The sequence below is a fragment of the Eublepharis macularius genome, chromosome 1, assembly GCF_028583425.1.
Source record: "Eublepharis macularius isolate TG4126 chromosome 1, MPM_Emac_v1.0, whole genome shotgun sequence".
Classification (NCBI taxonomy): Eukaryota; Metazoa; Chordata; class Lepidosauria; order Squamata; family Eublepharidae; genus Eublepharis; species Eublepharis macularius.
The window spans coordinates 38,124,491-38,234,077 of NC_072790.1; the positions used below are offsets into that span (position 1 = coordinate 38,124,491).

A 109,587-nucleotide genomic window follows, 5' to 3' on the forward strand; every position below is an offset into this window, starting at 1 on the left:
TAATGGGGGCGGGTGGGGGAGGGGGAATGTTGTACATGAATCATGTCAAAAGTTTATGGCTATCAGGATGGCTGCTCAGTAATAAAACAACTCTACATTTGAGCTTTGTTTCCTGCCTTAATTATTTTAGTTTCCCAAAGCAGTTCATTAATTTGGACAGAATTCAGTGCATGGTAAATTGTAGCCAGGTTTGTTAAGCACTTCAATTACCCCCCCCCCCAAAAAAAAGCTTGTTTGCATTAAGAATCGCATCTAACTGTCTTATGCTTATCAGGTTTGCCACCACACAAAACGCTGCCTTAGTAACTCTGTAATCAGCATCTCTTTTTATCACTATCCCACTGTGATATTAAGCGATGTTCTGGTAGAGCTGTTAAATGAGTGAAAATGTTTCAGAAGTCACAGCAGATGATAGATACTGTTTATTTTTAACATTTTAATCTTTATTTAAATGAAGTGAATATGAAAACACATAAATTTAATTATTTTCTGCTTTCTTTGATATTTTAATTTTGTTTTTCATACTGCCCCAAAAAGTACTCTTGGTTTTTTCGTCCACATTTTACTTGTTTGCCTAGTTTACCAGCGGGACAAAAGTCTGAAAAGTCCCATTTGTTCATAGTTGGATCATGCTTCCATTAACCTCCACAGTTTTTGGGGTAGTATAAACTTTACAATGCAATACCAAGTTCAGTTATGCCTTTCTAAGCCCATTGACTGCACTTAAAAGGGTGTAACTCTGTTTAAGATTGCACTCTCTGAAGTATGCTTCTGCATCTTTAGTTATGCGATTTCCAAAACTTAGAACTGAAGTTCATATTAATTTACATAGACACATCTTCCTACATTCCTGAACAATGCACCAGTTTTGCAGAAAAATCTAAAATCCAAGAAAACTCCAAAACATGCTTTTTTTAAACAAGTGCACACACACACACACACAAAATGATAAAAAGAGCACCTGTAGCTTTAACCAGATGCCGTCAGTGGCTGTTGCTAGGCAATCATAACAGTTTAGCCAGTGTTCCAGACTTCATTTCTGTTACTAAATGGCAGGTGGAGGCCCTTTCCAGGACTGTTTTGGTCTTGGGAGTGGACTTTTTGGGCCAAGACCACCTGCAACCACCGTGCAACTTGATACTACCTTAAGTTGCTTGACTCACCCAGGCTGCTTGCTATTGTTCAATGGTGCCCCACCCTCCCCCAAGCCATTGTAGTATTGTTTCAGAGTAGAATCTGGAGACTTAAGTTTGAATCACCATTCTGCTGTGGAAACTCACTGGGTGACGTTGATCTAGTCACACATTCTCAGCCTAACCTACCTCTCAGGATTGCTGTGAGATTAGAATGGAGGCAAGAAGAATGATGTAAGCTGCTTTGGGTCCCCATTGTGGAAAAAGTCACTTTATGAGTGAAGTAAAAATATAGGTGATGGGGGGCAGAGAAAAGGTAAGTGGGTTCGAAGGAGAGAAGGGTGTAGGGAAAGGTGGCATATGGAGGCTGCCAGGAAGAGGGAAAGAAGAAATAGTGTGGGGGAAAGGATATGGGGAAAGTGAAGCACCCCCAGCAAGTCCTTGCATGTTCCCCACCACGCAACTGGACTGAGTTTAGCCAGTACCATATAACTGGGATATAGGGGGAGGCTGCGGGGTGGGGAAGGGAAAACTGAAGATGGGGCAGAGAAAGGTGGGTGGGAAGGAAAGGAGGAAGCAGGAAAAGGGGGACGGCTATGGGGGCGGCCAGGGAAGGGAAAGAGGACATGGTAGGGGAGGGGAAAGGAGATGCCCCCCACAAGTCCTTGCTGGTCCTCCACTTGTTTGTTATAATTGTCAGGCAAATCTCTCTCCTAGCTTGGTTTATCACCTGTTTGACCTAATGATAGTGCTGCAGCTACTCTAAATTTAAGTTCTCAAACTCCCTTATCTAACCTTGGGAATTAGGGGCTGAGCTTCCTTCCTGGGTCAAACCTGTTAATCTCCGTTGAGAAGACTCCACCCCTCATTGAATCATAGATTTGTGGAGAGGTTAGGATTATAGTTGTGGGTTTCTATTCTATGTATAAGAGCTACAGGGGAGAAAGAAACCCACACATTCTTAAGGGAATTAAAACGTGGAGCCAGGTGATGTCCACACTGTAAAGACATACAAGAGAATTTGAGTTACTGTGTTCAGAATTCCAGGTCTGAATGGGAATTCTCATGTCAATTAAAGAAAAGTCACCTAGATCTGCCCATTCGTTCTTTTGGTCCACATCCAGATCGGGCAATGCTGTTAAAGACTTTGGCAAGAATTGTATTGAAAACTGAGAGCAGTCATGGCATAATGGTTAGAATGTCAAGAGTCAACTGGGTTCAAATCCCTGCTCTGCCATGGAAGCCCACTGGGTGATTCCAACCCTAATCTCAGCCTAATCTACCTCACCAGATATTTGTTATGAGGATAGAGCAGAGGAGAGGGGAATGATGAGACAAACTATTTTGGGACCAGGTTAGTGAGAAAAGTGGAATATAAATATATGGATGAATGAATGGAACCCGGCCCTCAAGCCATAGTTGACTTGTGACGACCCCTGGTGGGGTTTTCATGGCAAGAGACTAACAGAGGTGGTTTGCCATTGCCTGCCTCTGCAACCCTGGTCTTCTTTGGAGGTCTCCCATCCAATTAATGACCAAAGCCAACCCTGCTTAGTTTCTGAGGTCTGACGAGATCAGGCTGTCCTGGGCTATATACGGAGTTTTTAAAAACTGCAGGAAACCTTCATTACTGGACATCCATCTAGAAGCAAAAACGTGCCAAAACCCACATGTCTCCCTTGCTGGGATGGTGTCTTGGTTTTTGGTATGAATCGTTCCTCCCAGTAAGCAGGTTCTATTTTAAGTTCCATCTGCAATGCAGCTGCAAATCGAAAAAGCAGAGTGGGTAAGAGAGAACCTCTCTGATAAAGAGTTGGCTTATTAAATACATACTGTCACTGATCTTATAAAAAGAATAGAGACAATTTAATTATAGTGATTATAAAAGATACGTGCTGTGGGGGGCTGCCAACTTCATGCGCCTGCTTTCTCTTCTCCCCCTTTGCTTTTGTACAATAGTAGAGTTATGGGGGTGGAGAGAAAAAGACTTGTGACTGCACCATTCGGTTGTGTTAAAACTGACAGTGCTCCTCGCTTCCTGATTCCAAACAATCATACATTCAATGCCAGAAGATGTCTAAAGGTTATCGTCTCCCCCTCAAAACACACACACTAATCAGTTTACACAATGCAGGCCACAGGATACCACAACCGGAGACCATGTCAACAGCAAGAAGCTGCTTGCTGTGCAAATCTCTCTAGATAACTCAAGGAGGTAAGCCAAAGGCCATGCTTCAAGAGAAGACAAGTTCCTTCTGCTTGCTAGCCGGTGTATCCTGGGAAAGATTTTCTCATCCTATAGTCCTGAGCAGAGCTTTTTTTCTGGGAAAAGAGGTGGTGGAACTCAGTGGTAGAACTCAAGACCGCACAATGATGTCACTTTGGATCAGCTGGAACAAGGGGGGAGTTTTTTAAAGTTTAAATTGCCCTCAGTGAAAATGGTCACATGGCCGGTGGCCCCACCCCCTGATCTGCCCTCTGTCTGGAGATCAGGGGGCAGGGCCACCGGCCATGTGATCATTTTTAAGAGGCGCCAGAACTCCGTTCCACTGCATTCCCACTGAAAAAAAGCCCTGGTCCTGAGCCCTCGCCAAAACCTATTCTCCAAGCAATCTTAATGGCAAATATATTGGCTATGTGCCACTTTTTATCTCAATTTGTGGAAGTCCTTGAAGTTCCAGAATTACTATGGTGGACTTTAGAGAATGGTCCTTTTCCAACCCCAGTGGACAATACTGAAGGAATCTGGAACTGTAGCATCCTACGGCTGTTTTAAATTATCTAGAAGGTGCAGTGCTATTTCCAGAGAATCACAGGCTGAAAAGCGAGAGGAACATGTTTTGAATGTGCGGAAATGTGCTTATAAAGACATTGACAGTAGGGTTGCTTTCTCCTTGGCTTGTAAATGAAAGAAATGAATAGAGATTTTTCTTATTTTTCTATTCAGGTTCTTTCTGAGGTAAAGTGAATTTAAATTGCTATTTATTTGACATGTTGATTTGATTAAGTTGGAGGGGAGTCAAGTACCTTCCCAGAATTAACAGTATATTATGTGACAAGCAGTGACAGAATGTTTTTATTCTAAACAATCTATTCTCCCATCTCCCACAGTCTAATATTTCTGGAGCCGAAACAGTAAAATATACAAGAAGGAATAGCTCAGTATTCATACACAGAGAGTTATCCTAGAAGTTTTATTAGGTCTCTAGGGAGATCAGTTAAAGTGCATCAGAAGGCCTTTCCAGAAGGACTCTGGATTAAAACCCTGACATTCCTACCATCCATGCAGTAACATCTTGAAGGCTGTGGTGAATATGTTTGAAGGAAATAAAATATGAACTTGGGGACCAGCATGGCTTGCTAAAGTTCTAATAATTGGAACTAATCCTTCAATAGTATAATTTCCTCTTACAACATGTCACAATCATGCACCTGTCACCCATGTACACACACACACCTTCAAACCAGTTCAAAGTGGAGAAAAATGGCATTCATAGAAGCAAAGAAAAAAATTCAGGGTGAGATTGTCCTGAAAACACAGGGAGGACCTAAAGGTGCTGTTGGTACTTTCATTACTTACTTCATTTATAGTCCACTTTTCTTACTGTGCCCACCGTTGCCCTATCGTTGGGTCAGCTGGAACACAGGGAGGGTTTTTTAAAGTTTAAATAGCGCTCAGTGAAAATGGTCACATGGCTGGTGGCCCCGCCCCCTGATCTCCAGACAGAGGGGAGTTTAGATTGCCCTCTGCGGAGGGCAATCTAAACTCCCCTCTGTCTGGAGATCAGGGGGTGGGGCCACCAGCCATGTGACCATTTTCAAGAGGTGCTGGAACTCTGTTCCACCGTGTTCCGGCTGAAAAAAAGCCCTGATTATGATGTTTATTCTTTCAGCAGCTTTTAAGGTAAGAACAACTATTCCGCTTGAATCATTCTCCATTTTTAATCTGGGAACAGCATCCAAACCCAGCCTGTAAAAATCAATCACTACAGTTCCTACAGGACTCCTCGTCTAGTCTAGGATACCTCCTGTCTCTTCTCCCTCCAAACCCCAGCTGTCTCCCTTTTTCTGCATTGGCTGTTAACAGTTAAACTGTCCAGCCCCTCCCCAACTTCAAAGTTCCATCAGCTTTTTTAATCCAATTGGTCTGCTCTGACCAGGGAGAACAGAGGGCAAAACTTTCTCCTGTCTGTCACATCCTCCTTTGTAGCAAAACTAATCTTTCTTCCCATGGGTCGGGCAGTGCTTGAAGTCTAGCTATCGGTCATCATGATCAGGCCTCCAAGCAAGTAGCTCTAAGTCTGACTTGGTGAAGGACTAACAGAACGTTCCTAAGTGGCTCAAGAGTTTCTCCTAGCGATGATTCTCTCGGTAAGAAGTTGCCAATTCTCTACCCTTTGTATATTTGCATTTGGAATGTTACTGAGGCTCCACGGAGATGGAATGCCTCAGTAACATTCCCTTCTGAAGAGGAATCTATTCCTTGGCTGTGGGGGAAATCTGTTTTTATTTTTGTGTGAGGGTGTTAGCAGGAAATGGATAGTATCCTTTATGTGATACCTAAGAAAGGTAGGAATTGATCCCCCCCTAGGCTTTCCATAGGGTGGTCTTAGCCCCAGGGAATACAGCGCAGCTTCCCTCAGTCCTGCACTGACTGGGTCCCCCTGTGCAGAAGAGAACCTGACTACCCCTGAACATCCAGCTGTTACATCACTGCTGCTGCTGGCTTTTCTACAGATACTTAGGAGGTAGCAGCTTCAGGGCAGCAGCCCACTGTTTGGTGTCCTCCAGACTGATTGCTCAGCCGCCACACTCAATGATCAGGACAGAAGTAACTCTGGGAAGGCTGCTGAACAGGATATGGTTGAAATGCTCCATAAACCCATTTGGTTGGGGATGGTAGACTGCAGCAGCAGCAGTCTGGCCTTCAGGCCATCTGCATTTGAGTCAATACAGTGTTTATGTTGAAGCCCTTGATCTGTGCTGCCATGTGGCAAGGTGGTTATGCGCATGCTTCTGTTCTCATTTTTCTTTAGCACACCATTGCTAGATAGGCCTTGCGGCAGCATGGTGAAAATTGAACATATCCAGGATTCTGCCTGTGGTAAGGGCCTTTGTGTAGTGCTAGCAGCAGGAAGACAATGTGTGCCGCGTCTATCACATCACAGGTGTTTGGAAGAATTGGCCCTCTGTTTCATAACTTGACACATGGAGAAAGGGATTTTTTTTTTGTACACTGCAGTTTTCCTTGCTGCTAAGCTCCATCTTGAGCAATGTGCTCCCTGAGCAAATTAACTTTATTCTCTCTCTCGTGGGCAGACCATGTGTGTATGCGTGCGTGTGTTTGCTTCAGCCTGCAAGTGTAATTATAATAAAGCAAGCAACACAAAAATGTTGAACGGTTCAGTTGAGTGATGGGAATGAGCTGGCAATTTAACTTAATGTCTATGTGTAAAGACAATGAGGCACAGTGGAGTGCATATCCCTAAGAACACATGATGATTTAAGAAGTATGTACACGGTGCATGCTAGTGAATGGAAGGATGGATAAGAGAAAGGGGATTGAACACTGTAGACATCAGTCACTGATAGTGCTAAAAATCTGGTTGTGCATGTGTGACCTCCTTTAGCTTTTCCAGATGCTCCCTCTGGCATGTCTCCTGTCATAATCACAATTCTTAATATTAAAAAAAAAATTCATGATGACATACAGTGATGTGAGTTGTTTGGTTAGGGCTTTTTTTCAGCTGGAACGTGGTGGAACGGAGTTCTGGCACCTCTTGAAAATGGTCACATGGCTGGTGGCCCTGCCCCCTGATCTCCAGACAGAGGGGAGTTTAGATTGCCCTCCACGCTGTGTGCGGAGGGCAATCTCAACTCCCCTCTGTCTGGAGATCAGGGGGCAGGGCCACCGGCCATGTGACCATTTTCGCAGAGGGCAATTTAAACTTTAAAAAACTCCCCCCCCCTGTTCCAGCTGACCCAAAGTGATGTCATTGTGCGGTCCTGAGTTCCACCAGTTGTTTCTGAGCATGTGTTATCATACTAAACGCTGCTAGCGGCCTTAAGAGCAGGGCACAGGCACAGGTGTGCATTTAAATTGCATTCCTGACTGCCCAGGTGGAAAGAGGTGGTCAAACTGAAAATGACCTGTGCTCAAAAAGGATGCCACTTGAATGGCACAACCATGCCTCTGGAAGAGAAGGGGCGTTGACCATGATCAAGATGCTTCTCTATGCTTTTTGTGCAAAACAGAATGAAAACTGCCTGCATCTGTTTTGAAAACAGTGACATCAGAAATCGCACAGAAAAGCCACCAGCATTAAGTGAGTGGGGCGTTATTTTTAGGATGTGTGGAAACAGCCGTAGTTTATTAAGGCACAACCCACCCCACGATAGGCATCATGGGCCACCTAAGGGTGTCCTTGGGGGAGAACAATGGACTGCTGTGACTTATAGGCAGAGCATCAGTGGCACACAGCAATGCCTTTGCACAGAGCCAGTCCCAGAGAATAAAGGACACCCCCCCCCAATAAATTGGTACATCAGCTGTATTGATCAGTACACAGCAATGTCTTTGTGTTGCCATCTTTTACAGTGTGACTCCCAAATATTGCTAGTTATATCTTGCTGCTTTTTTTAAAAAAAAATTGCTTCAGAAAGCAGACCAGCCCCAACCAACAGACATTTCAGGTTAACAGTGAGGGATTTCCCAAATCGCTTTGGAAACCTAAAGTCACATGGCACGGCGGCACACTGGTATTTATGGCACCACACTGTGCATCCAAATACTTGCCCAAACCTCAAACCCATCTCTCATTGGTGGCAGTCAAGTCAGCAGAGCACCAGCTCCTAAAAAACTTTCCTTTCCTGCCACAATTCAGCAGAAAGTTTTCTGATGCACTTAAATAGTTGCTTTACACCCATGCTGTGACTCTCTTTCTGGTTGTAGTTAATTCCACCTGCCTTTTTCTTTCTCCAGGTGTAGGCAAATGGCAGCGAAACTCTTGCCATGGCGGGGGAGGAGTGAAATGTTGATACTTTTGTACAAAGTGAAATATCTTTTAAAATTCAGAATATCTTTTCAGCGCTTTTTGCATAATACTTCCAGGGGTTCCTTTACTGCCCTCTGGTGGCACGGTGAATGCATGCAGTTAGCTGAATGTGGGAGTGCAGGAAATGAAAGCTCTCATTGATACAACAGAGGCTGGGATGTCTGTTTGGAATCTGAGCATCACGCGCAGCAAGTGGTCCACAAAGTGAAGGCATCACAAAGAAGGAATGTTTAAGCCTCGTCTTCCCTCATTGCTGACAGCAACCTGGAAGCAAAGACAAGCCCCAGACTGCTTGGTGTTTATCTGACACTTTTGTCGAAGACTTGCTGCCGTTTCTCCTTCCAGATCTTCTTTTGGCAGGTGAGTAGGGAATAGTGTTTGAAAGTATTTGCAGCAATGAGAAAGCAGCTGGGTGGCTGGCAAGTTCAGGAGAGCCAAGGAGACGGTGTATTATTTTTAACTGTCGGAGGGGGGAAGTAAGTGGTTGCAGAGTCAGTCCCAGAGAATAAAGGATACCTCCCCTCAGATTGGTAGATCAGTTGCATTGATGCAAAGAAGCAAAGGCTTTGAGGTTACAGAGAGCTTTTTATTAGGTGAAATGGAATTCTCAGCAAGCAATGCCTCAAAATTTCGTACAGTGCAATCCTAAACAGAGTGGTACCCTTCTAAGCCCATTGACTCGAGTGGACATAGAAGGGGGTAACTCTCCTTAGGGGGGGGCACTGTTAGACCACTGCTTCATGTGACTCTAGCAAGCTGAGCCGCTAGATTTGCACCATCTTTGCACTCCCTGCAAAGATTCATTTTTCCAGGGTAAAGAGTGCATATACGGTGTGGCCAATTGCTTGGCCCGAAGAAGCCACACTTATTATTCTGGCAATCATCATTTCCCACCAGGTGGTCTCTTTAAAATCATGGTGTAGCAGCCTCTGTGGACATCTCTGCTGTTGTCATCTGTTTGCAGTCACTAAAAGGTGGAACATTCTAGCCAAATTATACTCGGTTTTCGAGAAAGCCTATCTTGTCTGGGAGTTCCTGGGAAAGGCTGTGGGCTTATCGGTAGAGCATCTGCTTGGCATGTAGAAGGTCCCAGCTTCAATCTCGGGCATCTCCAGTTTAAAGGGACAGGCAGGAGGTGATTTGAAAGACCTCCACCTGAGACCCTGGAGAGCAGCTGCCAGTCAGAGCAGACAATACTGACCTTGATGAACAGACGGTCTGATTCAGTATAAGGCAGCTTAACGTGTTCATGCGTTCCTAGGGAGTAAATAAGAGCAAGATCCGAGTCCCAGTAATCCTGGGTAAGAGTGCCAGCAGACATCATTACGAGAGGGAGCCATTTCAGTTTAATTCTACTCAGGGTTTTTTTTCAGCAGGAACGTGGTGGAACGGAGTTCTGGAACCTCTTGAAAATGGTCACATGGGCGGTGGCCCCACCCCCTGATCTCCAGACAGAGGGGAGCTTAGATGGCCCTCTGCGCCACCGAGCGGCGCAGAGGGCCATCTAAGCTCCCCTCTGTCTGGAGATTAGGGGGCGGGGCCACCAGCCATGTGACCATTTTCTTCAAGGGCAACCCACTGAGTTCCACCACCTCTCTTCCCAGAAAAAAGCCCTGATTCTATTAAGTTCTCGTGGCTTCAAGGACCAATTTCCTCAATACAGCATAGGATCAAAAAAAGACATTAAATTTTGCCACAAACAACTGTATCTGGTGTGAGTTTAGTGAGCAAAGAAAAAAGGCTGTTCCTGAATATAATGATACTATTTCAGAGTGACGGGTTTCTTTCCTCTAAGAACTTTAGATTGAATTCCCTATGAAGTTTTCATACCTAGTTTACAAAGATGGTTAGGAATAAACAATGAACCATGCTAAAGAGCTCCTGGAGTTCTGTGGGTCAGGTGGTTCCCTCAGCTCTAGTGACACATTGGGGCAGGGGTCATTTTGTAGAAAAAGAGCTGGAGGAACTCATTAGCATAACTCATTAGCATATGCCACGCCTCTTGCCATCGCTGGAAGTGTGTCATTAGTATAAATGATTTGCATATGCCACACTCCCTGACATCACCTTTTCTGGCTGTTTTGGACCTAATCCTGGCCATTCAGGGCTGAAATTGGGCCCAAAATGGCAAAAAGGGGCTGAAGATGGCTGAAAAGGGGCCCAAAATGGTCAGGATCAGGCTGCTGATGAGTGGGAGAGTGATCCACCACCCGTCAGAGGCCCGATCCGGGCTGTTTTGGCCCCAATCCAAGCTGAAACAGGCCCAAAATGGCCAAGTCAGGTGGGCGGGGCTACCTGACATGTGACCTTTCGGGGGAACTGCCAGAACTGCGTTCCTGTGCGTTCCCCCTTGAAATGAGCCCTGTATTGGGGACTGGCCAGGATGCAAGCTGGCTGGGTAAGGCATGCCTGTTTATATTGTATTGTATTCATTGGATTTCTATTCCATCCTCCCCAACAAGCGGGCTCAGGGCGGATTACATCATTTAAAAACACAATAGCATAATTTCATACAATTTCCATAATCATTTAAAAACATTGTAAAATCTCAGTCCATTATAATATAAAATATAATAAATAATTTCCAGATGGCAGCAATCTTTGCTTAGCAAATTTAAAACCTGAAGCCATTGGGCCTGCTGTTTCTTAGTAACAATGGATAGATGTTGTTCAAAATGTTAAATCTATACCCCAAGGGTTTGTTTGTTTGCTTTTGAGGGGAGGAGAGAGATGCAAACAGACTAGACTACAATAAGTAAACAGGACGGAGGCATCTTATTCCACTTCAACAAGCCAGCTTTTTAAACATGGATCTTTCATGACACTGATGAGAGAAAATCATGCTGGCCACGTATCAGAAACAGGACTTCCCTTTTCAGTATGGAAGCCTGACCTGTTTTATTTATTTATTTATTTCATATCTACTCTGCCTTTCTAAATGGGGACCTGACCCGGCTTACATTGTTCTCCATTTTATCCTCACAACAGCCCCATGAGGTAGGTTAGACTGAGTGTGTGTGACTGGCCCAAGGTCACCCAGCGATAGGGTTGCCAGCTCTGTGTTGAGACATTCGTGGAGATTTGGAGGGTGAAACCTGGAGAAACCTGGAGAAAGTGGGGTTTGGGGAGGGAAAGGACCTTGGCATGGCATAATTCCATAGAGTCCACCCCCCAAAGTAGCCATTTTCTCCAGGTGAACTGATCGCTGTGGCCTGGAGACCAGTTGTAATTCCGGCAGGTCTCCAGCCACTACCTGGAGGCTGGCAACCCTACCCAGCGAGCTTCTATGGCAAAGTGGGGATTTGAACCTGAGTCTCCAAGATCATAGTCCAACACTCTCACCATACACCACACTGGCTGTCTCTGTTTTGATTTATCTAAATAGTGATAAAACCTGCCTTACTGTGCGATCCCAAGCCAGGTTGCACCCTGCTAAGTCCACTGAAGTCAATGGGTTTAGAAGGGTGCTTAGGATGGTCAGTTAGCCATTAAGCTAGAGTATCGCACTTTTGTGCAGTCCCATTTTCAATGCAAGTACTGTGTTATTTCTTTTAAAATAGCATGTGAACCTGTTGAGCCTGCGACTATAGAGCTATTTGGTTTCATGATTTACGAGGAGCTGCTAACAGTGCCATCCTATTCAGAGTTATACCTTTCAAAGCTCATGGAAGCCCTGGATTGTCCACCAGTTCGGCGAAGCTCTGTCTAGTAAAGAAGCACTTTGAAAGCGTTTTCTTCTTTGGTTCATTTTCTGCAACTCAGGGAGAACAGACTATTGAATTGAAAACGCTGCCCTCCCTCCCGCCCACCGACCTGCTTCCACGAGGACTACAGAACCCGGTGACTGACAATGACGGCAGGCCTGGAGAAAGCATGTCACCGGTGCATCTCGAAAATTGCCAGCAATGGTAGGTGATGGTAGTGGGAGCAACGGGGAGGGGGCCACATGGCGTAATCAGCAGTACGAAAAGCACATGTTCTATTTAGAGTGTTTAGCTGCTTTTGTTGCTTGAGAAAACAATAGAAATGTGTGGGTAGTTAATACCTGTGAATGGATTAGAAATGTGGGGTGGATGTGGGCAGGAAGGAAAGTCTACCCTGGATTGAGCAAACGATGGGCTGGATCCAACCAGCTTCTTTACTGGTAAAAACGGGGAGTAGAGGGTCCACCAAAAAAGCTATGCTGAGGATCCTGGGACTTGCATGGACAAAAGCCAGGTGGGCTGGGAGCTGTAGTAAGCAGAGGAATTAGGTAAGATTGAGCTACATCCAACCTAGTACTTGTGTCCATCCCTATACGCACATGCAATTGCCTCCCAGCCAACATAAGAAAGAGCAATTCAGTTCGCTTTTCTATTGCCACAAGCCCTGTGATGCAACCTCCCTTTTCCTTACAGCTTGCCTCATTTTTGGACTCCTTGCTTTCCTGGCATTACCGCTGTCTATGGCTTTTGTCGGTAAGTTGCCTTGCAAAGGAAATTTGTTTTTAGCACTGACAAGATCGCAAACTGAAACCTTTCTGTCTCTCTGTGATCTTGGCAAACTTAGAAGCCAGGTTGGTGTAAACGCACAGGGTACTCATTACAGTTGGTGATAAATGAAAGATCAAGTTAAACTACAAAACATGTACATTTGCAGAAAATCAGGGTTCAGTTTTACCCACCAAATTAAGTAAACCGAACCCCAAGGGAAAAAAATGAGGTAAATGTAGACCGCTGCCATCGAGACCTCTGTAGCAATTGGCTATTAGCTGCTCAGAAGTTTAAAAACCTATCAGTGCATTGAACCCAAGATCAGATGGGGCTGTGTTGATGGACTCCTCTTTACACCAAAGAAAGGGGTAGGCAACCCTATCAAAGTATTAGTCAAACTTTAGCTCAGTGTCTTGGAGTGAATAGTGTCTTTGAACAATACAAAAAGAGGGAACTGGCAAGGAGAAGATACTAGCAGTGTTAGCACATTGATGCGAGTCCCTGTTTATCTTATGTACTAATAGTGAAGTGGCCCTGAACTGCGGATACTTAAATCTGGCAACTGGAGCCATGAACAGACCAGACAGATCTTCCTACTCACCTGAAAAATGCTCCAGGGTTGCAGAAAAATCTGAAATCTAAAAAACCCCAAAACACTGGGGGTTAAAAAAATAGTAGACTTGGTAGTCCATGTATTCAACAGTGTTTGAGACAAATATAAACTCATGCACAAGGTAAAAATTCATTTGAAGCCAAATTGGGTAGGTAGTATTTCTGGCAGGGGAATTTTATCAGGGTGTGTGTGTGTTTTGCCAGGGGAATTTTGAAGCATTTTGAACTTTTGATATAAACACACATCTATTTTTTAAAAAAAATGGTTTCAGACTTTATACTACTGATTCATAATGCAACCAGTACCAAAGAAATAGATATAAAAGAGTTATGCCGGTTGCTGTTGATGTTAAAAGAACAGGGGGACCTCCTAGAACAATGATAGGAGTCTTGAGTGTAGACAGTTGGCTATGTGTAGTTTGCAACTGTGGTCGAATCCACATTCACCCATTACCCGCATGTTTATCAGATATCTTCCGTTTGCCTCCAATCCGCGATTTTTTCCTCTTCGTTCACATTCCTGCTTCCAATCCGTCTTTCTCGCGCGTCCCTCCGGTCACACGGCCGCTCGAAAACCGCTTTTTTGGGTGGGACCTTTTTTTCCCGCCCATTTTTAAAAAAATTTTTTTAGTGCACTTTTCCATTATTCCGATCTTGCCTTATAAAGAAACATCATTGAAGATAATGATGCCTCTCTTTCCCCCACTGACAGCACTGATGGCTCTCTCCCATTTCTTTTTTGGAAATTTGGAAGCATGTGGGAAGCTTTCGTGGGCATTTCCTATGCAGGACAGTTCAGTGCCTGAATTTTACTGAAGTTTCACTTCCTTGGAGTGTCATTATTTCGATATTTCGTAATTTCGATATTACAGTAATATAAAATAAAAAAAATAAAAACCAGTTAAAAAGGAAGTTTCGTGAGTCTGTTCTGAGGATGGATTCACCCCAAAATGATTTTTCAAACTACCAAATTTGATTCAGAAACAGCACAATCAATAAATCCAATGCTATGAAGTCAAAAACAGTCTTTTGCAGACTACGGAGCACTTGCAAGTTGAATCAGCCAATAGGAACTCTCAGAACGGCCAGAGAGACAGGAAGGGGGGGTGGTTTTTAAAAAAACCACGTAAATTGCGCATTGGCCCATTCACGGCCACCGTGAAACTCCCGTTGAAAACCTGTGACCACATATTCAGGAGAAATGCGAATGAAATGCGTCTGTTTAATGAGGTAATGTGACCGGCACTCGGGATTGCATGGGGAATGTGGGGAACATGCAACTTAGAATGAGTAATGTGGATTCGACCTGTATTTGAAGCCAGGTGGATCACATGAGTCCTCGTAGTTTGGTTACATAGGATGTATACTGAAACCTTGACCTACATGGACAACATATTACTAGAATTTTGCTGGCGAGTGTTGAGTGGGGGAGAAGAGTGGGGAGGGGGCACGGTGACAAAAACCACACGGACACAATGCTGGAGGTAAAGAGGCCACAACTTTATTGAGATTACAGCTAGGGAGCAAAGGCGTGCATAGGGCATGGATCCGAACATCGGCTGACCCACCTACCAAGCTGATGATCCACACACCCCCTCAGACCCCTGCTGAGGGGGGGAACCATGGGATGACAGTCAGTGGGATGCCACGTGGGTATACACCCCTGTGTGAATCATCCCCTGCCACCTGGGAGTGAGGCGGACTGACAACCCCCAACTGGGCATGCACCGGCCATTCCTCACTCCCCAGTCCCCTTATGGGGATCCCCATAATAGGGAAACTGAGCCTGAGGGCTCTGTTTCCCCCAAACGGATCGGTGCCCAATGCCCCAATCCACTACCTACTCGCTCCAAAGTTGTGACAAAAGGGAGGGCTGGGTGGGATGCAGCCACGAGCCAAGTGCCAAGGGGCGTGGGCCAGCTTCTCAGACCAGGGGCCTGCATCGGATCTGCCTGGGCATGCTCACCTGGCCCCTGGTCACTCCCCACCCCTCCACAACATGGCGGCCACCATGCCATCTCCCCACTCGCCTCCCCTGGATCGCCCGCAACTTGAGCTCCCAGATGAGTCTGGGAGCTGTCATTTCTCGTGTTAGATGTCGTTGAAACAAAGCCCTTGAAACTGAGCAGGAATTCTTGAGTTAACTAGAGAATTAACTAGAGTTCTGAGTTCCAATGCTGAATTCACATGGCATCTATTCAGTCTTGTTTACTTTACTGTTCCTGCCTCATTGCCAATGGGACTTTCGGGTAGGATTTTCAGTGAACGCCTCTTGGCAGGCTTTCCATGCTGTTATGTGACACACACACGCTATTAAAAATGAAGTTTTCCCTTCTTCTATTCATCCCCAAGTCACAAAACTGTTTCACCTGCTAATTACCTGAATGTCTAACAGCCTTTAAAAGTCACGGCAGAGCTTCCAGACAGAAAGCGACAATGCTATTTTCAGAAGGCCTTGTAAGTTTTATAGAGCATTAGGATCATGGCATCTCTACACCTTTAACATTACCTAAAATAACCTCTCTCTCTCTCTCTCTCTCTCTCTCGTTCCTCAGGAATGAAGTTTTTAGATGACTGTCCAGTCCAGCCACTGATTCCCTTGTATCTGCTTGTGGGTGGTGTAGTTGGCAGCTTGAAGGTACTCCTGTTCCTCGACCACATTTTCTGTGAGAAGCTCTGGGTGTGGTTAACAGTGCAATCCTAAGAAGGGTTACTCCAGTCTAAGAGCCAAGCTACAAGTGACGCCTTACACAGGTTGGACACTTGTCAGCTTCCCTCAAGTTTTGATGGGAAATGTAGGCGTCCTGGTTTTACAGCTTGGCTCTCCATTACAGCTGCAAGACCAGGATGCCTACATTTCCCATCAAAACTTGAGGGAAGATGACAAGTGTCCAACCTGTGTCAGGTGTCACTTGTAGCTTAGCTCTAAGCCCTTTGATTTCACTGTATGCTTGGAGTGAACTTTGACAGTTAGGGCTAAAGCAATGAAACCATTATCTCAGGGAAGTATTTTTTGGCTGAATCCAAGCTATGGGAGGAAAGTTACAGCACGCTGGGACAAACTTTCTCTCTGTTTGAGAGACCTGACAGTTTGGAACAAATGGATGCCTTCCTGTCTCACTTCCCTCCCATTGTTACTGCCTTCACGCTCCTCACAGACTGGATATGGAGTTCTCTGTTTACATTCCCCTTTTCTTTTATGTGTTTATTGTAGTGTACTTCTTTGTGTTTCCGTAGTCATTCCCCTATTTGTCTGTTTGATGGGGGGGGACACCTTATTATAGCACACAACTGTTGTTTGTCATTTTCCAATATTGAGTAAAAGTCCCCTGCCATAAAACTTGCTTCGTAGCCTATGGGATGCTGGTATATATAAGGAAAGATGTCAAGTGTAAATGTTAACTCTTATGGTGCTGTTCTGCATTCTGGAAATGCTCAGGGGACACTCCTGAGGCCAGAAGACATGTGTAGCCATTCAGGTAACAGCTGGGTGCTTGCTTTGTGTCCATTTTGTCAAGGTGGTTTAAGATGGGCTGCGTCCACACACATTGAATAATGCACTTTCAATGCTCTTTAATGGTCATTTGGAACTGGGTTTTCATGGCCGTTTCCACACACGTTGAATAATGCACTTTCAATGCACTTTAGTTATCCTTTAGAAGTGAATTTTTTGTTCCACACATGGAAAATCAGTTATAAATGTTCACTAAAGCGTATTGAAAGTGGATTATCCAACGTGTGTGGAAGCAGCCCATGTGTAAAACACAAAATCCACTTCTAAAGGATTGCTAAAGTGCATTGAAAGTGCATTATTCAACGTATGTGGAAATGGCCATGGTCATCTTCTGCTTGAGAAGGGGCTCCTGGAATCAATGGGTGGGAGATCTGTCTAATCTATCAATCATGATATATCCGGCCCTTCCTTCAAGAAACTCGAAGTGGCAGATGTCGTTCTCGTCCATTTTAATCCTCACAATAATCCAGTGAAGCAGGCCACCCCATGGGCTTCCTAGCTGAGAAGGGATTTAAACCCCACCGTTACAACACTCCCAACTACTATACCACACTGGCAGCCAGGCTGCAGCATCACAATTTTTAAAAAAATCTTAAGAAATGTTTCCCTCCTGCACACAGGAGCCCTATTCAAGAGGGCAGCTGGCAACTCTTTCGAGTTTCTTATCATGGAGGCTTTGTCTAGAATCCTAAAATGGAAGTACTGGTTAATTATGGAGGTTGGTTTAATTGAACTTGCTGTCATAACTGGAAAAAGTACCAGCTCATTTGGGATTTGGAAGTTTTTCCTCTGACAAATCGGACTGGCCATTGCTTATGAGGGTTTTCAACTTCACTCATAACAAAGGTTGCCAGTTCTCTTTTTCAGGCAGGGCTGCTGTGCTTTTAGCAACTATGCAATGGACAGAAATCTATAATTCATTCATTTATTTGTTTCTTCCCAAGGGGGACCCAAAGCAGATCATTCCTCTGTTCCTGCAACAATCCTGTGAAGTAGGTTAGGCTAATGGTGTATGACTGGCCCAAAGTTAACCAGCAAACTTTTATGGCAGAGTGGGGATTCGAACCTGGATCTCTCAAAGCCTACTCCACCACACTAACCAATATACCATGCTAACTCTCCTAATAATGCCTCTAATAGGTGATGCTTTCCTTGCATGGTGGTGGTGGAGAGTGCTGTCAAAGTCATTACTGACTTATGGAGACCCCTAGTGGGATTTTCATGGCAAGAGACTAACAGAGGTGGTTTGCCATTGCCTGCCTCTGCAACCCTGGTCTTCGTTGGAGGTCTCCCATCCACTTACTAACCAAGGCTGACCCTGCTTAGCTTCTGAGATCTGATGAGGTCACTATCCAAATCAGGGCTCCTTGCAATGGACAGTCAGTGAGTAACAGGGAGCTCTTTCATCTACTCAATTTCTACATATTAGATAAACATTAAATGAATGACTCCCGCACAACAGAGGTGATATTTCAGTGACTCAGACATGTGGGCAGGGACTGATTTGTATGGGCCCCAATCATGGAACAAGGAGAAAAGATTTTCATGATTAGCCTTGGCCTGTGTGGTCTTTCGTTTATGTATTACGCCAACCGCATGAGAGCTGCTAATGGAAAAACATCTGCTGTGCGGCTTAGGTAGTTAGAAGGGCATTGGAAGATCATGCGGTGTCTGTATAATTTTATTCTGCCAGTCCTTCCTGTTTGCTCCTGGTCTTTGCCTTGGCGCACAGAAATAAGATGCAATTAAAATACAGGCTGCAGTTGGTATTCAGAAGGCATACCTGTAATTTGCTCACCCTGTCATCTTTGTTCTTGTTTCTGTAATGCACAGGTGGCTCTTCTGCTCTTTGACTCTACCCGGATGAGACAGCTCCTTTCTAAATCCGTCGTGATTGATGATGACGACGATGACGAATATCCGTGGAGGCAGAACGCACACAGATATTACATTCACCTGACCCTCAGCCTCTTCCTCTTCCTCTGGTTCATTTTGGGAAACTACTGGGTGTTTTCCTCCTACCTGCCTAATTTCATTCCGCCTTTCCATCACCCTCAAGATTACTGTGACAAAACCCTGTACATTTTTGCGGTTGGGGTCCTCCTCCTCAGCCACACGACGCTGGTTTTGCTGATCTTCTGTAGCTGCTGCATTTATTGCTTTTCCAACCAAAGATATGCTGCAGAGGAGGATTAAACTTATTCGAAAGGTGGGACAGGATAGCAACAGGCAACGATGGGGCTTGCTGGTTATTCAGTGCGTGTGCCAAGAATTTATAATTAGCAAATGCCATTGAAGGAATTATGGGTGCTGTTTCACGTGCTGCTTTTTCTGACACAGAAAAATATGGATTTGGGGGTGGGGGGAAATGTGAACAGAATATTGTTTGGCAGTACCAAAGGACTGCGCTCCTGTCACATGCCACATTGCATCAGCTTCCTAGCACATGCATTATTACCGTTCACCCTTTTAAATTCTCAAACACACCTATTGATTTCCCTGTCAGCAAGGGGAAAATGCGAAGCAGAGGAAAAATGAGGTTCACCTCATCTTGCCTGAGTAACAGTTTGTGATATAAAAAGAGCGGTGATGCAAAAATTCCAGGTCTTGTCACTTAAAATGTTGCTGATGTATTTTGCTTCAAAGGATCCTTTCTCTGAGTAGTATTTAATGACTAAGGCCCTTTTTTGGTCTTTGTCCTGGCTCACAGCCTTCTGTATCCATCCCAGCAGCTAGTTATTTGCGTTGTTTAGAGAACAGTGCTCGCCAGATCTTAGACATACTTCTCTGCAGTGTCTTCAAGGAAAAACCCAGTTTAAACTGATGCTCAAGCAGTCTGTGGACATGAAAACCTGCTTATGAAACAGCCTTGACTCCTGCAAGACTCTGGCCTTGAGCTCCTGTTTACAGTACAGCGTTTCAGTCGCTGAAAGATCACTCCTACCTATAGGGGGAGCTAGAGTCACAAGGCAAGGGGAAGTCTGCTCTTTCATTGTGCCACATATTTAGGAGGACTAAAATTAGAACGGAATACTTCAGGTAATTGGGAGATGTGATGATTTCACTTTTTAATCACTGCAAGAGGCATGATTTTACCACTCGTGTATGAGGGTTTTTTAGTCTGAAATGGCATCAATGACATTTTCAGGACTTCAGCCTGTGTTCCAGAAGGCTGCATGTTGTTTGTTTCATCTTCTTTTGTGGATCGATGCGACGACCCTGCTTCATTTCAAGACCGCAGAAAGGACAACTTCTGAAGTCTGGGGTTGCTGAAAGCAGCATTCAATATTTTGCTGCTCTGCTTCTGTGAATTATGCCTCATCATTAAGCACTCCTTTGCGAACAGAAAAAAACATTTACAAAGCCTTTTATGATTTATATATAGTACTTTAAATGTACAACGTGCTTAAAGAAATGTAGTCTTGTTTGAGGTAGGTCATGAATATTACTTCCAGTATACAGATAGCTAAAGCTGCGTGTCTCACTCAGAACCAACTTTAGCTTTCTAGCTTGAAGCTCAATGGTGGTATGGCGAACTACAGATGCCCAGCCGTTATTTCCCAATGCCTTTTGTATTAAGTTCATACACGAAGATTCGTCATTCGTAATAGATATGGAAAGGCAGAGCATAGAGAACAGGAACCAATGTTCATACTGAACAATGGCATTGCTTATTGGAATTGGAATAGACAAGGGGATGCTGCCTACTTATCTATGGCAAGCACAACTACCCCCCCTTTTATTTACTGGTGCACCCAGGCCTCCCTACTCGCCATTCTGATGGCATATACTAATTCTGCTTGAGAAAATATACTTTTGGCACCTTATAGATGAACAGATTTACTGAGGTAGAAACATTTCTGGCCCACTTGACATTCATACAGTGCTCTATGGGCGTTCATCCTCAATAGCCTAGGATTGTTTTGTAGAGGATCATATTAAAGTAATATAGAGGAGTCAATGCATTTCATATGCAATTCTCTGTAGTACATCACCAGGAGACATGGCTGCAAAGAGGACAGGGTCGGGGGAAACTCCCATCCTTGACAAAGGATGGTCTTCTATGGGCCAAGCTACAAGTGACGAATGACACTTGAACAGCAAGTGTATTTCTCCCTGTTCACTTGCCCTCCCCTTGCGCTCCACTCAGAGCCAAACTACAAGTGATGCCTTACGCAGGTTGGACACTTGTCAGCTTCCCTCAAGTTTTGATGGGAAATGTAGGCATCTTGGTCTTGCAGCTGTAATGGAGAGCCAAGCTGTAAAACCAGGATGCCTACATTTCCCATCAAAACTTGAGGGAAGCTGACAAGTGTCCAACCTGTGTAAGGCATCACTTGTAGCTTGGCTCTCAATCCACTTGCTGTTCAAGTGTCATTCGTCACTTGTAGCTTGGCCCTATGACTGCAGAATCCATTCTGAATAGACATCATTATAATTGGCGGTTGGACTTTATAGTCTCTTAATAAAAGGAGGAATTACTTGACAATAGAGGCAATTTTTGCAAGATATTAAAATATTATTTTCTGCCCTCCCACAGCGTTTTGGAGTCTGACAAGTGTATGAATATTTTATGTTGTGTAGTGTTAGGTATATTTTTTTCATTTACCAAAAGAGAGAGAGAGAGAGAGAGAGAGAGAGAGAGAGAATGAACAAACAAACAAACAAAAAAGATGTGGCTGGAAAAAAGCTGTACAAAAATATGCTTTTGAATGTAAATTGTAATATATACGATGTAAACTTGTCTATTTTATAAATTTCTATTTTATTGTTGACGAGTCATGAAAATAAAATTCAGAAACAAGGACAAAATGGATATTGTCTTCCATGTTATAGGTGCTTATCTTTACCAAAAAAATGTTTCTAGGGCAAAATTAGCAAGGAGGTAAAAATGCTGGAAGATGAGCCTTGGTTTAAATCATTATTTTTACCAAAATACAGCTCAATCTGTTTTCCCTCTTGGTATTTGATTCTGGTTCTTTATGCTTGTAAAATCTTATGTAAAAGTTAGAATGATTTAATATGCAAGATGGAGGTGGGGAATTCTTTTTGTAGCCTACCTTAGTTCACCACACATGTTCAAACATCACTGAGGTCTCACAAACTGCCCATTGCTTGTACATTGTGGTGGTGGACAGTGCCCTCAAATCATAGCTGTAGCTCTGCAAAAAAGGAATCTTGTGGCATGCTAAAGATGACTGTTTTATTGAGGCATAAATGTGTGTGTTTACAGCCCACTTGGTCAGATCAGTGTTGAACAGCTGACTATAGGATTGGTGAGGGGAGAGGATTGTGAACATTGGTTAAAAGGCTAGGAACAGCAGGCCTCATCATTTATTAAACAGAAGTCTGTTGGCAACACACGAACTTTTGGGAGCCACAACTCACTTCTTCAGACAGGTGGAGATCAAACTGGGAATTCTTTATATGGAGACGATTACGGGGGGTGGGATTAAGGCACAGGTTGGTGTGGATTCTGTCGTGAGTCTTTCAAGTCTTAATTCTCTGGAGGTGGAAAGGAGGCAAGGGGGTTAGGTGGTAACATTTCTGTGAAAAGCTCAGAAGTATACAGTGACAGTCCCAACAGCTGGAATCCTTGAGAACTCGGACTACTTCAATAGGCTCGATTGAAAACTAGCAACATCTTTCTAAACTGCTGTTAAATGGCTTACCACAGACTACAAAGCTGTTATATATTTTTGAGTCTATGTAATTTTGCTGACTAAAACATTAGCCGAGAAAACCTTATACTGCAGTGGGTCCGTCTTTAAGTGGCTGGAAGCCACTGAGATGACAGCCAGCTCAAGTTGCGGGCAGAATAATGCTGCAATGCTAGAAGCTGCACGGCTATCTAAAAGCGCATGCCTTGGGGATGTTTACTGAAAAACCTCCCTGAGAGTTGTTTTTGTGGAAGTGGGCAACGTGGTGGAACACGGTGGAACGGAGTTCTGGAAGCTCTTGAAAATGGTCACATAGCTGGTGGCCATTTTCTCTGAGGGCAACCCACTGAGTTTCACCACCTCTTTTCCCAGAAAAAAAGCCCTGCTCAGAAGTATCAGCATTTAGTGCTGCCTCACTCCTCTTTGAGGAAGAATAGGGCTGCAGGTCTTGTCTGCTTTTCTCTCACACATTTTCTGCCCATTGAGGCTGAAGTAGAAATCTAAACACCACTCATGATCTACCTTTAGGCAAAGGAACATGAGGGGCAAAGTGAAGAGATTTTCTTCATGTTTCTCTGCTGTTGCAACTAAGCATGGCAGCAGAGGAAGAGCGACACTCCGCTTACTGAACGGAGCACTTAATCCACTTAGTGAATCTGCAGACCCGGGACCCACATGAGGAGCGGTGAAGGTGGCAACAGTGAGAGGAGCGAGAAATTTTTCTTGCCACCCTCAGTTGGTTCTGGAAGGGCAAGTGCTGCCACCATATTCTCATACAGGAATTGTGCTGTTCCTGAAGGGGCTGCTTCAGGTGGAAGACTAGAGGTTGTCCATAAACGAACTGTGCAAAACTGAATGAGGGTAAAAGGGGGACCCCCTTCTTCCTTTCCACAACGGCAGTGTATTTAAACATGAAGACAAATTCTAGTAGTACAACAGAAATAAAAGAGAGCATTGAGACTTCTTAAAACTAACACATTTATTGTGGCAGCAGAATGCATACATATAGTGTACCCTGAGGAAGGCTGGTTCAGCCCTTGAAAGATAATGTGCTTTGTTTGCTCTGAAGTGCCACCCAGGCGAGTAAAAAATACATTCATTCCCACTGAGTCCAATACGATGGTTTGAGGTGTTATAAACAACATTCTTTTCCTTATAGATCAAGACGGGTAGCTATATTAGTCTGTCTGAAGCAGTAGAAAAGAGCAAGAGTCTGCTAGCACCTGAGGCCAAGGCAGCTTCAGGGCTGTAGCCACCCCCCCCACACACACACAGACTGCATGGTAGAGCATGCCGCTGCGAGCCAGCCTCATTGGAGCGGCAGGCAGCTGGGATGGCGCACAGGTGGCCTCCCAGCCCTCCTACTCAGTTGTCCCCCGCCGCCCTGGCCGCCTGCTGCGTTTGGCCCGCAGCTGTGTGGTGGCGGCAGCAGTGGCATGGGACAACTGAGCGGGAGGGCTGGGAGGCTGCAGCAGCTGTGGGTGAGGCACGACAGGCTGCCAGGGGCCGGCTTCCCAGCCCTCCCACTCAGCCACTAGTGCTGCTGCCACCAGCTCCATGGCATGTGCCCCCCAGCACCCCCTCCAGCGCCTGAGCACTCAAGGCAGCTGCTGGTACCGTCTCAATGGACGCTCCAGCCCTAACAAAATTTGTGATATGGTATGAGCTTTCGTGAGTCACTGCTCACTTTTTCAGATATAGCTAGATGGACTGTCATACTCATATCATACCACAAATTTTGTTAGTCTTATAGGTGCTACTGGTCTCTTATTTTTTTCCTTGTAGATCCACAATGCAGGCCCTGAAATGAACCAATTAAATGAGCTTTAAAAGGATTTCACAACGAACACAGTAGTAAGTAGGTGAGTTGCTAGGGAGATGGTGGAGAGTGTTGTTAATGTCTCAAACGTGCATGTTGGCATCTGAAAATGCAGGAGACTCAGTATGGATAGGCAGAAAGGAAGCTCTTCTAATACCTTAAGAGCAAGTGACCTTGAATTTCTCCAATTAAAAAAGCAATACTTTCACCACCCATATTATTTATTCTCAGTAATAGCTGCCCACAATGCATATTGATTTTACAAACATCAACCTGCTCTTAAGAGAAAAAAATAGGCGCACAGAGATAAAATATTGATGGAAATTATTTCCGGCAAGCTACTGCTAGACATTGTAAAGAGGGGGAGCTGCTTCTGGGAGTCTTCCACAAAATAACTAAATCTATTTTGCAAGAATGTAAAATCCCCCCACCCCATTTTAAATACTTGTTCCTGCATGAGTGAATTGTGAGATCCTGGAAATAGGGTTAGCAGGGCTTTTTTTCTGGGAAAAGAGGTGGTGGAACTCAGGACTGCACAATGACGTCACTTTGGGTCAGCTAGAACAAGGGAGGAGTTTTTTAAAGTTTAGACAGCCCTCGGTGAAAATGGTCACATGGCCGGTGGCCCCGCCCCGATTTCCAGACAGAGGGGAGTTTAGATTGCATGGCGTGGAGGGCAATCTAAACTCCCCTCTGTCTGGAGATCAGGGGGCGGGGCCACCAGCCATGTGACCATTTTCAAGAGGTGCCGGAACTTTGTTCCATTGCGTTCCAGCTGAAAAAAAGCCCTGAGGGTTAGGAGACATTCATAAGATTTTTTTTTCTTTTTTCCTCAACAAGTGAGGCATATACTCAGCTACCACAAAGTCCAAACAGATGGAGCAGAGCAATTGAAGTGACTGCTGGTTTCCTGCCAGGAGGAGGAAGATTAACAGGCTAAAAAATATATACAACTTGATCTCTTAACCCTATGAAAGCAGCCTGCAACAATTAGACTGCTGACTGACTAAACATGAATGCTTTTGAGTGACATTTGGACCTTCTTGGACTGTATTTTTTCATTAGGCAATTCTCCATCGTTTGCTTCTTCCCAGACTGCAAACGCTGAAATCTTAACACCTACAGCAACTAAATTGTGAGTCTCTCAGCATCTAACACTAAAGGGTGACAAGAAGTCAGGGTGTTAAGAACTTTTTTATCATTTACCCCGCATGAAGAAGTCTGATGAGCTCAAAAGCTTGCACAAGGTTTTATGTTGATTGGGTTAGCCTTAATAAAAGATATTACATGGATTTCATTAATATGTAGTAATTAGAAATTTTAAATCTTTCCTGTGACAGAAAACTGCCGTTGGCTCTAAAAAGTCCTCCCAGACTTAGGGGAAGAGAAGGTTGCAAGTCACTGGCATGGTCCGAAGAAAAATCCAAACACAAAATCCATATAATGGAAAAGACAAATCAGCTAACTCTAAACAGTGCTAGTGATATTTTGTTAATCAGTTTTGGAATAAAGTTAATGTACAAATGGATTTAAGTACTGGTTGTAAAATGGATGGATCCATCTGTATTATTATTAGAAAAAATGATAGCCAATTAGTTTCAAAATTGAAGTTGGAACTCTCTTGTTACTATCAGCATCTAAATATTTAATAGCCTTGGACTGGAAGAAGCTCACTTTGTGTTTGTGTAAAGTGCTGTCAAGTCACAACTGACTTATAATGGCCCCAGCAAGGGGCTTTCAAGGTGAGACACAGAAGTGGTTTGCTATTGCCTTCCTCTGTAAAGACTTCCTTGGTGGTCCCCCATCCAAGTGCCAACCTTGTTTAGCTTCAGAGATCTGATGAGATTAGGCTATGCTGCCTTCCCTCCCGTTCAAAATCCATTTTACATGCCATTTAAAATAGTATGGCAAAAGTTGGGAACATCTTAATTTTAGATAAAATTTCTTCACAATTGAAAGCAATAAACCCATTCAACATTTTCAACAGAATTTTTGAAAAGAGGGAGGACACTCGTAGATTACACAAAAGAGTCATACATTGTTTATTAAATATTTATTAAATATTAACATTAAATAAAATTAGGAATTATTAAATTTTAAAATATTTGCGCACACTTAGTACCTTTCACCCTTTGCAACCTAGAGTTCGAGCAACTTACTTACCACAACCCAAATGTTAATGTATAGTAAATCATTGTTTATATAAATGGCTTTTGGAATACTTCTATGTAGACTAAATCTGTGATCTGTTTATACTGTGTTTAATGTTCTTAATGTTCCTGTCATCCAAAAAACAAAACAATGAGGTTTTTAAAAAACCCATGTAACCAACTAAACAGAACCGTGTGCAAGCTTTCAGGGTGCCAAGAACTTTTCATCAGAACGGATTTTAAAGAGAGTTGAGTTTATTGGTACTTCAGGTCATGATTTTAAAGCAAAGCTCCGCTGGCTCTTAGCCGATAAAAACCACATGATCACATGACAAGTAGCTAGATTCTGTACATTAATTTTTAAAAGGCGTGAAATGTATTTTAAAAGTTCTTTAAAAAACGGATGGTTTTCTTTTTATTGATAAGTGGTTTGGTAACATCATTTTTGTATATTGGTCTTGGTACTGTAATAATAGATGACGACGACGACGACAATCTTAAGGCCAGCTGTCTGGGTATCACATGAAAACTCCTGACTAAGAAGATGGGGAAGTGTAGTGTGGAGTTGGTATGAGGCTTTGTGGGAAAATGACAGTGAGAATAACAGCCTCTTTTGTGAGTGTGAAAACCAGTGAAGAATCGCATGTATCTAAAACCCAACAGCATACACAGTCCCTTTAAAAGGCTGAGAACAGAGGGGAAATGTGGTTGTCCTTTTATTAACATCATTGGAGAGAAAAGTATTTACAGTATGTTGCATTCCCTGGCTTTCCTTATAGTGCTCTTACAACTTATGCAGGAAAAAAAGAACACCCTAGACACAACTAAATGCAGCCCAACTTAGAATCATAGGGTTGGAAGGGACCTCTAGGGTAATCTAGTCCAATCCCCTGCACAATGCAGGAAATTCAGAAGTACCTCCCCCTCTCCCCAAACACCCAGTGACCCTTACTTCATGCCCAGAAGATGGGCAACACTTGTGTAAATCCTGTTATTTTACTTCCCCTTGATAATGGAGGGAAACAAAATGCAAAGTGTTCATATGGGGCTAAATCCCACAGAAAATTTCCAATTGGGGTGGAACTAGAGTAATTTTTCACTTCCTATGGCAGACCTCCAACTGCACCTCATACTGTTCTGGGAGGGTGGAGGGGTGCCTGTCACTCAGGAGCAGCATTTCACGTACTTTGAACTGCAGTCAGCAGTTTTTTGTGTGAGATTCAACACATGGCCTTTTGATGGTGTGTTGAGGGTAGAGGAGGAAGATGGACACTATAAAGCTTGGTGTATACTGTGGTTGAGGTTTACCTCAGGTTATCTAAAATAGCTGTGCAGAGGGAGTGCAAGACTCAGTGATTTACAGACTGAAAGAGGGAATGGGCTGTTTCCACCCTACCAAAATTTGGCAACATGAACCACACTGAAGATTAAAGGTGAATTTTGTAATAGTGGTTTGAGACGACTGCATTCCTCCTCTTAGAGCCAAGACTGCGTCTGTGACAGTAGACCTACTTCCTGAAGTGTAGGATAATCCCCAAAGTCTTAGGGAAGTTCCAAAACAACAGCTCAGTTCTTTTGGGGGACGGAGGCTTGATAAAGAGGAGGGGGGACACTGAGGCACACTTCAGCTCACCAATACAAATATCTTTCTTCTGTATCGCCCTCAGAGCATTATCCCACCATTTGTTAATAAACAACATACTCTTGAATTCTCTACATTGACCAAGATTTTGTAATTGTGTTATGTGAATCTTATTTTTATTCCAGCTAACTATTCAGACCAAGAGTTTGAGATACTAGCATTGTTCTCCTTATCTCTTAGTAACTGTGAGCAATACCCACTGCAGCCAACATGATACAAGGACACCATTATTTTCCTTGCAAAGAATAATCTGTACAACCACAGTCCAGTTGGATACATTTAGAAGAATTTCTTAGTATTAAGTGATAGCTTTAAATTTACTACACTATCAATTCAAACTGTGCTATCAAGTCCCAGGTGTTGAGCCTAGATTCTTTTACATAGCTAAGAAACAGGGCAGAATTTCCTGAAGCATCCAATGTATATATACAAATTTATGATTCACTAGGGGCATAAACAAACATAAAACTAGCCAAGTTTCTCAAGGGATTTTACTCCAGTCTCAGTTTTGACAGAATAATTTATACTGTATTGACAAACAGCTGCCTCCAGTTGACAGCAAGTAAATCCATACTCTCATCTTTGAACACTTCATTACTTTTAGTTTTTAGAGTGACAGAGAGGTGGTATAAGAAATGGGAGCTAAAACAAGTAGAAATGTAGCCATGTGCATGCCACATTGTACAGTACACAAGTGCAAATTGTTCTGTGGAAAAAGTACTCTGTTACTTAAGTTATTAGGTGCAAGAAAAAAGGAGAAGCTTGCAGCAACAGGCGTAAGAGGAAGAGTGGTCAATTTAATTTAATTTAATTTATTAGATTTGTATTCCGCCCTCCCCATGCTAGCAGGCTCAGGGCGGATCACAATTTGCATGCAAAGTTAAAATTACATCAGATACCATTTAAAACCATAAATTAAAAACATCACAGCGGCACGGTAAAATATACTATACATAGGCCCAGGGCGTAACCCTTTAGTCAGCACCAGAGCATTTGGAAGTATTCAACAGATGGGGATGTCACCAGTGGGGAGGGCACAGTCCATACTCAACCAGATAGGGGGGCTCTGCCTAGCATCAACCATACGCCTGGCGGAACAGCTCCATCTTACAGGACTGGTGGAAAGATAAGTCCTGCTAGGCCCTGGTCTCATTAGACAGAGTGTTCCACCAGGCTGGGGCCAGGACCGAAAAAGCTCTGGCCCTGGTCAATGCCAGGTGGGCCTCCCTAGGGCCAGGGACCTTCAACAGATGTTTACCATTGGAGCGAAGAGTCCTCTGGGGTTCATATGGGGAGAGGCAGTCCTGCAGATACGCCGGTCCCAGTCCGCACAAGGCTTTATAGGTTAATACCAAAACCTTGAACCTGATTCGGTACTCCACTTGTAACCAGTGCAGCTGGTGCAATACCGGTATTATGTGCGCATACCTTGATGACCCGCGCCACTGCATTCTGCACCAGCTGTAATTGCCGGATCAGGTTCAAGGGAAGCCCAGCGTAGGGCGTGTTACAGTAGTCTAACCTAGAGGTGACCATTGCCTGGACCACTGTAGTCAAGTCGCAGGGCGAAAGATAAAGGGCAAGCTGCCTGGTCTGTCGAAGGTAGAAAAAGGAAGACCTGGCAACTGCAGCGACCTGGGCCTCCATGGTCAGGGAGGCATCCAAGATCACCCCCAGGCTCCTAACTCTCGGGGCCAGTGTAAGCACTGCCCCATCGAGTATAGGAAGCTGAGGTCCCGAATCTATGTTTCTGAGACTCAAGTACAGGATCTCTGTCTTCACAGGGTTTAACTTCAGCCGACTTTGCCTCAACTATCCAGCCACGGCTTCAAAAGCACACTCCAGGACATCCGGGGCCAATCCAGGCTGGCCATCCATCAACAGATATAGCTGGGTGTCATCCGCATATTGGTGACATCCAAGCCCGAAACTTCGCACCAACTGGGCGAGGGGACATATATAGATGTTGAACAATAATGGGGAGAGTATCGCCCCTTGTGGCACACCACATATTAGTGGCCTATGGGACGATAACTTCTCCCCCAGCACCACCGTCACCAGCCGTGAAGAAAGGAGACTAGCCACTGAGCTGAGCTGGATCAAACCAACAGTCCGTTTAGTCCAGAATCTTGTTACATAATGACCAACCAGATGCCTCTGGAAAGGACTATTAAGTGGGGCACATATGCCAAAGCCTTCCCATGTTGGGAAGACTGGAAGAAGACTTTGAGGGCACATCAACTAATGAAAACCTCCAATTAATGCAACACCCATATACAATTATAATATGAAGAAATATTATTTTTCTGTGTTGACTAAGGATTACGCTTTGTCTATGCTGAAAATTTAAAATAAAGCCAGTGTATGACAGTGGCCCTGTGATACATGAAGTCGTTTCTTCCAACTGTGTATACATGTGGGAAACAGCCACACAAGTCTCTTTTCACAACAAATCAGATGCAAACAGTTATGTGGGCACTAGACTGAAAGCACCTGCTAGGACTGAATTTAGGTTTCCTGAAACAGGGTCCCCTATTAATTGCTTGGTTGAACTGCATCTCTTAATACGTGGTTCCTCAATAAGGTGCCCTCAGGCACTATGGTGCCTACCAATACCTGCCCTGGTGCCTGCCAAGCTTTTCAGAAAGTGGGCGGGGACACTGCAAAGACAGGCTTGTTACTGGCTGCCCTTCATTCCAATTAAAGGGATTTCTATAGCTGCAAATGCAGCCGCACTCACAGGAGGATCAGGAGGCAAGGCTTTCCTTATTTGGTATGTGGTTCCACTCCCCCTTTTCTTCCCGGGTTCAGTAAAGTTGCCATGCAATTCTTTTACAAAGCAAATAGGGGGCTATTGTGTTTGGTTCCGCCTCCTGCAGCAGCCATTTTGGATTTGGTCCGCCTCCCATAACACCATTTTGGTGGTGGTGCTCACCATCTCCTATCAAAATTCCAAAAATGCCTACAGGCTCAGAAAGGTTGGGGACCTGTGTCTTATTAAATGCCCAAGATCAACATGCTTGGAGGAAGGCATCCCATCAGGAATCATTTAAAAGACCGTTTAAAAAAAAACAACACACACACACACACAGAGAGGATTTACAATCAACTGACCTAGACGATTTGAAAGAGACAGTTTTTGTTTCAGTATTTTTATTTTTTAAAAAGGTACTCCCTAATAAAAGTAGCAGAACAAGATGTTAAATTCAGCCATATTCAGCCTGGGGAATTACATTGAGAATTAAAAACAGTTACAACGACCAGCCATTAAAAACACACACACACGTCCTGCTCGAGAGGCAACAGGAACGGAACAGTTAAAGTCTTAAACCATGCCCGAGCACACCAATCCCAGCAAAATCCCCACAGGCGGTGCGCCAGCCATTGGTGGCCCAGCTGAAAACTGAATGCCGCTTCCACGCTGGTAAACGACCTGCGGCTGTTTAAAATCATCCTATCTGTGGCCTTGCTTTGAACTGGATTCTATTCTCACGGGCAATGCTTTGGGCTAGAAAGCTACTTTAGCCATGTTGAAATTGGTTGCTCAAATAAGTATCAATCTTGACTTCATGACAGAAAATACTGGACTTTGTCTACATCTCTTCCCTTTCTTCCCTCCAGTACCACTTACAAGAATGCAGTAACAAATTATGGGTTTTTTTTGGTTAAATAACAGCTGTAGCCGCCCAGATCTTTCATCGCAGAGCCTGCAAATTCAAGTTCCTGTTCAACAGCATTCCACCACAAAATGCAGGAAAGAGGAATTCTTTGCTTTCCGTCCCATCTCAGAAGAGCAGATAAAGCCTCTTCAAGCGAAGATTGCAGAAGGTGGCTCCCGTCTCGCAACGGATTCCTCCACACCAGACCTCATGCGTCGACGTAAAACACGAAGACTACAAAACTGCACCACACACGTTTTCCAGACAAATTCCAAAAGGCCGATCTGAGCCAGATTGTACATGTTTTAAAAAAAATACCTTTTGTAGTTTGAGAACAAAGAGAAGTAGAGTATCTTGGTGCAAGAGTTCATGCTGGTTCCAGAAGATCACTTGGAAAACCGTCCAGAGGTATTCAACGTTCTCCCTTATCAGTTATCCCAGAGAACTGCACTATCTTCCGCAGGACAGTCTGTATTAGTTATCCCTTCTCTTCCGTACACACAGTTCACTAACATATCAAGATACCACAGGTGTCATATCCCACAACTGTCAAGAGAAAAATATAGGTAAGAAAAAATGATTTATTAAATTTTTATGTAGTAACTGTTCCCCACCATATGACCTGTTGCTGACAATGGTCCCTTCCCCTCATCAATGAGGGGAAAAAGGGACTTTCCAGCAGGGAAAAAACCAAGACGGACTTTCAAATGGGTTGAATATAATATACCTGTGAATCCTCTCTCAAACTCTTACCTTAATAATCCTGTCTGTCCCAGAGGTCAGCAACCACACTCGGGTTACATCGAAGTGTACATAGGTGACGTTGTGTTTGCTGTCATGGAAAGTAGCCGTGGGAGCACGCCTGAAGGTGAAGCAAGCGTTAGGATTTCTGGATTTCTTACATCTAAAGGGCTTTAAAGGGTGCAACTTGGGTTGGTCTTAGTGATTCTGGGGCCCCGGGTGAAAATCCAGGACGGGGCCCCAGAAACACTGCTAGCCCCGCTTCCCCATCCTGGGCAAAGCAAGGGATGGCCCTCTCCCCATGCCAGGCAGATGGAAGCAGTTGCTGAGAGCTGTTGACAGACGCCAACTGGCTGAGCCCTGGGAGGAAGCAGCTGCTGCTGAGCCGGCTGCCTGAGCTGCAGAAGGAGCAGGCAAGAGTGGCAGTCGCCACGAGTGGGAAGGCCAAGCCCTGAACCAGGCTGCGGCCAAGTGGTAGCAGCGGGGAGTCTGCTCTTTCATGACATGGGGTGTAGCCACAGGCAATTCCCTCCCCCACCCCCACCCAGCATGGGGCCCAGGGCAGCTGCCTGCGTTGTCCATTGGCTAAGACTACTCCTGGACACACACTGCAACAATTAAACAAAGAACCTGCCAGGAGGGTTTTCAGATTTTAGTATCTTGTAATTTTTGGGTTTTCCTCAGAGACTGGAATCTTTTGGGGGAGGGTGGGGTAGAAACAAGCAGTAAACAAAGCAGGTGGGCAGAGATAAAGACCGAGAGCGCAGGACAATGACTTACTCTTCATCTGTTATTGATTCGTAACAACTGTCACAGACTCTCACTTCAAATTCAAAGCCCATGAGGGGTATAGAAGAACGCTTCGAACTGCATTTGCCACAGACTGCTTTCCCGCACTTTCGGCAATGATGCTGAAGTTAAAAGCACAGATGGATCAGTTGGAGCCAATAGCTGAGTATCTGTTTATATTTTACAGCCGGCCCTACTTAAGGAATCAAGAGTGCAACATTAACATTTCTACAGTATTTCCTCCTCAAAACTCAGCCGATGTAGATCAATGAAGAACTAGAAACCTATTCAAGAAAAAGGAGGGAAAGCAACGGAAGAGGGAAGTGTTTCTGACTGGAGAAAACAGTTGATCCAGCAAAATGAAAGCTTATGTCAGTCTTCTAAAAACTGAAATCAGCGGCATGGCTTCAATTCAACTAAACAGCTTTTCTATTTGGAGAAGAAGAGGGGATATTTTGGCTAATTTCCCCCTCCTATTGCAGACTCCCAATATGCCTCTCCATACTCTTCCTGTGTTTCAACCGACCTGAAGGAGCATGAATTTGGGGGGCAAAGGAAGCTTCAGTAAGGGGGGGAAGGCAGATGTTGTCTTTTTCTAGCACACTCTTTAGGATATAAGCCATAATAATTAAAATTTTGGTCCTTCATACACATTCTTTTATATGATAGGCTAACTGCCACTTAATAGGCAAGCTTATTATGGACGTAGTATGTTTAACGGCAAGTTATTTTACTGCCTCGGCTGTTTGTCTATCTGAGACGGTTTCCATATTTTTCATATAGGGCAATTGATAAAGAACTTGTTCAAGGTTAGCCGACTAATGTGAAATTACTGCACTATGTTCAAAAGGACTCATTATTTTAAGGGAGGGAAAAATCACTGCCTGGCTAAGGCAAGCCTCCTTTTTGTCTATCCATCCATAAAACAGTTCCATGACAACCAACCTAGAACTGTCAAAATAAGCTCCTCATGAAACAAGATGATGTTCAAAAATTAGTTCACGGAAATCAGAAGGCGTGTTAAGACACTACGTCAAGTGGAATCAATCATCTAAGAGCAGAATGTCACAAACCTGTCTGAGGCCTATTTTCTTGCTATCCCACATTTGTTTGAAGTTCCAGAAGAACGGCTGGTCGCACTTTTGACAGGAGTCACTGTCTAACCATTCAGGTGTCTAAATGTAAAAATGGACAAAAAGCAAATCCTTGAGCAGAAATCTGACTCCAGGGAGACATGCAGGACAAAAACAGCCAGTTCAATTCTGCTTTCGCGAATGATGAGCTTCATCTCATTATTACTGTCCAATCGACACCGGCTCCCAATTTGCTTCCGGGCTCAATTCAAGGTGCTGGTAAACCTGATACGGCTTGGGACTAGAATACCTTAAGTCCACCTTCTCCCGTATGAACCTACATGTCCACTCTGGCCATCACTGGAGGTCCAACTTCAGGGGTTCCTGTCATCTGAGGCTAGCTGGGTGGCGATCCGAGACAGGGCCTTTTGGGTTGTGGCACCGGAATTTTGAAACTTCCCTCCCCAAGGAGATTTGCCTGTCTCCTTGATTGTCTTCCACTAGTGGGTGAAGACTTTTTTAAAATTGGCTCTCCTTTTTAATTGGCTATATGTTTTTATTGTATTATATATTTTATCCCTGACCTGGAGAGCCCAGGAGAGCCTGAACTCATCAGATCTCAGAAGCTAAGCAGGGTTGACCTTGATTAGTAATTGGATGGGAGACCTCCAACGAAGACCAAGATTGCAGAGGCAGGCAATGGCAAACCACCTCTGTTACAGTCTCTTGCCATGAAAACTCCACCAGGCGTTGCCAAAAGTCATTTCATATATACAACTTATGTGTTATTTTAATGTTTTAAAGATTTTAACATTTGTTGTTTGCTGCCTTGTGGACCCTATTCTGGGTGGAAAGGTAGCATATAAATGGGGGGTCGTCACATCAGGACGTTTTCTTGGCAGACTGTTTGTTACAGGATGGTTTGCCATTGCCTTCCCCAGTCATCTACACTTTAACCCCAGGAAACTGGGTACTCATTTTACTGACCTCAGAAGGATGGAAGGCTGAGTCAACCTTGAGCTGGCTACCTGAACCCAGCTTCCGCTACGATCGATCTCAAGTCGTGTGAGCAGAGCTTGGGCTGCAGTACCGCAGCTGACCACTCTGCGCCACGGGGCTCAAAAATCTGTATTCTATCTATATTACTGCACTTTCAGCAACACATGAAGTTGCCTTATACTGAATCATACCTTTGATGCATCAGACAGTATTGTCTATTCAGATTGGCAGCAGCTCACCAGTGTCTAAACTGGAGGATTTTCACATCACCTGCCACCTGAGACTTTTAATTAGAGATACTGGGGATTGAACCTAGAACCCTCTGCATGCCAAGCAGATGCACTACCACTGAGCAACACCCCATCCCTCTATTAGAGCTCACTTATTTATAGGCAAGGCAAACACAGGGTCCCCCGAGCCTTGCTTTTACCTCTTTAGGCTACCCTCTACTTTGCAGAGGAGAATCTGAGGACAAGAAAGGGAAGAGAATAACAGTTCCCCTACCTGTCAATTTTCCCTCTCTATTCTCTCCGTTCAGCACTCTCTGGGATTGGAAATAGACATGAGGTAGGGAGGGGCTGGAGAAGAAAATTGGCAGAAGGGGAAGGCACTTCCTTCACACCTGGCGATACTTAGCTCTCCAATCTCTATTCTGTTATAATAGTAAGTACGTGTTTGGGAACATTCATTTGTTCACAAAAGAGGTAGCCTTATCCCGTGCTTTAGCAGACTTGTTAGGAATGAATGAATGAATGACTTGTTTGTGGATAGAGCTGTCCTTAAATTAAACTGCATAGCGGCTGTTTATTAACTGATCATTATTTAAACTCATTTATATATTGCCAAAGCACAATCAATTTCCCTTCTAGAGATTCTGAAAGGATCTCTTCAGAGGAAGAGAGAGAACTTTGCAAGTTAACAAAAGCTACATTCTCTTAAGAGAAAAAAATGTCCATGACAATGGCAAACTATTTTAAAAGACTATGTTTTTCTGGTTTGTATCCAAAGTCAACATAAACACTATAGAGCTATCTGCACCATAGCAGATTTGTCACAATGGAGCCTCTATTTGAGCCTCACTAGTCAGGGAGGAAATTTTAGTCTGATTAAAGTTTAATAGGCAGCAGCTTTGTTATGGGTCCTTAATTGGAGAGAGGCGAGCTAGAAAGGTCCTAAATAAATAATGGGTAAATTAGGAGTAACAGGAATGCATGGCTATAACAACATCAAGGGCATGCTCAGAGACAGACACTGGAGACATTTGCAGCTGCTGTCTGCACATTTTTAAGAACAATCATGAGAACTAGAAACTTACCAAAAAACCCACTACAAAATTAAAATTTCTGAGAATCTCTTTGACAAGTGTAAGACTCCAAGCACATTTAATGAAAGGACTTCAGCAAAACTATATATACCATTCCAAGGCTATGTGTAATGAACATGTATATATAATCAATATAGTTATATCATCATAGCTTCTCCTTCTGCTATTCTAGCCTGGTTGCAACAATGAGCATTAAAGACTAACATTTTTATTCTAGCATAGCTTTTGCGAATTTGTCCACAATAACCACATGCCTAAACTCAGCTATAATCCATAGAAGTTTCTGCTAGAATGAAAAAAAAAGTTTTCAAAGTGTTATGAAACTTCTGTTTGTTTTTCCCTCAAAAGACTAACATCCATCTTCCTCAATAATAAGCACAGTGTGTACCTAGAATGGAAGCTAGAAATGTGTAAGAAAGAGATCAAAGGCAAACAGAACAATACGGTGCACAAGATATCCAATGCAAGGCTTTGTATCTCTCACAACAATGGTCGCAATCTCAATGGTTAGGAATTAGCCGTCAAGTGCTCCACCCCACCCCCAATTTTCCATCCAAAGAACAACTGTGACCTGCCCAAGTGAATAATTCAAGTAGGCAGAGGTAGATGTGGTAGATGTGAAAAGAAAATAATTTTCCAGTGGATGTTTGCTACGAATTGTTCCAGGTTAACAAATTGATCGAGAGCACTTGTATTTAATTTGTGGAAACACTGTTATGTCGTATACAGCCACAAACAGTTCAGTCACCTGCCTGACCACTCACTTCCAAGCAGTAACATTTTCTATGTATTGTCGAAGGCTTTCACGGCCGGAGAACGATGGTTGTTGGGGGTTTTCCGGGCTGTATTGCCGTGGTCTTGGCATTGTAGTTCCTGACGTTTCGCCAGCAGCTGTGGCTGGCATCTTCAGAGGTGTAGCACCAAAAGACAGAGATCTCTCAGTGTCACAGTGTGGAAAAGATGTAGGTCATTTGTATCTACTCAGGAGGGGTGGGGTTGAGCTGAGTCATTCTATAATACTGGACAACACTTCCAACTACTTTGTCAGACTGCACAGGGAAGCCATTGAAATTCACAAGCATAAGCAAAACTTCAACAGGAAAGAAGAAACCTTAAGAATGAACAGAGCATGGGCTCCAGTTCTGAAAAACACCAGGCCAACAAAAACACTCCACACCCGACAATAGCCCTGCAGAGAAGATTAGCACATCAAGCACCAATCCATATGCAAAAGAACCTCCTCAGGATACAGTGAAGCCTCCCGCCATTAGCATTCCACACCCTGGGAAACTCTTACAGAATGACTCAGCTCAACCCCACCCCTCCTGAGTAGATACAAATGACCTACATCTTTTCCACACTGTGACACTGAGAGATCTCTGTCTTTTGGTGCTACACCTCTGAAGATGCCAGCCACAGCTGCTGGCGAAACGTCAGGAACTACAATGCCAAGACCACGGCAATACAGCCCGGAAAACCCCCAACAACCATCAGTAACATTTTCTGTTTGCACAGCAGGGTGGCATTGTCAATGTAAGGCTTAATTTCCCAGGAGGCATAGAAGACTGCAGTTTCCTTGGATCTTTCCTTAGAGCATCTTAGGCGTACAACATTGTTAGAGTCATGCTTTGGTCCCCCTCTGCCATCAACCCCAAAGCCAGAGTTGATTTACAGTAAACTGAACAAGGGACCCTCTACTAATCTGTTCCAGGCTACATCCTAACCACTGAGCAGTTCTAAGCATATGTCAACATGCCTTTCTCTTCCTAGGAAATGCTTGCTTTATTATAGACATTATATCAGCATTTCCCAGGGAGAAAGAGAGATACACTGCAAGCTACCTGCCATGTAAATTCCCTTCTCAAAATCTCTTGCAATGCAGTGCTAGAGGTTTATAAAATTATGCCTGGTATAGAGAAAGCAAAAAGGGGAAAAAATCTCCCTCTCCCCCTTGTAACACCTGGATTTCATGAAGCTGATTAGGACGGGGGTGGGGGGTGGGGGGTGGGGTTTCATCCACATGTATAGTTAGTTCATGGGATTTGCTGTTATAATGTGCGATGGAGGTTCAAAGGGGATTAAAGGGGATTTAGAGAAATGGCTGCTAGCTGCAATAGACAAACAGAACCTCAGTGCTGGGAGGCAGCCCATCACAACTTTCAGATTCTGGTTGTGGGATTCACAGAGATGTCTGGCTGGAAATAGGATGCAATCTTCGGTAAGTCTAATCTGGCAGGGCTTTTAGAAGTGGACCTGTGGAGTTTCTTCCCTTGTTAACGCTGAACAGGCACTATATTTTTGGCACAGCTTAGGAAAAACCAGTCACCTGATCACTTCCTTGCTCATGATGATTTATCTGGATGTCATAAGCAGCCACTGCAATCCCATTAGAAAAGGAGACATACAATTAGCCAAGTCTGCAGAGAAGGATGGCTGAAGTGATGCTTGGAAGGTAAAATTCTCCGCCAAAACAGATCTTCAGGACATTTAAAAAAAAACTCTGGGGGAAAGTCTAAGTGAAAAGTTCAGGATTTTGCCTGGAATTTCTCCTCAGTGTCGTATTGTAAGGAGTTCTGTTGTTATCTAATAGTCTACCTCTCCAACCAGTACTGAAACTGCAGAGGATAAGCAGAGGAGCCCCCAAGACGTAAACATAACATACAAACCCAAGATGTGACCGAGTTCTAAAACAGCCCTTTGAGAAGCCTGGTCTTTAATGAAACCTTTAAAGATTTAAAACCAAGTAAGTTGCCATTTCCCTGACCAGATAAAGGAGAAGAACGGAAGACGCACCTCCTGCCTCTCAACATCCATATTCCAGACAACGATCCCTCCGTCTGCTCCACAAGAGATGAGCTGGCGTGAGTGATGGGCATAGGAGAGTGACTGAATTTTATCACTGCAGAAGACAAACCAAATAAATAAAGCTGAGTAACATCAATAACTAGGAACAGCAATTTGAACTTTTCGATTCTCTTCCCTTTCAGAAAAGGTATCCATACAGCATCTCTTGAAAGGAGCTGAATTCTGCAGTGGAGAAAGCCATGATCTATAGGTTTACCAAAAGCACAAAGTTATACACACCGCTGTAATCTGCCAACAGTACCACTAAGCACTAACACAGCTGAATGTCCCATATGGTGAAAAGTCAGTGCTGAGAACATTTGAGAATCCAGACTTCTACTACAACATTTCCCAACCTGTGGGTCCAGACCCCAAAGTGGGTTGCAAAGCCTGTGAAAATGGGTCCCAGTATTTTGCAGTTGTATTGATTTGGGCATGCTCTGTTTTTTCAAATGGGTCATTACACTAAATAAATTTGGACTTGTGGGTCACAGTATCAAAACGTTTGGGAATGTTGCTGAGCTACCCAACTGCTCTACACGGATTAAAACCAATGTTAGAGAATCTGCAAAGAGTAAGAACGGGGCAGAAAATCGTCTCAAAATTCAATTCTATTTTATTAAAAATAAATTCCCTCAGTGAGATTCTTGGCCTTCAGAACAAAAAATGTATTTCATATTTTATCCCATGTCACCACATAAACTTCATTAAGATTATTATACTTTGCTTTCAAAACTATCTCAAGAGGTAACTTATGTTTGATTAATATTGACTAAATGTTTCATAATGAATGGAAATCTGGATTCTGGTCTCTCTAGTCCAAATCCATTCCAATCCACTATTGCTCAATGGGAGGCATTTTGCTTTTACCCAAACAAAACCAAAAAAGATTTAGGGAGAGCCATGACAACTTGTCAGCCCTGAGGGACAGGGTGAGCCAATGTTTCAGAAAATGAAACTGGACTCTTCTCCTTAAACCCTACATGCTAGACTCCAGTTTCTCACAGAGTATCTTGATTTAGGGATTGTTTCATAAATTCATTTTGAAAAATTCAGTGTAGCCCCAATGCTGCTCCCCGAACAAAACAAACAATGCTGCTCCATTAAACAAAATAAGAATCTCTTGTGGGTTGGATTTGTGAGGAGATTTTTTTAAATACTTGCATTTTAAGCTGACTCAAGCATACGGTTTTTCTAAATAAACAGTAAATCAATAAATACAAGTAGTGAAGTGTTTAATTAGCATATCGTACTTGTGACCTTGCAGTTCTATGGCTGTTCCTTTTCTTCCTCCAATGTCCCACATAATAATCGAATGGTCAGAACTGCCTGAAAATAAGACACGTTGCACAGGGTCCCAACAGAGGGCAGTGATTCCACCTAAATATTTGAGGGCAGAGAAGTAGTAGTAGAGGAAGAAAGTTTACTGTTAAAACGTAACAGATTACATACACTGAAAATTACATAAACTGGACAAGGAGGATTTCAATCTTGGCTTTGGGAATATACGCTTGCTATGAATCTTATCCCATCTCAACCTTTGCTTTTTCTCCCTCACCCAACCTGGAATGGCACCATGAACTTTCTACAGCTTTTCCCTGTTGTTCATCCTTTGAAAAAGATTCCTAAGCCCAAACTCCAGTTTGAAAAGTTTTACTTTTCCAAGTCTATACGGAAGGGACTCCATATAGATTTATGTTAGTGATGACAGAAAATGGAGCCTAGTTTCTGCTTCTGACACATGTGGTGTAGTCAGGGGTCATTACATAGAAAAAGAGCTGCAGGAACTCATTAGCAAAACTCATTAGCATGTGCCACACCCCTCGACATCACCAGAAGTGTGTCATTAGCATAACTGATTTGCATATGCCACACTCCCTGACATCACATATCCTGGCTGTTTTGGACCCAATCCCGGCCATTCAGGGCTGAAATTGGGCCCAAAATAACAAAAAAGGGGCTGAAAATGGCCGAAAAGAGGCCCAAAATGGTCAGAATTGGGCCGCTGCTGAGTGGGAGAGTGATCCACCACCCATCAGAGGCCAAATCCTGGCTATTTTGGGACCAATTCTGGCTGTTTTAGGCCTGATCCTGGACATTTTGGGCCAAAAATCAGGTGGGCAGGGCCACCTGACATGTGACCTCTTTGGAGAACTACCGGAACTGCGTTCCTGCGCATTCCCCCTCAAAATGAGCCCTGGGTTCATTAGAATGACAGATCAGGATCTGGGAGAACTAGGTTCGAATTCCCACTCTGCCATGGCAGCTTGCTGGGTGACTGTGGGCCAGTCATACACTCTCAGTCTAACCGACCTCACAAGCTTGTTGTGAGGATAAAATGGTGAGGAGAATGATGTCAGCTGCTTTGGGTCTCCATTGGGGAGAATGGCAGGGTATAAATGAAGTAAATGAATAAAGGGAATATATCCTGCCTATAAATAAGAGATCAATCTGTAGATAACATAAAAAAAAGAATTTATGATGATAAGAAGAGCTGGCTAGTAACATCTCCCAGTTCAGACTCCAAGAGCAGAAGGAGACAATATTTATAAAATGTTTGTAGTCTGCCCTTCTCTCACCACCATGCTGAGGCACAAGATGGGTAACAGAATAAATTCATAATAACTTACAAACCACTTTCCCATATTAAGAATCATTGCTTCATGCCAAGTCATAAAAAAGCACTCTAACAGCTAGCTTCCATCCATCCATCCATCCATCCATCCATCCATCCATCCATCCATCCATCCATCCATCCATCCATCCATCCATCCATCCGGTCCTGCTCATATTGCTATCACCTTAAGCAGAAATTAAAATGGGAAAACCCTTACTTATTATTTCTCTGATATTTAATCATTGCCCCTATATATTTTTCCCATGGAAAGGGCAACCGAATAATTTATATCCAATAATAACCACGTCACCTGGGCTCTTACTAACTTTTTTCTGCATCACAGTCACCAGAAGTTTTCGTACACTGGCCTCTTTTGACAGCATTCCTTCCCACATCCTTTCACACTCAACAGCTTGTTGGTTCTATAAGTCAATCCTGAGGAGACAACTTGATCCAAACGTACCTGTATGTCCCCTAAATGTTGTTATTAGATTACAGTTTTCTTGCTCCAGTTTAAGGATGGTCACCTGTCCGGAATGATCACCAATAAAAACATGCCGGGTGTCCACATCAAATCTGGTAGAAAAGGGCTCAGGAATTTTAGTGTTCCAAAAACTGGGTTCCCGTGCCTAAAATGTATATTGTTTCCTTTGATTTCCCCCACTGCTTTTACCCGCTCTGCATAAAACAAAGCCCATTATATGTACTTCTTTGAACAAACAACATTTCAAGAATAGGAAAATCTCTTTCTGTGTGTTTCACACACAACCGGGACAGCAGGGGACAGAGAGGATGAAAAGATGGGGAGGACTTTTTGACTATGTAGCTCTAGTTCTTCCCAGAACAGAAAAGTTGTATCAACTATAGCTTCCCCTCTGGCATCCTCGAACTCTTTGGCAAGTCAGCTTTAGGCAGGGAATTGTGATACCCTGGCATGATCCACTATGGTTTGGTTAAAAGGGAAACAAAACTAACTGAGCTACAGGTGTACCACCTCTGTTCCCTCTCCACCGGGCTGCCCCAAGCTTGAAAAATGAGAAAGACCACTTCGGGGTTTTATCTGCATGCCTTAAGAACGAAGCATTTAGGAGGCTGTGGTTCATTCAAACACACATTTCTCTGTTCCATAGATAACACTTTTTGTTAGTGACCCCAAAACAATGTTTATCAGTCCCCCCCCAAAAAAGCATCTGTGTTAATTTAAAGCCATTTGTTCACATGCTTAAACCTCAATATGTATGTAAGCCATAAGCACCACAAATCAGACTACAATTATTTTTTATAAATATGATTCTATTACTAAACCAAATGATTATGTGATCAGAATGAAAAGGTTTTATAAAATGTCGAAGAACCAAATGGCACAGTACGATTTCTGTAAAGGATACTGTAGCCCACAGGCGCCAGCACTAATACGGTAGGATCCAAGCCGCTGTCCGTTTTCTGAGCAATGCCACGTGAATTGTTTATCCTGACCTATGCTCAGCACCCATTCCATTTCCAAAACAAACAGTACCATCATAACCCTGCTCTGGTGAGCTGGAAAAAGAAAAAAAAACCCAAAGCTATTAACATACATATTAACAGTTTTCACTCTCCTTTTTTCATCCTTCACTTGGATTCCCCCTAGGAGAAATAAAACACTCATCACTTTCACTTTCTGCAAAATGGGACGCTTTCATGTATTTTTTTTTAACCAACATGGGCCAAATTATTTCAGTGGGAAACCAGAATTAAAGTCTGCAGGATCAAGCCCAATCCAAGCAAGGAGTGGCAAAGTGGAGAGAGAAGGGAAGAGTGCACGTAGGTAAATAAAATCGCCATTCAGTGCAGCATGGGGCAGAATTCAAAGAGGAATGAAATCTCAAACTGAAGTATTCTCCACGGTCCTTTCTGAATACTAAAACATTTGTTGTCTCTGGAGCTGTCCATCATATTCAGCCAGTTTGGTGTAGTGGTTAAGAGCTCTAATCTGGAGAACCAGGTTTGATTCCTCATTCCTCCACTTGAAACCAGCTGGGTGACCTTGGGTCGGTCACAGCTTCTAGGAGCTCTCTCAGCCCCACCCACTTCACAGGATGATTGTTGTGGGGATAATAATGGCATAGTTTGTAAACCACTCTGAGTGGGTGTTAAATCATCCTGAAGGGCAGTATATAAATTGAATGCTGTTGTTCTTGTTATTATTATTCCTCTAACTGAGTTGTTGGAATAAGGAATGTATACTTAACAGATTGAGCTGTTAAGTATACATTCCTTATTTTTGTATCTTCAGGATGTGAATAAATATCTGGAATGTCTTATACCGAGTCAGATCTCCTAGCTCAATGTTGTCTCCTTTGATTGGCAACAGCTCTCCAGGGCCCAAGGCAAAGGAAGTCCCTCCCACCTACCCTCATACCTGTCATGTGATATCTCTCTAACTGAGATTGAACCTCAGACCTTCTGCATGCAAAAAAGGCTCTGTAAAACAGAGTAGGGGCCTTCCCAAAATAACTTATAACAGAGTTATACCACTGGCCCACCTACCCATTTACAGTTTACTCTGACAGTTACCAGGTTCTTTGAGGTCTCTGGCAGGGGTGTTTGCCAGTTCTGTTACCAGTGGTGCCTCCAGACACCCTGCCTAAAAAATTCTCTGTCACTAAGAACCAAGCTACAAGTGACGCCTGACACAGGTTGGACACTTGTCAGCTTCCCTCAAGTTTTGATGGGAAATGTAGGCATCCTGGTCTTGCAGCTGTAATGGACAGCCAAGCTGTAAAACCAGGACGCCTACATTTCCCATCAAAATTTGAGGGAAGCTGACAAGTGTCCAACCTGTGTCAGGCTTCACTTGTAGCTTGGCTCTAAGCTATGACTCGTCTTTTTCATGTTTCTTACCGTTCCAAATCTGGAGAAACCCATTTGTTAAGTGTGATACATTATCAACCAATTACAACTTTGAATTATGACTTACCCTTACTACTCTATCACTTCAACTAATAGCAGCACATCTAGCCTTGTGAAAATACAGACTGACCCAGCCACTGCAATTGGTGGAGGGAAGCTTTGATCTGATCATAGTGAACAGTCCCCCCCCCCCAAAAAAACAGTTCCGAATCTCAAGTCTTGCAGTAGTAAGACTCTGGTGGAAGGTTTCACTTTTCATTATAAACAAACTTCCAGACAAAAGCTAGAGTCAGGGGAGTAATAAAACTTATCTAACACGCTCAATTTAATCAAATTGCATGCTTGAACAAACAATCAAGTTCCGCTATAAAAAGTAATGAAGCTTCTTTGTGCCAATTGCCAGAATAGTAGCCAATTTTATAATACACGTCCCATAACTTAGGAGTGGAAGGGGAAATTCTGGTATTTCCAAAAACGTTTAAAAATATCCTGCCAGCAAACATTTGAACTATAAAGAGCAGGTCTGTGAGTAATCTCTGTTTTTACTTCTAAAGGCCTATGTGGTAAGAGAACAAGATCTAAAGTAAAACTTTTTGTCTACAAATATGGACTACATTTCTTACCCTGGTAACTTTTAACTGGTGTCATCTTGTTGTAATCTTCTGATAAAATAAATTCCTGGAAAATAACAAAGTAGCCACTTTAGAAATATGAAGTATGAAATATTTGAGAATTGGTGCGCAATGTAATATATGTTCTTGTTAAAATCCAAGAATTTATCATTGTACTGGATTTCAAGTCTCCACGTTTTAGGTCTCTGCTCATCACCTCTGGTTGTCTAGTAAACCATAATGAAGGGCTGAATGAGGGAGGCATTAAGCCTGTCATTTTTTTCTGTAGTTTTTCCACTCTGCCTGCCTTTATTTTTTCATTTTCACAAACCAACCTGCTTTTCTGAACAACTTTTGCAAAAGGTTTCCCAACCCCTCCCCATGAAACAGCAGTTGAGTAACTAATGTACATTATACTGGATGGTCAACACGTGTGCTGATGAGTTGTGCTAGTTATAGAGGTGGGTGTGCACTGGAATACATTCCACTGACAGTAACACAATGCTGAACACACACGCATACATGTATGTGAATGCTGGAAATGACATGACTTTCTAGGAAATGGCTGAAACTCTATGGTAAAACCATAGTTTTCAGCAATTCCTAGACAGGACCAATATAACTTCTAGGTTTATCTATTTAGAATAGGTCTATACTGCTTCTTTACAATCCTGCACAAGGCACCTTACAATAAAAAAAAATGAAAACACAAGCCATTCTGTTTTTTTCTCAGAAGTGACATTAGCCTTCTCTAGGAATCACTGAAAAGTATGGTTTTACTACAGAGGATCCACCAATTTCTAAAAAGGTGAGACATCAGTTCTGGGTTTTTCAGAAGTGACTTCACGCCGATGCCCCCCCCCCCAATATCCCTTCCCTCTGTCTCCCACTAGTTGCCAGACTGGGTAACCCTATTCCAGGGTCTCAGGCAGAGGTCTTACATACCACCTGCTGCCTGATGCTTTTAATGCCAGGGACTGAATCTGGGATCTTCTGCAAGCCAAGCAGATGCTCTATCACTGAGCCAAGGTCCTTCCCCATAACAACATTGACACTCAAATGCACGTACAGTTTCCTACATCCCCTCTTCCTTTGCCTATCATGTACAGCATACATAAAATTAGTATTATTGGCTGATAGGGACAAATCCACCACTCTCCAAATGGCAAGGTTTTCTGGCACCGCCATAAAGGTAAAAAAGACAATGAGGCATGTTGATGCAAGCACAGTTGACCTGTATGCTATATGCTCATTAGCCTTCGGATTGTACAGTGTTTTTATTATGAGATACTTTACATGTTTATTACATATTTTAATCGTTCCTATGAAAACGTTCAGAAATTATTTTATTTTGATGGATGTTTGATTTTATCTTGTACTGTTGCTATGGCTTATCTGTGAATGCAATAAAGATAGACTGATGACGGCTACTACTAGCCAGTATAGTGTAGAGACTAGAATGTCAGACTAGGATCGAAGAGACCCAGGTTTGAATCCCCGTTCTGCCATAGAAGTTCACGAGATGACCTTGGGCGAGTCACTCACACAGAATCCTCATGGGGGGTTTTGTGAGGATAAAATGGGATATAAATGAACTTAATTAATACTTCATTCTGACTTCAAGTAGTACTTTAACGTGGGGATTGGGGCATCAGGTCTCTGGAGCGTTTGGATAACATGCCAACAACAGCATTCTCTTCCTTATGTTTTTATTGAATTATATATATTTTACTCTAAATGTTGAAATGTTTTAATGTTCATCACCTTGGAAACCCTATTGGAGTGAAAGGAGGCATAGAAAGCTTTCACACAAATAAAATAAATAGGCATAATAGTAAAAGAAATTTAAAAAATAGAATGAGGCCAAATTTAATGCCTCTGCAACTCTTGCTCAAGCAAAATGCACTTTTCTGAAAATACTAGTTTTCACTATCCTTTTTCTGAATTACTTAAACTATTAGCTACTCCATGAAGGTTTCGTCTATGCAGGGGATGGCAAATTTACCTCACTTTAAATGTTACCAGGATGTACCAAAACCTCACACACATCAGTGAACGACGTCATCCTGGTGTGATCTCACCACTGGGAAGTAGGTGTGTGAGAGAATTAATATCAAAACCATGTAGGTAGTGGACCAGTTTAACACACTTTTTCCTTACTTAACGGCAGATTCAGTAGAATACTTATTTAGTTGTGGAGTTTGTGCCATGGGAAGCAGTTCATGTGTGCACTGCTGAGAGGAAGGAGGATCCTGCCTTCATCACTCATATTTATATTATCTATGTTACATCCAATTGTCATGCAGGCCAATCAACAGCCACATCCTCTCCTCGTGTAGCCCAATCAGATCCTATGCCTACTCCAAGGGCATATAAAACAAGAATCAGGTGATACATTAAAGACTAGCAGAATTTATTTTAGCATAAACTTCATCAGATGCAAAGCCTAGCCGCAGACAAAGCAAAAATACAAAAATTGCATCAGGAGAGTCTAGTGGGATGAGGAGAAAATGGAAGTCAGCCATCTTAAATAACAGTTCGTTCTGGACAAAACTGTATTAGTAACAGGATGCCTAGGGCATCATACCAAATAATGAGTGTTGTTGCTTAAGATTCAGAGACATTTATGGGCACGAGAGAATTACAAACCCTGCCCAAGACATTTTCATGGCAGCAAGTCCTCTGTCAAAGAGGCAAACCGCTAATCAGCGGGCATGTACTTTGGAAGAGGAAATGGATGCTGCAAAACACAAATAAAGATTGCTTTGCTGCATGCAAATACCTTTCTCAGCCAAGAATGTTTTCCCCAGCTCCTAATCAGTCACTGTGCTAAAATCTGACAATCAGGCAGTTTTTCCCAAGCAGTGTTTATTTACAAGTCCATAAATGAAAACATATGTCTAGGGTTGATCCTTGGGGCTCTGCTAAAATGCTGATTGTTTGAAGGAAAAAACTCCTGCGATCAAAGCCCAGTATGCTCTCACATCACCTTATTGCACAACGGAAATAAACAGATGTCTTCTTTTGGGGAAAATGCTAATTACAAACAGTCCCTGGAATCATGCCAATCTAATGGAACCTACTCTGCATGTAAAGGACTTCATTATCAGTACATATCAATAGTCAACTTTGACTTCTGCAGAAATACCCTCACGGATCTTAGCTATTCTACTTGCTTGTTTCTCAATTGTACTTCATTTGTTCCATCTCTTCCATCACACCCAGGTGCCAACTTCTATCTACAGACTGATGAATACAGATTACTTCTCTGCACTGCAGTTTAGGTTTGCAAGAAGATTGGTAATATGGCCGGAGAAGCATCTCCAATAGCCTTGGTTTCTACATTCTTACCTTAATTGCCCCAGAGTTTTCCATGCTGCAATTTTTAAAAAACAATTTAGTAAAATCTCATCCTCTGTTGGGGGGGAGGGAGCGCACAAATTGATTTCAGGATTAGAAGAGGATAAAGGTTTTAAATAGAAACAGCTTATTAACTAATATATATGAAGCAGTCAGTTTCAGATTAAAAGAGGGATATCCACATTTTAAGGTCAGGTTGCTAGAGGTAGATACTAGATAAGCCTAATTTTTCTTTGTCAATTTAAGAAATCCAGGGCTTTCTAAATGAGCAACAAAGAGCACCAAAAAAAGAACGAGGTGGAAGGAAAACCAAGAGGGGAAAAATTATTCGATGCATTACAATTCCACAGCACATTTTAAAATGCTTTTATGACTTTGTAAATCTTTGCTGTCCTGTGATTATATTTTAACTGATGTAATCCGTCCTGAGCCCATTTGCAGGGAGGGCGGAATAGAAATGTAATGAAATATGGTTGTTGTGGGTTTTCCGGGCTGTATTGCCATGGTCTTGGCATTGTAGTTCCTGACGTTTTGCCAGCAGCTGTGGCTGGCATCTTCAGAGGTGTAGCACCAAAAGACAGAGATCTCTCAGTCACAGACAGAGTCACTGAGAGATCTCTGTCTTTTGGTGCTACACCTCTGAAGATGCCAGCCACAGCTGCTGGCAAAACGTCAGGAACTACAATGCCAAGACCACGGCAATACAGCCCGGAAAACCCACAACAACCATCGTTCTCCGGCCGTGAAAGCCTTCGACAATACATGTAATGAAATAAATAAATAATAAATGTCACAGTTTTATGTCACGCTAAACAATCTTATGGTGACTTGCATCTTTTACAGGTATTAATAATTGGAATGAGAGACAGAATATGAATTGAAGGGAGTAAAGACTGAAGATATGCATATAATATCTATCAATCTCTACCTATAGATCTCTATCTATAGATCTCTATATATATATTATAAAAGTTAGAAAGGTCTCAGTGGGACCAGTTCAGCCTTTCTGTTTCAACGAGATTCCCAGTCAACATTCAGAACCAAAAAAGGGAATCAAGTAGTTCTTTAGAGTAGTCTGTAGGGGGTTTTCTAACTCATCTCTCAGACTCTACCACCTCTTCAATGTTTAACCTAAATCCAAGCAAGGAAAAAAACTACCTTATTATCGAAAGGAAGACGACCCTAAAGGTAAGATGACCCCCTTAAAAATGTTACACACAAAGAAGTTTATTGGACATAACTTTAACTTGTATTAAGTTGAACCCCTGGGGGTTTTGGGGTGGGGGGAGGCATACCTGTGGAAAAAACCTAGTCTGGCATTTGAGTAAATCCAACTTTCCCTCAAAATAAAATTAGGTGCTAAATGACCAACCAAAATGCCACATCCCTCTTCCCAACTGACTGCTGGTCTATTTATTGTTCCCTTTCACATGGTGGAAATCCATTTTATAGCACTTCCTGACAGGGCGTGCAATTTTCTTTTCATGTATTAAAAATAAAGATGGTTCCATGTGAGATTATATCAGAAGTCTCTCTGAAATCTAGGGCCCAGGGCTATTAACTATACTCTTCCCTTGGCTTTCTTGACAAGTCACTGGACTGTAGCTCATGAAAGTTTATGTCACAATAAATACGTCAGTCTTTAAGGACTCCACAAGACTCCTTTTTTGTTTTATGAAAGGGCTCTACTGATCTGGAATAGTTTCTTCTTTATAATGCTTTATCAATGGAGTGATTTTCCTCTGGATTTTTAAAAATTATCTTTTAATATTTGCACTAGTATCTTCCCAGATAGAGGTCAAACAAGCAAGCATTCTATTCCTCAGACTGGATTTCATCTCTTTAAAAGATACTTAGGATGTAGGCCTTTGTCCAGTTTTCTGGGACAATAGTTTTCTATTATTGTTATTTAGAAAATTTATATGCTACTACCTCAGCGACCTGCTTGAAGCAGCTCACAAGGTAAAAAACCCACACACAATAAAATCTTAAGTGCAACAGTGATAAAATTATCAATATTACAACAAGCCATAAACAACATCCAACATCTTAAAACAATAGCCATAAAACAGCTCTCAGATTAGATGACCTACAAACAATTTAAAGGAATGGAACACAATCATTAAAAGCTTGAGTAAAGAGAAATATTTTGGATTGGTGCCTAAAGGGCAGTAAAGTAAGTGGCAGGTGAACCTAATGGGAAAGGCGCCACTACAGAAAGAACTCCAGCTCTGGTTGCCACACATATGCAGCTTGAAGCACAGACGGCAGAACTTGGGAAGAGGATCTTAATAAGTAAACCTGAATAGGACAGGAAAAAGGGGTTCTTCAAGTGCCCCAACCCCAAATGACTTAGGAAAATAAGAACCAGCACTGGAGGTGTGCGCTTCAGGTTCCTGGTTTGGGGGGAAAAACCAAACCGGACCCGATTCGGAAAGATTCAGTATTTCCGAATCAGGGCCATTATAATGGCCCTGATTCGGAAATACTGATTCAAAGCTTCCCGAAGCAATTTGGATTGCTTCGGGACCTTTTGAAAGGGTGCCCTGCCCTCCCACCACCACCTCACTTAGCTGGTGGCGGTGGAAGCAGCAGCCTTCCCTGCCGCCTTGCTGGCTGATGCAGAGGTCGAAGCATCAGCATAGGCAGTGGAGGTACTGGCTGCAGCCTTCCTTGCTGGCCGCCGCGGAGGCCGAAGTGGCGACGTGAATGGTGCTGGTGCCCGCTGCTGCCCTGCTGGCCACCATGGAGGCCGAAGCAGCAGCACGGGCGACACAGCCTCTGGTACTGGCATTTGCTGCCGCCCTGCCAGCCACCACGGAGGTCGAAGTGGTGGTATGGGCAGTGCAGGCACTGGCTGCAGCCTTCCCTGTCGCCCTGCTGGCTGCTCCAGCCTTCGGGAAACGTAAGTGGCGCTGGGGGGGGGGGATCACTTCGGTATGCTCCAAATCATTATGAAGCATACTGAAGCGATTCTGATAACCCGAACCTGAAGTGGCTTGCTTCAGGTTTTGGGTTATTCTGAATCATTTTCCTGGTTCGGGTAAACTTGAAGCGAGAAAACCAAGTATTTCCCCGCTGCACACCCCAAACCAGCATTATGAAATGTGCCCAGAAACAAATGTATAAAAAGCTACTGCTCTTAATATTAAGCCGTCTCACTTCTACAATTATTTCTGTGTGAGCATCATGCTGCACTGATGAGAATTCAGGCTGATCAAGGTGAGGGTTCTTTTAGGGAAGCTGAACGTTGCTCCTTTGTGGTCTTGATCTCCAACTATTCCTTCTTATTTTCATCAGCTTTGGTAAATATCTCATCACAGTTTGAACTCTTTGTGAAGACAGCAGCAAATCGTGTAACCGAGTATCTTTTTGGCCTGCACCTGGCATATCAGCTCAGTCTGACTTGTGCAGAGGAAGGGACTATATTGAAGCTGGCTTATCTAGTTGGCAGCCATTTTTAGGCAAACCTGCTCATGCTTTCAACTAACATGCCATAGCTCCATGAACTACAAACACTGCCAATACAAGCACATGAACAAGATCACAGACAGAGGCTCATCTCAAAAGGACAAATAGCTACTCCGAAGTTAGCTATCAAAATGAGGAAACCAAATCTCTTAAATTTTACTTGTCACAAAACCTCAGAGACACGTTATCACCATCTTTACCTCCTTGCATCAATAGCAGACCTCAAGCAATTCCTCCATAAACTTCTAAGAAATTAATGAATTGATTAATTTTAATGAAAGCTGTACACTGCCAACTCTCTTGCCAGGAAAAATCCGCTTGGCGCCATGACAACAAGATTTGCCTCTATAACATGTGCTGTCAAGAGAAAGAGGAGGCCATCTTAAATTCATATATACAAGCTACAGTTATGTGCAATAATTTTTTAAAAACACCCTTTTTGTATATAATGTTGTTTAGGAGGATGGTCTTCGATCATTTTATTTCAGGTAAATACAATACTGAAGTATTAGAATACACGTACCAAGTCAGAAAGTTTTTATTTGTTCTCTTACGGAGTTTGAAGTTATAATTTCAGGTGCTAAGCTAGAATAAAAAGAAATGAAGCATTTCTTTCTAGCTGGACAGCATGCAAATTAATTTGGTGTCATATTTTTGGACTTCGTACACCTGGCGATCAAAGAGATGTGTTATAAATGGAAATGCCTGCCCAACCCTGCACTACAGTCACTTGATTCACTGAATAAATTCAGCCAGGATGCTACTGAGGAGTTCTATATCTGCAACAATGGAACTCTAGAGGGCCCCGTCTCTGTACAGGAAACCCAAGAGGTCTGTGTGGTGCACTTTACCTCTGCCTTGATGCTGTTTAGAGATATGGACTGAATAATAAACAATGCAGCCACGCTATTTCTGACAAGATCTGTCTAGTGCAGGGTTTGGAAGAGACTTGGACATATGAAATGCCTATTCTGAGAGTGGAACTACAAGTGACAAAAGGCACAGGTTGGACACTTGTCAGCTTCCCTCAAGTTTTGATGGGAAATGTAGGCATCCTAGTCTTGCAGATTGGCTCTCTGACTGCTGTCCAATGGACTTTTCAACTGTCACTTGTCCAACATTCCGCCAAGCTGCCTACATTTCCCATCAAAACTTGAGGGAAGCTGACAAGTGTCCAACCTGCGTCAGGCGTCACTTGTAGTTTGGCTCTCAGGAACCACTATCTAAGACAAGCATAAAACAAATGGCATCATGGTTCACACAGAATTAAGCTCACCATTTTATCAGGCTCATTTAAATGTGCCAATTCTTGTCTTTTACAACCCAGATAAGAAGGATCAGATCTGGAGCGAATATTTTCAGCAAGGGTTTTTTCAGCAGTACTGCTTTGGTTTATCCCCTAAATCCTGCACACATTTTTTTTTGCTTTAATTTCCGCATTGGCTTTTTGGTTTTTTTGTTCCTGTTTTTTTCCTGGTTCTTTTAAGACCACTTTAACCTCCATTTTTTAAAAGCTGATTCTGAGTCACTCTGGTTCCTTTCGGTTTTGTTTCACCCCCCTCCAATCTACTTTTTGATGATTAGATGTTTGTTACTGTCAAATCATTCCCCCTTCCATCTTCCTTTACCCCCCCTAGTTTTTTTAATCTTTTTTCTGAATCATCTCGTTCATACTGCTATATCAATATACCATTGTAATAACAGATGCAGCAAATTCTCTGAATTTCCAGCTTTCATTTACTATTTTTTATTTGATTTTGCTTCATTTATACTCCACCTATCTCCTCCATGGGACCCAAAGCAGCTTTCATCATTCTTCTCCTCTCCTCCTTTTTCTCCTCACAACAACCCTGTGAGGAAGATCAGGTTGAGAGTGATGACTGGCCCAAACTACAAGTGACAAAAGGCACAGGTTGGACACTTGTCAGCTTCCCTCAAGTTTTGATGGGAAATGTAGGCATCCTAGTCTTGCAGCTCGGCTCTCTGACTGCTGTCCAATGGACTTTTCAACTGTCACTTGTCCAACATTCCGCCAAGCTGCCTACATTTCCCATCAAAACTTGAGGGAAGCTGACAAGTGTCCAACCTGTGCCTTTTGTCACTTGTAGTTTCACTCTTAGTCAGACCTTTGGGACATATAGCTCAGTGTTGTCTATGCTGACCAGGAGCTACCCTTCATGAAATCAGGCACAATCTTCTCACGTCTGCTACTTGAGACCTTTTAGTTGGAGAAGATGGAGAATGAACCTGGGACCTCCTGGCTGCAAAACAGACTTCCTCAGAAGGTGGTGGGCTCTCTTTCTTTGGAGGTTTTTAAGCAGAGGCTAGATGGCCATCTGACAGCAATGCTGATTCTGTGAACCTAAGCAGATCACGAGGGGGAGGGCAGGAAGGGTTACATTGGTGCTTAGTTCTCATGGCTCCTTCTTCTATGCCCAGGGTAAGGCCAATCGCAACCTTGGGATCAGGTAGCAATTTTCCCCAGGCTTGTTTGGCTAGGGATCCTGAAGGTGTTCTGCCATCTTCTGAGCATGGAACAGAGGTCACTGGAGGTGTGTGGGGAGGAGGCATTGTGCAGGGGACTGGACTAGGGGGTCCCTTCCAATTCTATGATTCTATATGTTCAACCTCTGAGTGATGGTTTTTCCAAAACTTGTCTGGTGACGGCCCTTTTTGTCCTAAGGACAGGAAAATGGAAAGGGAAAGCTGCTATACAAGAATCAGTGTGGTCTCACGGTTACAGTGTCTGCCTAGGACCTGAAAGACCCAGGCTTGAATCCTCTGCCATGGTCACTGGGTAACCCTGGGCTAGTCACACACTCTCAGCCCTGACCTACCTCACAGGGAGGTGGTTGTGACGATAACACTGAGGTGAGGAGAATGGTGTTGGAAGCTGCTTTGGATCCCACTCTGGAGAAAAAGCAGGGATACAAATCTCTATATAACAGGGATTCTGGACATACCTTAAGGTTTCCCCAAGAAAACTGCCAAACAGAAGTAAATAGCTTTGATATATTGGCAGCCAGTACCACCTCCTTCAGTGGAATTGGAAAAGAAAAGTGGCATCCAATATCCACGACTGGGAAAAGGACAGAGGAGCTTCTGCCTATCCTGGCAAAATATCAACACAGCCCATAAGTAGCATGGGAACCATCAAGGCTTGTGCCACCTCTCAAAATGGTAGCGCTAGCAAGAGCTGCGCCATAGTTACAAATTATTGCCTGCAGGGATGACTCACAATTCTTCCTGTACTCTCAGCACTTTGGGTACCATATAAATTCATGTCTGAATCAGGCAAAAAGAGTATCAACAAGGCGTTGCCCCAGAACCCACCTTAAATGAGCAAAGTTTGGGACAACTCAAAAACATCTCTATGGAGCCTGCAATCCCAAACACGGTTCCATAGAAGCAAGTCTCATCAAAACGTCTAAGACTGATTTCTGAGTAGCATACGGTTAGGATTAGGCTGTAAGGCAATATATTAAGATTTCTGCTGCTTTACAGCGTAGAAGATGGGGTACAAAATACCTGCCGGCTGCTGCTGCCCAAGGGACTAACTACATGGTAGACTTTTCCGGGATTTGTCTCCCCATCAAAAATGAGGTCTGGGAGTTACATTTTTGGGACCCAATTTGGATTGGGACTGCATCGTATGTGGAGTGGGGATGGGGACATAGTCCCAGAGAGCTTTGCTCCATTAAGGAAACTTAATGAAATGATGAGCTGAACATGGAACACAGGTAAAACGTCTCCAACAGGACAACTAGTAGCACTCTAGGGCCATTTCAAGTCCGGAAAATGGTGCAGGATGGATAGTTAAGTTGCTTATCTCTGGGCACTGCAGATCCAATCCAAATTGGGGCCTCATGTACCTGGAAATTTGGAAACTGAGTTCCAAGCCTGGAATAAATAGATCTTGCCTGGAGATGGACCCAGGAAAAGTATACCATGTACTTAAGCCGCAGTAGTTTGCTAGAGTCACACGTCTCCAATCCTCTCTTTCTGCATCAAGCATATTCAGTGGTTGAGTATGTTTTATTTGTATTAAGCATGCAGGCTAACAAGAAACCACAAGCAAAACCTACGGTCTGGTCTGTAGGCCTCACTTAAATTCTTTAAGCAAGTTTTTCATTTCCCACTTTGAAACGGTCTCTACTTATTCTGAATTGCAAGGAACACAAAACATTTAATTTCTGTGGGCAGATGCCCCTAAAGCCCTATAATACTTGGGCTGCTGTTAATGCAAATACTGATGGGGATTTACCCTGCAGCTTTCACTTTCAATTGTTTGTCATCAGGGCTTTTTTCTGGGGAAAGAGGTGGTGGAACTCAGTGAGTTGCCCTCAGAGAAAATGGTCACATGGCTGGTGGCCCTGCCCCCTGATCTCCAGACAGAGGGGAGTTGAGATTGCCTTCCGCGCCGCTCAGCGGCGCGGAAGGCAATCTAAACTCCCCTCTGTCTGGAGATCAGGGGGCAGGGCCACCAGCCATGTGACCATTTTCAAGAAGTTCTGGAACTCCGTTCCACTGCGTTCCTGCTGAAAAAAAGCCCTGTTTGTCATTCAAGTACAAATCACATTATGGTGTAGAAGATCTGTGACCTTTATCTTCCAACATGTAGTTTTCACATAAAAGCTGCTCAGGTGGGCAAAATCTAGATTTGGAAAATAACATAGACTAAAGGGGTTAAACACTCCCTCTGATACAATTATCAGCAATAAAAGACTGCTTTTAAGCAAAACAAGAAGCTAAAAGACCTTCTTCATACATCTGGAGATACACTCAAGAATCTCCTGGATTGCATCTGTTTTTGACCTCTGTTCAGTGCGGTTAAAGAATCCTCAAAACACTGCAAGAAAAATTAAGTCAGCCAGAAATCTTCGTACTTACTGAAATTGTACCGTTGTCTAGACCTACGGACAGCCTTCTTGTTTCCGGATTAACACACATACATGAACATGGAGCTGGAAAACAAAAACAAACATGCTGATAAAGTTAAACGACACGCTGATTGCACTTGAAAGCCATCTATGCCAGTTTTATACCTGCCTGGGGAGGAGAATCTAGTATGCGGTATCCTTTGCCCTAAAACCAGCGGCAGGCAACACACAGCATATGCACTGAATGGTGGCACACCAGGCCATTTTGTTCAGCATGGCAGCTCCTTTGCTCCATTCCAAAAGCAGGCATGGGCTCCTGCACAGGTCCAAGATTTGGGGGGGCGGGGGGGGGGCGGTAGGGGACATGGAGCTCAACCAACTATCCTTCTGGTTCTCTCCCCGGAAGAAGTGCCCATCAGCCCTACACCAGCAGTTACTGCAGTTATTTTTTTTAATTTTAACTTTTATTTAATACAACCGAATATAGTTACTGCAGTTATTATACTGTGCAGGGGGAAAGCATTATTTCTACATTTTGAAAATAGTCAGTGTGGTGTAGTCAGCCAGAGTCCTTAACATTATGACCCGAAAAGGCTTTTTTCTTCTTTCCCCTTTTCCTACCTCTTAAAAATCAGCCTGATGAAGAGTTCTGGGGAACTAAAAAAATCTGCACACCATTTTGAATAGCCACTAATAACAGGTTCTATAGCATTTTTTTAGATTTTTTTTGCAAACCGTTATCAACCTATTAACGCGTTCATTCATAGTTCAAAGTGATAAATCATAACTAGAAAATGTCCTCTAGCTGTGTAACCTCTAGACTGCATCCTAGCAACAGATTTTATGACAAGGTCCTACAGTTCTCTTTAATCTTGTTTCACTGAAAAACCACAGAGAATTAGCTGTACTACGGCAGTAAATCAATATACCCTAAATTATAGTTCAATAGGCTGTGTGTATACCCTTTGCAAGAGCAGATAAAACATACCTTGCCATTTAGTTACCGTCACCCCTGGGCTGTTTCTAGAGAAATAATAGGCTAATTTCGCTTTTTAGTCTGCACGTGTCAATCAATTTAAATTGGTAACTTTAAAGATTCATAGATCCAGAGGAGTTAGCCGTGTTAGTCTGTAGTAGCAAAATAGAAGAGTCCAGTAGCACCTTTAAGACTAACCAACTTTACTGTAGCAGAAGCTTTCAAGAACCACAGTTCTTCGTCAGATGCATGGAGGGTATGAAGAAACTGGTCAGATATACAGAGAGAACTGTGGTTCTCGAAAGCTTATGCTACAGTAAAGTTGGTTAGTCTTAAAGGTGCTACTGGAATCTTTTCGATTTTAAAGATTCAGTTGATTAATCAATGGGAGTCAGTTTTCAACAGTGGGTAAAGGCACAGTTTTAAGGGTATTTGGTTCTGGCTTACTACTGTAGTAAAAATAAACAGATTAAAGGTGGCCTTTTAATAACGTTGCAGCTTCCGATTATTTTTCTGCAAGTGAGTTAACATAAGGTACCTATACTGCTATTTTTATAATAAGAAAGTTTAGACATAATTTGATGGACTAGGCATCTACTTTTGTTAAATCAACCAACTAGATATTCTGTCCTCCTTACTTACTTTGTCATCCTTACTTTTACTTCCTGGGTTGGCTGTGAGAATCAAAATGAAAACCCAAGTTTCACTATCATTATGGAGGTAAAGAAAACTTGTTATTTTGGACACAAAAGCTAGTGTGGGTCTATCAATGAATAACAATAACAGTGGTCTAAAATAACCTGTCTTTAAAATGAGCTTAACACTGCCGGGAATCTGCCTCTAAAGAATTAGCCACTTTCTACTAAGAATATTTAACTTGTTTTTATCGAATTTACTCAAATGTTTTAGTTCACTCAATATAACAGTCCTGCAAAAGTACTCTCTTGAAAGCCAAAATCAATCCAAGAATTCTATTTTTATGCCCCCACAAATGTAAATGGTCTCAGCTTCAACAATAAAAGAGTAAAAAACTCTCCATAAAACTCCCTCACGGGAGATGTGTTGCTACATAAATAGCAAGCTACAATCTGTCTGGCGCATTTTCGGGAAATAGCTGCATCATGGCTCACATCTCAGTATTGATACAGGGATAACAACTTACATAATTTATTTCTGCATGTACTACAGGAAAAATATGCTTCTCCCGGTGGCTTTTACCAACATCTGTTGTGGGATCAGTGTACAAAAACAAACATGTATCCCACAACAAGCCACCCACAGTGGAAGCCCCGCTGCCTCCAGTACATACACAGAATGTCTTAGATCAACAGAAACTGTGCTCCATTGCAAAGTAACCCCATCTTCAGCAAGAAATAAAAAATTCCCTTCATAATTAAACTAACGCTAGAGTGGAGTTTCTTCCTTAACAAATCAAGCCAATTTGTTGATAAATACCTTTCCAACACAGATATCTGTCACATTTTTATCCCATCTCTAAGGATCTGAGTGTTCGGTAGGTCCTCACGGCAGGGGTCTCTAACCTTTTTGAGCCTGTGGGCACATTTGGAATTCTGACACAGTGTTGTAGGGTTGCCAGATCCAGGTTGAGAAATTCCTGGATATTTGGGAGGCTGGAGCAGGCGAGGTTTGGGGAGGAAACAGGGCTCAGCAGGAAATACTGCCATAGAATTCACCCTCCAAAGTAGCTATTTTCTCCAGGGGAACTGATCTCTGTGGTCTGGAGATCAGCTGAAATTCCAGGATATCTCCAGCCACCACCTGGAGGCTGGTAACCCTAACAGTGTGGTGGGCACAGCAACAAAATGGCTGCCACAGAATGGCTACTGAAGGAGACGGAACCAACCACAAAATAATGGCTACAGCTTACTTTCTAAAAATACTTGGCAGGCACCAGGGAAGGTGTCAGCAGGTGCAACTGTTGGGGACCTCTGCCTTATGGCCATGTGTGACTTGCCATGCTGTATTTAAAGATACTTGGAGAACATGGATAAAAAGAACACTAGGTGTTTCAATTTTTGAGTGAGGGTAGCAGCCAGGGCAAGGTAGCACTGCCACCTCTGAAAATCTGGCTATGGCTACCTCTAGTATAAATCATTTTGCTTGGAACCAGAACAAGATTTTCGGAACTTCCCAACATTTTGAAAGACACGCTATTTGACAAGATCCTCTGACTCACAGACAGTGACATTCAATACAACTCACACTTGCAGTGAAGGTGCTAGCCAAGTGTGTGGGGACTGTACCATGAGAGACAAAATAATGTCTTTCCAGTGCCAGGGAAACGTGATTTCCATGCAATATGCAGCATGCCTTGGAATTGGGACTACTGGATATCACACATGTAAGTAACCGTGAAACATCTGAGAAGTAAAATCAGAAAGTGTCCCTTAAGGTGTGCCTGCACAGGAACTTTCTGAAGTATAACAAATCACAGATTGCAGAAATTGGGCAAAGCACTTTTTCATGCATTCTCCACACTAGTCTCCTGTCCAAGAGTAAGGCCAAACTCCCGGGACCAGACAGTGCAAATCTGAACATTATACTGGATATGCATCCCATGCTGTTAAAACTGTTACATATTAATATAGTATAGGCCATGTAGCATCTTTTCAAAAAGAAATTAACATCCTCAAATTCAGCTGAAGAGTAGTTTTAGGATACAAGAATACTGAAGAGGAAATAATTTCTCCCTAATTTTTCTTTTACAGCAGTTATCAGATTATCGTAATTTTAAGTTATTTCCATACACAGCGTACCAGGTAAGTGCTACAAGTGCTGCAGGAGAAGGGTTAATCTGGGCTTTTAAATCACCTCACAGTGGGTGACAGAACCGGAGCAACAAGTGTTGTAAACGTGCTGACAATACACCAAGGTCAGCATAGTCCTTGAGAAGTCCCAGTGTGTTGCCCCTTCTAAAGTGGACGTGTTGCTATATAGTCTATATATTTTGTTTATGTCATTTACATATACGATACTAGTCAACTTGGATTCATTTTTATTTCCAGCCTCACAAAAAGTATGAAAGTTAACTTTTTCAGGATAATGTGTTTTCCTCGATGCCGCCACCAACTGCCATTGTTCCCTACAATGTATTACTCACTTCAAAAAAAATCCAGCTGGCACATCTGAAGATGAAATAAACTCTCTAAGGAGCGATCTTTGCCAGCTCTAGAGAGGTAAAACTGACAGAGCCTTCCCATCCTGTCTTTTTAACTACCCTTCCCAGCTAACATTGCGTCTCCCTTCACTTGAGCATCCACACGTAATTCGTCTCACGTACAGAAAACCTTAGTCACCTTGGCTAGTAGACACTGATCGACCAATCCTCCATGAATCTGTCTTTTAAAGCAGTAGAAAAGAGCAAGAGTCCAGTAGCACTTATAAGATTAACAACATTTGTTGTTAAATGAGTCAGAGCTCACTCTGTCTACCCTCTTGATCTGTCTTTTAAAGCCATCTATGTTCACAGGCAGTGAATTCCACAGTTCAATAACTCATTAGGAAGCGCTTCCTTTTGTGGTGACAGGGCACACAACTGACACCCCCAAATGTTCCAGCCTATTTTACATGCTGCAAAACGGGACATGGAGCAGCCAGCGGGGTTACCTGATGGAATGTGGGATATGTCGCTTGGGGAACACAGCCCAGTCCTGCTTTAGGATTGTCTTTTTTGATTACAAGGGCTAAATGCCAACCCTGGCTCTTAAAGCAGCACTGCCAGCATCCCTGGGGAGCTGCATTCGCACAACTGCTTTGCTATCAAGCACACGGTTATGTCAGAAATGCTGCATCAACTGGCACTCGCATCTGAAACTCTGTTTCTAAGAACCAAGTCACACATCATCATATGCAGCAATACAGATGAATACATAAAAATCTGCTCATGATTAAGGCCTGTAAGTAAGAGAAGGGGCTTCCACTGATCAATCGTTTGGATTCCCATAGATTCTATTTAACTATAACTTGAAATGAAATCCCACCCTCGAGTTATAGTTTACTTAGGGCGACTGCTGGTGGGATTTTCATGGCAAGAGACTAGCAGAAGTGTTTTACCATTGCCTGCCTCTGCAACCCTGGTCTTCATTGGAGGTCTCCCATGTAACCAAAACATCTGTGCGTTTTTAAAAAGCATCGTCTGAACAGACTAACTCAAAATTTGACACTGTTAAGAACTAGCATTAATGTGTCATAGAATCTCTAGCACAGAATATTCCATAGTCTATTAACATCCTACATCAAAAATCATTTCAAAACATGAAGAAATTAAAATTCCATCAACATGATGCAGCACTCACATTTAAATTATGGACTGACATGGTGAATTTCAGTGGAGTGGTTTTTTAACTGCCTTTTCTAGAAGGAAAGTTATGGGGGGGGGGAGGGTTGCCCTGAAGCAAACTATAATCTGCTACCATCTTTACATTTTCATCAAATCAACACAAACAGAAGTGAGCACAGACATTCAGAAATGTACCCTCAGGGTCATCCCAATTAGTATCTCCCCTCTGATTACAAACTAAAGCTTTAATTATTTTAACTAGTATATTGACTTATCGCCCTACAATGTCTGCATAATAGTGTATTTTGGCCCAGATGCACATCCTGGGAACCTGATGAAAGCCAGAACTTCCTACTGATATACAGATCACGCTCACTCAGTCCAAGTTGCTCTTGCAGTATGCAACACGTAGCCTTTAATACATAACCTTGAACTCAAATATAAGAGGGTGAGAGAGCCATGGGACAACTATTTAATACTCTTCAGTGTGGGAGGCACTTCTAACCATGGTCCATATCACACAAACACCCCCTTCTTTTGAAAAGGTGGAGACAGCAAGACTGCTAAACAATTTCTACACCCCTTTTCCTCTGCATGTCTTCCTTCGGAGTAGGATACAGAGACTATGGACTATATTTTAAGAGATGATTAACAAATGGTATGCCTCTTCCCCTTGCGTATAACCAATTCTACAATTTCCTCATACAACGTTTAAAAAATCCCTACCCTGTTTATTCACTGAAAACACCACACCTAAATACCAAGTCCCATTTTTCTTGCCACATGCTAAGAAAGCTCAAATTTTGCGAGTTCTATTCAATTTGCATTTCTTATTCAGGGTACGATCACATATTATCTTTTCCCTGGGGACATCTATGGGATGGGTGGAGAGGCATGTTCTGAGGTTCTGTGCTTCCCAGGTATGCAGTGCCCCAGATGTGGACTGCTTGTGGAGAGAAGGGGATTAGACCTTCCACCAAGCAGCTATTCCTGACCTGACATGGCGCTGAAGGTAGCATTTCCTCAGCCGTGGAAATCTAGCATGTGATTCATCAGGACACATGCAGCAGCTAGTAGAGCAAACAGCACAATCTCAAGGCCATTTCAGGGAAAGAAAATGTCATGGGGGAAGAGCTAAGCCCCACTCCTAACTGAGTCTACATGCACCTGAGAAATATGGAACTTCCCTGGGTATGTCCCCAGAGAAAAGATTACATGCAATTAGGCCATGGGATTTATTTATTTTGAAAGAGTTCATGCCACCTCTACAGGGAACCTGCCTGAGGTGGCTTACAGTTTTTTTTTAAAAAAAGCATTAAAAGCTGTTAATTAAAACCCAGCATTAAAAAAAAAGCAGCTAGAGCCTAAAAACACATGCTTAGATCTCAGGAATCCAACGGGTTTTCTACCCCCCGCACCCTCTTTCTGCTTTTAAACTACTGAGAGCCTGAGCATGGAATTAAATTCTTGATTAAGGCCTGTTTAGCAACTGGAAAGGGTTAATAACCTTTTAACTTTAACTTGCCACTACCAAGTTGTCAAGCGCCACCCGGACTCTCCCCAATAAAAACGAGCCGTGGTGAAGAAGGAATACCCCGTCCGGTCCTACCAAGGCTCAGTGTTCCCCTTGCAAAGCTTGGCGACGTGCACTCAAAACTGGCCCAAGGATTTCTGGCACCCTAGGCAAATGACTTCATCGCTGCTGCCTTGCTCCCTCCCAGTCTGCCCGTGGCCCTTCCCCCGGATGGAGAGGGGGAGAGAAAGAGAGCCTGTTCTCTCCTCTCCCATGGAGGGAGGGAAGGAGCAAGCTCACTACTGCCATCCACTGGGGCCAGGGGTGCCAGTTGGAGCCACCAGTTGCCATGGACAGATGAGCGGGCTGATTTGGGTGCCCTAGGCAATCACCTAGGTGCCCCTAACGGGTGGGCTGGCCCTGGAAGTGCTTGGCAAGAAGCTAAACGGGAGCAGCACGCAACATGCCTACTGACTTCACTTCGTATGCTAAGCTCTGATCTCCCGACAAATAACTGCAAAAAGAGGCAGTGAAGACCAAGAACAAAGAAGGTGGTAGATCATGCCTACATCTAATATTAAACTGGCTGGCCCTCATTTGAATGATAAAAAGCCACAAAACTGGACAACCCACAGAGAAGTGGTATCTACCTAGTTGAGGACTTCTAGACGTATGCACAGGAAAAGAAATCCTAAATATTAGGTCTGGGAAGTACTAAACATGCTCCAGAAGGTAAGGAACGTTGAGAACAACTGCCAGTTAAAGTTAGGAAAAAAAAGAGTTGAAGCTGCTTAACCTCCCTGAGAGTTTAGAAAACCCTAGAGAAATGGGGGAGATTTGGGGTGGGAGCTAGGTTTTTCAAACTGACCCCCACCAATTCCTCATAGCCCCCCGCCCAAATCTGGCAGGAAATAATTCTAACAGAAAAGAGAGAGAAATTTCTCGTGGGAAACAAACCAAGAATTAATATACTTTTTATATGATATTATAAGGTAATTTCAAAGGCAATTGCACGAAAATTATACAAACTGTTTATATATAGCCAATAAAGATGTCCAGAGAGTCTATCATCTGTGTGTATTCCTCAATGTGTATTCCTTAATCGCAGTAATATCACGGTATGCAGATGAGTCTTCACAAAGTCTTCTCATATAAATTCAGCCAAACAGCTTCTCATATGCATTCAGCTTGGAATATAATCACAAAAGTCTTCTCATATAAATTCAGCTAAACAGCTTATCATATACATTGCCACGCCCAATCTGGGGCCGGCTACAAACAGATTTCGTCCCCTTCTTCAGGGGCGTGGTTTATAGCTGTAAAAAACAACATTCTTACTTTAATATACAATAACCAACATTAAAGTATTATTGCAATCCCCCAAGCGGAACTGACCTGTTGTATTCACACAGCATAGGGTATTTGAATCAATAATTATTGTGGAAACGTATGTATGATGCGCATGTATGTATGATGTATGTATGATGTATGTATGATGCGCACTCAACTTCAGGAAACATCATTACCTGTGGGAAATTTTAAATGTGGCCGATGTACTTTGTGTAAATTTATGCTAGAGGGGAAGGAGATTTTTGTTAAGGAACGGAAACTGACAGTTAAACACTTTGCATCATGTTACACATCGGGTGTGATATACTTACTTGAATGTCCCTGTGCTCTTTTTTATGTGGGTTGTACGATAAGACCATTGAAAACTAGGATCTTTGAACATATGTCTAGAATTAGGCACAGAGTAATGGAAGCACCCCTGGTACAACATTTTATCGAGCATCGTCATGAAGAAAATTCCTTTAAAGTAGCGGTACTGGAGGTTGTAACTAAGGGACATGCAAATCAAATTAAGCTACTGAGGAGGGAAGCATTTTGGATTGTCTTTCTGCAGACGATCAGACCGCACGGCCTCAATACGGAACTATCATTGAATTGTTTTTTATAATCAGTTATGTTGCTTTAAAGTTTTGAGATTGGATAATGAGTATGTGATTTAAACTGCAGTTGAAGGGTTTGGCCACAAGCAGGAGAAGATACAGCTGCTGTGACTGTGATACTGGAGACACACGTTTCCACAATAATTATTGATTCAAATACCCTATGCTGTGTGAATACAACAGGTCAGTTCCGCTTGGGGGATTGCAATAATACTTTAATGTTGGTTATTGTATATTAAAGTAAGAATGTTGTTTTTTACAGCTATAAACCACGCCCCTGAAGAAGGGGACGAAATCTGTTTGTAGCCGGCCCCAGATTGGGCGTGGCAATGTATATGATAAGCTGTTTAGCTGAATTTATATGAGAAGACTTTTGTGATTATATTCCAAGCTGAATGCATATGAGAAGCTGTTTGGCTGAATTTATATGAGAAGACTTTGTGAAGACTCATCTGCATACCGTGATATTACTGCGATTAAGGAATACACATTGAGGAATACACACAGATGATAGACTCTCTGGACATCTTTATTGGCTATATATAAACAGTTTGTATAATTTTCGTGCAATTGCCTTTGAAATTACCTTATAATATCATATAAAAAGTATATTAATTCTTGGTTTGTTTCCCACGAGAAATTTCTCTCTCTTTTCTGTTGGTACTATTTGTGGGGATAGCCTTCATTTCTTGTTTCTAGTTCTCATTATGGCTTCCTTTAAGGATGTTTTGGCTTTTTCAGCAGAGGAACAACAGGAGATTTTGTCCGGTATGACTTCTATCTTTAAAGAGACAGACAATCCACCCAAGGATGATTGGGATACATTATGTTTTTTGAAATCTAAACAAGTTAAATTTGATTTGCATGCTTCCACGTTATTTGATTATCATACGTCTCAACTTATCCCACGTGGTTTAAGAATTCAAAAACCTCCAGGGATGTTTGCCGATGATGAATCATTCAAATCAGATTGGGCGTCAATTTTAAACAAATGTAGCTTTGACCTTATGCTTTTGGTTATTAAACGTTGCAGGAAGGAGAGTCAGGCATTGGTAGAGGAAATTCAAACCATGGAAACCTCTATCAAAGACACGATGCCCACTATTGAATTTGATGCTCGCCTTAAACAAATAGCTCAACAGGTACAACAATTTGAAACTCGCACCAAGGAACTTAAAATTAAGAAATATAAACGTGATAATTTGGATTATGCTAATAGTAGGGTTTATTTTTGGTGGGATCAGTCCAGGACTAATACTAGAGGACCACGTAAGGTATCTTGGGCTAATCCTGTTAGCACTTTTTCAGATTTGGAGACATCGGGGGTGTCTGACAGCTCGGGTGATGAGGGTCCTAGCAGCAGGAATCTTAGAACTAGAACAATTTACCCTAACCAACGACCATCTTTTTTAGAAAGAGGCAAAAAGAAATCATTCCAAAGAACGCGGATGAAAGTTTAATTTTCAATTTGTCTTCCCGTGAGCTGAATTCATTAGAAATAGCTGTTCTCAATAAGGGATTGGGATTTGTCCCAACCCCCAAATACCAACCACTTCAGACACGAGTAGACCTATTTAAGTTGGTTCGGCTTATTAAACTTAGATATTTCTTCCAATCTCAGCCGACTACCCCGGTTCAGGGAGAGTCTTTACTACTTAGGAAATTAAAGGGTCCGTCATCTTTTGTGCCGCCGGTCTCAGATCACCGTATTGACACGTTTGAATATATGATCCTTAGGGACCTTTCTCAATTAGAAAATGAACCTTACAGTACTTGGCACAACTTGTCTCGGTTAGAGAGACGGGCTCTTGAAACCTTACGTTCCGACGCTAACATTGTCATTAAGCCTGCCGACAAGGGCGGGGGTATTGTGATCATGGATAAAGATATGTATGTTAATGAGGTTCACAGACAGCTTAGGGATACCACCTTTTACACACGGATCTCTTCGGATCCAACTAATCATATTAAAGACCTAATTAAGATTGTCTTGGATGAGGCAAGGGAGATGGGGGAAATTACAGATACCCTCTATTATGCTTTACAGGTTACTTCACCTAGAATCCCATTATTCTATGTACTTCCAAAAATTCACAAGAAAACAACGCCCCCGCCAGGTAGGCCAATTATATCTGGTTGCGGCTCAATTTTGGAACCATTGGCAATCTTATTGGACTCTTTTTTACAACCGGCTATTACTAAAATTGAAGGTCTATTGCATGATACACGTGATTTCATTAAAAAAGTTGAGAACATCACCCTGTCGGAGGACACAGTATTTTTAACGATGGACGTTAACTCTTTATACACCATCATTCCTCATCAGGAAGCCCGAGAGGTAGTAGAAGAAGTTCTTACAACTACAGAAAACACTATCCCATCATCTTGCCTACTACAATTTCTCGATTTAGTTTTGAAAAAAACTATTTTTGTTTTGATGATCAATTTTTCTTCCAGAAAAAAGGCGTTGCTATGGGGTCCCCGGTGGCACCCAGCATCGCAAATTTATTTATGGCCCGTTGGGAGAGATTTCACATTTTACAAGACATCAACCCTTTCAGGGGTAATATTGTTTTCTTTTGTAGATATCTGGATGATTTATATTTTTTATTTCAGGGAGCTGCCCAGATACCGGATTTTTGTAAATGGCTTAATGAACGGGATGCGAATGTTAAATTCACCTGGCGGTCAGACCCCAACCAAATCAATTTTTTGGATGTAGTTACATATCGGGATGCCTTTCAAAAGATACAGGTTAGAACCTACAGTAAAGAGACAGATCGGAATTCATATTTGGAATTTGGTTCCTTCCATCCCCGGCACCTTAGACAAAATATACCATATGGCCAATTTTTGCGTATCAGACGGAATTCCACCACAATAACTGATTTCGACAGGGATGGTAGGCAGATGGAACGAATGTTTACTAATAGAGGTTACCCATCTAAAATTATATCTCAAGCCTTTTCTAAGGCTAGAGCTATAGATAGATCTGTACTATTTCAGACTCGGGAAGCCCTACCAGATCAAAGAATTAGATGGGCATTGGACTACACACCCTTAACATATAAAATTAAAAGAATCGTAGCTCGCCATTGGCCCCTCATTGAGGAGATTGCGGGATGTGAACAACCACCGTTATGTGGTTTACGAAGATCCAGGAGCCTAAGGGATGATTTAGTTCATGCTATGATGCGCACTCAACTTCAGGAAACATCATTACCTGTGGGAAATTTTAAATGTGGCCGATGTACTTTGTGTAAATTTATGCTAGAGGGGAAGGAGATTTTTGTTAAGGAACGGAAACTGACAGTTAAACACTTTGCATCATGTTACACATCGGGTGTGATATACTTACTTGAATGTCCCTGTGCTCTTTTTTATGTGGGTTGTACGATAAGACCATTGAAAACTAGGATCTTTGAACATATGTCTAGAATTAGGCACAGAGTAATGGAAGCACCCCTGGTACAACATTTTATCGAGCATCGTCATGAAGAAAATTCCTTTAAAGTAGCGGTACTGGAGGTTGTAACTAAGGGACATGCAAATCAAATTAAGCTACTGAGGAGGGAAGCATTTTGGATTGTCTTTCTGCAGACGATCAGACCGCACGGCCTCAATACGGAACTATCATTGAATTGTTTTTTATAATCAGTTATGTTGCTTTAAAGTTTTGAGATTGGATAATGAGTATGTGATTTAAACTGCAGTTGAAGGGTTTGGCCACAAGCAGGAGAAGATACAGCTGCTGTGACTGTGATACTGGAGACACACGTTTCCACAATAATTATTGATTCAAATACCCTATGCTGTGTGAATACAACAGGTCAGTTCCGCTTGGGGGATTGCAATAATACTTTAATGTTGGTTATTGTATATTAAAGTAAGAATGTTGTTTTTACAGCTATAAACCACGCCCCTGAAGAAGGGGACGAAATCTGTTTGTAGCCGGCCCCAGATTGGGCGTGGCAATGTATATGATAAGCTGTTTAGCTGAATTTATATGAGAAGACTTTTGTGATTATATTCCAAGCTGAATGCATATGAGAAGCTGTTTGGCTGAATTTATATGAGAAGACTTTGTGAAGACTCATCTGCATACCGTGATATTACTGCGATTAAGGAATACACATTGAGGAATACACACAGATGATAGACTCTCTGGACATCTTTATTGGCTATATATAAACAGTTTGTATAATTTTCGTGCAATTGCCTTTGAAATTACCTTATAATATCATATAAAAAGTATATTAATTCTTGGTTTGTTTCCCACGAGAAATTTCTCTCTCTTTTCTGTTGGTACTATTTGTGGGGATAGCCTTCATTTCTTGTTTCTAGGAAATAATTCTAAGCATCCCAGAATACTTACATGGCATAGTATGGTATATGCTAGGCCAATATTGACCATTCTCTCTCTTCAGCCATACACGAACAGTTCTGTAAAAGAGGGGGGAAAGGCATCTTTAGCATTTCCCCATTACCATCAGATCACCTTTTTTTAAAAAAGACACAACCATGCAGATTTGGCTGACAGAAACGTAACCCGTCACAAACGCAGGCTACAGTCTTGGTTTCAGAGGTTTAGACAACATTGTATTTAGGATTTCTCTAGATAAACCAGAAGTTGGTTTCCTCACCACACACTGGAATTCTAAATCAGGAGTGGTTTAGAATCCAGATTTGGGGTATATGGGTGGGGAGATACCAATTGGTCCAGATGTCCCCATATCGAATGCTCCAGGAATTAAGGTCTTGTTTGAATGCTTCCGAAACCAGAAAATATTCAATCATGCTCCACACCTGATTGGACGGAGCATACACACATAACCCATGTTCATGTCAGTCTTCACAGCTAGCTGTGAATGAAGGCAGAATACAGCTTCTCATGTTCCTAAATGGACTTAGACACAAGTTTACCACAAATTTAAAACATTCACAGGCTGAAGATTATGGCTAGCAGGAATTGCCTCTCTTAGAAGGTCTAATACTAGAAAAAGGAGATTAGGAACAGAAGGAAGTATTCTGACTACACTTAATATTAAGATACCCTAGCTCAGGCTAATACTTTATACAAGATCATGTTAAACCTTCATGTTACAATACATGTTTGATATGTTGTGTACGCCTCATATGTGACAGCATATGTGGTATCAGAAACATCTATATATCTGAGTTGATTTCATTTAGCTGTGTTATATGCGTCTAAGAAATTTCTAACCTCAAGATCAAGTCTTCCCCATGATATTAAACCTACATCTAATAGCTTTTTACCTTATGTAAATTAATCTCTGGATGTACTTTTACAGCAATTGTGGCAACAATTACAGTTACTGTAATTGGACAGGGGTCCAATTGGAAGCTATTCCTGGCAAGACAGCTTGATGCGACACAAGACACATGCACATGAACTAACGATTGCTAAAATGTTAATATGAAGAGCAAAGGAATGGAGATAATTGGGTGTATATCTGAAATTTATTGATATGCGATCTGCTCAGAGGACCAGCTGGGGAAAATACATAGGTGAAAGGAAATTAGCAGTGGAGAAACTTGTCTTCAACCCAGGCAACTCTTAAACCATAGTAATTAGCAATGCTCTGTGAAGACATGTACACCTACACCAATGGAGCCCGTTTGCAGCATCTCTAATGCAAGATTTAAGGCAGATTTTTTTAAAAAAAGGATGGATTATGAATTCCAAAATATGTTAAGATTGTGAAAAGGGGAGCTCAAGGTTAGCACCATCACCTTGCACAGCAATAACCTGAGCTGTGTTGTAGAATAAGGGTCCAGTGCGACATTTTAACACATGTAACTTGCAGGGTGGTTTGGAGGATAAAATGGAGGAAGGGAAAACCACAAACACCACTGTGAGCAGGCTTCACCCCAACACACACACATTGCAGCAACTCCCCATATTTCTACAATGTAGAAGACAATGCAATGTAGAAGACAACTGCAAAGTGTTTTGCAGTTCTACGGTATCATCCTACCACAAAGTGCTTCTTTGAAAAACTGCCAGTGGGCCAATCATCGAACTAAACCATCTCTCTTTGTCATGGCAAATGCTCTAGCCACAACCCCGCATTAAGTTAAGGATGATTAAGCCCACTCTAAGCAACTCCCTAACCACCATCCGGTGCATATCTTCGTGTGGTATACAGCCCAAATTAGAACAGACAACATGCGCAATTTCAAATATAAACTGCATAGATCTGAAAGTGTGCAAGACACTGAAAGAGAGAAAAAAAAACAGATCAAAATCACTTTGTTTCTAGGATACAATTTGACATCATCTCTGCTGGGATAACACTCCGTGACCACATTGTTTGTTATAGACGGACTGCTGCAAGGCAGAACAATAAAGTTCACCTGCATTTAACACTGGATGAGAACTGAGCACTATTCAAACGTGCAATGAAAATATTAATTGTGATAAATTAAGCTGTGTAGCAATAACCTGAAATTGGAGGGGGGGGGGGACACCTAATTTTTCCCAGTGGGGAAAGCCGAGAAAGGCCAGATAGTTGTCAGAAAAGTTTTGCATGAAGTTCATACAGTGACTGCCAAAGGCAAAAGCCAAGGCAAGAGGGTCAGAAATTATGGCCACAAGGAAACATAAGTGAAGATGGGAAGGAAGAGAGGTTGCAAGAGGTCATTACCGATTTCAAACCACCCTTCCTCTTGGCTGGAGAAGAGAGCGCCCAAAAAGCTGGCACTGGTTATGCTTATCCTTCAGCTGTGCTCGATAAATAAACCTTGAGAAATGAACTTTTAAAACAAGTGGAGTAAGGAGAACTTGGGAAAGCAACAATTTTCCAGTTTGGGGCTGCCATTTAAGACAGCAGTGGAAGAGACTATACAAATACAGTGAACTAGCTGTGCAAGGAACAAGGCCAAGCAAATTCTTTGAATTTATCTTATAAACCAGTGAATATTCATTTTTCTTAATTCATGGAAGTATGAAAGGCTGGCTTCACAGCCAGCATGCTGTTTCTTTTGAATTTTTTTGCATGGGAATCTTGATTTCATTGCTATATCCTCTTGAATTCCTTCCTTCCAAGAACTGGCACAGAGAGATGACTGACTCTGGAACAGTCTTTCTTCTCTTTTTTTGGGTGTGTGTGTTGTTTTGTTAACATAATGTGTGTGTTGTTTTGTTAATATAATGTGTATAAGATAACGGTAGTCTTTACAAAAATGAACAGCCGTATGACCCACACTGGAATGAAGGCGCACCATTTTTTCTTATTGTTAATCTCATTTCTTCAAAAAGACTGGGAAGAGAAGGGAAATGACAAAGCTGTAATACGTTTGTATTATTGATACTCTAAAAATGGTACTTATCAGATTACTCTAAACTGACAAAAAAGTTTTTTTTGTGAGAGTTAGTTGAACAGTAAAGCCATTTTTCACCTTATCTACTATACCAACACCTACAGCTGCCCAAACAGAAATTCTGGTTTTCCAAATACTTAAACTCTTCGACTCGACATAAGCCAGTTCAGTTCTGCAAGCAGCAGGGCATTTTTAATCCGTTTTAGAAAATCCCCTATGAGTTATGTCAGCATCTGTGGTTAAGGCAAAATCAGAAACGCGTCACAAACTAGATAATCTCAAAAGCAAAGGTGTCATCCTGTTTGGCAGATTGTTCCGAACTAGTTGGAAATGAACACAATTCACCCCCACAAATATCTAGTGTGTTCAAAGTGCACAAACTCTGCCTTTTAAAACACTTTTCACTCTGGCTTTTGTCCTCTTCCTATAAATGTTTTCAAGCTCCTCCAGTAACGTGTAGATTGTCACAACTGAAGAATCCATTCATGCAATAGCAAGAGAGAAATTTCTGTAAACACCACACACCCCTATGAACCCTTGGATACAGGTCACCAGCTTTTTCTAGAGCTTCAATAAAAACAGCTCACAGCCTAATGTTTTATTCACCAATGCTGGCACGTAAGTAAAAGAAAACCATGACGGAACACCTGCTGGGTAATCTTGAATATTTTGCAAGTTACCGGGTCGCTATTTAGAATCATTGCAGAATGTTTAGAATAGCAAGACATATTGTTCAGCACAACAGGGCGTAATCCCTTTTTTTGTACAATATATTTTTATTTTGAAAGAAACTAAAGAGTAAGATTTAAAATATTATAAGGGGCATAATCCTTGGGAGGGGGGAACCCAACTATGAAACCATAATCAAATTATACAGTTTTTATACACACACTTATTTCACACGCTTTATGACAGGGTCCAAGGGCATGTGATATAGGTAGGGTTGCCAGGTCCAGGATGGGAAATTCCTGGAGATTTTGTGGGTGGAGCCTGGAGAGGGTAGGGTTTGGGGAGGGGAGGAGCCTCAGAATGGTGTCATGCCATACAGTCTGCCCTCCAAAGCAGCCATTTTCTCCAGGGGAACTGATCTCTGTCACCTGGAGATCAGTTGTAATTCTGGGAGATCTCCAGTCACCACCTGGGGGCTGGCAACCCTATACCACCTGGAGGTTGGCAACCCTAGAAATAGGACTTTTACTGTAATTACGGACATCTGGGGCTGATTGGTGCCTGAATGTGATTCCTTCTGGACTGTCCCAAGTTCTGTGATGATCCCATCACATTTTTATCCCTCTCATCCTCCAAGGAGCTCAGAGCAGCTTCGTGGTTCTCCCCCTCCTTCATTTTATCCTACCAGCTCTGTGAGGTAAGTTAGGTTGAGAGTTCACCCTTCAGGGTTTAAAGGGGATTTGAATCTAGGTCTTCCAAGTCCTAGCCAGGCATGCTAACCACACCACCACACTGACTAAATAAAGAGGACCCTTCCTGTTTTTCTTCTGTTAAATCTGGACTATTAAGGAGGGCAATAACTATGTCTTTTTGGTTTATTCTGTGTAAGTGTTTATCTGAATTGACAGTATGGCCAGAGAGGCAAACTGAAAGGGAAGAAACACGAAGAATGCTAAGCAGTCTCCACCAACCTCTCCAGGCTAGATTCAGATGCAATATTTAAATGCATGACTCAACACTAGGTTTGCCTCCAAGACGGACACCTTACAGTCTAAATGGCTACAGCGCTGGCAATACAGAATTATTTCTACACGCAACACAAACATATTTTCCCCAAGATATTCAAGCACCAACCTGATCGCCTCTGAATATGTACAGTTGCTTCTTAGCTATCTAGAAAGGGAATTGGTATCTACTAGGAGGGAGAGAGTAGTTAATGTTGACAGACATCCCCCCCCACAAGCAGCCTGCCCAAAACAAAAGGTCCTGTAATAATGAGGCTATATTTAGGAAGTATAAACGATTTGATGAGATAAAATCTATCTAGCCATGAAAGATTTATACTATTCCAATTAGTTATACTGGATTTAATTTGAGTTATGATCCCTTTATGATTTATTTGCAGTATGTTGCTAATATTAGCTGAGATATTTACTCCTAAGTATCTTATTTGAGAAGTTAATTTAAATTTGAAGAGTGCTGCTATTACTTTGTCTGTAATTTCATCAGTATTTAGCGGCAGAAGATATGATTTACTTTGATTAACTTGTAGACCAGATATTAGTCCAAAATCAGATAAAATTGGTTGTAGATGTTGGAGTGACGCTAAAGGATCAGTTAAGTAAAGCAGCATATCATCTGCAAACAAACTTATTTTAAAAGTGTTTGTATCGATGCAGATTCCCTTCACCGATTGTCTTTCTCTTATAGCTACTGCCAAAGGTTCTAGGGCAATGGCAAATAGTACTGGTGAAAATGGGCACCCTTGTCTAGTTCCTCTGCTAATATTTAAATTTTCTGAAGTTCTACCATTGATTCTTATGTTCGCAATAGGATTGGAGTATATTGATTTTATTGCGGTGAGAAATTTAGAGCCAAATCCCATATATTCTAGAATATTGAGTAAATAAGGAACCTCTAGAGAGTCGAAGGCCTTCTCAATATCTAAAGATAAGAACGCTGCCTCAGTATTGTAAGCTTTACAGTGCGTTATTATACTTCCTAAATTTATATATTCAGAGCGATACCAATTTATATATCTCACACATACTTATCTCAATGGCAAAATATATTAAACAAATTTTTATGGCAGGATAAAAAACCCAGAGTTGCTTTTGAAACCATTAGACGTAAATCTTCGAATGGTGGGTTCAGTTACCCTAATTTAAATATATACCAAATTGCTACAAGACTAATAAACGTTATTCAATTGATGTCAAGCAACAATCTTCCCTCATGGGCATTTATCTTTCAGCCTTTATTAATCAAAAGATCATTACTTGAACTTATTTGGGAAAAACCCTGTAATTGTCCTTCTAAAATAAAAAATATACTTTCCTAAATGCTACATTAAAGGTTTGGGATCAAATTCGACATAAGATTCTTCCAAATATCTCTAGATTCTCTCCAATTATATTAAATTCCATGCTAGAACCAAGGCTGAGTAACTCATTTCGTTAATTTTGGCGACAAACACAAAAATTTAGATTGATAGATATTGCAAAGCATAATGGTTTTATGAGTAAACTAGAACTGGAACAAATGTTCCAACATTATCTGTCTGACATAACAAGATCTGGGATCATTTCATTACAGAAAAATTGAGTGACAAAATTTATCAAGCCGAGCACTTTCCCAAAAGCACTAATTTTCAGGAGAAATGGTCTCCATTCTATGAATATCTGGAAAACAATAATATCTGGGCGGTATCAAAGTTTCACAAATCTGTTTTTGAATTGCTATAATGTAGTTATTAGAATCTAAGCCTTATCACTGTTACTTTACATTGTATATAGTATTGTTATTTGGTTATTGGTTGTGTTTTAGCTACCAATTGTTACTTGTTAATCTGTGCTATCTTGTAATTTATTGTATGCATTTTATTAATAAAATTTTGTTTACAAAAAAATAATAATAATGAGGCTATATCAGTATCTGACCCCCATCTATTAAACCAAGGGCCCATATTGCCATAGCCTCTATCTACTTTGGGCAGACAGAGAAAAAAAACATAGCCCATGACCACTTCCAGCGAGTCTATCATGTGGCTTTGTCACGGTGACAGGAGGACTTCCACTGGAAACATGACTTTTCAAGTGTCACTAGGCAACATACCAAGTGTCACACACAGTCTAATTTGAGTCTATGACAGGAGATACTTGCCTCACCACAGAAATGACTGGAAGTCAGCCTGGATGGGGGGGCCTTTTCCTTTCTTCCCTTTTCTGTTCAACAACAGTTTCCATTTCTTTCTCCACTTACCCTCTTCCCCCTTTGGATTCCTTTTCTTCCTTTAATTTTTAGTCATCGTCCTTCTCATTTAACCCGGCCCCTCGCAAATTGCTACATTCCAAATCATACAGGAACCTTTTGTGCAACTGCATAATGCGCAGTTAGGTTAATTTCATCACAAACGCTCAGGGCAGTTTATAAAATAGATCCAGGCTCTGTTTCTATTCCCTTTATAAAAGCTGGCATTCAGCGGATGAAGCAAAAAGAGGGCTGCACGTGCCAAACTTCAGTGGGAAAGCCAAAGAAACAAGTCCTTCCTGTTTTTAACCTCACACCGGAGGACTAGCAAGTTCACGTCAGATCAACTACAGATTCTGATGCTTCAGGTTCTCTACGCTTTCCCAGTGTATGTACTAAATTAGGCCTGGGAGTTTAATGCCCCAGACAATTAGGGGAAGTATAAGCCTATACTCTTAACGCTCTTACCTGGTCCTAGGAGGGCCAGGTTATTCTGCATTAACTATAAGTTCTCTTTTCAGTCAGGACCAGTCACATACACAGCATAAGTATATGTTTTAAGGAACTTGGGAGTGACAGTAACCCTGCCCTGCCCTGGAGCTCATTGGCACCTGCAGAGTATTGGTAGAGAGGGGTGAGCCCAGTTTCATTTCAGTCAGGGCTCTGCAGACACATGGAAAGAGCCATAAACTCTCAGTGCTTGAGAGTCCCAAAGGAAGTGAAAAACCGCCCCCCACCCCGTTCGATGAAATATGCCAAGGGTCGGGAGAAGGCCCGTGATGAGCTTTTGCAGGTTCATCCTTACAAACGATAATAATAACATTAGATTTATATACCGCCCTTCAGGATGACTTAACACCCACTTAGAATGGTTTACAAAGTATGCTTTTACTATCCCCACAACAAAACACCCTGTGAGGTGGGTGGGGTTCAGAGAGCTCCAGAGAACTGTGACTAGCCCAAGGTCACCCAGCTGGCTTCCACTGGAGGAGTAGGGAATCAAACCCAGCTCTCCAGATTAGAGTCCCGCACTCTTAACCACTACACCAAACTGTCTCTCAAGTAGGTTTATCTCCTTTTGGAAGTGGGAAACCAAAATGATCAGGACATCCTAAAGATTACCCAAAGATTCCATGCCTCTGCTAGGGCTGGAATCCAGAGGACCAAAGAAAAATCACAACTGACAAACCTGATTTCCTGATCACAGAAACATGTTAATACGTGAACACTGCCTTGCTTTAAGCACCAAGAAACCAAAGGGAACATGGAGGAATGGAAGGCGCTTGTAGCATCACAGAGGCAAGGAAATCATGTTCTGCACTCTCTTCCTTCTGCATCGCTGATACTTTGTGCTATCGGCTATTCCATGCTAGCATCAGTGCATAATGAGGGGGAGGCAACACCTGCTCTGGTAAAGACAGAATTTCCAAGACAGATTAAGAGCAGAACCACAAGTGACACAAGGCACAGATTGGACACTTGTCAGCTTCCCTCAAGTTTTGATGGGAAATGTAGGCATCCTGGTCTCGCAGCTTGGCTCTCTGACTGCTGTCCAATGGACTTTTCAACTGTCACTTGTCCAACATTACGCCAAGCTGCCTACATTTCCCATCAAAACTTGAGGGAAGCAGACAAGTGTCCAATCTGTGCCTTTTGTCACTTGTGGTTCTGCTCGTAGATGAAGCAATTTCAGGGCCACGATACAAGCCTGAAAGGGCAACAAAGCTAAACACAAAACCAGGGGAGGAGGGGTGTAGTACAGCTAGTTTTCAGCCATCCAGACAGCACCACAGTAATAGAACTGTACAGTTTCTCATTCAAATGCTCCAACTGCTGCCAATATGTGGGAGCTTGTGCCCATTTATACATCCCTACCATAGCAAAGTATGTATGTGTGAGAAAAAGAGAGAAAAACAAGAATGAACAGGCAGGAATATTTTTCAAATTAGACCATCTCTCCCGTCTCACTCAGTTAACTTACTCAGATTCCTCAAACAGAAGTATGAGCATTAACCTTCTACGGGTTAACATTTCCATTTTTTCTGCAGCGCTAAGCATTCAGGAAACAGATGAGACTATGTGGCAATCTTCCATGCTGCCTGACAGCTCATGCTTAAAAGAAAGCAATTTGCAGTTTTTCTTTAAAAGCGGAAAATGATAAGGCAATACTTCCAGAAGACAGTAGGAATGTGACCTGTGGGCCAAGTCTGCCTCGTCCCCACCCACAAAGATCTATGTCAGAGGGTTTTATTCTTGGGGGGTGGGGGATGCAATGGATCTTGAGCCTTTAGCAGAGAGCAGAATTACACCACCACCCTGCCACACTACTGGTTCAATACGAACAAGTAAAAACCAAGTATCTACAGAAAGCACCAGTTGGCCAACGCAACTAGCCCAATCTTCCATTTGACTCTCCAGGCAAACCATAGAATTATTTTCATTTCATTCATTTGGCAAACACATGTACAGAAACTGGCTTACAGGAAAGTCATATTATTACTGTATTTGTATTACTGTTCTAGTGTAGGAATGCAAAGCAGATGGTGCAAACAGCCTTACCAAAACTAAGGTTTGGGTGGTTAGGGGAGCTCCTAGGATCCATACACCTTTCACTTTGACTCCAGTGGAAGAAAGGATGTGACATAAATATGCAAAATAAACAGTGCTGAGTATCTAATGATCTGTGGGAATGGGGCGTTTAAAGCTTCCCCCTCCCACTGTGCTTAGCCCCCCAGTTTTGTTTCTGGGGGTCGGCAGATGCTTGGGAACATCATAGGAGCGAAATAGGGATCTGTTACGGGAAGGAAGAATCGCCACCCTTTCTTCCAAAGACATGAAGTCTTCTCTGCTGTGTGGCTGGATACATAACATGCACTTGATAAATATTCTCCAAGACAGTGCTGGACAAGATTCCCCTAGGACCCTGACTATCCACCCTGTTCCCACCTGCAACAGCGAAGAGATTCAAGTCTAGACATAGGTTGGAGCAGAGTGGAAACATTTCCTTTGCATCACCTGGCTCAAAGAATTTTAATTAGCAGACCAACATGTGGCTTAATTAGTATATACAGTAAACGGTGCACTGCACTGAGAATATACCAGAGAGAATCCAAGCTCTTGCTTCTTAATATTCTCTTCCATACCACAGTTAGCTCCAGAATGTAACAGCGGGCCGTTCACCTGCGGCTTTGCCCTGTTCCACTGGAAAGGGATACAAAGCACAAACTGTTGTGTTTGCAGACTGTCACAACAACTCTTTCCTAGTATGTACTCGCCCTCTAAAAACCATGTTTTAGAAATGTTACGTGCGCTCTCATGAAGAGTTTCTTGAAAAGAAAGATCAAGATGGTTAGTCAGTGTTAGTCTGTCTGCAGCAGTAGAAAAGAGCAAGAGTCCAGTAGCGGTATCTGAAGGAGTAAGCTGTGGCTCACGAAAGCTCATACCCTACCACAAATGTTGTTAGTCTTATAGGTGCTATGGGACTCTTGCTCTTTTCTACTTGATAAGAAAGGTAAAAGCTGGCAAACAATCTACCATTTTAATCTCTGTGTTGAGAGAGCATGTGTTAGACTCATTACACTGTGCAGACTAATTCTGCGCTCTTTGGGGCTTCCGCAGAGGTTCTGTGGAAGACAGCCTGAAGTGTGGAGGGTTTACTTTTCTAGATTCTTTCAGAGCCAAACTGTGTCTGCCTGACACAGATTGGACACTTGTCAGCTTCCCCCAAGTTTTGATGGGAAATGTAGGCATCCTAGTCTTGCAGATTGGCTCTCTGACTGCTGTCCAATGGACTTTTCAACTGTCACCTGTCCAACATTCCGCCCAGCTGCCTACATTTCCCATCAAAACTTGAGGGAAGCTGACAAGTGTCCAACCTGTGTCAGGCGTCACTTGTAGTTTGGCTCTCAGGAACCACTAAGACAAGCATAAAACAAATGGCATCACGGTTCACACAGAATTAAGCTCACCATTTTATCAGGCTCATTTAAATGGGCCAATTCTTGTCTTTTAGAACCCAGATAAGAAGGATCAGATCTGGAGCTAATGTTTTCAGCATGGGTTTTTTCAGCAGTAGTGCTTTGGTTTATCCCCTAAATCCTGCGCACATTTTTTCATATTTTTTTCCTGGTTCTCCCTCTGAGTCGGAGGACATCCTGGGTGTTTCCCACCGTCCAATCGGGGAGGCAGGAAAGTTGATCTTTCTTCCTCTTCCTGTGGATGTATGTGGGAACACCCCCTTTGCCTTCAGTTCCTTTCCTGCCTCAGGGGAGAGCAGTTCACCTTAGGCTAGCTCTTCACTGCCTTCCTAATTAAATCTATCTGCTATAATCTTCCCTTCCTATTTCTTCCTATTTCTTCCTCTTTCTTTCTTTCACCTTAATTTCCTATCTTCCACTGCTTTCTTCTCCTATACCTTCCTGTTTGGAACGTGTCAAGGAGAAGATTGAAGACTGAGAATGGCCTCGGCGGCCTCATCGGATTCTGAAGAGAGTTTTTTGGAGAGGGCGAGCCATCCCCCAGGAGCTGTCTTACCGATGGCGGGGATGTGTTCAGCCGGCGCCGGCTCTCCTTGCGAGGCTGAGCGGCTCCCCGGCGAGAAGATTCCTTTGGGAGAAGATCAGCCCTCTAAGAAAAGGCCTCGTCTCCAGCAGAGGGAGCCCCAGAGCTCGAGAAGTCTGAATCAGGAGGCCTTTAGCTGCAGCAACGGAGGGAGCTTCGTTTTGGCGGCAAACAACAGCGCGGCTAGCGTTTTCCCGCCAAGGCCAAATGACGCGCTTCCCAACCTCCCGGCGGGAGAAATGGGACTTAATCAGGATCCAAACGTTCAGGAGAATCAAGTAAGTGCCGCTTACCTTACTATGCCCCCAGAAGTGATGGGTTTTCTGCGACAGACCATGAGGGAGGAGATCCTGGCTCTTCATAAGTCTAAGCAACTTCAACCCTCTCAACCTTCCTGCCCTAAGGGACATCGGGATGCCCAGGAGAGTTCTGCCATGCCTTGGCCCACCAAGGCAGCAAGAAAATCCAATGCTTACCCCAGGGGGGTTGGTAGAGACTGGCCTGCAGAGGCTCCCTCCCCCAGTGAAGATTCAGATGGTGGGGACTTCCTCTCTGAGGAAGATCAGGAGGAAGAATCCTCTAGCCATGAACACTCTAACAGACTGTTCCAGGCTGAAGATTATCAATATCTTTTAGCTAAAACCCTTTCCGCTCTTGAGCTTCAGGAAACATCGAAGGGGGAGGAAGAGTCATCTACTGGGGACCCTAAGTCCAGACCTAAGGGGAATAAAGAGTTTTTCCCTAGATCAGAAGAGAGATCTAAGGTTTTTCCCTTTCCTGAATACTATGAAAAACAATTGATGGCTGAGTGGGCCACTCCAGCCTCTTGCAAGCATTTCTCTAATAATGTTAAAAAGTTATATTCTCTTCCCAAATTTGCCACTGAGCTCTTGCAGGTTCCCGCCGTGGATGCGCCAGTGATAGCCCTGCAATCCCATGGGCTTCTGTCTGAGGACGGCCAAGGGGCTATTAAGGACAGTCTGGACAAAAAGGGAGACATAGCCCTGAAGAGAACGCATGAAGCCCTCGCTATGGCAATTAAAGCTTCAGCCATCGCATTGACAGTCTCCCGTGCCTCGGTGGTCTGGGCCAGACGTCTTATAGAGTTACTGCCCGACAATAACAAACGTCTCTTGGAAGGGGCAAATAGGATGCTGAAAGCAAGTACCTTCACGGCCGACGCCACACTAGACGCGATGTCCTTCTGTGCCAGGGCCATGTCATCTACTACGGTCACCAGACGCATGTTGTGGCTTAGAGCCTGGCAAGCAGACATTCAATCTAAAGTCATATTGTCATCTTACCCGTTCCAAGGTAGAAAGCTGTTTGGTGAACAACTGGACAAGATACTAGTGGAGACGAAAAACAAGAAGAAAGCTCTACCTCGATCGCTTAGAGGGAACGAAAGACGCACATTTCGCTTCCAGCCCTTCAGGACAAACCACACCTTGCCCAGACAGCGACAGGAGAACAAGAGAAACTGGTCTTTCCCGAGATCACAGTCACGAAGAGGTAACTTCTCGTCCAGACCTCACAAGTCCATGGAAGCCCGTGGCTTCAGGCCTGACGCAGAGGACAAGGGTCAGAAGCCCTGACTCGAGGGAAGCCCCGGTAGGAGGGAGACTACTTCTGTTTTGTCAGAGCTGGGCGGATTCCCAGGCGGACGCCTGGGCCATGGAAGTAGTATCGTTTGGCTACTCAATAGAATTCTTCTCTCTCCCACCGGAGCGTTTTCTATCATCCCCACTCAAGAAAGACCCAACCAGAAGTGCTATTACAATCAAGGCCGTGCGTCATCTGTTGGATATCAGAGCCGTGGAACCGGTTCCTCCGCACGAGAAGGGCACAGGAGTGTACTCCATCTTCTTCACCGTGCCCAAAAGGAACGGGGACTGGAGATCCATCCTGGATCTGAAGTTTGTCAACCGCTTCATAAAACTGAGACACTTCAGGATGGAGACCCTGCGCTCCATCGCGGAGGCCCTGCGCCAGGGAGAGTACTTGACATCAGTGGACCTGACGGAAGCCTATCTCCACGTGCCAGTGGCCCCTCCTCATCGACGTTTTCTAAGATTCTGTGTCAACGGCAAGCACTTCCAGTTTCGCGCCATGCCTTTCGGCCTTGCCACTGCTCCAAGGGTATTCACGAAACTGTTGGTCGTCCCGGTTGTCAAACTACGGGAGATGGGTCTGCACCTACATCCATACCTCGACGACATTTTGATACGGTCAAGTTCTCAGGAAGCGTCGATCGAGGACACAGACTTAGTAATACAGGTGCTGGAGCAGCATGGCTTCCTGATCAACAGAACCAAATGCTCATTGCAACCATCGCAAGTCCTGGAACACCTGGGACTGTTAGTCAACACGCGATTATGTTCCTTCTTCCTTCCAGAGGAAAAGATCAAGAAGACCAAACAGAGGACAGCCGTCATCATCAAACAACGCAAGTCCTGCATCATGGAACTGACAAAATTGCTGGGCCTCCTCGTAGCCAATTCAGAAGCTATTTTTTGGGGACGTTTTCACACTCGATCTCTTCAAGCTCTTCTACGACCTTATCAGCACCACATTGCTCAAAAGAGATCTATCAGAATACAAGTTCCTCTATCAGTCAAAAGCAGCCTTCGTTGGTGGACCATCGACTCCAACCTCCGACAAGGCAAGGGATTCCTGACTCCACAGCCCATCCAGGTGTTCACGGATGCGAGCCTCTCGGGTTGGGGAGCATCGATGGACAGACGAATCGGACAGGGTCGATGGTCTCCGATCGAACAAAAGTTACCGATCAATGTGCTGGAACTGAGAGCGATCTATCTAGCTCTCATTCAGTTCCAGGATCAACTAGACTCACACCACGTTCTCATCCGCACGGACAATGTAGCGGCGAAAGCCTATATCAACAGGCAAGGAGGGTCCAGGTCATCACGTCTTCAGAAGGAGGCACACAAGATCATCAGCTGGGCGGAGGACAACCTTCTTTCGCTACAGGCAGAACACATCAAGGGAGTACTCAATGTGGAAGCAGACTGGCTGAGCCGGGAGTCTCTTCACCCAGGGGAATGGTCTCTCAACAGGGAGACCTTCAACCTCCTCACAGAACACTTCGGCACTCCAACGGTGGATCTGTTCGCCTCTCCACGGAATCACCAAGTACGGAGGTTCTTCACCAGATACTTCCACCCAGCAGCAGAGGGCACGGACGCCATGACATCGCTGTGGCCCAGAGGCCTGCTGTACGCCTTCCCTCCGCTTCCAGTGCTGCCCAGACTACTGAGACGAATCCAGGACCAGGCAGCAACACTGATTCTCGTAGCCCCATACTGGCCCAGAAGGCCTTGGTTCTCGACTCTGCTATCGCTGTCGACCCATCCCCCATTCCGCCTGCCAATACGCCCGGATCTACTGCTTCAGGGACCGTTCTGGCATCCTCACCCGGAGTGGTGGTCTTTGACCGGCTGGAGATTGAGCGGAGATCGCTACTTCAAGTAGGTTATCCGACAAAGGTCGTGGACACCATGCTAGCTTCAAGGAAAAGATCTACGAATAGGATCTACAATTCAACGTGGAAAGCCTTTGTTCGCTGGAGCAAACGTAAGAAAATAGACCCAATGTCCCCAACAATTCGAGACATCCTGGGTTTCCTACAAGAGGGGTTGGACAGAGGCCTAAAACCTCCTACCTTGAAGAAGCAAATGGCGGCTATCGGCTCAATAATTCCTAGAATAGGAACATCTTCATTGTCTACACATCCTCATATTAAAAGGTTTCTGCGGGGAGCCTCTCTATTGAAACCCTCGGTAGTGCATCGCTTCCCGACCTGGAGGCTACATATTGTGCTCAAGGCTCTCACTAAATCTCCTTTTGAGCCCTTGCGTGACATCTCTCTCAGATGGCTAAAATTAAAGACAATATTCTTAGTCGCGATTACATCAGCACGTCGGATATCTGAGCTGAGTGCACTGTCCATCAGGTCAGATCTATGCATTTTTCACAAAGAGAAGGTGGTGCTCCGGATGGATCCTTCCTTCCTCCCCAAAGCCTATTCGACTTTTCATCGAGCACAGGAGATTGTCCTTCCATCGTTCTGTCCGGACCCTAAGCATCCCAGGGAACGAGACTGGCACACCCTTGACGTGCGCAGGGCGCTCAAGGCATATATTATCAGGACGGAAGCATTCCGCCAAACACAGTCGCTGTTCGTCAATATTTCCACTCCTAAGTTAGGACAGAGGATGTCTTCTTCTTCCATTGCCTATAGTATCAAGACCTGCATCAGCGAGGCATACAAGGCTCTCAGGTTGGAAGTTCCAGCTGGCATCACGGCGCATTCTACTAGGAGCGCAGCTACGAACGCGGCCTTCAGGAGGAATGCCTCCATAGAAGAGGTCTGCAAAGCGGCTACGTGGTCCTCAGTATCAACGTTCGTCAAACATTACCAATTACATACGTACTCGTCGGCGGACGCAGCATTTGGTAGAAGAGTTCTGCAACACGTCGTAGAGGACGAAGATCATCTCCCACCCGAATCATGAAGGGACTGCTCTGGGAGCACCCAGGATGTCCTCCGACTCAGAGGGAGAACGGCCCCTTGGATACTCACCGTGAAGGGTCCTTCTCCTCTGAGGTAAGGAGGACATCCTGCCCTCCCGAGCTCTTCGTCCTCTGTCTGAGTGTTTACTAATATGATCATTCTCACTCTCTTCTACCTCTGAACTAATTAATTAACGGCTACAGTTTGTCTGTTTCTCTACCTTGTCTAGTAATGTAAAGTGATGACAGGGTTCATAGTTAGTAACAGTTGACACTGTTCTTTACTTACAAGTTCTTATCGTTTCAGTATTAAAGTTAGTAGAGTTATTTGCTGTATGGACTGCTGTGGGGAGACCTCCGGAACTGAAGGCAAAGGGGGTGTTCCCACATACATCCACAGGAAGAGGAAGAAAGATCAACTTTCCTGCCTCCCCGATTGGACGGTGGGAAACACCCAGGATGTCCTCCTTACCTCAGAGGAGAAGGACCCTTCACGGTGAGTATCCAAGGGGCCGTTCTTTTAAGACCACTTTAACCCCCATTTTTTAAAAGCTGGTTCTGAGTCACTTTGGTTCCTTTCGGTTTTGTTTCACCCCCCTCCAATCCACTTTTTGATGATTAGATGTTTGTTACTGTCAAATCATTCCCCGTTCCATCTTCCTTTACCCTCCCCCTAGTTTTTTTAAATCTTTTTTCTGAATCATCTCGTTCATACTGCTATATCAATATACCATTGTAATAACAGATGCAGCAAATTCTCTGAATTTCCAGCTTTCATTTATTATTTTTTATTTGATTTTACTTCATTTATACTCCACCTATCTCCTCCATGGGACTCAAAGCAGCTTACATCATTCTTCTCCTCTCCTCTTTTTTCTCCTCACAACAACTCTGTGAGGAAGATCAGGTTGAGAGTGATGACTGGCCCAGACTGATATAGTGGTTTTTTTAAAAAAAGAAGCAAGACTCAAGCTTCTTCCCTTGTGGAGGCATAAGGAAAAAAGGCATATCTCCTTAAAGGAAGGAGCTATAGACTTCCTTTTTTAAAAACTGAAAGCTGGGAATTCAAAGAACCGTCTCTATCTATTATTACAATTGTTTATGAAAGTGATGATATTTTTAAAAACTGCAAAAGCCCTAGTGGCTCAGGGAAGAGGGGTAGCCACTTCCGGTGCAAGAAAAACAGCGTGGTTTGAAAAGGACACAGCAGGTGCTACTCTGGGCTCCAACCCCACAGAGGTTGGTTTCCTCCTCTGGTGTTGGCCTCCATCTCCTCACTCTGGGTCAGTCCAGGCAGGATGTTTTGGTTTGGACTGGGGGGAGGGCGCTTAGGAATGGATAGTGGAGCTGTTCCCTGTTTAGACTTTTCCGTGCAAAGCCAGGTCATGTGTTCATTTTCAAATTAAAAAAAAATTCAGGCCTTATATTGATATATCACTATGTGCATGCACAAAAAATAAAAAAGGGTGTGTACTGTCACCAGTGTGCTGTGATGCCAACAATGATAACAGTATCCTTGCCTAAAAACGGATTCTTTAAGACATATGAGGAAGAAAATAAACTGACTCAACAATCGTAAAAATGCAGAGGGAGGACAGACATGCGGAAGAATCGTACCCAGATTCCAATGCTTGTAGACTGACTGCTGAGAAAAATCAACAATCTTCATTGCATTAGCAACAAGCCACGGCAAAAATACAAGAGAAAATTAAATATCCATCAAGATAACATTTAAAAATAAAATGCAATTTCTGGACATTTTCACAGAAAGGATTAAGATACAGAAACACCATTTAAATATCTGATAATAAAACACCGTACAGTCCATCAGCCAGTGACCCAGAGTAGAGCAATTACGGGTCAACCATGCTTGGGTCAGCATGTTTGGGCTAGCTTGTGAGAGAATGACAGGTCCCGGGGACAACTGGCGAGTTTCACAGCAAGTGGGAATTTGAACTGCAGTCTCCTCAAGTTTTGTCCAACATTATTTTTATTTATTTATTTATTTTTTCAATTTATATACCGCCCATCCCCAGGGGCTCTGGGCGGTGAACAGTTAAAATCGATAAAAACAAAAACTAAAATCAATATACAAATAATAAAACAAATTAACAAGGTGCAGTGGTGGGGAGAACCTTCCCTACCCCAAAAGTGGGAGGCCGACATGGCACCGCCCCCTTCAATCACCAAACGTCTGGCGGAACAGATCTGTCTTACAGGCCCGGCGGAACGATAATATGTCCCGCTGGGCCCGGGTTTCCATTGACAGAGCGTTCCACCAGGCTGGGGACAGGACTGAAAAGGCCCTGGCCCTGGTTGAAGCGAGGTGGGCTTCCTTAGGGCCGGGGACCACAAGTAAATATTTATTCGCTGATCGAAGCGATCTCCGGGGAACGTACAGGGAGAGGCGGTCCCGAAGATATGCCGGTCCCAACCCACTCAGGGCTTTAAAGGTAAGAACCAACACTTTGAACCTGATTCAGAATTCAACCGGAAGCCAGTGCAGCTGGCGCAGGACAGGTGTGATGTGTGACTGGTAAGGTATACCAGTCAGGACCCGTGCCGCCGCATTCTGGACCAGTTGTAGTTTCCGGATCAGGCCCACGAGTAGCCCAGCGTAGAGTGAGTTACAGTAATCTAGCCTGGAGGTGACCGTTGCATGGATCACTGTAGCCAGGTCCTGGGGCGTCAGGTAGGGGGCAAGTTGCCTGATCTGACGAAGATGGAAAAATGCAGACTTGGCAACCGCCGTGACCTGGGCCTCCATCGATAGGGAGGCATCCAGGAGCACACCCAGACTCTTTACCACTGGCAAAGTTACCATCCAGGGCAGGAAGCTGGATCCCAACATCTGGCAGCCCCCATCCCAGCTGCAGGACCTCCGTCTTCACTGGGTTCAATTTCAATTTATAACCATTATATCGCTCAGAGTAACCAAAGACTACTTCAGGTGAGTTGCTGTGTCTATCTGCAGAAGGAGAAGATTCGAGTCCAGTAGCACCTTAAAAGAACAAGATTTCCATGGGAAAGGTTTTCAAGAGCCAAGCCCCTTCTTCAGATATCTGACGATGGGAGCTTGACTCTTGAAAGCCAGCCATCCAAATTTGGCAACCATCTTGGTTAATTTTTTATTATTACCCGTCAATCATGCTGGCGGGTAATAATCAAAAGTTAACCAGGATGGTTGCCAAATTTGGATGGATGGCCTATTAAATTAGGAGAGAGAGAAAGAAGTACAGATAGGTTTAAATGTAGCTCCAATTTTGTTATTTAATTTTTAGAATATTTGAATTTTAAAACTTTGCTTATATGGGATTGTATTCTTTTTTAACATCCTTTTATTTTAACTGTTATTTATTTGTTTTCTAACAAACTGTTTACTGGTTAATGACCGTAATAATAAAATTGATTGACTCTTGAAAGCTTATACCCTGGAAATTTTGTTGGTCTTTCAGGTACTATTGGATCCATTTCCCTTTCTAATTCCCTCTCCCATCTTAATTTGATGTTGGGACATCAGTTAGGGAGGGATAGTATAGACTGGTTTTATTTTAGGAGGTATAATTATTTACTTGTATTGCCAGTAGGGAAACTCCCCCCTCCCCCTCCCCCCCACACAAAGTCCTAATTCTATAAACAGACTAATCCAACTCCTGATATTCTCTCCAGTTGGGAGCAAACGGGGGCCGGGGGGGGGGACGGACTAAAATGAAAACTGCTCATGCATACTTCAAAGCAAAGTAAACTGATTTAGTTTCTGGGCATAATGCAAAAATTGTGCTGGGGGATTGTATGTGTGCTTGCAGTAATAGATTGTTAAGCAAAACACAAGCTATGAGAGAAGAAAATTCTTATTTTACCATTACAGGATATTCCCTAGTGGATGCAGCTGGAATACAAGGATATGTTAAGTACTGTTCTAAAACGGATTTGCTAGTATTAAACACTGCTATACATAATAATGCTATCCACAGAAGCCCCTTCTTAATGCTCTGAAATCCAATTCAAATAAGCCTTTCTAGTCCTTTGTTTGCAAGCCAGATAAGCAACTAGTTACCCAAACCCTACCCACTCTGGATTCTTTTTTGGTTTGAAAACCTGCTGAATGGTTTGAGTCAGACAAAGGTTTTTAAGCAGATCAATTCCATGTCCAAGAAACAGGAAATTCCATGTCCAGTGGAACAGGAAAAGATGATGGGTCGAGACCTATACCCAGGAACTGTTCTGGGGGGCAAAATACCGTAAGCTAGTCCTAGCTAGGAGTGATTTCCCTGTGCCATGCTTGAACTCAAAAAGCAGGGGTGGACATGCATTCTGCTGAAAGCAACTGTTTATTTCTCATTTTTACAGGGAAGATGTTTCATTTTTCAGCTCTCAACTCTAGGCATCCAGTCCCTTGGCTATTCCAGACAACAGGAAACTGCATCCAAGCAACCACCGTATTCAAGGGAATTCTGAGAGCTCTCATTTAAAAACAAGCTTCTGTCATTGTGAAGACTTAGGAACGCCATGTGACCAATCAACATCGCCCATATGCAGGCAAAGATTACACTGACCCAAATTCTAGACTGAAGAGGCAAGAAGGTCAAGTGAATTTCAGAGAACAAAAAGAATTTCACTGTAGACGGAGCAGGGTTGCAAACACCATTAACTGATGCAAGTAAAAACAACGTATCAGAAGCAAAGCAGGCATTTCTTCCTTGCATTAAATAATAGTGATGTTTAATATTTAACTATAATATTGAATCTACTTATTTCTAACTGAACTTCATTTTCCAAGTCTTTTTTTTTAAAGGCTTCATTGAAAAGCATGACATAAAAACAATCTTTTGAAGTCTGGGGAACTGAGTTAAGTTTTAAATGGTTTACGAAAGTTTGAAACTTGGAATATGACTGAGAGTACATTTACATAACCAGATTAGGCTTCCAGAAAGTGTACCCGCAAGAAGCATCAACAGAGTCTGAAAGGGCTCTGTTCAGGTACCGTTCAGCCAACCCTGCCAAAGGAACAGGAGTCAGAAAGCGTTTGCCAACATGCTTGATGGCATCGAAGAAAAGCATGGACTGTCACATGACCTGTTCAGGCAAGAGAAATTTTTCGTCCCACTTGCAAAAGAGCAAGGAGAAAAAATACAATCCACTGACAGTATCTCAAAAGAATACTACCTTGGCCACTATGGATGTGCCGGCTCGATATACCGACATCCCACACAGACAGACTGCAAGCCATTAGAAACGTTATCCTTGATAATACCATAGAGCACACCTTACCACCAAACTCTTTTCTTCTCCCGTAAATGCTTCAGATTTCTACCCTTCAGGTCAATGGCACAATCACAGACATCCGCATAACTGCCAAATCTACAAATATTGTTCAAGGCTTCCTCAGCTACTACAAACGAACAACTCTCCCATAATTTTACCAACAATGTTTTCATTATCTAGATACAGGGGAAGGAGGCTCTTGAGAAGCTGAGTCCACTTTAAGTTCAACAGCTTTTGTCATACACAAGTTTATGTTCAGGACATCACTGCGTAACTATGTGAGGAACACACAAACACTGCCTCATACCCAAAACCCATCAACTGCCACACATGCTTCCAGTTACCACCCTGTACACACTACACAATCCACTCACACTTGAAAGATTTCCAACAGGCATTCTTGAGATTACAAAATGAAGTGGAAAGATCAGCAAAGCCAGAATGGTAGCCAGAAACCATGCCCTAAAAGACAGGCCCCAAAGAAAGAACACCACCGGTTGTCATCTACAGTTCCCTGTTCAAATAAGTTGAACACATCATTATCATTCTGGATAATAATACTTCTCTCCCATAAGCCTTAGGTGGCAAACAGCCCCTTAAACCCAGAACAACTACTCACAAACAGACCAACCACCAGACACAAACCCTGCAGCCAACATTACATCCAGGTAATAAAAGTATATCCATTATACATCATCTTGAGCTCATACACTTACTCATTTTGAAGAATGATATATGCTATCATGTGTTAACAATGGCTTTCTGCTCTCAACACACACTTCAGACCCTGTGTAAAAGAACAGACGCAAATCTACCGGGACCCTGTTTCTTACCTGAAGGTCACAATTCTTCAACAAAAGAACTTCAAAAGGATTCCAACATGAACTGCAGTCCATCAACAGGTTTCAAACTACTGTGCTTAACTAAACCAGTGAAAACCCTCTTATTACCAGGGTTAAATGGCTTAATGTAAATAATGAATGGACTCTGTATTTCCCCCCGAAACAATCTGAATGTTACCTAATTACAACCTGTGCTTCTTACATTTCATGGCCCCTTGTGTGTGTTTTTTCCATACTTCCTAAACTGATACATTATATTTATTGAGCTGCATCTGCTGGCATGCTCCCAAGCACCAGATATGTTCTTCAGGCCCAAGCTACAAGTGACGAATGACACAGGTTGGACACTTGTCAGCTTCCCTCAAGTTTTGATGGGAAATGTAGGCATCCTGGTCTTGCAGCTTGGCTGCTGTCCAATGGACTTTTCAACTGTCACTTGTCCAACATTCCGCCAAGCTGCCTACATTTCCCATCAAAACTTGAGGGAAGCTGACAAGTGTCCAACCTGTGTCAGGCGTCACTTGTAGTTTGGCCCTCAGATAGCCTCCTCTTGACAGTACCCTCTTCTAGGACTGTTGGTATAGCAACAGTTAGATCATGGGATTCTTCTGCCATAGGCCAATTTTTCTGAAAAGGCCTATCAGAGTGGGTGATAAGGGTTCATTCACTAGCACTCTTCCGAAAGGTATGTACAAAGGGTTTATGCCATGGGGCATTTGGTGGACGGCAAATATGGCTAGGTATTGTTTTTATCATTTTGCTGGATATTTATGTTGTTGTTATGTCAGCTTTGTTGGTCTGAAGGAAGGATACAAATATTTTAAATAATAAATAGTGAGGATCCACTGACTGCATCTGAAAATTAATTTTGTTTTTTTATTTTACTTCATTTGTCCATCTTTTCCTCCAATGGGACCCAAAATGCTTGCATTGTTCTCCTCTCCTCCATTTTACTGTAACAACAATCCTGTGAGGGAGGCTGAGAGTATGTGACTGGCCCAAGGTCACCTGCAAGGTTCCATGGCACAGTGGGGATTCAAACCTGGTCTCCTATATCCTACTCCAGGAGTTCCCAACCTTTCGGAGCCTGCAGGCACCTTTGGAGTGGGAGGTGAGCGCCACCCTAAAATGGCTGCCACAGGAGGCAGAGCCAAACCACAAATGGCTGTTGCAGGAGGCAGAACCAAATGGAATACTTCCCTCCTTATACCTCCTGTGAAAAAGAAAAGCCTGAAGGGGGGATGGAACCACACACTGGAAAGCCCAGGTACTTACTAGCCCTCCTGATTTTTCATTGGAAATCCTGTCATCTGAATGAGGGCTACCACAGACTAACACGGCTAACTCCTCTGCAGTAATAAGTCCTGATTTCTAATAGGCCCCATCTGCTCTGTGAAAAACTTGGCAAGCACCAGAGGAAGTACTGGCAGGGGCACCACGTTGAAGGACCAGTAGTCTTACTGATATATAACACTGGCTCACTGAAGAAGTGGGCTCTCTAGTACAAACTTAAGTGAAGTTCTTCTACGTCAGGGTATTAGGAAAGCCTCTCACCATAGGGCAAATTCAGGGTATCCAAAAGATGTAACCAACAGGGATAAGGGGTAAATGCATCTCATTAATACCACTTGCCACAAAACACTGGTAAGAAGCTGTTCCCTTTGCAGGGGAGAAGGAGATGACCTAGGATGGAAAGAAAAAGGAAGTCTCAAGGGTAAACAGAAAAAGAAAAGGCAAAATGTGTAGAAGAACAAAAAGGCAGAAGAAACAGAATTTTTGGTGAAGAAATGGGGACCAAAATGCCAATATTGAGCAATGGTCTGACAGCGGAGAACTGAGCAACTGAAAGTTGCATGTCTAAAGAAAGGATGGGAGAGAGAGGGAACATGTACTCAAGGAGGAGAGAAACCTGAAATAAAATCAAACAAGAAGAACGTACCCAAAAGAACAGCTGCAGAAAATCAATCCATTCCTCTCAGTGCTCAGTTTCTAGATGGTACTGCCCAACTGGCCATGGATTCTTGTTCTGTAACCAGGCAGCACCCCCAGCCCACCTCCCCTGCTAGTTTCAAATGTGCCTGGGAACGGCATTCTGTACAAGCTAAGAGTTATATTCCTATTCTATCCAACATTACGCATATTGAACACCCACCTTATTCCTTGATGAGGTCTCTTTCACAAGGCTTAAGAAAGCAAATTGATTTTTTAAAAAAGATTTCACACACTGTAAGGATAAAATGCTTAAGGATAAAACTTTCTCAGAGTTAATGAAGCTTTAATCCAGGTTTTCCAAAACCTGTTTTGCTCCAATGTTTTTATTGTTGTTGTTGTGTTTTATTTTTAAGGTTTCCTTCAGTGGGTTTAAAGAGCCTGTATAAAAGGGACCTAACTCTCCTAACATAAAAAACAAAATACTGACCAATCTAGGCTTCTTATTTTGCTCAAAATGAGGGTTTTGACTTTGCGTAGGACAGAGACATAATTTCTCTAACAGAACAGCACACCAGTTCCATGCAGCTCAAGAAAAGTAGCGATGGCAAAGCTCACTCGGTTACTGAAAACGCCAATTGTTACTTTACATCCCTTCTTTGGGCTGACATCAGCCATAACGCAGCCAACAATGGAACACAGACCTGCTTCCCTCTAGCTAGACATTCCAGAAGCGGTGAAGTGGCTGGTAATAACAGGCGTCTGGTTATGCTGAAGAACAGCTCACTCTGTGCACATGGATTGAAACAATGTAATGCCTTCATTAGCTGAATTCCACAAACTAATTTCTCTATCCCTAGTTCTCATCAGCCTCATCTCGGGCCAACTGCAACCCTCACTCTGTGGCCAAGTATACGCATTCAAAAAAACAAATAGCAGAATTCAAACTTACATTCTACCGTGACTATCCGATGTATACCTAAACACAACCCAGCCGAAATCAAGAGGGGCAAATCTGAATCAGTATACTAACAGTTGGAATAATGCTATGGAATGTTTATGCTTAGGAATATCTAAGGCAGAGAATGCCACACCATCCAGTTTGGTGTAGTGGTTAAGAGCAGCGGGACTCTAATCTGGAGAGCCGGGTTTGATTCTCCACTCCTCCACTTGAAGCCAGCTGGGTGACCTTGGGTCAGTCAAAGCTCTCTGGAGCTCTCTCAGGTCCACCCACCTCACAGGGTGATTGTTATTATACTTTGTAAACCACCCTGAGTGGGCATTAAGTTGTCCTGAAGGGAGGTATATAAATCAAATGTTGTTGTTGTTGGTTGGTTGTCGTGGTGGTGGTGGTAGTTGTCGTCATCTACATACACACCCCTTAACATTTTCCCCCTCAAACTTCCTCTGCTGCTATGGGCCTACAAGAAGTTCATGAAATCACCACCCTCACTTAACGTTTATTCCTCTTCTGTAAAATGGAAACAGCGACCTGCCTCATGAGAGCAGAGGAACATTTCAACTTCCCAGGACACTGAACAACACTTGTAGAAGTCACAGTAACGCAGCAGAAAGGCGGACTCCAGCGAGAACCTGCCGAGATGACATTCGTAACACAGCTTCGATACTAACAGACTTGGAGCCAAGCTACAAGTGACGCCTTACACAGGTTGGACACTTGTCAGCTTCCCTCAAGTTTTGATGGGAAATGTAGGCATCCTGGTTTTACAGCTTGGCTCTTCATTACAGCTGCAAGACCAGGATGCCTACATTTTCCATCAAAACTTGAAGGAAGCTGACAAGTGTCCAACCTGTGTCAGGCGTCACTTGTAGCTTGGCTCTTGGACTCATCAGGGACCTGGGACAGCTAGTTCCTCTTTACAGGTTTAACGTACACTATTCAGGCTCATCTTTGTTTGCTAACGAACAGCTGAGAGTGGTCCACATCCACTCTGAATCATTTACTCTTTGGAATGGCTCCTCTTTTGTCCATGCTCTGCCACAAAACACAACAAGCTTATACCCTAGCTAGACATTCCTGTCCATTTCACCCCCTGTCCTTCTTTTAGTACCGGAGCTGAATGTAGGTTGAAGCAGGTAAACCGCTTAAGGCCTCACAATACGGGAGGCCTCTGAATAAGAAATAAGAAAACAAAAGGAGAAAAAAGTTAAATAATCTCCAGCTTAAGACCGCATATTATCACCCACCCGAGCTTAGGCAGCTGAGAGAGAAAAGAAAGATCTGAATCAGGGTTATTTCTCTCATGCCTGACATAGCTTGGGGCCTAATCAAGTCATAATCTAGACATGATTTATGTATATATCTCTGCCAACTAAATGGGAATAGTTCAGACATCTGAAAAAGCAAGACTCGTGTGCAATGAATCTGTTCGTCTTCAAGGTTCCACAAGACAATTGGCTATAATAAAAACAGTAAGTCATTTACAACTTAATCACATAAAAACAATATGTCATTTACAACTTAATCACACTACTCTAAAGATATGTAATAGGATTTAGCAGGCTTTATAGAACTATAAAAGAGCAAAGAGAATGAAGAGAAATAACACAGGGGGATTCAAGTCCCAGTCATCCCAAATGAATGGAATACAGCTATGTCTTTATCAACCTTTCGTCACTGATTTATCATCAGAATTTCATTGCCACGTAAGGTTTCACATTTGAGAGTTATGCTAGATTTGCTAGAAGATTCATTTGTAATAAGCACCCTGGAGAATGCTGTTGCAACAAAGGCTGCTCCTATTCTCTGCAGGAATTGCTGCAGCTTAAGCTCACAAAAGAGACCGAAGTCACCAGTCATTTGCTGTACTCTCCACAAATAGCCAAAAAGACATATTTTGTCACTCTGCCTCTGACATTTTGTTAGATGAATAAAATTCATATGAAAAGAGGAATAGGGAGGCCGCTGATTACAGTAAGAAAGTTCTTACTGTAAATAGGGGGTTATTAAGATGGAGCTCATTCTTGCAAATTTCTCACATGCCAAACTTGCCAAATTCTTGAAATGAGAATACAGTCATAAAATCCAAAGCAGACAAAGAAATGGGAATCTCTCTCTAGGAATTGTCATCTTTCATCCCACCGTTGCTTAAGGCATCTCATTTAAGCCCAATTACAACAGGCCTTGACAAATTCCCAGGTGCCAGATCGCCATGGCGCCTAGAAATTTCATCATGGTGCATCGTATTTTCAACAGCTGCAAACTCTTCACCTCTTATTGTTGTTTAACTTGGATGCTGCTGCCCCTGACATTTCTGGTTCATTTTCCCTTGCCTCTACCTAGCCATAATTGGAGGAGGGACTCTGCTAGCTTCAGAAAGCTCTACCTCCATTAGGGGCAGAGCAGATACTTGTTGCATGAAAGGGAACAGTGAAACTTTCATAATGCACTAATGCAGTTTATAATGGAAGCTGGAGCTTTAAAGAGGTATCTGTATAGAGATTGGCTTCACTGAAATCCTAACAGCTCTTTGGGATGTGGCTTGGCGGATTACGTCCTTGCTTGGCATGCAGAAAATCACCAGTACAGGCCTCAACAGGCCCAGTTAAAAGGCTTAGACAACAAATAATGTGAAAGATCCAGAAAAGCTGCTGCCAGTAAGAACAGGCAATACTGACCTTGACAGACTAGTGGTCTGACTCAGTTTAACTAATATCGCTTTCCTGAGAAGCCCCTAGGAAGCATTTGATTTCCGCCCCCCAAACAGTTTCATAATTCTTCAAAAAAAATGGGTCTTTTACATCCAAGTTGTAAGTTAGCTTTTGGTTGTAATGATGACAATCAAAGTTCTACCCTATATTAGGTATATACGACAATACTTTTGCTATAGCATTAATAACATTATGAAAAATTGTGAAAAGAGGTTAGGATTTGTTTTTGTCTCAGAAAATCTGGTCATTAAAATATGAAAGCATGAAAGCTAAAAAATGTCCGGCTCCTAAATTTTGGGACTGGCTCCTCGATCTAAAGAAGATCTGTCATGGTCTCAGTTATGCCCACAAGCGATACCAAGATGATACATTACCGCAACAAGGGAGATCACGGGCAGAAGTTAGCTGCCAAACACAACTATTTCAACCTAGAAATAAACATTAACTAAGCTGCTTCTAAAACCAAAGTTTATGAAAACCCTTCTTGATGGCCAAGCTGCTGCACCAAGGATTTGGAGCCCATTTGGAGTGGGGCCACAAGTCCAGATTGTAGCACAGTGGTTAAGTGGTTTGGCTGCGAATCAGTACTCTACTGGTTCGAATCCCACTACTGCCATGAGTTCAGCCGGTGGCCTTGGGTAAGCCACGCCTCTCAGCCCCAGTATTGGGGGGATTATAACAACAATAACTTGTTCACTGCTCTGGGTGAGGCACTAAGAGTAGTATATAAGCGCATTTATGATAATGAAGATGATGTCAAGTCTGTTCTACTGCCTACTTGTCATATGCAACAGTTGTCTTGAGCTCAGTAAACTGTATGGGTAAAACTGACCCAAGGCACAGAGGGATGAATATAGGCTACTAAGTGCTCCAGACTTTCCCATGCTAAGTGCCTGACTTCCATCACACTTGTCAAACTGGTTGGCTATTACTGTGTTAGATTTTATTCAAGACGTATCATAATAAACTGGTTTTGACGTCTGGAATTTTTAAAGGTTTCGTTGTTTGCAAGCAAGAAAAAAGGACTATACATGGTGGTTGGTTGTTTACAATCCCCCTCCAAATGAACCTTTCAGACCTTTCAAAACATCACAAAATTCCACAGGACACAATGGAAGCCCTTTATCTGAGAACTGGTAGCATTGCTCCCAGTTCCCAGAATTTCACTGCTTTGATCTTGTATAAACTGGGTCCTCAAGATCAACAGGCATGTTCTAATTGGCCTAGCAAGAAAGACTTTCGAAGCTTTTAGAATCACTTGAGGGCTCATTCAGCCCAGACTCTTGACAACTGACACACCCAGCTGCAAATGCAAACCCAATATGCATGTGTGTAAGAAAAAGACTTTATGATGTGGCTGTTAGCAGAGAACAATGTTTTGGATCAACATGAAAACAGCGGTGAATTAGGGTATCTAAGATGGAGGCCATCAAAAGTCCAGAACGTCACTAAACAACTAGAACAAGGAGTATGGGGAGAGTGGAGAAGAGGAAGAAGGCAGGACCAACTACTGCACTACAAATATTACTATAAATACAAGGATGGGACAGGCAGCAGCTGAGGAGGAGTCCCAAATTAAGCGTGGTTGGCCAGAAAATGGATATATAAGGGATATGGCTGTATTTCTATCTTTTGTACTACGGGAAGGTGCCAAAGGGACGCTGGCAGCAACCCTAAGGATGCTTTCCTGGGACTAAGCCCCATCAAACAATATGGGACCTACTATTTTGTAGACTTGCTTAGTATTACTCACCCTGTCTACCAAAGACGCCTGCCTCTCACCTCTAACCCTTCTCCATCTGCCCCTTACACTGAAATGACAACATCTGTGGTAGGGTATGAGCTTTCATGAGCCACAGCTCATTTCTTGAACTGTGGCTCATGAAAGCTCATCCCCTACCACAAATTTTGTTAGTCTTATAGGTGCTACTGGACTCTTGCTCTCTTCTACGGGTACGGACAGACTAGCATGGCTACCCATCTAGATATTGAATTGAAACAGTACTCTTGCAGTATGTAGCCCACATTGGATCACAGAGAGAAAGGTGGACTATAAATAAACAACAATAATAAAATATTCTTAGACCACTTATATGCTAAGCCTGTCTAACAATGCAATCCATCTAAGTAACACACATCTTCACAACTACTACTACTACTACTACTACTACTACTACTACTACTACTAGATTTATATACCACCCTTCAGGACGACTTAACACCCACTCAGAGCCGTTTACAAAGTATGTCATTATTATCCCCACAACAAACACCCTGTGAGGTAGGTGGGGCTGAGAGAGCTCTAGAGACCTGTGACTAGCCCAAGGTCAACCAGTTAGCTTCAAGTGGAGGAGCGGGGAATCAAACCCAGTTCTCCAGATTAGAGTCCTGCACTCTTAACCACTACACCAAACTGGCTCTCAGTTTGGTAATATATTGGAGACAGAGATTTGTTTTTACCGTTTCATGAACCAGCCACGGCAATAGGGTAAAACAAGAAGGCCGACAAACCTGAAAGGGGGGAGGGGTTCAACTATAGTCCCAAAAGAAGAATTATGTTTTATTGTCTCAGACAGCAATATTTGGGGCTATAGTTCACAGGTGCCTTTGGGGAACACAACAACTACTAAACTCTCCCGTTGCTAGAGCAGCCAGAATGCATTCAAATGCCAGCTATGGGTTAGATCTCTGCTCTCCGTATAGTGCACTAGAAACAGGAAAAAGATAGAGATCAGCACAAACACACTCCATGTCCATAAAAGCTTTAAAACTGGGACAGAAGCTATACTGAATTGCACTTGCAGTGATGCAGCAGCTTCTGACAGTTAATGGCACAGTATGTTCATTATTTAGAGTTCAGCCTCTATGAGGAAAGGGGGAAAGGTAACTTTGGCTGGGATTAAAACCTCAAGTAGGCCCCTAGGGAGTAAGTCTATGGGGAAGGCTGACGACAAGACGGATGCAGTAAAGCTAAAGGGGACATGGAACCCAGAAACAAGAGAGTGAAAGACGCGTGCAAGGTATGCAACAACCACAAAAGAGGAAGTGGTGGGAATGGATGGAGGCGGCTGGAAGAAAAGGGCAGAGACAGAAAACTGAGGCAAGATAGATCTGCTATGAGAAGGGGCTCTGAAGAAACCCACAGGCGCACTGTGGCAAAATTGCACTGCAACCTTACAGGCAGTTACTTCCAAGTGGACATTCCATTCAGCAATAAGGTAGAAAGGAAACAATGCAGTGGCAGAGCCCTGGAAATGGATCAAACCAAGGAAAGAAGAGGAAATGGGACAAATCCTCACTAGAACCCAGGGACAAGAGGGACTGGGTATTACTAGAAGTTACACCACAGGGATTTGGGGGCTGGGGACTTCTGCCCAGGGGTGAAGATTTAAGTGAACATCACACAAAAGTCCATGTAAACAAGCCTCGAGAACCACCTTTCTTAAAAATTTGAAAGGGTGAAATTTAGAGGAATGTGGTAAAAGAAAGATGGTGTTAAGCCCTTCTTCATGCACCTACCACTGTTATAAATGGCCTTCGCCAAGTTGTTCCAAACATGTGTTTACACTCTACCAGTACATTATGTGCATGTGGAACCTAACAAGGACAAAAGCAGTAGGGAGGGAGGGGCTGCGATGGCAAAGCAGGAGGTGGAGAAAGGGTTCAGTATCCTCCCACTATTGCTTTGCTGCCTTAAATTGCTCCCTCCCCAAACCACTTTTGCTTTTCTTCAGAGACCAACATGGTTTAGTTACACGCATTTTGTAATGCTTGGTAATGCCAAAGCGCACACCGTTGCACAGAAGGGGACGGCTGCCCATAAAGTTACAGTTTCTCCAGCCACTGCAGCATTGTCACCAGGCAACCCAGAGGCAGCAAGAAGAGCCAGGAAACTGCAAGCAAGGGGATATAATTTCACCTGTTGACAAGAATAAAGCTGCCAATTCCTTGCCTGCAGGTTTCTAGTGCAATTCCTTGTGCTAGTGGCAGAAAACAAGAAACACAAATCTGTAAAGCAATACCTTTCCTTAGCTCAGGCTCCATTACACGGCTGCTGAGGCTTTGAACCTCTTAGATCAGAATAAGTGAGCAAGGGAGACTCAAAAAAATTAATAGATCCTTAAACAAACAAGCCCTTCTCCTCAATTTGTTTAAATCTCAGAAAGAAAGGCAGGCTCTAAATTAAATAGATTTCAGAGTGTGCTTTGGATTCCCTCTTCTTCCCTCCTACATTCATTTGGGTTGTTTCTCTCCCCCTCTTATACTTTGCTAATGAGTTAGGGACCGTAGAGTTCATCACTGTACTGCCTTACATATTATCTGTTGCTTTAAATATGTGCTCCTATGTACCACCTGTACTCCATGTTGTCCAATGTTAGTTCTAGAATTGATTATGTTCTGCTTCAGTATTTTTTCTACTCTCTAATACTATGTCTTTTAAACTTCTATCTATTTACCCTATGGCACTGTTTATGGAAATGTCCTCGATACTGTATTGAAATGTACTTGAATCTCATACTATGTAATCCACCTTGAGTCTCAGTGAGAAAGGCGGACTATAAATGACATACATACATACATACATAACTCTGTTTCAATTACACATTTTTATCCTGTCCTTTCTCCAAGTTGTTCAAAATGACATACTTGGTTCTCCCTTCCCCACTTTATCCTCACTACAACCTTGGGAAATAAGTTAGGCTGAAAAAGTGTGGCTACCTGAAGGGCAACACAGCATTCTTAGTGGCAGTGTGTGGATCTGAACCCAGGTCTCCCACATCTTCAGCCCAACCAACTAAACAGCACACTATACAGGTTCTCATCATGTATTAATGAATGAGGTTCAGAGATGGATGAGTAAGCTTGATTCAGCCCCCCCCCCCCCCGCCCACACACACATTTGACTTGAAGAAGAGTTCTGGAGAACTCAACAGCTTGCACATAGTTTTGTGTCATTTTGATCAGTCCAAGTAAAGGGTACCATATTTACCTGAAAAGACTACGACTGTGAATGTAATATGAATCCTCGCCCCAGGAGTTATACATAAAAAGGGTTTTATTACCGTACAGACATGTACCAAGAACATAAGAGAACCCGTTCACGTTCTTTATAGTACACCTTGGGGGCAGGGGAATCTAATCTTCGGTATACATAAATACAATGTTACATGGTTTCTGTCTAGAGGTTTTGCTCTGGACCAATGTGGCTAACTGAAACCCCTTGTTTCTCCAAAATCTGATAGCACTGCACCAGCCACACATCTGTGGCTGCACTACCGCCACGCACACACCCATCTCAATGCATGCTCGCCTTTCCAGTGCATGAAGCCTTGCTGCTATCCTGAACCCCCTCTTCCCAGCACTGCTCTGAATCCCCTGGCAAGGGGATCTGATGTACGGCGCGATGGAATTCTCCAGAGCAATGCTGAAGCCACACCATGTTCGATGCTCTCGCAGACGGGGAAGGCAGCTGCCCTCCAAGCCGCCTCCTGCAAGCTCTGCGTGCCGGGCAGAGAGAAAGAGAGAGAGACCAGCGCACCACGCAGCCTCCAAGGCCAATCTCCTGGTCAACTTTCAGGGTTGCCAACCTCCAGCTGGTGCCTGCAGATCTCCCGGAATTACGACTGAGCTTCAGACTACAGCGATCAGTTCCCCGGAGGAAATTACCTGCGCTGGGTGTTTGTGGCCTCTATGGCATTATAACCCGCATAGGTCCCTTCCCTCCCCAAATCCTGCCCTCCTAGACACCATCCCCCAAATCTCCAGGAATTTCCCAACCCAGAGCTGGCAACCCTACCAACTTGCGCAACTCCGCCACTTGCACAAGCCCTCCCGGCCCTCTCCAAACTTTGCGCAAGGCTGGCGCCGGGCAGGACGCTATTCTTGGCACGGCACGGCATGCCCTCCCTCCGCCGCCTCCAGGTGCGCTCCGCCCGCCTCACCTGTCCTCAGAGACGCTGATGAGCCCCTCTTCCTTGGGCACGATGGCCGCCATGCTCACCACGTCCTGAGCACCCTCCACCTGGCCGAGCAGGAGGGGCCGCCGGGTGAGCGACTCAGCGGGCAAGGGACGAGCAGCCATGGAGGGCGCCGGCGACACACGCAGAGCCCGCAGCTCCGGGAACCACAAGCCCCCAGCGCCCAGCGAGCCCGGCCCTCGCTGCTACGCATGTGCGCTGGGAGGGGCCGGACGCGAGCGCAGCGAGGCTGAGGCGGAATGGTTCGCGAGCACGACTTCCGGAGCCGGGTGGCTGCGCTCAGAAGCCTCCATGCGCGGGGCAGGAGAGGACGAGCGCGCAAGGATGGAGAGGCGGGGAGGGAATCAAGCAGGCGCGTTTGGAGGCTGCCTTTCGCCATCGTGTTATCGACCCCAGTTTTATTTTTGAAGGAACTAACAGTGCAATCCTAAAAAGACTAAGCCCATTGGCTTAGACTGCAGTTACTCTTCTTAGGGTTGCAACATCTGGGTCCTACAAGCCAGCCCCCCTAGATTTCTAGGGTATGAGCTTTTGAGAGTCACAACTCCCTTCGTTAGAAAGGAGTGTTTATAATCCTGGAAGAGGTGTTGTCAGTCAGTGTCAGGATAGAAATATATGTTGTAATTACCTTTATAGGTCAGGGTGGCGAGTACAGAAAATTAGCACCTGTAATGTGAGAAAAATCCTATCTCCTGATTCAACCCTGAGGGATCTATTATTCCCGATTTTCAAATAAACTCAACATCAGCAATCTCACACTGTAATTTTCCTTTGAAATTTCTCTCCTTGAGATTACACTGCAAGGAGGGTTTGTTTTTGGCACAACTTTTGTGTTTTTAAATGCCTCCAGTCCAGATCAGGTGAGCTGCTTTTTAAAAAAACGTTTAGACTATTTTTTCTTGCTGCCATTCCTCTAAGGAATTCAGGGTGGTGTACTCCGATTTTGTTCCCTTCTGGTTTATTCTCATAGTCATAACCAGGGCTTTTTTTCTGGGAAAAGAGGTGGTGGAACTCAGTTGGTTGCCCTCAAGAGAAAATGGTCACATGGCTGGTAGCCCTGCCCCCTGATCTCCAGACAGAGGGGAGTTTAGATTGCCCTCCATGCCACTCAGCTGCGCAGAGGGCACTCTCAACTCCCCTCTGTCTGGAGATCAGGGGGCGGGGCCACCAGCCATGTGACCATTTTCAAGAGGTTCAGGAACTCCGTTCCACGGCGTTCCCCCTGAAAAAAAGCCCTGGTCATAACCACCCTGTGAAGAAGGTTCCATGGCCTCATTTTGCACCAGCTGTTAACCAGAAAAATAACTCCATCTCCCATGAGCCCATGTGGCAACATGCCTTCACAAAATAGTCTTGCGTGGCATGAAAGATCAATTTCTGTTTTCTTTCTTAAATGACATCAATAGACAATATTGTGATAATCGTCCTGAAGTTTTATTTCTCTGTTTCATTTCTGAAATAACATCAATAGACAATATTGTGATCATTGTTCTGAAGTTTTATTTCTGTTTCATTTCTGAAATGACATCAATAGACAATATTGTGATCATTGTCCTGAAGTCTTGGCTGAGCTCTCCTGAAGCCCTTGAAACCCATTCCCATCCCCTCCAATGCTCAGACTCTGTTTCAATAAATGTCCCTTTCTAACTGCCTGGTTAAACTCTTTTCTGTATATGTCAAATAACATAAATCAAATGGGAAGTAAGATATTCTAAGTGATGCCAGATGGAGAGGGCTGCTTTACTTGAAAAACTGGGGGTGCACAGAATTTCCAAAATGTTTAATGCTTTCTTCCTGTTATTGATAGACAATGCAAACTAAACTTACAATGAATGTCATCTTTTTAAATAACAACAGCAACAACAACATTTGATTTATATACCGCTGTTCAGGACAACTTAACACCTACTCAGAGCGGTTTACAAAATATGTTATTATCCTCACAACAATCAGCCTGTGAGGTGGGTGGGACTGAGAGAGTTCTGGAAAAGCTGTGACTCACCCAAGGTTACCCAGCTGGCTTCAGGTGGATGAGTGGGGAATAAATTAGTTTTCTTTTGGTTTCTTCCTTCCAATAGGTAAGAACAGACAAGTTGCCTTTGTCTTTGTTTAAAATTATATTCTATTCTAAAATCCAACCTGGCTGGGGGGGGGGGGATGTCATTCAGTTAGCAAGAGATGAAGCCAGTGGGTTATAGTTTTGTTACTGTTCATTGTTAAACTGTTAAAATGAAAATAAAATATTTTTTAAAATTTGCAAGAGATGGGGTTGAGGCTTAAGTTTTTCAAAGAGAGTTTCTAAACCTGTTCTAGATTTCCAGGGTATGAGAGTCAAAGATCCAAAGACTTGAATCTTGCTCTTCTACGGCAGATCAGCATGGCTACCTACCTGAATCTAAACCTATTCTGACATTTTTCATTGGTTCTCATGTACTCCTTTTCGACCTCTTGCTCAGCACCTGGGAAATTCGAATCCAAACCTGAAATCAGGGCCTTGTGGGTTGCTCTTTTTGTGTGTGTATCTCTTTTGCGGTGGGAAGAAAGCTTCCCTGTAGCAGTTTCATTGAGTTTAGCTGTGTTTGAGGAATGCTCTTTAACTTTCATGTTCCAGGGTATAACTGGGGAAAATGTGCTTTGCTGGACTTGGATGAAGGGCAAAACTGGAAAGATGTCATTGTTTACTGAGCAACCTTCTGTCAAAAAACCACGTCAACTTTGTTACAAGAAGCTATTTATTATTTCCTGTTTATCAGAGCCAGAAGAATTGGCCCACTTTAACAGCTCAGTTCTATGCATGTTTATTTGGGCCCATTGAGTTTAGGGGGTTAGTTCTAGGGTTGCCAACTCCAAGTTGGGAAATTCCTGGAGATCTAGGGGGTGAAACCTGGAGAAACGGGTTTGGAGAGGGAAAGGACCTTGGCATGGCATAATTCCATAGAGTCCACCCCCCAAAGTAGCCATTTTCTCCAGGTGAACTGATTTCTGTGGCCTGGAGACCAGTTGTAATTCCGGGGGATCTCCAGCTACTACCTGGAGGCTGGTAACCCTAGTTAGTTCTGTATCATGAGCAGAAGGCTGCAGGCTAAATTCTCTGCAACTCATGTTTCTATAGCCCGACTGCATTCTTCTTTGTCATCTGAACTTAGTTTGGTATTTTTGTGTCATTTATTAGATACCAAAGTCTATTGATCTAAGTGAAGCAGCCCTGTTATCTTCAGAGTGTAATTAACGTTTTCTTTTCCCTATAATTCAACCCTATGAATGATAGGAGCAAGATTCGGGCACAGTAGTTGGTCTTTAAGGGATTACTGGACTCAGATCTTGCTCTTCAACTACAGACCAACTTGGCTACCACCTGAACCTATATAGTGATCTCCAAAATGTCCTATCATGATGAACAGCCTTGCTCAGATCTTTTAAACTGAAGGCTTGTGGTTTCCTTTTTTGAGTTGAGCCATCTCATTTTGAGTCTCTTTTCCTACTGCCTTCCACCTTTCCTAGCATTATTGTCTTTTCCAGAAAGCTATGTGATGGAAGTACAATACCCTCAGTTTACTCATTTTAGGTTTTAGGGAGAATACAGGCTTGATTTTTTTTACAGTTCCTTTACAGTCACTGTGGCCGTCGTCACACGGGCATCTCTTCCGTTAAATTTACAGCATATAGCGTCCTACCTGTTATCGGCACAGTAACGTTTCTTTGGGTCACCTAACGGCTCTCCGCGCCACCAGCTGTCCACACCAAAGCACTCTGTTCTGTTCTCTCTAACCGCGCAGAAGCAGCTCCTCCCCCCCTTTTTTTATTATTCTGGCATTTAATTCCGCTATAACGGAATAACAGCATATAAACATTCCGTTAGAGCAAAACATCACGACCTTTTTGTTTTTCCAACTTTGAAATTATATAAATAGCCCTTTGCCCGCAGAAAACTCCCTGTCTGGCGTGATCCCCATCGCTGACGACTCTGCCATGGCGATTGAGTCATTTTTACTTCAGCAGAAAGTTTGCATTGTGTTATGTCGTTATGGCGTTATAAGGACATAATAAAATTAAAAAAGGGGAGTCGCAGGAAGAAATGGATTCTGGGATTGAAGGGAGGGCATAGGACGTTGCGAGGCGAAATACATCAATGTGAGGCATTCACACTGAGGCACAAAATAGCACGACTATCAAGCACAAAGCAGAAGAGAGAAAATTGCTACAGTGTTGGAATAAGGTGGGTGTTTGCCGGGAAATAGCGCCATTTTAGTGCTAAATAAAAGCCCGTGTGACGACAGCCTGTGTGTGGGGGTGTCCAATCACATGTACCAAGAGTATGCGCTACCTATGATCCTCCTGATACCTGTGGTCACCATTTCATCTGAAGAGCATTTTCAGTTTCTATACACACGTGTGCTAAAATGGCAACCGTGCATATCAGGAGGACCATGGGTAGCTTGTGTGCCCGGTACATGCATGTGGTTAGATACCTCCCAGCATAAGAACTGAAAAAGGCTGGAAGGGGTTTGGTTAACCACTGGTTTTAATGTTCACAATTGAAGCGGTTGTTCTCACTTTGCAATATTTCCTATCAGACCTAAATGTACTGCTTTAAGCACACAAAATACATCATTTATAGCATATGGATGTACACTTTTATGCATATGAGGAAACGAGTTCTGACTCACGAAAACTCACATCGAAATAAATTTAAGTCTTTAAGGTGCTACTGGACTCTTGTATAATTTTGCTGCAATTAATACAGCTACCTCTCTGGAATTAGTTAGCATATAGCACTGTGGTATTTGACACGTTTGCAATTTTAAATACCTTATAGTGCAATCCTCAGCAGAGTTACACCCTTCTAAGCCAATTTAGATGGGTGGTGACTTTGCTTAGGATTGTATTGTTACTCTACAAGCAAAACTGCAAATATACCCAGTGCTTCCTGTAGCTTACACTACCTTAGCAGACGTATCTCAAATAAAAATTGAAATTATATGAACACATGATGGAAGCCAACATATTCAAATATGTATGTCCACAAATATGTATGTCTACAAATGGGCCCCTTATCTGTGTGTCTAGTGCTGTACCAAGATAACAATCAAAGTTGATGGTCCGCCTGTCAGGCATGGAAAACTTCTCTGAATAAACCAGTTCTGGGGCCTCAGGCAATGCAACTCATGTTAGAATTTCAGGCTTCTTGTTCCCCATTTTATCATCATGGTTATGTTCTCAATTATTCCATGCAGTTCTTCACAGTACAAGAAAACAGATTTCCTGTTCTAAGGCTAGCATTGTTCTTTCCAATATACTTATACTCCAACTGCATTACTTTTTAGCCCTTTCTGCCAGGGCTTTTTTTCTGGGAAAAAAGGTGGTGGAACTCAGTAGGTTGCCAGCACAGGGTGCAACTCCTGGCCGGAGGTGGGGCCCCTGGTACCACATGCACACGTGCAAAGTGCGTACATGCTCCCAGGACCACACAATGATGTCACTTTGGGTCAGC

At 43.1% G+C, this 109,587-nt stretch overlaps 2 protein-coding genes and 3 long non-coding RNA genes across 8 annotated transcripts; 3 read left to right on the forward strand and 2 right to left on the reverse strand.

Annotated features, from left to right (window-relative positions):
• The first annotated feature begins 12,038 nt into the window (after positions 1-12,038).
• TMEM272 (transmembrane protein 272) lies at positions 12,039-18,982 on the forward strand. Its single transcript, XM_054998376.1, has 4 exons — positions 12,039-12,096; positions 12,586-12,645; positions 15,828-15,910; positions 18,620-18,982. The coding sequence occupies exons 1-4, from the start codon at positions 12,039-12,041 to the stop codon at positions 18,980-18,982; spliced, it is 564 nt and encodes a 187-aa protein (XP_054854351.1).
• A 12,198-nt stretch (positions 18,983-31,180) lies between these two features.
• On the reverse strand, positions 31,181-104,309 carry WDFY2 (WD repeat and FYVE domain containing 2). Of its 2 annotated transcripts, XM_054995843.1 has the most exons (12): positions 104,061-104,309; positions 70,431-70,498; positions 57,328-57,401; positions 45,619-45,673; positions 43,492-43,642; positions 42,567-42,679; positions 40,740-40,866; positions 39,436-39,541; positions 34,320-34,421; positions 33,238-33,368; positions 32,470-32,578; positions 31,181-32,262 (listed from the first exon to the last, which is right to left on the reverse strand). In XM_054995843.1, the coding sequence occupies exons 1-12, from the start codon at positions 104,198-104,200 to the stop codon at positions 32,233-32,235; spliced, it is 1,206 nt and encodes a 401-aa protein (XP_054851818.1). In that variant the 5' UTR covers positions 104,201-104,309; the 3' UTR covers positions 31,181-32,232. The 2 variants fall into 2 exon arrangements, with proteins under 2 accessions (XP_054851818.1, XP_054851826.1); XM_054995851.1 differs by lacking the exon at positions 70,431-70,498 and having other exon boundaries at positions 31,182-32,262; positions 104,061-104,149.
• LOC129340984 (uncharacterized) lies at positions 65,065-65,554 on the reverse strand. Its single transcript, XR_008598081.1, has 2 exons — positions 65,502-65,554; positions 65,065-65,293 (listed from the first exon to the last, which is right to left on the reverse strand). It is a non-coding gene; the product is annotated as an uncharacterized LOC129340984 (long non-coding RNA).
• Positions 65,674-66,675, forward strand: LOC129340973 (uncharacterized). 2 transcript variants are annotated; one of them, XR_008598080.1, is made up of 2 exons: positions 65,674-66,238; positions 66,318-66,675. It is a non-coding gene; the product is annotated as an uncharacterized LOC129340973 (long non-coding RNA). The 2 variants fall into 2 exon arrangements; XR_008598079.1 differs by having other exon boundaries at positions 66,447-66,675.
• On the forward strand, positions 69,291-70,320 carry LOC129340962 (uncharacterized). 2 transcript variants are annotated; one of them, XR_008598077.1, is made up of 2 exons: positions 69,291-69,884; positions 69,963-70,320. It is a non-coding gene; the product is annotated as an uncharacterized LOC129340962 (long non-coding RNA). The 2 variants fall into 2 exon arrangements; XR_008598078.1 differs by having other exon boundaries at positions 70,092-70,320.
• Positions 104,310-109,587: the final 5,278 nt, after the last annotated feature.

Excerpts from the sequence above, each read along its gene's own strand:
- WDFY2 (XM_054995843.1), bottom strand. The coding sequence starts at position 104,200 with ATGGCTGCTCGTCCCTTGCCCGCTGAGTCGCTCACCCGGCGGCCCCTC. Across the intron at positions 70,499-104,060 it reads ATCAGCGTCTCTGAGGACAG|AACTGTTCGTGTATGGCTGA; the intron begins GTGAGGCGGGCG and ends CCTCTTTTACAG. Across the intron at positions 45,674-57,327 it reads TAGACAACGGTACAATTTCA|GAATTTATTTTATCAGAAGA; the intron begins GTAAGTACGAAG and ends GTTATTTTCCAG.
- TMEM272 (XM_054998376.1), top strand. The coding sequence starts at position 12,039 with ATGACGGCAGGCCTGGAGAAAGCATGTCACCGGTGCATCTCGAAAATT. Across the intron at positions 12,646-15,827 it reads GCTGTCTATGGCTTTTGTCG|GAATGAAGTTTTTAGATGAC; the intron begins GTAAGTTGCCTT and ends CTCGTTCCTCAG. Across the intron at positions 15,911-18,619 it reads GTGTAGTTGGCAGCTTGAAG|GTGGCTCTTCTGCTCTTTGA; the intron begins GTACTCCTGTTC and ends TGTAATGCACAG.